This window comes from Adiantum capillus-veneris, chromosome 26 (assembly GCF_014529385.1).
Source record: "Adiantum capillus-veneris isolate H3 chromosome 26, ASM1452938v2, whole genome shotgun sequence".
NCBI classification, from domain to species: domain Eukaryota; kingdom Viridiplantae; phylum Streptophyta; class Polypodiopsida; order Polypodiales; family Pteridaceae; genus Adiantum; species Adiantum capillus-veneris.
The window spans coordinates 121,429,017-121,573,195 of record NC_140956.1 but is presented as its reverse complement, the minus strand read 5'-3'; the positions used below and the strand labels follow the sequence as shown (position 1 = coordinate 121,573,195).

Sequence of the window (144,179 nt, the reverse complement as noted above, 5' to 3'; positions counted from 1 at the left end):
AATCCTCGTTGGTTTCAACGTGGAATGCATGTGTAACTCCAAGGTTAACCTCTCGTTTTTGTCTTATGCGTTGTTGTCGCTCCTTAGCCTCAGCTTGAGCTTGTATCTTCTTTAATTTTCTTTGTGCCTTGGCTGCCTTTTTTGTATGAATGGCATGTAGCTCCTCTTGTCTTAAAGGATCATAATATCTTTTAATTTTGCTCCCATTGAGGAATCCAATGTTTTCAACTCCATCAAGAGTCTCCACATGAATGGTTCCTTGTGGGGTGATCTCACATACTCTATATGGTCTTTTTCCCGCATATTTCAACTTTTTCTTTTCGTTACGCACTCCATACATAAGGACTTTATCACCAACATTGATATCTTTGTTCTTTAGATGACGGTAAAACCATTTCTTCCTCCTATCTTTCTCCACAAGTGCATTTTGCACAGCTAATTTCCTCTTTTCATCTAGCCTTTCAAGGATATATAATCGCTCAACTAAGAGTTACCATCCCAACCTTCTTGAGAAGCTACTTGAAGACTAGGAACGACAAACTCCCATGGTATAACCGCTTCTTGGCCATACACCATCTTAAACTATGTGCAGTTAATGGAAACTTTGTACGCAGTACGATAAGCCCATAGAGCTAATGTAAGCTTTAAATCCCAATCTGTGCGATGAGCTTCCACCGTTTTGGTCAAGATAGAGATTAAGGTCTTGTTGGTGCTCTCAGCTTGGCCATTTGCTTGTGGATAATAAGGTGTGGACTTATGGTGAGCTATCATAAAGTTGGTAGTGAGTTCTTTTATTACTCCATTTATAGAATGAGTACCATTGTCACTCACAATCTCAAAGGGACAACCAAATCTTGTAATAATGTTCTCAAAGAGAAACTTGGCAGTTGACCTCACATCGACCTTACGTGTCGCCCTGGCTTCCGTCCACTTTGTCACATAGTCAGTGGAAAAGATAATATATCGAGATTGAGTGCTACAAGTTGCCGGACTAATTGGGCCTACAAAGTCCAAACCCCATTTTTCAAATGGTTGAGTCACTTTAAGAGGATGTAAGGGCAACTTATCCTTTCGTTGTGTGATCTTGTAACGTTGGCATTCATCACATCTTTTTGCAAAAAGTGATGCATCCTTGAATAAGGTAGGCCACCAATAGCCTGATTGCAAAACCTTTCTAGCTGTTAATTCCCTTGAGAAATGTCCTTCGACTATACCCGTGTGGGCTTCTTGCAGTATGTAAAAATACTCATCCTCACGGGCACAACGTCTAAGAATATCATCCTTCACTAGCCCGTAGAGAGTTCCTACAATGAGAGAGTAAGGTTCACATTCTTTTAACAGTTTTCAAGCTATGTCCTTACAAAGCTCTTTGGGTGGAAAACCATTAACTAGAAAGTTCACAATCTTCTCACTCCATTCAGGTATGGTTTTGACTAGGAATAGAGAAGTATTGGGCAACTCCTCATCGACTCCAGTAGGGGCTTCACCATTGGGTATGCGAGACAAATGATCCGTCGTGACATGTCTTTTACCAGGTCTCATCACAACGATAAAATCAAACTCAAGGAGAATTAACAACCATCGTGTAATTCTTCCCGTGGAACAAGGTTTATTTACTAGATACAACAAGGCTTGATGATCAACATAGAAAAAAAACTTGTTGGCCAGAAGGTAGTAGCATAAACTATTCACTGTATAAATCATATCTAAACCTTCTCGCTCCTTAGTGGTGTAGTTTCTCTCGGCATCATTCAATTGACGACTTGCAAAGCTAATGGGGTAGTCCAGTTTATGTTCTCCTGGTTGAGCTAGAACACACCCAATAGCAAAGTTTGATGCATCAATATGCACATGGAAAATTACATTCCAATCGGACACTCGTAGAATAGGAGCGCTAGTCAAGGTCTTTTTCAATGACTCATAAGCATGGTCACACCCCGCGGTCCGTTGGAACTCAATAAGAAGCTTGTACAAAGGACGAGCTATCTCGGAAAAGTTTAAAATAAACCGTCGGTAATAACCAACATGGCCCATGAACCTTGAACTCCTTTATAGTTTGTAGGATGTGGAAATTCAGCAATGGCTTAAATTTCGCTCTCATCTGTGGAAATCCCATTTTTGGACACTATATGCCCTAAAATGACTCCATGTTTAACCCAAAATTGGCATTTGAAAGGTTTTAAGGAGATGTGATACAATCTGCACTTCTCAAACACTTTTTGTAAGTATGATAGATGTTCTTTCCAAGAGGAATAAACACAAAGGTCATCTAAGAAAGCTTTGCAAAACTCCCTCAAATATTCTCTAAAAGCAGTGTTTATTAATCTTTGGAAAGTAGCAAGGGCATTGGTTAATCCAAAAGCCATAACACGAAATGCAAACACTCCAAATTCGGTTATAAAGGTTGTTTTAGCTTGTTCCTCCAGCACAATTGTGATTTGATTGTAGCCAGAGTACCCATCTAAAAAGCTATAAGCTTCCTTCCATGCAACTCTTTTAAGCACATGTTCTGAATATGGCAAGGGGTAATGGTCCCTCCTAGTGGCGGCATTGACCTTCTTGAGATCCACGCACACTATGAGTTTCCCATTCTTTTTTGGCACAATCACTATTGGAGACACCCATTTTGAGTGCTCAATAGGGTATATGAATCCGCATTTCACAAGCTTTTCAATCTCTTCTTGAACGATTTCTGCATATTTAGGATTCGTTATGTAGGGTCGTTGCTGAACTGGTTTAGCCATGCTATTCATGGGGATTTTGTGTTGCACCACGGAAGGTGGAACACCTTTCATATCATGATATATCCATGCAAATATATCCCTGAATCCCTTGAGAAGTTCTTTAAGTACACACTCCTCAGTCTCTCTCAGATCTTGGGCAATGAAAACAAGTTTGGACTCTTCTCTTGGGTCTGCTAACTCTATTCCCTTAACTATCATTGGACCGTCATAGACTCCATTCCTTCCATTAATAGGTTTTCTTTGAGCCTGTGTATATGTAAAGAATGAGGATGCAAGAGAGCTACACAAAACAAGCACAAAGCACACAGAGATGGAAAGCTTCTTCTTCTTCTTCACGGAAAAGAGAGTACAAAATGACTAAGTGCTAAAGCTGAAAAGTAGCACATATGTACATGCGGTCACTAAGTGTGAACTCGCTAGAAGCGTACTAGGCTGGCACTATAAGTGTAGTCCAGCTGTAGAATCACTGGCAGAGATCCTCCGTGTCGGTCACCTAACGTGCCAGTGAGTAAATGCCGTAAGCGGCCAAGACCCGTAGTGGATGCCAGCTCAAGGTGTAGAGCTCGACATCTCAACACTCCCCCTCGAGCTCTGCATGTCGCAGAGTCCAAGCATAGTCCGAAAATGTCGAAGCTTCTCAGCTCCGAGGGCCTTGGTAAAGATATCCGCTATGTGCTCCTCTGTGCTGACGTAGACCATGTCGATGTCGCCCGCCAACACTCGCTCTCGAACGTAGTGGTAATGGACCTCTATGTGTTTGGTCCTGGCATGGAACACTGGATTCCTAGCCAACTGCATGCTGCTGAGGTTGTCACAATGGATGAAAATCTGCTGGTCCACCTGCACTCCCAAGTCCTCAAGTAATGTGTGTAGCCAAGCTACCTCGCACGCCGCAACTGCTGCACCTCTGTACTCGGCCTCTGTGCTCGATAAAGCAACCGTAGGCTGCTTTTTGCTGCTCCAAGTAACAGCAGCACTCCCAAAAGAGAACATGAAGCCACTCGTAGATCTCCTATCAACAATGCTACCTGCCCAATCTGCATATGTATACCCATACAATGCTAATGGTGCATCTGCTGCATAGAACAATGCGTAGTCAAGAGTACCTTGTACATACCTAAGTGTGCGTCGTACTCCATCCAAATGTGGCTTCCTCGAAAGCTGCATGAACTGACTCTCCAAGCCTACTGTGTAGCTCAAGTTTGGTCTCGTGATAGTCAAGTAGATTAGACTACCCACAATCTTCTTGTACATGTTGACATCCTCAACAACATCACCCTTCTCTGCACTCAGCTTTGCATTCACATCCAAGGGAATAGAAATTGCTTACAATCAGCCATACCATACTTTGACAACATGTCCAAAGCATACTGTCTCTGTGATAGCTATACACCCTCTGGAGTCCTGACCACCTCAATGCCAAGAAAGTAGCGCAACTCGCCTAAATCTTTCATTTCAAACTCCTGTTTGAGAAGACCCTTCACATGGTCAATCTCCATAGCATTGTCACCAACAATAATAAGGTCATCTACATATATGGTAATGACCACAATCCCCACATCACTCTCACGTACATAGAGTGAATGATCAGCATGAGCTCTCCTAAAACCAATACTAACAAGATACTTGGCAATCCTGTCATACCATGCTCTAGAGCCCTGCTTCAAACCATACAAAGCTTTGAGAAGTCTGCATACATAATTTGGGTAACCTGGATCGACATAACCAGGTGGCTGATCCATATACACTTCCTCTTGCAACTCACCATTCAAGAAGGCATTCTTTACATCCATTTGATGCATAATCCATCCTCTAGATGCAGCCACTGCTATGACAGCTCTCACAGTCATCATCTTTGCCACTGGAGCAAAGGTCTCCTCATAGTCTATGCCATACGTCTGTGCATAACCCTTTGCGACCAGCCTTGCCTTGTGACGCTCAATGTTACCATCAGCCTTATGCTTGGTTTTATACACCCATTTACAGCCAATAGCTTTCTTGCCACTTGGCAATGGCACCAACTCCCATGTGTCGTTTGCTTCCAATGCAGCCATCTCTTCATTCATTGCATCATCCCAATGCACATTTCCAACTGCATCCTCGAAACATGTGGGCTCCACATCTTGTATCACCTTAGCCATGTAGGCTTGGTGATGCGCTAGATACCCATCATAAGTCAATTTCTGAACTGGATTTCTGACTCTATTAGATCTGCGCGGTCCTGGGTCACTCCTTTGCCCTCTAGCATCTTCTTGTACTTTCCTTACACCAGGTGTCCTGACAGTTGGAATTCCAAATTCCTCATCAAGACTTTGTTCAGAACCATCTGAATCCATGTCTACATGTGAAAAACCTGATGATGCATCAGCCATAAAGGGAGGTTCATCAACCTTTTCCTTTCCTTTTCGTGATACATTCCCTGTACCTGTTGGTAGAGTAACCTGCGTACGTAGTCTACCATTCTATGGTTTCTCAACAGAGCCACGAGAAGAGGAATCTTGGGGTCCACTCAAAACCTGTGACTGTGGCCTCACATTTTATACAACCACATCATCTTTTACATCAGCCCCAATAGTGCCATGTGCATTATTGTACCAGCTGCTCATCTCATCAAAGACTACATCTCTGCTCACTCGTAATTCTCGTGTAGTAGGATTGTAGCACCTGTACCCCTTTTGTTCAAGGGAATATCCCACAAGAATACATTTCTCTGCTTTAGGATCAAATTTCCTACGCAACTCATCTGGTACATGCACGTAAGCTATGCAGCCAAACACTTTCAAGTGTGCCAAATCGGGCTTTGTACCTGTAAACTTTTCCTCAGGTGTTACATCATGCACCGCAGCTGTAGGTGTCCTGCTCATAATGTACACAGCTGTATTTACGGCTTCAGCCCAGAAATGATGAGGCATGTTCTTCTCATTCATCAATGCAAGTGCAACCTCTGTAATGTGCCTGTTTTTCCTTTCTGCGACCCCATTCTGGTGTGGAGTATATCTGTATGTAAACTGCCTGTGTATACCATGCATTCGAAGAAAATCTGAAAAATCATTGGAGAAGTACTCTCCCCCTCCATCTGACCTCAATGTCTTGATTTGCATATCTGTCTCCTTCTCAATCATGACTTTGAAGTCTTGAAAGTGACCAAACACTTCACTTTTGTTACGCATGAAGTAGACCCATACTTTCCTTGTATGGTCATCAATGAAAGAGACATAATACCTGCAACCATGTATACTTGCAGTATCGGTTGGACCCCAAACATCTGTGTGCACCACCTCAAGTGGCTTTTTACATACATTGTGCTCATGTGGAAATGAGCCCTTTGACTGTTTTGCAAACTGGCATGCTGCACACACTTTATGCATACCATCCACCTTGAATTTGGGCAAACCTTTTACAATCTGTTTTGATTGCATGCTGCGCAATCTCTGCTCATTGACATGGCCAATGCGTTTGTGCCAAATGTCAACATCAGCCACAACACCTGTGCCCTGTGCAAATAATGCAGCTTTTACCTCAGGCATGTCTACATTCAGCGTAAACATTCTGCCCACACATTTGCCCTCTGTGATCAGCTTACAGCCATTCTGGAAATCTTCTACATAACAGCCATTTGGATTGAAGCGAACCTGCAAACCCTGCTCAACCATTTGTCCAATAGAAACAAGATTCTTTGTAATGTTTGGGACATGAAGTACATCTGCTAAGTACTTTGATTTCCCACTCTTCGTATTTAGAGGTATGTCCCCTACATGAGCAATGGGGTGAGCTGTGTCATCTCCTGTCTGCACATAGCCTGACACATCTGGTTTACGCATATCTCTAAACCACTCTCCACGAGATGTCATGTGATTAGAGGCACCTAAATCCACATACCAAACATCATCTTGGGTCGAATTTTCTGCAGTCATTGTATTCATTACATGCAGCATAACAAACATGCGCTCGTTTTTGCTGTCATCTGCATCTCTGCTAGTAGATGCATAGTTGCCCTGTTCTCTCTTTCCACTTGCTTTTCCCTTTGGACAGTCACGTGACATGTGACCTCTTTCACCACAAGTCCAACATTCTCTGCTATCTGGAGTATGTTGCTACCTGCTTGATCCTGCACCACGACCTCTTTGACTCCCCCTGCCTTGAGACTGGTTTCCCCTGCCACCTGTATTGTTTTGATTTGATTGGCCTTCCAGAAATTGGCCCCTGCAACCCCTTGGGCCTCGACCATGACCTCTACCTCTACCTCTGTTGGAGTTAGAATAGAAGGCCTGTTCAGAATTATTTCTGCCATGAGAAGAAGATGTGTCAAGGTTCTTCTCCTCAAGAATAAGCATAGAAATCAAATCTTGGAACACGGGGATGTCGTCTCTTGTATTCATGGAAGACCTAAAATGTACATACTCATCTCCTAGACCATCCAAGCATGCACGGACAATGTCATTGTCTTCCACTGAGACTTTAATAGATCCAAGAGCCTCAATGATACTCTTGATCTTCAAGGCATAATCATTGATTGAGAGGTTGTTCCTCTTAACCTGATTTAGCTCCGACTTTAGTTGAAGCTTCCTAGCCTTGGTGTTCACCTCGAACACTCTGCCTAAGTTTCTCCATGCAATGGCAGGGGTTTCAGCGTCCTGTAGATAGCCCATCATGCCATCTGTGATGCTCATAGAAAGCCAATACATCACTTTGCTCTGGCCTTGTTGCCAGTCCCTCAAAGCATATGGTCGTGGATTGCGAACGAAGGGATTGTGATGCTCTTGCTCTCTTAGCCTCTCTTGCCTGCACCAGGCTCTGATACCATGTAAAGAATGAGGATGCAAGAGAGCTACACAAGACAAGCACAAAGCACACAAAGATGGAAAGCTTCTTCTTCTTCTTCACGGAAAAGAGAGTACAAAATAACTAAGTGCTAAAGGTGAAAAGTAGCACATATGTACATGCGGTCACTAAGTTGAACTCGCTAGAAGCGTACTAGGGTGGCACTATAAGTGTTGTCCAGCTGTAGAATCACTGGCAGAGATCCTCCGTGTCGGTCACCTAACGCACCAGTGAGTAAATGCCGTAAGCGGCCAAGACCCGTAGTGGATGCCAGCTCAAGGTGTAGAGCTCGACATCTCAACAGTATACACAACCTTACGTTCCTCTCTTGTATAGGATTTGAAATGTTTAAGTGTGCAGGGTGTAAGTTTGTGGGGTCCTGTTGTTCTATGGACTGTGACTTCACTTCCAATTTCTTTTGTTGTTGAACTAACTCTCGATTTTATCGTCTCCTTATGGTACGGTTCAACTTTGGCTTCTCTGTAGCCCATAGTTGCGCGATGTCAATGGGTTGTGGACTACACCACCTAACACTTTGAAGGTATTTACCCCAATTATCTTCCAACTTCCGATGAGCATCACATGCCCCTATATAATTAATCCATTTTGCGATAGATTTCTTTTCATTTATTCTAGCATACACATTTTCTCGATATCGTTGTCTCTTATATCTCTTACTCTTCTTGTCTAAGTTTCAATTACAATCGATCTGTAGTGTAGAGTCACTGGATGAATCTCTTCTTGTGTCTTCTGCTCCCTTGGATAGATTGTCATCTGGGATGCCACTGGCCCCTGAATGGTTTGTCCCCACATTTGCACTAATATTTAACTCAGATTCTTCGTCCTCGGAGTCAATTTGAATTGATGATTCTGACCCCGAATTGTGTGGACTATAGTCTTGTGAGGCGCTACTGGTTCCAATGCCAGTCAAACCTTCATCTTGTAGGTCATCATAAGTTATATGCATTGCTTCTAGCATATTTAAGGGTACAAGTGGTGGCATTTCATCCCCCTCAGGTGTTACCCAGGTTGTCCCCCTATTTCTCCAAGTGCCTATGGTTGCTACTAGGTGGACCCAATCCACATAGTCCGACTCAATCATCCCAAGTAGTACATCCATATAAGGAGAATCTTTCCCAACATCAATGTCCGCTTTACACGTGTAACAATACTACAATGGGACCGAGTGAACTGTGGTGTCAGATCTATGATCAATTATAAACCAGTTTCCTAGGGGATGTGCTCGACCAAGTATAAGATTCACTCGAATGACATAATCTTGGAATTGCAAGTAGACATGGTTTTTAGACCAGTCATGCACCATTTTTGCTTCCCTCATGAAAGGACGTCCTAAGATCATCTCCGATACCATAGTGTGCTTGGAGAAATCCATAACAATGAAAGTAATTCTTATTTTATGTCCAAAGACCTTGATCTTGAGATCTTCTAGCATCCCAATAGGTTTAACAATAGACCCATTGGCCATCTTCACTACTATGGTTGTGGTTGCAAGGTGAGGTCTTCCCATAGTTTCCCAACAATTTTTTGTCACAATGTTAATCCCAGCGTACCCATCAAGGATTCCCTTCACAGTTAACCCCTTAGTAGTGATTGGTATGGTCGCATTGGATTCATCACCCTCAAAGTATTGTCCCAATTTGTTAACAGGTATTTCTATAACAAGGTTCTCATCTAGGTTGGGTTGTGGATCTAAGTGTTCCTCCTCTATTAGCATCTCCCCAGCTCCATCCATCTGTGCAAATTGTGGTAGCCCAAACTTCAGTTCTCCCATTGAGGAAGGCTCGAAGAGCTGAGACTAGCTCAGGGTCTTTATATAGTTTGGACATGATGGTGGTTCTAACTTCTGAAGACATGAAATCCATCAATTTGGCAATGTTTAACGGCACCTTTAGGGCTCCAGTCCCTTGACGTGGGGAAGATGGGATCTCCATTTGTTTGATAGAATCAGGTAGTCCCTCTCTAAACATTCTTTCCATCAAGAAGTGAGTACGCCCACTTTCCCATGACTTTAAGTCACTTTCTTCTTGGATGACACTAGGTATGGCTAAGGGTCTATGGACTTGGTGAGCTTGTTGTTGCATAGGGAACATGGTGTCTGTAATCTAGATCTGCCTAGGTGTTGGTTCTAGATCCCTTTGGGTATCTTCTACCAAACTCCTTAATTTCTTGAATCGCTTGATCTCCTCTGTTGGGTTTGGATAAGTTCCTATCTTCTGAAGGAGTACGAGCGGAAGTGCTACGCGAGAGAGATTGCGAGAAGAAGAGCACGACATATGGTGAACTCGCTCTACTGTAATGTGTAGAGCATAGTGAGTTCTTATTAGGTTTTTACAAAAGAATATGTGTACATACCTGGCGGCCCGCCCACTTACCTGGGCGACCACATTGGGCTTTATACCCCAACAACCTCCCACTTAAAGTCCAATGTGGTACTTTAAGTGTGAGAGAAGCTACTATACAAGCTAATATACAAGAGATGTAGAGAAGTGATGTACTACCCTACACCTAACTGCTTGCGAAAATGCGCAAAGCTCTCTGAGGGAAGTCCTTTTGTAAGTAGATCAGCAGGATTTTCTGTGGTGTGAACTTTGACAAGCTGAAGTTGCTTATCCTCGAGCATTTCCCTGATGAAATGATACTTCACATCCACAAGCTTTGTCTTTGAGTGATAAACTGGATTGCGAGCCAATTGTATAGCACTTTGACTATCACAATATAACACAGGCATCTCTTCTTTGATTCCCAAATCTGTTACTAGTCGATTAAGCCAAATTGATTCTTTGCATGCCGCTGATGCTGCAACATATTCAGCCTCTGTAGTAGACTGAGTAACAAAATCTTGTAATCTAGAACGCCATGATACTGCTCCACCAGCCAATGTAAAGACATACCCTGACGTAGACCTTCGGTTGTCTAAGTCACCTGCATAATCGGAGTCTGTAAAACCCTTTACACTTAGCTCCTGATTCCCATATCATATACGCATACTCTTTGTAGCTTTCAGGTATCTCAATATTCCTTTCACTGCCTCCCAATGTTTCTTGCCTGGGATTGACATGTATCGACTTACTACTCCCAATGCAAATGCAATGTCTGGGTGAGTAGCAATCATTGCATACATCAAACTACCCACTGCAGATGCATATGGAATCTTATCCATTTCAGCCTGTTCTTCCTCAGACACAGGACAATCTTGTTTGCTAAGTTTCACATATGGTGGCAATGGAACACTCAATGCCTTTCCCTTCTCCATATTGAAACGTTGCAAAACCTTGTCAATATACTCTGTTTGAGATAACCAAATCAACTTCTTTGATCTGTCTCTCTCAATGCGCATACCAAGTATATGACTTGCCTCACCCATGTCTTTCATGTCAAACGATTTTGCCATCTTTGACTTCAAAGCTAAAATTTCTTCCAAGTGCTTGCCAGCAATCAACATGTCATCCACATACAAAATAAGGATCAGCCAACTGCCATCCTTAGCCTTCTTTGTATATAGACAGTGATCGAACTCACTACGTTTGTAGCCTTGAGAAAGCATAAACTTGTGGAATTTATGGTACCATGCCCTCGGTAATTGTTTTAAGCCATAAAGACTCTTTAACAACTGGCATACCCAATCTTCCTTGCCTTTCTCAACAAACCCTTTTGGCTGCTGCATGTAAATTTCCACATCTAAATCACCATGCAAGAACGCTGTCTTGACATCCATTTGGTGCAACACCAAATCTAATATGGCAACCAATGCAAGAAAGCATCTCAATGTAGTCATCTTGACCACCGGAGAGAAGACTTCATCAAAGTCAATGCCTTGTTCTTACTTAAAGCCCTTGGCAACAAGCCTTGCTTTGTACTTTGGCTGACTATCATGAGCGGTGATCTTATACCTATAAACCCATTTACAAGGTAGAGCCTTTTTGCCCTGTGGTAATTTAACTAGCTTCCATGTCTTGTTTTTATGCAGAGCTGTCATCTCTGACTGCATGGCCAATTGCCAATTCCCGGAGTCCTTCATTTGCACTGCTTCCTTGTAACATGAAGGCTCATTGCAATCAGTCAACATGACATAGTTCATAGATGGAACAAACCTATCAGGAGGTCGCGTGACACGTCCAGATCTACGCACAATAGGTGGCTCAGGCTCAGCCACAACCTGTGGTTCCACTCTATCCTGTCCATGCTCCTCTTGAGCCCTGACATTTTGTCTTGCACGTGCAGGTCCATCTTCTTGGAAGACAACTCTTCTAATCTCCTCAACCCTCTCTGGTTTAGAATGATATTTGGATTCATTAAAGTGAACATCATTGCTGCAGACAACCTTTCTGGATTCGGGATCCCAAAGTCTGTACCCCATCTCACCAGAATTACCATAGCCTAGAAAGATACACTTTCTACTCTTTGGCTCAAGTTTGTTCCTAAATTCCTTTGGAACGTGAGTATATGCCTCACAGCCAAAGACTCTCAGATGCTTGTATGAGGGCATTTTGCCTGACCATACCATCTCTGGCACTGAATCCTTCTGCAAAACCTTGCTAGGAGATCTATTTACAAGATGAACAGCTGTTGATACAGCTTCAGCCCAAAACCCATTTGGCAGCTGTGCATTAGACAACATACTTCTGACCTTCTCTTGTATGGTCCTATTCATCCTCTCAGCAACACCATTTTGAGGAGGATTGTAAGGAGCAGCAAGTTCACGTTTTATACCTTTTGACTCACAAAAGTCCTGAAAGGCCTTTGAAACATACTCTCCACCATTGTCAGTGCGTAAGCATTTAAGCTTCTTGCCACTCTGATTCTCCACAAGTGTCACAAACGTTTTGAAAACACTAAATCCTTCATCCTTGTGCTTGAGAAAGTAAACCCATACTTTCCTCGAGTAATCATCTATAAATGTCATAAAGTAAGAAGCTCCCCCTAGAGATAGGTTAGGCATAGTTCCACACAAATCACTATGAACAAGTGCCAACTGTGTATCTCTTCTAGTGCTTCTATGCTTATGTGGCTGCTGTGTTTACTTGCCATACAGACAATGTTCACAGAATTCAAAATCATTAAATGAAAATCCAGGCAAATAACCAGAACGAGACAAGATTTCCATTCCCTTCTTGGACATATGTCCTAACCGGCTATGCCACAAAGAAACGTTCGGCTGCTCGGTTACATTGATTACATTTTTAGAGACATTTGATACATAAATCATGTAAAGTCCTCAAGACTTTACTCCCTGTGCTACTGTCATAGAACCCTTGGATATCTTCCACATGTTCTGTCCAAAAGTGGTGACGTAGCCAGCATCATCAAGTAAACCTGTGCTGATCAAGCTCTTTGTAATTGCGGGAACATGTCTCACATTCTTCAGCGTGAAAGAAGAGCCATTCTGAAACTTCAATTGAACATCTCCAACACCTAAGATCTCACATGTCTACCCATTGCCTAGCCGAACATGATCTTTAGTGGTCACATAAGAGGTAAACCACTCCTTGTTTGGAGACACATGAAGTGATGCCCCTGAGTCTATAATCCAGTCACTTAGTGCATTTCCATCAGATGCTGTAAGAAGAGCTGAGTCCATTGTATTCTTCAAGAAATAGATGTCTCCTGACACTAGACTGTCATCCTCTGCAACAGTGTTTGTCACATTTATTTCTTGAATCTTCACTGAGGACTTGTTCTTCTCACCATGGTCTTCAGCTTTCTCTTTGCCTTTTTCTGCTTTCCATTCTCTGCAGTCTCTTTTCATGTGACCCTTCTTGCCACAATGGTAGCATTCTATGTCACTCTTGCCTTTAGCACTGCGGGACTTGCTACGAGACTGATTCCTCTTTCCACCTTTGTACTTTTCTTTGGTCCTTCCCCTGACAACTAAGGATATTCCTTTGCCTTTGTCCATTGTCTTTCTATTGGTTTCTTCAGTAAGCAGACTTCCTTCTACACCTGCTATGTTCAAACCATCTGGAGGTGCAGAATTACTCAAAGCTGTGCGAAAAGTGTCCCAACTTTCCGGCAATGTGATCAACACGAACATAGCTCTAACAGGTTCATTAAACTTGACACCTTGAGCTGACAACTGACTATAGATTGTGTTGAATTCATTCAGATGATTGGACATAGGTGTCCCTTCTTTCATCTTCAAGTCAACAAGCTTCTTAGGCCAGTATACCTGTGAAGCTACACTCTGCTTCTCATAAAGATCACTCAGCTTTAACCATGCTTGATAAGCCGACATCTCGTCTGCTACATTGAAGTAAACGCTTTCTGCCAAAGTCAGCATAATGGTAGAAAGTGTCAATTCATCCATTTCGCTCCATTCATCTTCGTCCATATCTTCTGGTTTTATCTCTTTGAGCTTTATAGGTTTTATCTGCTTCTTTTGTACCAACACGTGCCAAATCTGCTTCTTCCACAATGGGAAATTGGTTCCATCCAACTTCTTGATATTGTAAAGAGCAGTGTCCTGTGATCCAGCCATAGCTACGCTTCACAATGGTTTACTTTCCTGGGAAAAATTCGGCAAAGTTTCCCCTGTAAACTGACCTCTGAACCAATATCAACCTGTCAAATGAACCAAGAAAGCTTTAGATTCTGCAGAAATTTTGGCAGAGTCTCCTTTGTAAAATGGCTCTGGTGTACTAAAAATAGACCAAAAAACAGCTCAAAAAACCACTGTCTCTCTGACGCTGTAAGCTGCGGGTAAACCTGTCCTGCACCTGTACTGCCTCTCATTGTCATGTCACTGTCCTATAAGCATAGACTGCGACAATGCCTCAACGGCAGTAAAGCAAAGATGCAATCCCAACTGTCTAACTCACAGTCAATACATCCTAGCTGCCTATCTAAGGGTGCTCGAGGGATCGCTCCAAGAACTGTATCACCGAAAGGATCTCAACATTCGAGAATCCCCCAGCTCAATAAAACCTCACTCGACCCTCAACAAAGGCTGCAGTAAATCTGACAGTACATAGACTTCCCACAAAGTCATACATCCACAAATTTCCCACTGTATGCTGTAACCGCTGCGGCAGCTGTTTGCTACGTGACTCACAGCCAGCAAACCCTCAACAGACATACATCATCTCTGACAATACATCCCATGTGGAAGTACCTGCAATGTCAGGATGAAATCTGGAATATCAAGCAGCAAACACAAGCTACCTGATGAACTAGTGGATGTCGCCTATAGTCTGTGTGTAGATGCGCCCGTGTCGTATGTGACACGCCTCCAAGAACTGTGAGCCGTCCTTCGATGTGTAGACAGCCACAAATCAACACTCTGGGAGTGTCGATATCCTCAGCACCTGCAGTCATAGGCCGAAAACCCCAAATTTGCAGAGTCGGATATGCACCCGTCGAGACCACATAGTCGAAAATGGCCTGCACAGACCTTTGTCGAAGCCGAACGGTGGCCGAGATGACCTCAAAATGTCTTCGCCTGTCGAATTTCACTCCAATCTGAGCTGGTGACTCTAGCCTCCTGCAGTGCTGCCCCGAGCCTCGATCTGAGTTCTGATACCAGTTGAAGGAGTACGAGCGGAAGTGCGACACGAGAGAAAGGGAGAGAAGAAGAGCACGACGATATGGTGAACTCGCTCTACTGTAATGTGTAGAGCATAGTGAGTTCTTATTAGGTTTTTACAAAAGAATATGTGTACATACCTGGCGGTCCACCCACTTACCTGGGCGACCACATTGGGCTTTATACCCCAACATCTTCTTCTTGGATCTTGGCCATTGTGGCTCATGAAGATCTTCCTTGTTGGTTTCTATCTTCGTGGTCATTTTGGTCTCCATGGTTTCACTTGAATCAGAATCCTCTTCAGCATCGTTCATATATACGGGGTCGTCACCAGTCCCTATGTTGGTCTTTGAACTGGGGTCTGACTTTGCTACTTTTTGCGATCTCTTCCTTCGTGTTTTCTTCTTTTTTTGAGATTGGGCAATTGATGTTGTCTGTTTCCTCAAGAATATAATTTTGCTTTTGGAGCATCGATTGTGTGAGTACGTTTACTAGTACCACAAGTGTACTTTGTGATGGCTCCTCAGTAACCTCAATCAAGTTTAATGGCGTGATCTTCGGTGCATTTGGATTATTTGGACATTGGGCAATCAAATGATCTATGCCACATCAATTACACATGAGTATCGGCATTGTAGACATGCTCGCTTGATTGATTTTCATTAGTGTGGCGTTCTTTTGTATCCTAATAGGACACTCCGCCACACGATGAGGACCTCCACACTCATAGCATTGAAGAGGTGGTCTCTTAGCAGTGTAATTGATATTTTGGCCTCTTACAGCAAGAGTAGCTACTTGATAGACAGGTTTGACTTATCCCCAATAGTCCTCCATGTAGTATTGTGGACTTTCTTCAAGCACATCCATCCCATAGGCAATATTAGGATCTATATCTTCCTCACAGCCTTCCAAACAAGCAACAGATGACTCACAACCCACTTGATTCACAGAAGTGATTCTCGGATGTGGTGGTTGCGGTCCTAGCACTGGAGGTGACAAGGGTGTTGTTTGAACAACATTTTGGGCCCTAGGGACCATGTGTTGTGATGTTTGTTCAAGAGGTGGGGCCGACATCAATGCAGGCACTTGAGGTGTGTCTGTCCATGCTAAGGTTGGTCTATTGGCCATCGTGCGCTTAAATACTATGCAATCCTTAGCTTGATGACCATACGTCCCATAGACATTGCAATTCCCATTGAATTTCACTCTGAAAGTAGGGCATTCACTGGTACTGTACGGTCCATAGCATACTGAGCACCATTGTTGCTCCCTTCTTGGATACATATGATTGTTTTGCGGAGCACGATTGTCTCTAAGACTCTCTTGAATAGCCTTGGTGAGATGTGCTAAAGTCATCTCGATATCTTTGGCTCCTTAGCAATAGGCTTTAGGGTCATTGGTTGATGCCCCGATGCTTGTGATCTAATAGATTTAGGCTCAACAGACACTCTTTCTCCTTGAATCATTAAATTATCCTCCAATTGGATCGCATTGGTGGTGACTGCTTCCCAAGTGGTGATACCTCTAATGACTAGGCCATTGTAGAAATCCTCATGTCGTAATCCCCTAATGAATCTATCAAGAAATTGATTATTATTGAAGCGCTCATTTGGATTACAACGAGAATTCAAATGCTTCAAGCGACTAATAAAGTCTCTCACGAACTCTCCTTCCTCTCGTTGGGCTTTCTGGAGCTGAGAGGCTACACTGCAAAGCACTCCCTCTCGTGTGTATTCTTTCAAGAACAGTCTCCTAAGAGTAGGGTAAATCGTTTTTTCTTCCACCCTTAGGGTTTTATACCAATCCCCATCCTTTCCACTTAAGGTTAGGCTTAAAGCATTACTCTTATGCACGTCATTGTGTTATCCTAGAGAATCACATATTTGTTCAAACACTTCGATATGTTTTCTCACATCCCCATCTCCACTAAATTTTTTTGTGAGCTTGGCTATTTGTACTGCCTTACTTCTAGGCTCTCTATCAGGCGTGTTACGCATATTCTCAGCGATAGATCGATCGATAGCTTGAGCAAATGTTGCCAAGTCACCTAAGTGAGCAGGCACCATGGGTGAAGGCACTCCAGAGACTACATGTGGAGTAGGTATTGGCATTGGGCTTGGCGCATAGGAAGCCCTTGGGTTCCACGTTTGGTACGGTGTTGTGCCATGTGGCGGCCCAAAGTTCATATGGGTGGCCCTGGGCATAGCAAACGTCAGATGTGACATGCTAATGCTAGCCGGTATGGTCCTATGGAAATAAGAACTTGGATGTTGTGGTTGTGGAGCATAGGTTGTTGAAACAATGGGAGGGTAGGGACTACATGAGTATGAGGACCTATAGGTATATACGATTGGTACACACTTGTACGTACTGTTGCAGGCATTGAGCTACCATGTAGCAGTGCTTTACTAACAAATGAGGTCCATGGCATGCTTCTTGGCATGCCCATCATTGGGGTAGGCATGGTAGCCATGGTGTCATCAAGGGAAAGATGAGCTAGACTTGGAAAGGTAAAGATATCAGTTGTGGGCTCAGATTGCACTGAGACCCCTGCCGAAACAACATATGGAGGATCCATCGAACTTACCGAGGGAGTCTCCATTTGTGATAAGGTTGATTGTTTAGCCTTCCCTGTATCCAAGAATCTCATGAGACCCGTTCAAGGCATGTGGATTCCCTTGTTCTGTCTCTCTAGCTCAATGACTATGGATGACCTCACAAACTCTTTGTTGTTGATCCTCCACACTCGTAGCACCCGATGTGGATTGTAGGACATCTAACCAACCCACGTGATAGGTGTGACATTTGTATAGGTCAGTTAGAGTTTCCGTTTGTAGTTCGTACTCCCAGTTCTCATTAAGGAATGCTCCATCTAAGCTTGAGGTGCTAGGGGTGTCCTTTGAACTAGATGCAATGTGGCTCTCTATGGGTTGACCCTTAGTGGTCGCTAATTCTGGAGCACTCGATTGCTCTCCTAGCAAATATATTGGCATAGGAGCTTTTACTTTTAACTCTCTTCGTTTCTCCACCTTGCGTAAGCTCTCGATTTCCTTTTCCCTAGACGCAATGATATATCGCTCAACCTCTTGCACTTCGGCAAGAGGTTGAGCGATATGTGTGACATGTGTATAGGTCAGTTAGAGTTTCCGTTTGTAGTTCGTACTCCCAGTTCTCATTTAGGAATTCTCCATCTAAGCTTGAGGTGCTAGGGGTGTCCTTTGAACTAGATGGGTTGACCCTTAGTGGTCGCTAATTCTGGAGCACTCGATTGCTCTCCTAGCAAATATATTGGTATAGGAGCTTTTGCTTTTAACTCTCTTCGTTTCTCCACCTTGCATAAGCTCTCGATTTTCTTTTCCCTAGCCGCAATGATATATCACTCAACCTCTTGCACTTTGGCAAGGCTTCTACCATCAGGTAATATAACCTCAGAGGGGAATAGTTCTCAAGAGTCAAGGGGTGCAGTGAATGGAGTATTCGCGTGCACATTCTCTAAGAAAATAGGGTCTACGTTGGTCATGAATGGAAAATTTACTTCCCCACCCCCCTCATTTACATCATTAGCTCCATGTCCGGAGCGAGTGACTCTACTAAAAGTTTCCTTCAAGCGGCTAAGCATGCTCGGCCCGGACCGTGGGTCCATGGCATGCATGTCTTGGCTTGAGCTATCAGGATTAGGCATTGGGAAACCCTCCATGATGTCGTAGTTAGAGGAAGAGTCATTAGCCGCTATGTTTGGGTCTTTGTTTGTACTACCTTGCGTCCCCGCAGAGGGTGCGGAACCTAAGGTAGGTGGATATTGAGAACTCGCGTAAGTCAAAATTCTCTATAGTTTCTCTATCTCTAGCACACGACCAGACCACAGATACATGTGTCTTTGGCACCCTACAAGCGTCGGCGAATAACTACGAAGGTTAACCGCTTACTTTTTTAGGCGTCCGTTTTCACTCGTTTTTTAATGTTTTTTAATGATCGGTTTTTTTACTAAAGTGTGTGATAGCTTGAAACGAGTGTATTACTCAGAGGGTTGCGGTGTGCTTTACAACACAACATTCGGTCACCTAAAGCTCCGCTGGTCCTCAAAAAGGTCGATTTTTAGCTACATGTGAGGCTAAAATATATAATTTTAAAGGGCAACTGAGGCCTGAGCCTGAGCGTGAGCTTGGGCTTGGGTCTAGGGGATATTCCCGATTTCAGTCCTACCTTTAAAATTTTAAATTTTTTTTTATTATTTATTTTAGATGTGCGCACAAGCACACACACACACATAACCTACCTACTTACCACTAATACAGCTACTATTACACACTAACACACTACTACAACAACTCACCAGCTAACAGAACTACTTATTGTACTTTACACAGAACTAACATTATGGATCTACAACCTTAATACTAACACCTTATCACAAAGAAAACACAGTACCTTTCAAAACCTTATTAACAAAGAAAACATAGTACCTTTCAATTCCTTATTAACAAAATAATACACAGCAGCAAAACAAACTCCTTCTTCTCAACACATACACCTTCCTTCTCTACCTTTCCTACAATTGAAATTGCACCACAAAGAAGCACAGAGTGCCATTCAAGCTTAGTGTATGGAATTCCCCGGCAACGGCGCCAAAAATGTGTGTGTTTGTCGCACGTGTCAATGTAAGAAACTTGCCAATACACTGTGTGCGAGCCACAAATGGTTCCAAGCATGCAACTAGCCTAAACTAGTAACCTCAAAGATGACGATGGTGTGTCACTCACCGCTCTACGCTTGCTGTCGTGGAGGATTCCTCGCCGCGAAGAAGACGGCGACGTCGCACTCAACCGCCTCGCCGCCGTCGTGCCACCGTTGCAATGCTCGATCACACTCTCTCTCTCTCTCTCTCTCTCTCTCTCTCTCTCTCTCTCTCTCTCTCTCTCGCATACACACACACACAAGGAGATGAAGAGGAAGAAGATGGAGATGGAGCAAGAGCACTCTTCAATTGTACAAATGAGAGAATGAGTGAATTTTAGGTTTAGTTGACTTTTATATGAGCTTGCCCCATTCACACTTGGGCGCCCATGCTCAGCCAACTAATCCCTTGAATGTTCCAATTAGAGTGCGCCTCTCATCGGCGATCACTCTTACCCTTTTCCTATTGGACCGACAAGCCCGGTACCTAACTCTACCAAATAAATAATACGGCGTCCGTCTTAGGTGATAGGAATGTGCGTGAGGGTCAATACCTTTGTAAACAATAACCTTCCCTTTGACAAGCTTCCAATAGGACGGTTACAAGAGGTATATGTAGTCTTTATCTCTATTGCCTTTCTAGTCGTTCTCTGCAGCATACAACACTTTGGAATTGAGAAGGTGGCTTTGTGTTTTGCTTCTGCTCTAAGGCCTTTGTCACCTGGCATCTTGTCATTCCCTCCCCCCCCCCCCCCCCCGCAATCCCTTACCTATCTCCATCCCCTCTCACCTTGCCCCTATCTACCCTCCCCTCGCCCCTATCTAGCCCAACCCCTTTGCCCCCTACCCACCCCCTCACCCTCGCCCCTATCTAGACCCCCCTTGCCCCTCTCCACCTTTCCCTCGCCCCTACCCTCTCCTCACTTGCCCCTACCCTTCCCCTACTCTCCTATGCCCCCCCTCGCCTCTCTCCACCTTTCCCTCGCCCCTACCCAGCCCCTCTCTCTCCCTCGCCCCTATCTACCCCCTACTCGCCCCTACGCACCCCCTCCCTCCCTCCTCACCCCTCTCCACCCCTCTTGCTCTTGCCCCTACCTAAACCCGCTCGCCCACTCGCCCCTACCCACCCCCTCGTCCATCCCTACTCCCTCTCGCCCCTACCCACCCCTCTCGGCCCTACCCACCCCCTCGTCCATACCTACTCCCTCTCGCCCCTACCCTCCCCCTACCACCCCTTCTCTCTCCCCTTGCCATATTCACTCCCTAGACCACTATCCATCCCCTCGACCCTGAAGTGTTAGAAGCAACTACTACAGGTGCAAAGTTTGAGCATTGCCTTGAAGAAAACCGAGAAATTTTCACAAAGTTTTATTGCGGCGGAGCTCCATGTGTCGATCCATAACGGGGAGTATTTCAAGTTTGCCCTTATTGTCTCCTGTTCAGACAAATACCATTGCTCTTCGCTCTTTTGGTTGCGTTTACACTAGCGTCGGGACTTGATGGGGGTTGTTCATCTTGGTCACTCTTTAGTTTCTACCTTCTGGACAACTTACCACATTGAGGTGGGATTATTGCTTCTTCAACATATCTTGCAAATATCTACATTGTAGGAACTCAAAATCTTCTTTTGTCAGAGTGTACTGCGTTTTTCCTGCTTGTTTCACTGTTCTCTCTAGTTTCAGTGTTCTCTCTCACAAGGACAGGGAGTGGTCTGGTAGCGGGAAACCTATAGCAGGGCTACAGTGTCACCGGTGCAGGACAGATAGTTAGTTCAGTTGGTCAGGAGTTCACACTAGACGGACTCTCGCCTAGGCAATGACACATGACAAGTGTTACGGGTGGTGGTCCAGTGGACACCGTGGCCAAATCACCACCACCTAAGTTAGGAGATAGGCTTAAGTGGATTGAGATATCTGTCACCTATTGGTGGCTCTTTAGGAGATACATATGAGTGGATGGTTCCAGTCGTGGGGACGTATCCTCATCCAGTTTGTATGGTTTAGCGGCTAGTCTTGAGTCCTGGGTCTAGAGTTCTGCACGCCACTAACGCTCTCCCTGCACATTGGAGCCTCGACACCCCCGTTCTACCTTGAGTCCTGATGAGCTTGGAGCTGTGTGTGCTGCCAACCAAAGTTGTATGGTTCTTTGAGCTTCTCGAGTTCCATTGAGTTGAGTCTGCAGTTGTGTTTTGGGTCGTATCGTATCTTGAGTCATATTCCTCTTCTGTGTTGAGTCATGTTCCTGTGTGATGTTTCTTCTATTGGAGTGAGTTTTCATGCATATTGCACTGAGTGTGAGTGAATGTGTGCACGAATGCGTACGTGTGTGCGCGGTGCGGTGTGTGCGGGAAAGGAGAGGAGCACAAGACAGTGTGGGTGGAGCAACCTCAGGACGTAACTCAAGTGAGTGAGGTGCTCCTTATTCTTATCTATAGAAAGAATAAGGAAGTGTGTATACACAGTGGGCGGCCGGACATTGAACGTCCGGGGCAGGCAAAAGACGGAGCGCCTTTACCCCAAAAATATCCCACTTAAAGGCGATGTGCCGATAAGTGGGGCCTACTAGCTAAACTACTAGTATGTACAAGAAACTAGGTGAGAGACTCTCTCAACCTATGCCCACTGGCTCACTCTATTGATCTACACGCAGTCGTATCAGCTCTAGTGATAGGCGAGTGTGCGTATCCGCTAGAGCCTGCATGTAAATCCCGTAAACTGCTTTGTATGGTTTGCAAAGCTCCACGAAGCATCATGCTACTGTCAGTCACCGTACGACTGACTACCCCTGCTGCAAATGCTCCCACTGTAGCTGCTAGATCGGGCCTCGACACTAACAAGTCGAACATGAGATGCCTGAACACTGACGAAATCTGTGCAAACCAAACTGTACTCGCCTCCCTTATGCTATTTGCAATCACTGTATCCCCAGGAATACTCATCGCGTATGGATGTTTCAACTCCGGCATTGGGGAAGCTACTTCCCTCTCAACCATAGGCAAAACTGTGCGTCCTGCTATCAACTCATCAGCCTCTAACATGAGCATATTGAAAAACTCCATATCTGTCATCTCTGTTTGTGTCTCTAGGGAGCATACCTGCTCTACCTCTACCTCTGTCTCTACAGAGTCTACTGGCACGTCCTACATAACTAAATGATCTGTCTCGTGAGCATGGTGAAGCTCACCCGCAAAAGAGACATGTCTCGTCTCTCGCTCAAAGCATGTCAGCAACAAAACCAAGACTACGTCGTCTCGAACCTCAGACACATGCATAGGATATACCAGGCCGCTGCGGGCTTCTCTGGCAATCACTAATGAGCCGCAATGTATCTGGAAGGACTGCTCACTAAGCAGTTTCTGAAAACCAAAGTCTGCCTGACTGTCTCACTGAGATCAAGCTCTGTCTCAGCTGAGGAACGTAGCGCACATACCGTAGCGTGTATAACCCACCACTTTGCAAAGACAAAAAAACGTCTCCTGCACCCTCTATGTCAAATGCCGAACCATCAGCCAAGTGCATACAGCCAAGTCTCCCACTAGAAAAAGTATTGAACCAGTTACGATCTGGTGTGACATGGAAAGCAACATTGCTATCTAGTAACCATTGTGGAGAAAGTGTGCCTTCCATAGACAAATCTGCAAGAGGTACACTGAAGGCAAGCATGACATCACCGCCGTCACTGACAAAGATTGCCACTGGCCTCTCTAACATGTGCCAAAGCTGTATCTGCATCTCCTATACATCTCCGCTATTGTCTCATACGTCTGAAACAACGACGTCTAATGTGTTTTGTGTGACCACAATGCCAACAACGCAAGTATTGGCAAGAACGAGATCGCCGTCTCTCAAAAGTCACCGTAGTGGACTCTACACTATCACACATATCTGCAACCATAAGTGAATGGCTAAGAACCAAAGTATAGCAAGAAATCTGGAAAAAATTTAACAGAATCTCCCCTGTAAACTGAGCAAAATCTCAAGTACAATCTCAACCATAAACCATGCAAAACTGGCAACAAAGTGGGAGGTAACTCGGCCACTACACAATGCTCAAAATCATGATCAATCACATCAAAACTGACGCTCACATATACATAAAACCAACTCCACAATCTGCAAACTCTGCAAGCATAAACTAGGAAACCAACCAAGTATAAAGCGCATAACCATATACGCAAGTAGAGAGGAAACTAGCTCAATACACATCCCACAAGAGAAACTGCTTGCAAATATCTGCAAAAATCTGTGAAACCTGTGATTGCCTGTCTGTAGCCACACAAGCATACGCTATCCTCATTCCTGCGAGAGTGGGTACAAGAACACTAAACTGTATCCAAGCTGACAAAACCTGTCAAAATTTGTCAAAGTGAGAGTAAACACTTAATCATTGTCAAAGTGGGAATATATCGACCATTGTACCATCAGAGAGAACAAACTGCAAATACGCATAAACCATGGCAAGAATTTGGGAAAAATCCGGTAGAGTTTTCTGTGAAAACTGAGCAAAAACTCAAAAAATCTCACCAAATCTCATAATGACGGACACTCGTGTCTCAGTAAACAGATCCACAAAATAGCATACATAGCACTACCAAAAGCCTCGTAAAATAGCTCACTCCTGACCGAGTGGCTCTATGGACGTGTACCTATCCAAAAATGTTAATCTGCTACCTGCAAGCTACCCCTTGCTCAAGCGGTATCCACAAAATGCGTACATAGCATGAAACTGCACAAAAGCGTACTAAAAAAGCTCTCTGGAATGCCCCACACAGTCCAACAATGCGCATAAAACCGCATCCGGATGTGTAAAGATCTGAAAGTCACATCCCAAGCATCACTTATATGCGCAAAAACAAGATGAATTATCTCTCAAATAGCATCACAATGTTCCATACATAGCCAAAGATGCAAACCAGATCACTCTCTACAATGTAGGAATCAAATTGCAAAACCTCGATATGTCGAGATTGTTGACAGGCTACTGTAAAAAATTCAACGCTCAGAATTTTGATGATATAACAAGCATAGCTGGAACGTGCTAAAACCCAAGGTAGACTCCTGAATTACGTATATCCAAGTCCAGGTGTGAGAGATATGCTAAAAACATATGTTTTCGGTCCAAAAACGCAACATAAACTTGTTGCTGTTACACCTGCTGTAATTCTGATCAGAATATACATCACCATCGCGTCCGAAATGTGCCAAAATCCCAACCTAGACTTCTGGATCATATTCATCCGACTCCATGTTATGGAGATATTAAAAAAACACTCTTTCAGGAGCCAAAAACAGCAAAAAACGAGCTGCAACACTTCTTGTTCTTGCTCTTTCTCTGCAAAATTCAGCAATGGCTTGCTGCATAAGCTCTATACAAGCTGAATATACAAGTCTAAGTTGAGATCTGACGTCGTCTCGAGCCGTATCCCCACCGCCACTGAGCTCAAGCCGCCATAGCCCAGCTCCGTCGCTTTCGTCTCGTCGAGAAGCCGTCGCGAGTGCCGTTCGTCGCCGTAGCTCTGATACCACTTGTGAGTGCGCGTGTGTACGGATGCGTACGTGCATATGCGGTGCGGTGCGTGTGGGGAAGGAGAGGAGCACAAGACAGTGTGGGTGGAGCAACCTCATGAAGTAACTCAAGTGAGTGAGGTGCTCCTTATTCTTCTCTATAGAAAGAATAAGGAAGTGTGTATACACAGTGGGCGGCTGGACACTGAACGTGCGGGTCGGGCAAAAGGCAGAGCGCCTTTACTCCAACACTGAGGAGCACCCACTCTAGAGACCACGACACCTCTTCCTCGCTACACCTACCTCTTATTGTTAGTAAAGAGCTTGTCATTATGCTACTTTTGTTCTAGAGGAGAGACATCGTGTAAGCCACCTTGTCAAGAGTCTCTTGTTATTTTCATCTTATCATTGTTTCCATTCCATATACTTCAAAGCTTCTTATTGATGAAAAACAAATATGTATGATTTCAAAAGTGTGAATGCAATGTACAATATAGAGAAGGGCTCTAGCCTGATATGAAGGTGTTTGCTTAAACATGTTTGAATTGTAAATAATGTCACTTTTGCGAGAATGAACAAAATCATTGTAAATGGTTACTCTTCACACTTCAAGAAATTTGCAAGATACATTGAGAAATATATGGTGCATAGGCTCCCAAGGTGCCGTAAAAAACTGTGGAGAGTTCACACATTGTCGTTCTATATATTATAAAAAACTGAAGTGGTGCTATGTCCATAGTCAAGTGCTTAGTCCACCCTAAATACATAGTCATGGGAATCAAGAGAGAGATAACAAACTTGGAATTTGGGTCCATTTTTGTTGCATACTTGGGTGTTTCTCAAGAAAGTTATTGGTCTATGTTTTATTGTGTAAGTTAAATCAATTCAAACGAAAAAAATGTGTAAATCCCTCCCATCGACTTTCTACAATTGCATGGGAAGCAAGCAAAAAAGTCCAAAAGATGCATAAAAGAAAGATCATAAATATGGGTTGGATGCAAGACATAAAGGAGTGGTTTGGTAGATGGGATGCATCACACTTGCTACATGATACCTCAATACACTCCCAAGTTAAATTACGACGCGAATGTATTACGGCTTGGGAGGAATGCGGTGGGTCGCACTTTATACATTACACCACCCATATTGCCACCAATTACAAAACCGTGTTCTTCGCCGAAAGAGGAAACCGTACTCACCCTTATATGCTTGAGATGTAAGGGTGAGTACGGTGCTACACATTGTTGCTGCCATTTGATTTAGTTCGCACTCCCTTCGATTTGAGACAGGAGTCCCATCGACTATGCACATTATATTCATTTCAAGTTCGAGGTCTTGAGTACCACACACTACTAGAGAGCTTAGCTTTTGCTCACCTCCAAACTTGCTTACCTCACATTTTCAACCATGACCTAGACCTACATACTTTCCTCTCCAAGCCATAGTGTTGGCTCTCCATTGCAATTCTCATCACCATGATCCTTGAGCATCGAGAATCACTTATTAGTCCCACAAATAGTGCATCAGATGTATCTTTACGTGGTTAGCCTAAATCTTTTTTTTTTTTTAAATGTGGCTCCACAAAGCTCCACGTGTCATAATGAGGCCATCGATTAAAAAAAGACACATATGTAACTATTGGATATATTAGTTTTGTATCTTTGTTGTGATTTAACCTTTGGAGCGTACACCTCTTTGTCGTATTGAGTTGTAGCACAATGCACACTGATAACAAAGTGACTAAACTATTGTGCCAACGCCAAATTACCAGAGAGAAACAGGTTTGTCATCTTATTCTTGAATACCATGACTATGTAGTAGGAAATAGACCATGGGGCAAGGCACTGCTTTTGTTTTTTACAAATTTTGGAGAGACATTGTGCCGACTCTCCACCATATTTTTGTATGGCACTCACGTAAATTGTGCGCCATTTACTTTTTTTATATTTTTCAATAAGTTTCTTAGTACGAAAAGTTTAACTGGTGTTTTGCTAGGCAACCTTGGAAGAAGAAGTCTCAAGGCCAGCCAGGCAACCCGTTTACTTGCATTTTGGGCAATTATGAATCATTCATCATACTCAACCATTAACAATCAAGCTCAAGAGTGTCAACAAGAAGTGTAAACCAACTGCATTTTGGTGATACAGATTACAGATTTCTGCCTATTAATCGAGCCTTGGCACCGTCTTTCGCAATCATTTAGATGGGACCATTGCTTTTGCATCGCATTGCTGCAGTACCACAAAAGCAAAACTCCTCTATAGCTGCTCGGAAATTGCACACAAAAGTTCACATCTGCAACACCCTCCAGCAGCATCATTCAACTGTAAGGTAAATGTGTACAAGTACAAAGGTTAGCTTGTCCGGAGAATTTCTTTACTTTGTCAGACTGGGGATGGCTACCTTTCCCATAAGCTTGTACACCATAGACCTAGTGCTTCCAAAAGTGTCAAGAAGTGATTCCACCAGAACGCAGACTTCCACCATAAACCTCGTGCTTCCAAAAATGGCGACAATTGATTTTGAATGTTCTCTTTTACTCATTCAGATATTTCCAAACTATCCCACTTGTGGAATGCGACCGACATGGTATTCCAGATCGCTGGGTCAGGCATGACAGGCAATTTCTCCAACATAATAGCAGCTTCTTCTATCCGTCCAGAACGAACAAGAAGATCAACCAAGCAGTTGTGGTGAAAAACAGATGCAGTAAGACCATACCCTCTATGCATAAGCTTAAAATATCGTATTGCTCGATCCCCGAGGCCAAGGTGACTGCATGCAGTAAGAACGCTAACAAACGTTACTTCACAAGGTTTCATCCCTGCCTCCAGCATTCGCTTGACATTATGCAGCACAGCATCTATTTCTCCATGGCGAGCATACCCTGTGATCAATGCATTCCATGTCACAGAATTCCTTAAGCTCGTAGCATCAAATAGTGTTTGAATGTCAGCCAAGCTCCCACAACCACTATACATTTCTATGAGGGCATTCATAAGGATCAGTCCCACATCCGCTGGAAATCCACAAAAACCAGAGAGTTGAGTGTGTAGTCTCTTCCCAGATTCGAGTGCAATGTTATTGCCACATAATGTGAGTGCGTTCACATAAGTTATGTAGTTGGGTAAGAAACCTTGCTCTTGCATCCGTGCATACGGTTCCTGTGCCTTGTCATGCTCTCCTTGCTCAGCAAAGCCTAGAATCACCGAGTTCCAAGACACTTCATCTGGGAAAGCACCTTCCAAATGCATGCTGCCAAGACATCCGTATGCTTGTACACCGTGTCCCTGTCTCGCATACCCTGCAATAAGCGAGTTCCATGAAACAACATTTCGAAACGGTAATGTGTTGAACACCTCCTGCGCTTCAGCAAGCGCCGCACATTTCGAGAACATATCAACCAAGGCATTACCAACCATAGGTTGTAAATCATAACCACAACGTACAATTTTCGAGTGAAGCGAGTATCCCTTCTCTAGGCCCCCCATGCTTCCACAGGCTTTCAAGCTGCAAAGGACGGTTACTACACCTCCATGCACTCGTTTGGAAATCATAATTTCTGCAAGTTTGAGTGCCTCCATACTAAATTCAAGTTCCACAAGACATGTCAATAACGCATTCCACGAGACATCGTTTTGAGTGTCTAGCCTGTTGAAAACTTCTTGAGCTTCTGTTGGTGCACCACACTTACCATACATGTAAACTAAAGAGTTCCCAACAAATGACACCATCTCATAACCCCTCTTTAGCACCTCTGAATGTAGCTCTTGCCCCTTCTCTAGGAACCTTATGATACTGCAAGCTTTCAAGCAGCAAACAAATGTGCTAGGGCTTGGACTAATACTTTCCTCGAACAGTTGCTCATAACTTCCTAGTGCTTCCTCGACAAGCTCGTGCTCGACATAGCCTGCAATAAGTGCATTCCAGGCGACAGAACCTTCCATCGGAAGTGCTCTCAGCACATCCTTCGCATCTGCAAGTAAGCCGCATTTCGCATAACTGTAGACCAAGCTGCTGCCTACAAATTGGCTTCCCTCATATCCAGCTTTTATGATGTCCGAATGCAAACCATGAGCTACTTGAACACTGCCACATGCTTTCAAAACACAGACGAATGTAAAGGCATCAGGACTCATGCCCTCCAATCTCATCTCTTCCAAGCACTTGAGTGCTTCTTCACCTAGGCCGTGTTCACCATAGCCCCCAATCAAGGCTGTCCATGCGACTGCATCCCGAGAAGAAAGCTCATTGAACACGTCTTGAGCTTCTGAAATCTGGCCACACTTCCCATACATGTCCACGAGCACACTACCCACAAAAACATCTCTTTCAAGGCCCTCTTTGGCTACCTCTACATGCACATAAAGCCCTGTTTCTACACATTGCAATCTTGTACAAGCTTGGACTAGGGCCACAAGCATGCCTTTGTTGGACTCTACCCCTCTCTCTTCCATCTCTTGCAGCAAATCGAGTGCATCTTCTAAGTCACCATAATGGGCATGCCCTTTTATGAGGGAGCTCCAGCAATATTCATTAGAAAGAAAGAATTTATCAAAGACCTGCTGAGCGTCTTGCAATCCTCCACACTCTGCAAACATCAAAATGACATGATTTGCAAGAGTTTCAAGCCCATTCATACAGAGATGGGTATGCGTATGTCGCGCGCAGGCTAAATCTTTTGCTTCCCCGCAATCATACAGAATGCTTAAAAACCATTCCATGGAGGGCAATGGTGTTATCGGTTCCCTTGCATGGAGCAATTCTGTGGGGAACTCCGTCTGCAAGCCAGGATTTTCTGTCATGAATTGGGGTGCATGATCCCTAAAGGAGAAGTATGTGTCAGAACACTTAGGTGATTCCTCCACCAAGGTACTAGCTGCACCAATTTGGCATGCGTAGGGGCTATACAAGGTGGTCATTTTGACAATCGTTAGCCTGTATTTGCGCAACCATCAGCAGGACGAAATCCTATAACCTTTACTCCGCTCAATAATGAGACTAGCTCTATCCTGGCTCCCTTTGCAGCAACCTCTCTCCCTCGGCCATCACCGCGCTCACCGAACGTCCGGGCCTGTCCCGCATTGCTGGGGAAAAAAAGCTGAAGCTTCACGATGGCCTGCACTTGAGACATATGGGAGAGAGCTAGAAAGAGAAGATGGTTGATTGATATTGTTGGCCCGTTGGCCCGTTGTGAAAAGTTGCTCGGGAAAATCTTGAAGCTCGCCGCTGAGGAAAATTACAAAATACCCCTCTAATATGTGGAAATTCCCAAAATACCCCTCAAATTTCAAAAATTCCCAAATGTTTTCTCATAAATTGCCTTCCAAAATTCCCAAAATATCCCCGGTTGTGAGATTAAATTTCTCCAAGGACAAAAGCAAATCTAGCTTTTTACAAGAAGATTGATTGTGTATCAATACAAGATGCTAAAACTAGAATAGAGTTGGTTATCTAGGCTTTGGAGATGAATTGCTTCACTATTTTTAGACACAATTGCTGTTTTTGCGAGGTAAGGTAATTTGTGACAAATTATGTGCTAAGCACTCAAAAAAGGATCTAGATTCTCGTAAAGGAATAAAGATTAGAAAATCTTGAACAATCCAACCAGAATAGATACAAGGATATGTTGGGAATTTTTACAAATTAGAGGGGTTTTGTGGTAATTCTCTCTTGAATTAAATTAGGCCTACATTCAGTACATACGATCGTTATAAAATGTTGAGTATGTTCATTGGAGTAGGTCTGGACCATTTCTTACCAAGTAGTAGTAGTATGGTCCACGATTTAGGAAAAATCGAATTATTTAGAATATCTTGGGATGCCTTGGGATTCAAAAGGAAAAGGCAAGATTGGTGTGCGAGGAGGTGAAGAGCAATAAGAGAAAGTGGGCGATGTGCCAGCCACATGGTGCACAAGGAAGGGGGGGGGGGGGGGGGGGGGGGGGGGGGGGGGGTTTGACACATGCACCACGTAAGTGTTTGCACATGCAACAGAGAGAGGGGGCATGTGTGCAATTTTCTTTTATTTGTTTGTCAATGTGCTTGGAGCAGCAACGTGGGGAAATGCCCAAGTGGCTTAGGCTAGCACTCTAAAGCATGCTTTTGTGGCTCGTGAGAGTTTGATTCTTGGTGGCCAGCACTGGATTCTCATTTTGTTAGGTGTACGCGCTTGTCATAGGGCACGAATTTGGAACGATTCCGGTTGATAAGTGAAAGAGTCGCTAGTATGTGAGCCTTGTTGCCCATTGCCCTCAACTGCTCCCAACACCTTGCCTACCCCCTTCTCCCATCGCTCAACCCCCCCCCCCCCCCCCCCCCCCGGGAACCCAAAACAGATATCGACCATAGCACAGTTAAGCACAACACCTTTCTCTAACAACCTATGACTAACAATCTCCTCGTGAATTCTCTCACCCATGTCCATCTAGAGAAAGGTCTTCCTTCGCATCTAATGAAGCAACACAATAAATTCTTCTGTGGATTTGCCAGTAGATTTGCCACCGCTTACAGGATACTCATCAATCATGAAAATTGAGCAAGAGAGAGAGAAAGAGAGATGTGATGAGATCCACGACGCTCGATTGGTGCCAGGGCTCTAGATTGATAGTGGATCTTGTGATGTCCAATGAGTAATAATTTCACAAGATCAAAGGGGAATGTGGGGATAGGGAAACTTTGTGTACCCTTGTGGGTGGGAACCCCCCATAATAAGATTGACCAGAAAAGCTTAATAATTTAGTTCATGGTTGATTTTGATTTTGGCCTCTAGTGCATGGTGGAAGCATTAAACCACAACGTGATTGTAGATGCCTATGGGAGGTGCAGTGGGTCACGTAAGTAGTTAGAGAAAGAAAAGCTTCTTCAAGCCTCGAACCCAGTAGATCTCGATCTCTCTCTCTCTCTCTCTCTCTCTCTCTCTCTCTCTCTCTCTCTCTCTCTCTCTCTCTCTCTCTCTCTCTCTCTCTCTCTCTCTCTCTCTCTCACACACACACACACACACACACACACACACGTAAGTAGTTAGACAATAGAAAAGCTTGCTCAAGCCTCGAACCTAGTAGATATCATACACACACACACACACACATACTCTCATTGGAATAACCAAACGACCTGTAGTCAGGGAGGGCCCTTGTTCTTTGCCTAGGGGTGGCTCCTACACACTAAGCAAACCACCTACCCACACACATACACATGGTTTTGAAAAAATTGTTAGAGGCTCTACTCTTCTTTGTTTCGGAATGGGTTGCACACTGAAGGCGAGCGTATGCATATGCACGCAAAGTGAGAGAAAGAAGAGGGCACGCAAGTTGTGAACAGAGCTTCATTGCGGCAGCAAATCTTGTCGTAGCTCCTTATTCATCTACTATGTGATAAGAATAAGTGAGTTAGTAAAGGGTTAGTAGGCAACCAGATAAGGTTGATAGGCCACAATGGCCCTTTAACCCCAACAATCTCTCAATGTGCCTTTAAGCAAGCTATGGACATATGTACAAGGTATGCAGAGTCTAAATCTCTACCCTAAGTACTCAAAAATGTGCAAAGTTTTCAAAGGGTAGACCTTTGGTTACTAGATCATAGGGTATATATGTGAATCTTGACAAGCTCTACGTGCTTGTCTTGAAGAACCTCACGAATGAAGTGATATGTCACGTCAGTGTGCTCCGTCTTTGCATGAAATAGTAAATTCTATGTGTAGACAATGGGAACCTGCCATTGGAAGCGGCTTCGACATAGCGGAGTTACCAACGTACGAATATTGCTTGCACTTGTAAACTCATGCATCCGAATATCTAGATTCGAGTTGTCTTAGTTTCTAACATCTAAATCTATTCTTTCAGTTCAGTTCAATTGTTTGTATGACTTTCCCATATGGTAATCTGAAGTCTAACTTTGTTCATCCTCTCTAATCTAAATTTTGACATTTGACTGTGAAGTTCTAAACCTAGAATAGCTGTCAAGTGACAAGCTCATTCCATTTTGACGATCATAGTGGTGAGCTAAAGCTCTTGATATGAACCAGTCTCCCACTTTAGAGCTCAAAGTCAATCAGTTGTTCACAATGCCACCACATTACTTTGCACGAGGAACGAGAGTGACTGCAATGTTTGCTAAAGACAAGGACCACATCAACACAGTAGCTGAGGAATCAGAGCAAGGCTCTAATGGAGAACTGCACTCTCAGAATGAGGAAACTGATGCCAATCCAAGGAGAAGAGGGAGTGAGGAGCATCAAGATTCTCAACATTCAATACATTCAAGAGGACGCCGTTCAGAGAGAGCTAAGAGGTGTTCCCATTCACATCGGTCTCAAAATTGAGATCAGAAGGGCAAAGCAAAGGTTCACAAGGATGTTAGCAATGCCAGGGTTATGTGGAGAAAATCAAGGAATTTACCAAGTAATTGAATGAACCACCGGTAGAAAAATGCATGCATGGTTTTTGAGTGGGTTTAGAAGCAAGAAGTTAAAGAGAACACGAAGTGTTAGCACCAACTCAAAAGTTTAACGATTTGGTGCAAAGAGTTCTAGAGTTAGAGCAACAAGTCAAGAAAGAGAAGGGTCAAAAAGGAAGGGAGAGATCGATTGATAACGAATCATCAACCGAAGGATCCAATACCAACTCCATTGTGACACGTCTCTCTACAATGCGACACAATGGTCTGCATAGCTAGAGATGTGGAATCTAACTCTTTTTGTACTCTTCCTGCAGTGCAACGCAACAGTCTGCACAGTCAGGAAAAGGGTGTCTAGTTTTCTAATACTCCTTTAGTGTGATGCAGAGGTCTACACAACCACGAAAAGTCACCTAAGGTAAATTGTCCCTGCAGTGCAATGCTTTGGTCTACATAGTCAAGGACACGGTATATGACCTGCAGACTGACCCCAAGGTGTGAGACTATGCTCTACAACATTAGGGTTAGCAAAAGATAAAAAGTTAATTGTAAATAATAAAAAATATTATTAAAAGGTAAATGATCACCTCAAGCAGCTCTCCAAAGCCTCTCTCAAGTGCTATGACTAGTCAACAAGCAAAGGAATCTGACAATTCATTCAAACTGTTAGCACGGTGCTTATTTATATATCTAAAATAGCATGCACTTCTTTTACATATAAAACAGTAGTTCGATCAAAATATAGTTCGATTGAAATATATTTTGATCGTACTATAATTCATACGGATAAACACGTGTTATACAAAAATACAACGTTTAATTGCATTTTATACATACAAAAAACATTATAAGAGCGTTTAAATGCAACTTAGAATGGGAAACCATATTATGAGCCAAGATATCCTCAATCATTAAGCCCCATACCAAAAGTGAAAAACCAAGAGGTTTAGAGAACAACATGGGCATCCCCAAGTATTTCCAACCTCAGGACCAAAAAAGTATCAAAAAGTTGGTAAATAACCAAACCCAGAACAAAAGGTTAATAAAATTCAAAAGGCCATCTGCAAAGTAAAGAGGCCAAGTCAAAAAGATTGAGCAATCCCATGATCAAAACTTTAGATCCATGTCAAAGCCAATAGGTACAGTAGGAAATGCTCGAGTCTTTACGAAACCCAAAAGCCGATCAAAGCCCCAAGGATATGGCATTAGGTACACATTTACAATCAATAGCTTTGAAAGATCACCAAACCAAAGTGATAAAAAAAAACCTCAAGGTGCAACATAATAACAACAAATTTTATCCTCCATGGCCATAACCAAAGGTCTCGGTCAAAGAGCCTTGAATTCATTTATGCAAAGAAGTTCAATCTAGACAAGAAAAACCAGTCAAGTCCCTAACCCTCAAAGTTTTAGGTTCTTCAAACATCCAGAATAAAAGCCAGATCAAGTCTATCCAAGCAATTCAAAGTATATCAAGATTAAGGGCAAAAAAATGGTTTTCAAAACAACTACAAATTAGATTGCAAATTTTAAAGAACCCATCAACTTCGGAGGAAGTAGCTTCTTCAACAATCCCCATGTTGTAATAAATTAGCAAAGCACAACAAGCTTCCCACAAGTGCAGGTGAAGCAGAAAGGCTACAATCTTTGCTCTCTCTTTGTTATGTGGAAGTGCAGGTGCAAGTGTAGGCTGGCAACCATGAGGGTCCACTATTAATAACCCCACTATATAATGTGTGTTTGCAAGGTACTTAAAACCCATCTGTTAAAATTTTGGCATGAATAGATTGATCCCTCTTTTTTTAATGAATAAATGGGTTTTTCCTAAAATGGATTAAGAAACCCCCACTTGCTAATGTATCTCTATAAAATTCTAACATTTTCAACAATAATAAACCCCTCCTATTAAACGCATGTGGTATATTAACATGCTTATACAGTGGATCCTTATGATTGGCAACCAGGGAAAAGGATGAAACAAATGAAGGCTAAGTGAGGGTAAAAACCCTCACCTTATAAAGGGGTTGAGGACAACCGACATAGTCATCCTCCACCTCATCATCCCAAGTCCAGCATGTCTTATGGCTCCCAAAATTATCCTCCACCCATGTGAACACACAGGTACAATATGGGTAGCACACATGGTGCCACATAGAGGTGATGATACCCAATAGAAGAAAAAAATCAGGCAAGCAATAAGGAGAATGTATCTTTCCATATCAATGAGGTAAGCCATAGCATGCTGGGTAGCATTGGGCCACCTTCCAGCTAGGTCATGAGATCAAATAGGTGCAGGTACACTTCAATCCCAAAGATTCACTAGCACGCTCAATTGAGAAGACATCCAACTAGAACCATGTTTACATGGATACATATTTCCCCCATATGGGTTATGTTCATAAGGAGAAAAGAGAGAAATAGATTTATTTTTCACGGTTAGATATTGATCAGGTGAGAGGCAATAGCCATAGCCATCACGAGAGCTTGAGTCACAACCAAGGATGATCTTATCCAATGCAAATTGCCAAGAGAGGAGAGCTCTAGAAAGGATGACCAAAGCCAAACACATAGTAGTAGGAGGACACATGTACCCATGGGGAATAGGCAGTTACTGCACATCCCAACAACCATGAAAACCAACCACCGTGCCAAGCTTGGGAGCATTCCCACCATAGTAGAAAAAGAACCAATCCCAAAAGGGGTTAAGTCCTTGAGAGTCCAAGAAAGGAATGGTTTCTAGAACCAAGCTTGTGTTCAATTGAGGTATGGTTCTCACCTCATCACGGGAGAGCTTCAAAAGCAGTCACATTTTTAGACCAAATTTTACAGGCCAATTATCAAAGGCAGACAAACAATACAACAATTGCAAAGTAGTTTCATCAAAGACAATACTTGAAGCTCAAGAGACATCCACTTAGGACTATAGCATAACAAGTTCACAAACAGATTTGTTCAAGTATAATACCCAAAAGAAAACTATGCCTTATGAGAAGGTCAGGTTGGAAATGGTAAAAGATAAGGTCATGTCATTATTGGTAAAAGCTAGAGCACGCATCAACATGGACCATCTCAGTGTGGACCAACACTAATTCTGAAATAAGAATTAAGCCAAAGCCAACGAATTTCATAGAATAAAGGTATCTACAAACCAAATAAGGATTAGGGTTTTTTCAAGAGGAAGTTATTTTGCAGCATGGCTTCTCATCTAGTTTAATAACAATACTTTAAAACAAAGCCTCATGTACTGTGTGTGTGTGTGTGTGTGTGTGTGTGTGTGTGTGTGTGTGTGTGTGTGTGTGTGTAGATTTAAAACCCCCTCTAACTGAACTAAACAAGACTAGAATTTTTGAGTAATATGCATGGTTAATAGACTTCGATGTGAAAAATTAACTAAGAACGAGCTAGATATGCTAATCTAACAAACCAACAAAGGAAATGGATCATGATTAAAGATAAAGCATTGAATCATTATCATCACTTGACAAAAACATAAGATATTGGATTACAAAAATGAGAAAACAGCCTGTTATTAGATTATAAACATATCATAAAAAATTCATTGCATCGATTCATGTCATCTAGGTTTTTATGAAGGCAAGAATAGATATGTGTCACCATCAACCAGCACAAGAATGTTAGAAAAACTCATGTTTGGAGTGGGAAGACACGTACTCAATCGTCCTACCACGTGTTATGATTTCACATCCCCATGGACATCTCTCATCTAATAATATTATGTGGTGGTTTGTGATTTGGCTTTGTGAGAAAAAAATGGCCTAGCTCTTAATTTACATGGTGTAGCTCTAGCCAAAGCCAGCTTCTTATAAAAGTAATCAACCATAGCTTGGCTAGTATCAATTCTCATGTGTGTAATCATCTTTGTTGGGCCCTTTTTTCTTGTCATTCAACAAGTTATGGAATGCAATTAGTGCATTTACAATAAGATTATTTTATATACACACGCACACGTGCATACATTCACGTGCATGTGGATTTTGCTCAATATATAGAAACTATCATGTTGTCTATTGACTTACCAATAAACAAGTAATCTATTCTATCCTAATGATAATGTACAAATATTTTCACTCAGTCTTCACATATTGGAAAAAAGAGCTCATTTACCCAATTCAATCATGGTCTTCTAGATTCCAAGCTTTCATTTTATAAAGAGAAATTTTTTAATGTAAAACCATTCTGGATGTAACCAATAATTTTTTTTACAAAAATAATTATAAATAGTATTAACTCGAATTCTTGGAGCTTCAAGGGAATCAACAAAACATTCAAAGTGTCATACCAATTATTTTCTTGGAAAAAAAGATGTCCACTTCATTAAAGATGTATTGGATGAAACAAGTCAAGTGTTACCTCTTGTAAATGCTTGTTCTAAATTTGGCCTGGGCTATCATTATTGTCCTTTACGACAAAAGATTCAAAATTTGTTGGCACCTTTTGAGCCTATTCCTCCTCTAGATGAGTCCGAAAGATTGACAAATTGGATGCTATATTGGGCCACCCTTGCATGTGGTCCTTTGTCTTTGCCTCAACTTTCGGTCCATTCAATTTGCACTTTCGTCCTACCTGGACCATGGGTTCATGATTATGCAAATAGCAATTGGAAAACGCATAAGCCTTTGTCTTGGTGGAAAAAACAACTCAAGATGATATAGAACAATGAGGTGCCTTTAAAATGTCAACTTTTTCTATGGCATTGCTTGCTTATTCTTCTAGTTGGGTCTTTTCTGGCAAGATGTCATGTAGCAGCCTCTCTTTGTTAACTTTGTGGTGCTTCTATTTGAATGGTTCCTCATCGATTATGGAATTATACTACCTCTCACAATTTGCTAGATCATAGAGCAAGATTTCTTCAAGGTCGTTTGTTCCGTCTTTTGGGAAACATTTTTGGATGTTTGGCATTCTCGCTCTCGCTCTCGAACAATATAGCTTTGTTGATTGGCTCTCGTGCTAGGCCATGTGAACAATTTGGTAGTCAAGAAATCGGTCTATTTTGGGTGAGTCAACATTCCATACCTTTTCTTTTTTCAGACGATCTTCGCGTCAATCTTTTTATGATTGTTTGCTTCTATAAGAAATTGACCCATCGTTGTACGCCCTTTTCTCATATATGTGTTTTGGCTATGCCTTTGTTCACTATGAACTTGGGCATTTCGTGTGTATGGCATATATTGTGGGAAATTGACCCATCGTTGTATGCCCTTTTCTCATATGTGTTTTGACTAGGCCTTTGTTCACTATGAACTTGGGCATTTTGTGTGTATGGCATATATTGTGGGTTTTCCTCATTTTGAGGTTTCCCACCGGTATTTCATTAGCTATTTACCAAAAAAATGTGTGGGTGTGAGCATGCACACACGCGCACATGTGGGTGGGTGGGTGGGTGGGTGGGTGTGGCTGTGTGTTTTCTCACATGCAAATGTGCACACGGCGAGTTAGATATGCTTGCGGGTTTGCTTTGGCTTCAGCTTACCCTTTACCTATGAAAGCATGGACAAGTGGACCAACAACTACGACGCAATTCATCCAATGTCTCACTTCGATCCAAGTGGCTTCAACCAAAAAAAAACTCATCGTGCCAACCCAGATACTCCACACCCCTTTAATCACTGGATGCAGCAATGCTAGATTTTACTGGACCCATGACCACATGTGTCTTACCTTCTTTAGAAATGAGTGATTCTAAGCTTCACATTTTAGGCAATCAAAATGCTACTTTTAATTCTTTTGCGCTTTCAATGACAAATATGCGAGGATGCTTATGTCAAAATCCTTGGTTCATTTACAAGTGAAGCAAGAACATTGTTCACCACTAAGAAGGGAGAGACAAGATTCTCTACATTATACAAAATACAGACACCTCATCAAACTGGTGTACATGAGAAAACAATCATTAAAGTGTAGGGAGAAGGACCTCGAGTGTTCTTTCCCCGTAATAACTGCGACCACAGGACGATTGGCGGAAGCCAGTGAGCTATGGGAGAAGATTTTACAGCGGAAAGGACACTAGAAGTCCTTTCCCGGCAGTCAAGAGTCCAGGGGAGGGGGCAAATTTTTTATTCCTCGTGCTGACTTGTTGAGCACACAGTAGCAGAGGGGATAGGAGGCAATCTTTGTTTTCCGGTGGCTGACATGTCGCCCTGCACAGCTCTACCGTCACCGTCGTTCATGCAGGCCAATGATGTGTCGCAAACTGAGCTAACCGTCTACAGACATAAAAGGCTTTCCGCATAACAATCTTAAATGACATTGGGTCTTCGCATAAACCTCTCCTCCAAGGTTAACAAAATAGCTAAGAAGAGAAAGCTGTAGTTTAGTACACGACATTACATATGAGCCAAATCAATGAAACGGTCCAAAGCAAGATAGCCCCATCGCATCTAAAGCTTGTCATTTAGATGTGTAGAGCTGCAAGATAAAGAATGAAAGGAACAGCAGCACAATTGCGCACCGAATGCCATGAAAATACATTGTTATGAATACACAAGACAGAAACTATGAGATAACCAAGGATGGAAGCAGAATAATTCCGAACTTTCAATCACCACCATACTCTTCTAGCAAACCTTATTTACCATCCTAAAATGAACTGTTTACATTCCAAAGACTGCAATTCCGAGATCGAATTATTTTGCACTCCGGCCTCCTTTGGTTGTGGCAGCCCAGTTTTCGTCATCATCAGCAACAAAGAATGTGGCACCATTATAGAGGAACATTATTTTTCGTATGCTGTAGAGCCTTACTCTTTGATTTGAGGCCTTCAGCTTTACTCTTTGCTTTGAGACGCCTTTGCTGGTTGTGCAGCAGGCGGCGTCTCTTTTGCAGGCATCTCATTTGTGGTAGGCGTCTTATCTCCAAGGTAGCTGCAAACAAATCGCAGCTGATTAGAGAAGGCGTTTTAAGAAGAGACAGCCTAGGCAACCTACTATTGAGCACTTCCAAACAGACTCTTAGGAGTGTCTTGATTTACCCATTTGCTCTGGCCCATCTAGATAGCTGATACAATTGCACCGTCTCATTAGCTGCATGGCAAGTCAAGAGCAGATAATTGCGAGGCTGCACCATCCATGCAAACCTCATGAAAAGACCCGAGTACACACACATTGCTGCAAAAGATAACACCAGTTAACTTCTCACGGAAATCTTTGCATAGCCTTTATTCTTGGGACAATTCGCAGCGTACCTGAGGTCATGTTGCCAGATATAACATCAGGCGGCTTTTGTGTGTCAAGTAAGCCCTGCCAAAAGACGATATGTCATCCCATTAAGAAAATTGAAACAAAGTCCTACACAAAATATGTGGTCAAGAGTCACAAGAGTAAAACAAATAAGCAATCAATTAAGCCTATCTTACACTCACAGCTAATGATGGCTTACACGCAACTTCAAGCAAGTACAGCAAGGATGAGCAAGACTTTGGAAAGACCTTCACGATGCTCCCAAAGTACGCTATCTTAGTCGGCGTTTATTATGTAAAAGACGTATACACTGGGACCAGACCTGAGACCACTATGGGTAACAATTGGTGTTTGGAAGCGGAAGCAACTAGACAGGAAATAGAGGGGCTTCTTCCTTGGCTCCTGGGAGTTGAAGTGGCTCTGCTGCTGCGGGAAGTGGAGGTTCTTGTTCTACTACTATGGGAGGTGAAAGTAGAAGAACTTTTGCTGCAGCTGGGTCGATTTCCAGGAGGATGTCTTCCAGTATCTCGTCTACGTACAGAAGACACAGATTCTGGGGTGGAGTGTCGTAGTTGCCATCCATGGGATCTGCGAATATGGTGCCGGCACAAGGATGTTGCCACCAACGTAGCTGAGATAGCTGGCAACCGCATATAACACTACAGGCTGATAAAAGGCCAGTGTGAACAGTTCCTGGTAGTTTTCTTAATGAAAGAGGCAAGTCTGCCACTTAGCATGCGTGCCTCAAAAGCGACATCAGCTCAGATTAAATCAAAGGCGTACACTGCCCTTCTAAAAGTACGTACGCTGGATGAGAGGGTATCAAAATCGCTTAGTATTGGGCTGGAATTTTGAAGGGGTACCTGAGCTATGTCTGAAACTAGAAGTGCTACTAGCCTCTGCTGTAGTCTCCGTCGATGCTGTGAAGCTCCTCTCCTCAGTCGTGGACGTCTCGATCTTCGTAACTCCAATGCTCGGTCAATGAGAGTAGGTTGTAATGCTTGGATTTCACACTTCAAAAGTTCAGGCTGATCCCTGTGTGCATCTGCAAAGGGGGGTGTCTTGCACTAATGTAAAGAGTTGACAGGCCAGCACAGATAGACATCACAAAAAGTTGTCAAGCGGAGGTTTAGGCAATTCCATCATACCGGTATGGAGGCAGCTTGCAAGTGTGATGAGACGCTCTGAGTGTAGATGTAGTAGTAGTATGTACGCCAAAATTCACTGAAGTAGCTTCATAGTTCAATCTGTGAGAGTAGACAGATGTGGAAGAGAGAAAGAGAGATTTTATTATCGTCCTCGGAGGTTAAATATGACCTATGGGACCAAAATTACATGTGATGTAGTATGTGTGTGGCTGATGAGTGATTCTCAATGCTCCAAATTTGTGGTGATGAGAGTCGCAATGGAGAGCCCACACTGTGGTTGGGAGAGGAGAGTGTGTAGGTCTAAGTCATGGCTAAAAATGTGAGGGAAGTAAGTTCGCATGTGACCAAAAGCTGAGCACTCTAGTAGTGTGTGGTACTCAGACTCTCAAACTTGCAATGAGCATAATGTGCACAATCGATTTGACTCTTCTACACTACCCCAATGCCCTGTCTCGCATCGAAGGGAGTGGGAGCTAAGCCGAATGGCTGCAGTAGTGCGTAGCCCTGTCTCGCATCGAAGGGAGTGGGAGCTAAGCCATATGGCTGCAGTAGTGCGTAGTACTTTAAAGCTCTCAACAACTGATCTTATTGAGAGCTCTATAATCAATGCACATTCTCCAAGGTCCATCTTTCTTTAGTACTAGCAAAACCGGAGAACAATAAGGTGACGTGCTAGGTAGGATGAGACCCTTTTCTAGAAGTTCTTTTACTTGGTTCATTATTTCTTCATTCTGGGCTCCGCTAACTCGATAAGGTGGCCACTTCGTGGTGTACTTCCAGGAATCAAGTCAATCATATGGTCCTCAGGACGAGGTGGAGGTAACTCGAGTGGTAGGCCTTCAAAGAAGCAATCAACCTGTGTGTGCAGAAATTCTTGTCGTTCTTTATCCAATTCAGACATATTGGTTCTTTGTTCATCACTCAATTCTTTCAAGTAGATCGAATAAACAAAAAGACTCAATTTCATTGATTCCGAAATGGCTCCGATACAACCGGGACGGACTCGCCCTTCAATTTTACATCAACCATAATTTTCCTGCCCTTCTCATTCGTCAAGGTCGCTTTCTTGGCCCGATAGTCAACCACGGCATTGTTATTGTGGTACCAAGGGATTCCTAGGAGGACGTCACACCCTTCCAAAGACATGATGTAAAAGTCTTCGTGCCCTAAATATCCCTGACAATGCAAACGAAGTTTGCTAATGACAGATGTAATGGCAACATCCCATCTAGGTGCCGCTGGAACTACCTCTGCCTGTGGCCCCATCTTGTTGGGCATAATTCCAAGTCGAGCCGCCAATTCAAGTGAAATGAAGTTGGCCTTGGCTCCTTCATCAAAGAAGATGAGGGCTTTCTGATCTCTTACTTTGCCCCATGCGCGGCAAGTTTTGTGCTTTCCTCTATCTGATTTGGGTCAGTCCCCATACAATCCGGTACCAATCATGCTTTCATCTTTTCTTTTCTGCCACGTTCTTCCGCTGCTCTGCAGCTCTCTGGCCTATCTTCTGACTGTCCTCGTTGTGCCTTTTTGGGACACCTTGCAAAGATCTGTCCTTGTTCTCCGTAGTAAAAACACTTCCCCTCTTTGAGATAATTTGTTCTCTATTCGTCGGTGAATCAGTGCCGTACATCCTTCTTTTTCTGGAACTTCCTCTTTCTCCTATTGTCGTTTGTTGAGTTATGTCCAGTCCTTGGGATCGAAACTTGATCAGCGGGGTAAGTCAATTTACCCGAATGCATAGTAAATCCCCACCTAGCATGTCCCATCAATTGTTGTATGGACTCGGACTTCTGCTCAAGGCAGTAATTTCGAATCTCTTTGGGAAGTCCACAGCAAAACCGCTCGATTTGCTACTTAAAAGTGACCTTCCTGAAAGAAGAGGCCAGTAGAAAAGCATCCCAAAACCTCTCACAATAAGCATCCAAAGCGTCAACCTTGGTCATCCGGAGATGATTCCAAGCAGTCATCACATCTCATTCGTACTCCCAAGTCAGCCAAGAAGAAATAAAGAGCCCTTTGAACTTTTACTGCTTGGTAGGGGCTTCTTTCCGTAAAAGAAGAGTGGACCACCACGTCCGTGCATTTCCTTTTAAGAATGATGTTGCCCTCTTGATCTTAGAGTGCTCTCAATAGCGCCCTCCAGCGAATGCTATGTCAAACTGTTGAATAAAGGCTAAAGCCTTGGGAGCATCTCGGAACCCTGAAAAGGATTCAACTTTACTGGTTGTCCACCTTCCTTAAATTCCTTGGTCTTTTTGCCCTTGTCCTCGAGAAAATCATATTGATTAGCTCTGTAAAAGTGTTTCTTCTTTGCATAGAACATGTGATCTTCGGATTCCGAACTCTCAGAGAAGGATAAATCCTCAGTAAAACTGTAGAAAACAGGTCAAAATCTGCTCTTCTTTGCCTTCTTGTTCTTTTTAAAAGTTCCATTCTTGCTTCGCTTCTGTCCTATTCTGTAAGGACATGGGTCCTACGAGCAAGGCCACCGGCACGGCCGGACACAGTGTACGCTAAGGGGAGGCTATAAGATAGCACGGTTGGATGGAGGTCCTACGGACAAGGCCACCAGCACGACCGGACAGTGTGTACGCTAGGGGGAGGCTATAAGATAGCATGGTTGGGTGGAGACTAACACACGCATTACCACCGCCCTCTACTGATATCCGAGCTATTTTTGGGGAAGGGAAAAAGCGGGTTGCATGTGCATGCAACATGCGACGCGCTGCTTCTCTCCCACGTTTCGCAGACAACGACGTCTCCGTTGTGGAGCGAAAAGAATTCAGGCACAGTTTCATGTGCGCAGCGCGCATACACAGACAGTGACAGCCGTCCGCGGCCGCCCCACCTACGCCCTCCACAGCGCACGACCAAGGCGGGCGACCAAGGCAAACTCGACCGGCAACTCGACAGCACCGAGGCTTCGAAGGCTTCCGTTGGCTGCGCGCGTAGGAAGGCCCGCTTAACCCTTGCATGAAGGAAGGTTGAACCCACTCCATGAGGGTAAGAGGCCAACACTTTACCATCAAGCTATTGACCCTTGTTGTGTATAACAAGGAAAGATAGCATACTTGTGTTGAAAAGAAAACTAGAAGGAAAGGGAAAGCTTCAAACTTCAAGGGAGTAGTTTCACCCTTTCTTTTCACTTCTTGAAGGAAGGCAAGTTTTCCTCCAAAAATTCTTTTTTCTTCAAGGAGGTAGCTTCAAAGTGAACAAAAGCCTTCACAAAAACGACGAGTTTTTTGTGAAGAATCAATAAAGGTGTTCTTACGACGAACGACACGTGAAGCGCCACAATTCCCGCAAGGCGAGGTTCGCATGCAACGTAAATCGCAAAGCATACAAAACACAAAGACTTCAATTTCACAAGATACAAGTTGACTTTTTTTTTTTCTCTTTACATTAGTGTGTGTTTACCATGGCCAGTGAAGATATCCCACCTACACACACTTTTGATTTTGAGCACGTAGATCAAAATCAGGGCACCACGGGTGCTGCTGACACTAATATGCATGACAATGATGATCTAAGAGATCATGGCCTTGTAGATATGGCTGCTTTCAAGACTTTGGAAAATCGCCAAAGCGTACTTGAACGCAACCTCTCTGCACTCAATGCAAACGTTACCAATCTTACGGAGTTACTTGTGAAATTTATGAATTCACAGACGGCTCAAGGAGCCACAAGTGGCACGGTTCAAGGGAACTAAACTCGCACAACTCAAGTCCACGAGACAAGTGCTTCAAAAGATGCAGAAGGTAGCAATGAATTACTTAAGAATATCACCATTCCCGAGTTTCACAGGGAAGAGCGTGATCGCAACAAAGATGCGGTCAATACGTTCCTACACAAATAGAGTGATATTCATAGATTGAGACACACACTGGATATAAAGACGGCTGTGGAAACGAGTCTCTCTCTTAAAGGCAAGGCCTATAAGTGGTGGATGACATTTACAATAGATGCTCGTCCTCCGTCTTGGGCTACGTTTCAAGCTTCTTTCTCCAAAGAGTTTTTGGACTCCAATGAAGAAGACAAGAATTGGTTAGCATGGGAAGCATGCCGCATGTCTAGCCTCTCTCTCACAAAGTACCTTTTGAAGTATCAAGAAATCATATTAAAACTAGAAGGTCTAGATGAATTCCAAAAGATATGGGGTTTTAATAGGGGTCTTGACAAAGACTATCGTCTTCATGTCAAGACCCAACATCCAAAAACTTTGAAAGAAGCCATCAGTCATACCCAAAGATATGATGATGACCAAGAGAAGAAAGGAAATGTTCCCTACTCTAAGAATAATTTTGCTAAGAGCAATGTGGCTAAGAGCCAATGGCGAGGTAGATCTCCCACACGTTTCAAGAGGAATAAGAGACAATCTACCTCTCCATGCCCACAAGAGGCTAAGAAGCCTAAGCAATCACGAGATACTCCACGTGGGTCTCTCAGCACTGCTGATTTTAAGCGTGCAAAGAAACACAATTTGTGTTTTAGACAACATAACAAGAAAGATTGTCCTCTTTTGCAAGACAAAGAAAAGGCCATGCACACGGTGCAACGCCTCACATTAGATTCATCTCCTAAATATTGTGTTGTAGAGGTTCTTCATATGGAAGAAAAGCACCAGTGTTATGTGTCTGCTTCAATGTGGCAACCCACCTCTGGTCCCCATGATTTGATTCGCATGCAAGGCACTATTAACAGACAACGTGTTCTATTTTAGTGGATGATGGTGCAACTCATAACTTCTTGAACTATAAGCTAGTCAAGAAATTGAAGCTTACACAGACTCCCTGCTCCCACAAGTATGTGGTGGAGCAGATGTCTGGCAATGATAAAGAAGTATGGGACACGGTAGTTCAAGGGATTGAGCTTATCGTTCAAGATCATACATTGACCCTTGACTTTCAAGTTATGAACATGGACCGTGCTAATGTAGTTTAGGACGGGAGTGGCTGCAAGGTTTAGGAAACACATTGCACACTAGTTATGAACACAACTCCTTATCCTTTATGGCCAATGGTAAACATGTGCTTTTGCTTGGTGAGAAAAATATACCATCTGCACCTCTTATATGTACAGCCGAGCTTTCTATTTTGCAGAAAGCAGATTTAATAGATGAAGTTTTTTTGCGTTACTGCTTGTCTCCAAGTCTTGTAAATTCTCAAGAGCAAAGTGCGGTGAATTCTAGTAATGGTATGCAAAGTGCAATGAATTCTAATGATAAGCAAAGTATTAACAAATCAAACAAGCAAAGTGCTCTCAATTTTAATTCTATAGAGCAACGTGCAAGTGTTGTAAAACAAACATTACAGGAATTACAAGATTCTCCATCCCAGCATAACTCTAGTTTACTTTCTCCTTTTGCACGGCAAAAGCTGACTCACTTCCTCACGGAGTATAGTGATGTGTTCTCAAGTGATTTACCATCGGGTTTACTCCCTACACGTGATGTGCACCATAGCATAGATGTCTTGCCAGGCACTAAACCGGTGAGTAAACCACCTTATCGTATGAGTGCTAAAGAAGCCAAGGAGATTGACAATCAGTTAGCTGACTACCTCACATGTGGTTTCATTAGACCTAGCACTTCGCCTTGGGCATCACCAATTTTATTGGTAAAAAAGAAAGATGGTACTATGCGCATGTGCGTAGATTATCGCGGATTAAACGCCATAACCATCAAGAACAAGTATTCTCTGCCAAGAGTGGATGAGTTGTTTGATCAACTCCATGGAGCAAGATACTATACAAAGATAGATCTTTGTTCAGGATACCACCAGGTGCGTATCCTTTTGCAAGATATCTCCAAAACTGCCTCTAGAACACGGTTCGGGCATTTTGAATTTTGGTTATGCCTTTTGGTTTAACCAATGCTCCAGCTACATTTATGACACTTATGGATAGTGTCTTACATCCCTATCTTGAAAAATTTGTTGTGGTTTTCCCTAATGACGTTCTCATTTACAGTAAGACTGAAGATCAATACATAGATGTTAGGTGCAGCGGAATGAATGTTTGCGCTTTGCTCAAGATGAGTGCTCCGAAATGTGCTTTAGGTTCCTTTTGTTCTTATGGAAGGGAGAGCCTTCCGTTCTTAATGAGAGAATGCTATGATCACAAAAAAATGAATGGACACTGTGCGTGCAAGTGTATGAGACTGAGAGATAGAGAGAGAAGAGAGATACGACACCAGAGACGTTGTAAAACCCTCCTCCGAAGGCCCCACTCTCATCGGCAAGAGTGGTCTACTTATGATTGTACAAAATGGTACAATGACGATGCATGGAAACTAATGCAACTTGGGACTATGCCGGTGACGACGACGGGAATGACGACGACGACTCTAGGGCTGAAATCTGCGGTCTTCTATCTGCTGTCCATAAAGACGCTATGGCTGAAAATCTGGGACTGTTTCGGGCTGCTGAAAAACGCTGTTTGACTGCTGTTTTTGAGGGCTGAAAACACTGATTTGGTTTGCTGTTTTCGGGCTGAAAATGGCAAACGCTGGCAGCCTTTGTAGCGTTAGTGAAAACGCTAGGGATCTGGGACTGTTGGCGATGACTACAAAGCTGAAAACGCCAGCTTGGGGGAGGTGATGGCGATGACCAAAAACGCTAGTGTTGATGGAGGTTGGAAAACGCCAAGGCTTGATGGTGCTGAGGAGTTCTTGCTGAGAGAGAGGGAGTACCTGCTGCCTGGGGGCCTGTTGTGCTCCTTGCTCATCTGCCAAAGAATGCTAGCTTTGGTTTGCTTATATATTTTCTTAGCAAAATTGCCCTGCCTACTTTTGTTGGGAAGTCACTTAATTAATAAGTGAAAAAATGTCAAAAATAGGGAAAATAGGCTAAATGCACTGGAAAATTCCCCTAACTGATTCAATGGATTCTGATGCGAATGCTTATAATCATGCATGTGCAACCAGAGGATATGCATCTATATCAAGTGACTGGGCATGGTCAGTCTACGAATAGACTAACAAAAATGCCAGATCACTTCTAATCTAGATTGACTGGACTGATTGAACCCTGATCATGCTGTAGCTTGTCCACGAACACATAGGGTTGGATGTGTCACGTGACATTCTCTCCTTTTCAAAGTGAGGTACTGGTACCGAACCGAATGGCGTCGAGGGAGATCGCCAATAGCATCCGGAAACCTGGAAGGGACTCTTCTCCACCCCACTCTGATGTGTGGGTTGTGCAGTACTTGAACTTCATAAAGGTCTGCAACGCTTGCTTCTTTGGGCCGCGCCGAAAGCGACACAAAGTCTTCTCTGGCTCCTTCAATGCTTCAACTTCGTCGAGAGTCATGCTTCTTTCTTCTTCAAGAATCTCCATGGCTGAAAATTCCTGAAACCATTTCCAACACAAAACCATGAACATACCCATTCCATGTAAAGTGAAGAAAAAAAATATTGTCTTCGCTAAAGACTGTGTATGCAATGTAGATGAACATAGAGACGGAGTGACAACCCGTTCATCAACCACATGCAAACAATGAGATCGAATCTCTCTTATGATCTAGAGCAATCAAATGTGGCAATTCCCAACGGAAATGCCCATGCTTGGTGCTCATACTTCCATGTGCTCGTTCTACAAATGTGTCGTGCCAAGGAAGAGACATGGAATGTGACTTCCTTACATACATACTTTTCAGCTTTTCACGAAAAATCGGCATACATTCGTTGTCACATGACACATCCAGCCCTATGTGTCCGTGGACAAGCTACAGCATGATCAGGGTTCGGTTCAGTCAAGTCAGTCTAGGATAGGAAGATAGGAAGTGATCTAACACTTTTGTGAGTCTATTCGTAGGCCGTGCATGCCCAGTCACTTAGCAATAGATGCATATCCTCTGGTTGCACACAGCATGATCATCAGTATTCCCTTCAGAATCCATCAGATTCAGTCAGGGAAATTTTCCAGTGCATTTAGCCTATTTTCCCTATTTTTTTGGTATTTTTCACTTATTATTTTTAAGTGACTTTCCAACAAAAGTAGATAGGGCAATTTTGCTAAGTTAATATATAAGCAAACCCAAGTTAGCACTTTCTAGCAAAAGAGGCAGCAGGAGCTTCCTGCTCAACAGGCAACTTCTCAGCAGTGACCCCCAGAACCTCTGGCGTTTTTGGACTTCCCCATCCTCGCCTACCCTCCAAGACCTGGCGTTTCTAGTAGTACTTGATCGCCAGTCTCCGAGCACCCTAGCGTTTACAGATCCCTGTGATCGCCAGCAAATTCATCAGCTTCCCTAGCATTTTCCAAAACAGTCCATTAGCGTTTTTTGGTTTTCTACCCCAAATCAGCACTAGCGTTTTTGCTCTGCTGCAGCGTTTTGACCTTCAGTCACAACCTGTCGCAGATACACAGCATTTTCAGCCTTTAGCAAGGTAGCAGATCAGCCCCAGATTGGTTGCAGATGTTCCCCCATTTTCAGCCATAAAAACGCAGCCAAAACAGTCATTTTCAGCCACCGAAACAGTCCCGATATTCAGCGATTAGAAGATCTCAGATTTCAGCCATCAAGTCGTCGTCGTCACCACCGTCGTCGTCATCGGCATAGTCCAAGTTGCATCAGTCCATTGCATTCGCATTGTACACCTTTGTGCAATCAAAGTAGACCACTCTCGCCGACGAGAGTGGGGCGTTCGGAGGAGGGTTTTACAACCTCTCGGGTGTCGTATCTCTTCTCTCTCCTCCTCTAAGTCTCATTCACTTGCACGCACACTATCCACTCACTTTGTTCGTGATCATAGCACTTTCCATTAAGAACGGAAGGCTGTCTCTTCCATAAGAACTAAAAGGAACCTTGAGCACAGTTCGGAGCACTCATCTTGAGCAAAGCGCAAACAATCATTCCACTGCACCTTACATTGGTATCAGAGCTTTGGAAGTGTTCTGCATTACTCAAGGAAAGAACCACAAGAACCACAAGAATTTTTTTTGCTTGTTGAGGTCGCACGAACCCAAGTTTACTTGGGCGTGTCGATTCCCAATCGTGTTTTGTTGAAGAGTGACAGGAATCCCAAGAAAGAAGGGCTTGTCCAGCCTCACTTGTGTCTCTTTTCACTCATTGAGAGCGGACCGTGCACTTAGCGTGAAACCGGCCTGTTCAATCCAAAAAGGGCGGTAGACTTTACTTTAAACCTTGATTTAGCTTTCACCCATTATTAGTCGTCTATTTTACCTCTACTTTCAAGACACAACAAAGGGGAGAGGGATACAGGCTGCTAGATTGCACCTGTATGAGTAGACCGACACCAGATTCGCCCCTAACTTAGGCGCCCCTTTCGGTATTTCTTTATTGTTCAAAAGAGGCAATAAACGTTGTGGTTCCCTACAAGCTGCCCCGCACAAACTCGGCTGAATTTCCACTGTTCCGGCCTGATTTCGGCAACATAAATGTACTAGGAAACTTCACAGTCAGTATTCCACGCATTGACTGACTTTCCCGACGCATACGGGCACTTTGCAAAACCTGGCGAGAATCTGCAGCACGCTGAATCTCTGTTTTCAGCCCTGAAAATGCCCCAGATCACCTGTACAGCGGTCCCCTTGCGTCCCCGAACCTCCTGGGGGTATTAGGGTCCGTTTAGGGCCAAAACCCTAAACCTGCAAAAATACACAGCAGGCTGTAATTTACTGTATCGGGCTCCGTTTCGCGTGCCGGTCGCATCCGTAGCAAGTCCTCGAGCTCCCGCACCTGTAGGACTACTTGCCCTTTGAATCGGACGAGATTTCTAGCGTGAAACCTCTCCGAATTCACCTGTACTTGCGGGGGGATTAGCCGCCAGCTAATCCAGTACCTGTGCAAGAGGCTCTTGCCTCGGCAATCGCGCATGAACCCACACAACTGGACATTGGTCAAATGAAGAGCCCACTAGTGGGGCATAACATACTGCCAAAGGGGAGAGAGAGGGCAGTGCGTAGCGTGCAGGGCATCACTCCTGGCACCGCACTGTACATAGGAGGGAAAGCAAGCACTCCATAGCTCTTAACCTGTGACAAAATCTGAAAATGAGCCTCTCCCAGCTTAAAATTCAGCGCCACTTCTTGTTGCATGAGGAAAGTGCACCAGCAGGTGCCACTTGGCACATTTATAAGCATTTTCCCGTTTCGGGGTTGCCGCCTAAAAATCTCCCAACCGGTTGCCCAGTTGACTTCACGGCAGAGTAAGAAAATGTTCCCCTTGTCATTCCGGAGGTAATGACGCCAACACATTTTCAGGTCCCAAAATAGCAGTTCCCTAAATTTTAGGAGATGCTGCCATTGTATCTTTCTAGGTCATCCGACCCTCTTTGTACACTGCGGCCACATCCAGAACTGAAATGTAGCCTCTGTAGCAAAGGATTCCACTTTGGCTAGTCAATGACCCCACTTGGCTAACCATAGTCTTTGTCCAACCTTAGTGCTCTCTTGCCCTCAAGCCTGGACTCCCTCTGGACAGTTCCACACTAGCTATGCAATGCAGGGCAATTAGATTTCCCGAGGGGTGTTTCCAAAAAGTGAAAGTAAATAGATAATAAGAAAGAAATCAACAAAAAAGGATAGATAGTAGTCACACACTGGTGACATACCCCCCTCTTGAAATCTCAAACGTCCTCGTTTGCATCTATGTCGTACATGCTCATAGTCAACACTGATGTATTCAACACCTGTCGACACATATACGACACATACATGCTCATTGTCAACCCTGGTGTATTCAACACCTCGTCGACTCATGTATTGCCTGCGTGTGAACCCTGTCCCAATGACATAGTGGTAGCTTCGCACTCTGCCATTGCTTTGAGTCACTAACTTTCCAATGACAAAATGGTAAATGGTAGCTACACATTTTGCCAGTGTCTTATAGTACACGTTGGGCCCAGTAACACTTTCGAGCATACCCAAACCGACAATTCAAGAATGCAGTTACACATGTACCCTTTAATAGAAGCCATTACTGTATCCTTGAAAAACTGACAAGAAATACTCACTTCTATAGCACTAACCATACTTTTGGACATTCCATACGAGCAATTGCCAAACTGACAATCTGTATAGCTCTAACATTCATGTAATAGGTATTTCATTTGAGCTCACTTTAAATACCATGTACATCATTTGTTTCAGAAGCCATTGTCACACTGACAATCCATGTAGCTTTGAAACTCAAGGGGTCAAGGTAGGTTGCAAATCGAAGGCTTCAAGGTAAAGTAATAACACAGTTGGTGACTCTGCAAGTTCACCTTCTTCCATCCACTTAGCATGCATTGGTGGATAGTTTCTGAACTTTACCAAGTAACGCCTAGCAACCTTGCCTTTCATTTTCCTTTCTTTGTGTGCCAAAATTTGTTCGGGGATCAAGATCTCGTCAAGTTCCTCGACTTCCGGCTGATCTTCAACTGGCATATCTTCTGGCACATCACCCACATAGGGTCTGAGAAGACTCACATGAAACGCATTGTGAATCTTCCAACTGTCAGGCAATTTCAGCCTATATGCAACATCACTGATTATGTCGCATACTTGAAAAGGCCCATAGTAACGCATGCTGAGCTTTGGAAACAGTCTTTCCTTGCGCTTCATCTTCTTTAACCTTGCCTTCTCAAAGCGTAAAAGCACCCAATCACCAAGTGAATATACCACTTCACGACGGTGACGATCAGCTGCTTTCTTTTGCTTTGCCCGAGTCTTTTCCAAGGCCACTTTGACCTTCTTGTACATTTCATCCATGTCCTGAACATACTTATCTGCTTCAAATATCTTGTCCTTTGTATGCAGTATGGGAGGAACTTTCTTGCCACCTTCAACTATCTCAAAGGGTGCCTTGCCAGTTGATGAATGCATTGTATTATTGTATGCATACTCCACCAATGGCAAATACTGCTCCCACTTTCCTTTATGTTCTGACACATAGCACTTCAACAAATCTAGGACAGTAGCATTTGCCTCTTCTGACTGCTCATCTGTTTGAGGATGAAATGAAGAAGAGAATTTGAGCGTGGTGCCCATATTCTTAAACAAGCCTCTCCAGAACAAACTTGTCATGCGTGGATCACGGTCGCTAACAATCGACTGTGGCATGCCATGATACTTGAAAATATTGCTCATAAACAAGCGTGCCATCTGATCTGGCTTTATCTTCTTCCTGACAGGAATAAATGAGCATGTTTGCTGAATCTGCAAATAATGGTCCAAATACCATCATTTCTTGTCTGCGTTCTCGGAAGATCAAAGATAAAATCCACAGCAATACTTTCCCATGGTTTGTCTGGAATAGGTAGTGGTTGCAATAACCCTGGTGCCTTTTGCCTGTCAAACTTCACCTTCTGGCAAATTAGGTTTTCTCGCACAAGGCATCCACATCTCTTCTCAATGTAGGCCAATAGAAGAATGTCTCAACGGCTTTAACTGTAGCATCAATACCACGATGCCCTGCATACGGTGGGACATGACTCTCTTCCATAACTTTGCGTCGCAATGGCTCTGTGACACACAACCTACCATGCATCATCATGAACCCATCTTTGAGAAGATAGTGTTCATGACGTTGTCCATCCATTAGCTGCTCGAAGACCCTTGCAAAATCTTCATCATTTGCATACTGTTCTCTCATATCATCAAGTTCATGATGATAAGGAATTGACACAGCTGAAATTTGTGGCTTCCTTGACAAGGCATCAGCCACAACGTTCTTCTTGCCTTCCACATGCACAATCTGAAAATGGAACATGGACAAAATATTTGCCCATGCCATATGCTTCTCAGATAACTTTGTCTGTGTCAAGAAGTATCGCAGGGTCTAATGGTCCGTTTGGACAACGAAATCTGCACCTAGCAGGTAGTGTTGCCAACGTAAGAGCGCATGAATCACAGCCAGTAACGCTTTCTCATAGACCTGCATGGTCATCTCTGGCCCTTGCAAAATTCTGCTCTCATAGGCTACTACCCTGCCATCTTGCATTAGCACTGCACCAATGCTACTACCGCAGGCATCACACTGGACCACAAATGACTTCCTAAGATCTAGCAACACAATGACTGGATCCGAAGTCATCTTTTCCTTTAAGAGATTAAAAGCTAAAATCTCTTTCTGTGTCCATCTAAAGGTGTCTGCCTGTTGCTAATGGCTTATCTTACAGAAAAGAAAAACAATTCTAAATGAATTATTGGATTTATAAGTGAGAGGGTTTTCTCGCTTGGAACACCAAGGGAAAAATAATTCTAAATGAATTATTGGAATTTTAAGTGAGAGGGCTTTTCTCACTGGAGACATCCGCGTACAGAGTATTCCTAGTGCGTCATTCAAAGTAATGACGGGAGCACTGAGAATGGAATATCTGTAAGGCCACCAGGAACGGGTACTTCTGATGCGTCACATCGGATGGGTGACAGGGAGCATTGGAAAGAAGTATCTGACCATCCGGGAACGGACATCTCTGATGCGTCATAGGATGGGTGACATAGAGCATCGTGAAGGAGATTGTACCGTAAGTTCGGTAAGAAAGGACTAGGTGATGGGTATTCCTGATGCGTCACAAGGTGGGTGACGGGTGCATCGGAAAGGGAATATCCATAGTCGGGAGGAAATTCCGAACTGTGTTAGAATTGTGCACAAGGAAAAAACAAGCACTTGAATGAAGATGGGTTCAGAGGAAACTTTGAGGAAAAATAGATGCTTTCTGAGAAAGCGAGATTGCTTTTCGGGAAAGCAGATGCTTTCCCGCAAGGAAGTCTATGTCTGCATTGCAACTGTGCATGTGATTGCATCCAGGGACGCCTGGGAAGTGCTGTGAAAGCATTGTTTTGAACTTATAAGGTTTTATTGAGTTTTTGGGCAGGTTCAAACTATTTTTCAAATACGCCGGCCGCCCACTTAATGAGTGGGCAGCCATCTGATAAATAAGGCAACAAATCAGCCAGCGTTTTCTCTCTCTCTTTTTCTGGGAAAACAGCGGAAAAAAAAATGAAAAAAAAAACGGCCGCGATCTCTACGCGAGCAGCTATTCGTGCCCGTGGCTAGGAGCTATAAAAGCATCACATGCCCTCACTCAGAGAGGAGGATCAGTTTTTGCAAGAAGGAGATGCTGCTGCAGAGTTCACCCGCAAAGAAGACGTTTGCCGGTGATGCCATGGCTGCCCCAAGTGTACCAGATGTTGCCAAGACCCAGTGCAAGAGTTCCCTCGCGAAGAAGTGCCTACGGAGCGTGTTTCCATCGCGAGAAGTTGCTGTTTTTCTCTGTTTTCAGCCCATAAACATCGTAGGCGGGGCTGATTTACGAGAAGGAACCCGAGAACACACCTCTTTTGTGTGTACGATTGGAAGAGAGGATTTTCTATGCAGAGATCTCTTCCGGGGAATTGCTTTTTCGAGAACCGAGTTGCGTTTCGAGCGTCGAGACTTTGAAGGTAACGATTTTCATGTTATGATCTCTAAGTATTTGATTGCAGGTGTACTTCCTCTTCGTGAAGGAGTAGGAGCAGAGGAAGGCATGAGCCTTTGCAGGAGAAAGCGCTCTGAGGAACTAGAGCTAGAACAGCCCAAGGGTTTCGTACCCAAGTTTGGGAAGCAGATCCACGGATTGAAGAGAGGTAGACTCTCGAGATGTGATCCGGAAGTTGAAATTCCCAAGGAAAGGACTTCGTGTCCAAGAAAGCGGAGTTATTCTGCAGGAACAGGACTCTGGAAAAACAGTTGTAGGGATGCCATCCCTGAGTCTGGAAGGTGTGATCCAGAGGCGAGAACCTTGGTTCTCAAGGATTTGGAATAAGGAACGAAAGTTCCTTGGAATAGGGTTTTGCCCTAGGAATTGGAAGCTAAGACTTCTAGGAACCATCAAGTCTTATTCTAGAACGAACGTGGTAATACGTTCGGTTCAAGTGCTTGTACAGACTTCTCCTCAGTAATAAAGATACTATTACGGGGGGCGACCAGCCCATCTTCTGGTCCCAGTACTGTGTCGATCTTCTCACTCTCTATATCTCTCTCTATCTATTTCTCTCTATATACTTTGGCTTCAGTATAATAAGTGATAAAATCTATTTATCCGAATGTATTTTATATTGTTATGCGCTCCCGTTTGTGACACTGCCTTCTTTTGAAGAGCATGTAAAGATGAAGCAATCTCAGCGAAATTTCGGATAAACCTTCTATAATAGGAGCATAGTCCCAAGAAGCTTCGGACATCGTGCACCGTCTTCAAATTTGGCCATGACTTGATCGCTTCAACTTTTGCAGGATCCATTCTGACACCATCCTTTGAGACAATGTGTCCCAGAAAGTGGATCTCTTCCAGAAAAAATTCACTTTTCTTTGCATTGATGAGCAACCTATGACTGCGTAACTCTTTGAACACAATGGCCAAGTGATGCCTATGCTCCTCTTCATTCTTTGAGTAGACTATCATGTCATCAAAGAATGTACCAACAAACTGTTGGTGTGGACGGAAAATTCTGTCCATCATCCTATTGAACGTAGCAGGAGCATTTGTGAGACCAAAGGGCATCACTAAAAATTCGTAAAGGCCAAACGTCGTTCTAAAAGCAGTCTTGTGCACATCCTCTGATCTAATGCGGATCTAATGGTACCCACTCTTTAGATCTATCCTGCTAAACATAGCTGCTCCTTCTAATTTGTCCATAATATCATCAATTCTACGTATAGGGAACCTATTCTTGATGGTATTCTTGTTCAGTGCACGGTAGTCAATGCACATACGCCATAAGCCATCCTTTTTCTGCACCAACAACACTGCAGAACAAAATGGGGATGAACTGGGCTGACTAAACCCCTTTTCTAACAGCTCCTGTACTTGGCCCATTATCTCTTTCTGCTGAGCCGCACTAACCCTGTACGGAGGCTTATTTGGTGGGCTACTGCCTGGCACCAAATCTATCGCATGGTCCTCGGGTCTCTCTGGCGGTAATTGAGACGGTAATGAATCGAAAAAATGGTCACTATACTGTTGTAAAAACATTGACCTTTCTTTATCTAGCACAGATAAATTTGATTCATCACAATCTGACACTTCCCGTGCAAAAACCAAGTACGCAGAAAGATGCTTTTTCATTACAGAAGTAATAGCAGAAGCTGATACAGTGGGAATAGACTCCCCTTTAAGCTTTACATCCAGAATGTGAGTCTTTCTCCTGCTCTGTACAGTAATCTTTTTGTTGTAGGCATCCATCATTCCCTGTACACGAAACAACCAAGGAATACCTAACAACACATCACATCCGTTCAGTGGCATGATGTAAAATTCTTCAACATCTACATAGAACTGGATATGTAGACGTAACTTTCCAATGATGGGTGTCACAGCCTCTCTATGGCCAGGACATGCCAAACCTGCCTCTGCTGTATACCCCATCTCTTCAGGTCTGTTCCCAACTTTGAAGCCAATTCTGGGGAAATGAAGTTGGCTTTGGCACCTGGATCAAAGAAGATAAGCACTGTTTGATCCCTGACCTTTCCCCATGCTCTGCAAAGCTCACTTGCATCTGAATTTGGCTTGTCGCCCACCATATCTGGCACTAGACCAACCATGGGCTTCTTTCCTTTCCTCTCCTCCTTGTCTTCAGAATCAGCTGGCCTTTTCTTTGTAGGACAATTGTAAGCAATGTGGCCAGGCTGCTCACAAATAAAGCATTTGTTCTCTGTCCTCAGGACCTTCTTTTGCTCTTTTGACTTGTGAGGAAAAAGTCTTTTCCATTTCTTTGCTGGTCCCTTTTCTGATTCAGCCGTAGCTTTATCTTTCCTTGCGTTGGCCGACTCCTGACTCCCTTTAGGAGCCTCATTGGGAACGTGCTTCTTGGCTGAATTTTTCTTGCCTGATCCTACCTTGACGCCAGTGTTAAATTCACAATCTTCTCCCTTGAGCAAACCATTGCCAGTGTTTGCTACCTCGATGAGCTGCGTCATAGTAGTGACTTTGGTCTTCGTGCAATATTTTCTCAATCCTTTAGGCATGTTCTCCGTCAAGTGTACAGGTGTTTCCATTGACTGTGCAGTATGAATCACCTGTGCTCGAGCCTTAACAAGCTTTTGAATATGATCCAGTGACCCAACTTGCTGAGACGGAACAGGAGGTTGTAGAAAGGCTAAAAACCTCGGATTCTGCATTACTTGTGTGAACATAGCCACAGCAGTAGCCAACTGGGTCCTGAATATATCATCGTCCGTCTGTAGTGGTCTTGAGAACTCACCCACTTCATGTGTCTGTTGACCCTGTGAAGAGAAAACCTCTTTAGTCACATCATCTGGTCTGTCAGCCATAATTACAGTTCCCTGTGTCTATTCTATGATCCCCTGTGTCTTCAAGCCCAATCTGACCAAGGCTCACTTCTATGGGAAAAAGTGATTTAATCCCGTCGATGGAACCATGAAACCGGCCTGTTTAATCCAAAAAGGGCGGTAGACTTTACTTTAAACCTTGATTTAGCTTTCACCCATTATTAGTCGTCTATTTTACCTGTACTTTCAAGACACAACAAAGGGGAGAGGGATACAGGCTGCTAGATTGCACCTGTATGAGTAGACCGACACCAGATTGGCCCCTAACTTAGGCGCCCCTTTCGGTATTTCTTTATTGTTCAAAAGAGGGAATAAACGTTGTGGTTCCCTACAAGCTACCCCGCACAAACTCGGCTGAATTTCCACTGTTCCGGCCTAATTTCGGCAGCATAACTGTACTAGGACACTTCACAGTCAGTATTCCCACGCATTGACTGACTTTCCCGACGCATACAGACACTTTGCAAAACCTGACGAGAATCTGCAGCACGCTGAATTCTCTGTTTTCAGCCCGGAAAATGCGCCAGATCACCTGTACAACAGTCCCCTTGCGTCCCCAACCTCCTGGGGGTATTAGGGTCCGTTTTGGGGCCAAAACCCTAAACCTGCAAAAATACACAGCAAGCTGTAATTTACTGTTTCGGGCTCCGTTTCGCGTGCCGGTCACATCCGTAGCAAGTCCTCGAGCTCCCGCATCTGTAGGGCTACTTGCCCTTTGAATCGGACGAGATTTCTGGCGTGAAACCTCTCCGAATTCACCTGTACCTGCGGGGGGATTAGCCGCTAGCTAATCTAGTACCTGTGCAAGAGGCTCTTGCCTCGGCAATCGCGCATGAACCCACACAACTGTACATTGGTCAAATGAAGAGCCCACTAGTGGGGCATAACATACTGCCAAAGGGGAGAGAGAGGGCAATGCGTAGCGTGCAGGGCATCACTCCTGGCACCGCATTGTACATAGGAGGGAAAGCAAGCACTCCATAGCTCTTAACCTGTGACAAAATCTGAAAATGAGCCTCTCCCAGCTTAAAATTCAGCGCCACTTCTTGTTGCATGAGGAAAGTGCACCAGAAGGTGCCACTTGGCACATTTACAAGCATTTTCCCGTTTCGGGGTTGCCGCCTAAAAATCTCCCAACCGGTTGCCCAGTTGACTTCACGGCAGAGTAAGAAAATGTTCCCCTTGTCATTCCGGAGGTAATGACGCCAACACATTTTCAGGTCCCAAAATAGCAGTTCCCTAAATTTTAGGAGATGCTGCCATTGTATCTTTCTAGGTCATCCGACCCTCTTTGTACACTACGGCCACATCCAGAACTAAAATGTAGCCTCTGTAGCAAAGGATTCCACTTTGGCTAGTCAATGACCCCACTTGGCTAACCATAGTCTTTGTCCAACCTTAGTGCTCTCTTGCCCTCAGGCCTGGACTCCCTCTGGACAGTTCCACACTAGCTATGCAATGCAAGGCAGTTAGATTTCCCGAGGGGTGTTTCCAAAAAGTGAAAGTAAATAGATAATAAGAAAGAAATCAACAAAAAAGGATAGATAGTAGTCACACGTTGGTGACATAGCGGCCGGCCAATCGACGTGAGGTGGAAAAAAGCAACCTTGATGTGAGCGCAAGGCTACCAAGGGGTGCGCCCGCAGAAAAGGGTAGAACTTGGGTGAAGAGAAGACCCTTCTCAAACGCGATTTGCAAGCGAAAGAAAACCTCAAGACCCTCAAGAACTCAAGAACCTCAAGAACTCAAGAACTTCAAGACTCAAGACCCTCAAGAACCCAAGTTCCTCGCGAGCTTAAGAACCCAAGATCATAGTGCATGGTCGTCACCCGAAACGGAATGGATACTTCGCATACAGGTGATGAGCATGAGAGAGGCGACGAAGACTCGTCCCCACCCGGAGATGATTTCTTCAACCCTCCCCCTTCACCATCTACGCCACCAAGTGCACCAAACCCTATGGAGGCAATGGTCAAGCAGATGATGGCCATGATGGATAGACAAGAAGCAAATCACCTTGCTCAGGAACGTGAGCGCTTTGCTCAAGACCGTGAGCGCGACGACAGAACTGCAAGAATGGCCGCAGACCACGCAACCAAGGTCACACAACAAGAAGAAAATCGCATTGCTTTAGAACGCGAACCCGAACGCGACGCAAGAAAAGAAAGAAAATAACTACGAAAGGAAGAAGCGGCAGCACGAGCCGCAGCCTTGGAGGCCGAGCGTGAAGCTCGATGAGAGCTACACACTCAAGAATTGCTTGCCCAAATCCTAGCCTCGAAGACCGAACCACCCAAAGATCGTGGGAGTTCGTCAAGTGGCGCAAGCCACGACAAGGATTCCAACCATCCGGTTACAGAAAAGTTGACTTTCAGTAAGTATGACAGTAAGATGGATTATTCATTCTTGGTTGCATGAATTTAATGCTTATTTTGCGACAACTAAGAAGACAAGAAATAGCAAAGTTTTGATAGCAGCAATGTACCTTGCCGGTGATGCCATCAATTGGTACCACGCATGGCAACAGGCACAGCTAGCTGCGCACCTAGAGGCAGCCGACGATTTCACGCCCCTCTCTTTTAGTTGGGCTGATTTCCAAGACAAGCTCAAGGCGCGGTTTATGCCACCTCAGTACCTTGCACGGTTGAAAGACGATTGGCGCGCTCTCAAGCAAAATGGTATGCCGGTTATGTCTTTTTCTAATCGTGTTTTGCAGTTACGTACCCAATTACGCATATCGGATGATGAGCGCAAAGAGGCTTTTCTCTTTGGATCGGACAAGTATATCAAGTACGATGTCGAGGTATTCGATCTAATCGATCTCAACAAGGCGGTAGCGATTGCTCTCGCACAGGAGATGAAGCACAACAAGGGAAAGCCTAAGGAGAACAAGTACTTCGCGGACTTCTCAGAACCCTCACAACGGTAAGAACGGTAAGAATGGTAAGAATGATAACTCTTCGAACCAATCTTCTCATCAAAGAATTCTTCCAATGAATCTAAGGGTAAGGCTAACACAATTGCTAAACCTAAGCTTACTCCAGATGAAAAGGTAGCACAAGGAATTGTAGGAGGATACATCACGTCGGAAGAACAAAGCACGTATTCTAAGGAAGGTCGTTGTTTTCATTGTCACATTAAGGGTCACATAAAAAGAACATGTCCTAAGCTTGATCGAATGAATCTAAAGAACCCACAGCACCCACTACATCTGTCAATGCAATGAATGATAACACAGGTGTGCCCAAAGTTTCTCAGGACCCTCCCATTGATGATTCTCTCATTAAATGTTATGGTCATACGTCGGGGCACCATTTTGTCATATTGTTTGACCCAGGTAGTATGCATGAGGTAGTATGCATGATGTGATCAGTCTCTCTCTTGTTGAGAGAGTCCGCCTCGAAGTTAGTCCGAGATCTCCTATGGAGGTCTCTGGCTTTCTTCCCGGTATGGACGCTCTCATCACGGAGGAATGCCTTGATGTGTTGTTTGCAATTCAAAAAGCTGCCTTCACTCGAAGATTTGTTGTTTCTCCTCTCTCAGGATGTGATATGATTTTGGGCATTCGATGGTTTCGTGATAATAACCCTCTCATTGATTGGGAGGCTAACACCTTCACTCTCAATGCCAAAAGCGATTCTCCCATTGTCATTCATGCAAAGGACATTGTTCCTTCTCCATCTCTCATTGCTAATATGCAAGACAAGATTGAAAGGATTCGAGATAAGGAGATTCTCTCAATCTCTTTTTCTCCACAAACAACGTGACACACAGGATTTGAATGATAATGATTTGCATGATGATTTGGATGAAAAAGACAAGCATGATGAATTGCATGAAGATGATGTGATTGTTCACAAGGATGATGTATTAGTGGATGCTTTTCCTAGCGAAACTAACCTCGTTGTAGATTCGATCAATCACGAAGATCCGATCTTGGCTTTCGAGTCGAGGTCCAAAGAACCCCCACAGAACGATTCGATCATTCAGGAAGAACCGATCTTGGCTCTCGAGCCTTGGTCCAAAGAACCATCACAGGAAGTATTGTGTGTTCGCATGATTGATACGTACACATTGTTTGAGTGTTTCATTCGTGATTGTTTCCTCTATTTTAGTCAGCATCGTTATGTGATCCCTTTTTCTAGGCATGACATATTGTGTTGAGCACATTTCTCTCATGGATGAGCACGAATGTATGCGGATTGTTCATGAAAAGCTGAAAAGTTTGTATGTCAAGAAGTCACATTCCATGTCTCTTCCTTGGCATGACACAGTTATAGAAAGAGCACATGACAGTATGAGCACCAAGCATGGGCATTTCCGTGGTGAATTGCCACAGTTGATTGCTCTAGATCAAAAGAATGATAAGATTCGATCTCATTGTTTGCATGTGTTTGATGAACAGGTTGTCACTCCGTCTCTATGTTCATCTACATTGCATACACAGTCTGTAGCGAAGACATGATTTTTTCCACTCACTTTACATGGAATGGGTATATTCATGGTTTTGTGTTGGAAATAGTGTCACGTGACACATCCCAACCCTATGTGTCCGTGGACAAGCTACACCACAACAGGGTTCAGTCAGTTCAGTCAAGTCTAGATTAGCAATGATCTGGCACTTTTGTGAGTCTATTCGTAGACCGTGCATGCCCAATCACTTAGCATAGATGCATATCCTCCGGTTGCACACAGCATGATCATCGGAATTCCCATCAGAATCCATTCGCATCAGTTAGGGGAATTTTCCACTGCATTTAGCCTATTTTCCTATTTATTGGGATTTTCACTTATTATTTTTAAGTGACTTTCCTACAAAAGTAGGTAGGGCAATTTTGCTAAGTTTCTATATAAGCAAAGTTCAAACCCAAGTTAGCACTAAATGGCAGAAGAGGCAGCAGGAGCTTCCCGCTCAACAGGCAACTTCTCAGCAGTACCCCCCCTTATGACCCATCGCCATCCACCTCCCATGCCTGGCGTTTCCTCCCACAGTCCCTAGAGCCAACATCGCCAACAACCAACCTTGCCTGACGTTTTTACCACATGCAGATCAGCCCCATCATAGCAAGTCACTTCAGCGTTTTCTCATCAAGAACTAACGCTAGACTTTGCTGCCCATCCCAGCGTTTTTGCCAGCAGATCATCAGCGATTTCAGCCCTCTAGACCAGCGTTTTTCAGCAGGTGTACCTCATCATTGGCAGCGTTTTCAGCAGGTGCAGATCTGCCCTAAATGCAGCTCAGCAAGTACAAAGCATCAGCGTTTTCATCTGCAGCATAAACCCCAAACGAAGAGATCATTTTCAGCCATAACCACAGCAAGAAAACAGTCATTTTCAGCCTCGAAACAGCCACCGAATTCAGCAATTAGAAGATCTCAGATTTCAGCCATCGCCGTCGTCACCGTCGTCGTCATCGTCATAGACCAAGTTGCATAGTCCATTGCATACGCATTGTACACCTTTGTGCAATCAAAGTAGACCACTCTCGCCGACGAGAGTGGGACCTTCGGAGGAGGGTTTTACAACCTCTCGGGTGTCGAATCTCTTCTCTCTCCTTCTCTCAGTCTCATTCACTTGCACGCACAATCCACTCACTTTGTTCGTGACCACAGCACTCTACAAGACGGAAAGCTCTCTCTTTCCCTAAAGAACTAAAAGGAACCTTGAGCAATAAAGACCACTAATCTTGAGAAAATACAACATTCATTCCGCTGCACCTAACAAATGGTTTCAGGAATTTTCAGCTATGGAGATTCTTGAAGAGGAAAGAAGCAGGACTCTCAACGAAGTTGAAGCAAGGAAGGAGCCACAGAAGACTTTGTGTCGCTTTCGGCGCGGTCCAAAGAAGCAAGCGTTGCAGACCTTTATGAAGTTCAAGTATCGCACGACCCACACATCAGAGTGGGCCGACGAAGAGTCCCTTCCAGGATTCCGGATGCTATTGGCGATCTCTCTCGACGCCATACAGTTCGGTACCAGTACCTCACTTTGAAAAGGAGGGGATGTCACGTGACACATCCAGCCCCATGTGTCCGTGGACAAGCTACAGCGTGATCAGGGTTCAGTTCAGTCAAGTCGGTCTAGAATAGGAAGTGATCTGGCACTTTTGTATTCGTAGACCGTGCATGCCTAGTCACTTAGCAATAGATGCATATCCTCTAGTTGCACACAGCATGATCATTAGTATTCCCTTCAGAATCCATCAGATTCAGTCAGGGGAATTTTCCAGTGCATTTAGCCTATTTTCCCTATTTTTGGTATTTTTCACTTATTATTTTTAAGTGACTTTCCAACAAAAGTAGGTAGGGCAATTTTGCTAAGTTAATATATAAGCAAACCCAAGTTAGCACTTTCTGGCAGAAGAGGCAGCAGGAGCTTCCCGCTCAACAGGCAACTTCTCAACAGTAACCCCCAGAACCTCTGGCGTTTTTGGACTTCCCCATCCTCGCCTACCCTCCAAGACCTGGCGTTTCTAGCAGTACTTGATCGCCAGCACCCTAGCGTTTGCAGATCCCTGTGATCGCCAGCAAATTCATCAGCTTCCCTAGCGTTTTCCAAAACAGTCCATTAGCGTTTTTTGGTTTTCTACCCCAAATCAGCACTAGCGTTTTTGCTCTGCTGCAGCGTTTTGACCTTCAGCCACAACCTGTCACAGATACACAGCATTTTCAGCCTTTAGCAAGGTAGCAGATCAGCCCCAGATTGTGTTCCCCCATTTTCAGCCATAAAAACGCAGCCAAAACAATCATTTTCAGCCACCGAAACAGTCCCGATATTCAGCGATTAGAAGATCTCAGATTTCAGCCATCAAGTCGTCGTCGTCACCACCGTCGTCGTCATCGGTATAGTCCAAGTTGCATCAGTCCATTGCATTCGCATTGTACACCTTTGTGCAATCAAAGTAGACCACTCTCGCCGACGAGAGTGGGGCCTTCGGAGGAGGGTTTTACAACCTCTCGGGTGTCGTATCTCTTCTCTCTCCTTCTCTCAGTCTCATTCACTTGCACGCACACTATCCACTCACTTTGTTCGTGATCATAGCACTTTCCATTAAGAACGGAAGGCTGTCCCTTCCATAAGAACTAAAAGGAACCTTGAGCACAGTTCGGAGCACTCATCTTGAGCAAAGCGCAAACAATCATTCCGATGCACCTAACATTCGTGCTCATCCATGAGAGAAACGTGCTCAACATACAATATGTCATGCCTAGGAAAAGGGATCACATAAAGATGTTGACTAAAATACACGAAACGATCACGAATGAAACATTCGAACAATGCGTGCGTATCAATCATGCGAACACATAATACTTCCTGTGAGGGTTCTTGAGACCTAGGCTCGAAAGCCAAGATTGGTTCTTCGTGATTGATCGAATCTACAACGAGGTTAACTTCACTAGCAAAAGCATCAACTAACTCATCATCCCTGTGAACAATCACATCCTCTTCATGCAACTCATCATGCTTGTGAGAAATCACATCTTGATCATGCAAATCATCATGCTCATCATTATCATCCAAATCATCATGCTTATCATTGGCAATCAAATCATCATGCTTATCATAGTCAATCAAATCATCATGCTTCTCATAATCATGCAAATCTTGTGTGTCATGCTTTGAAGAAGAAGAGACTGAGAGAGTCTCCTTTCCCCAAATCTCTTGCATCTGTGCCTGAACTTGAGAAAAGAGTCGCCAAAACTCTTTGTTTTGTCGGTCGCTCTGTTCTTGTCTTGATGTGGCTTCCTCTCTTTCTACTCTTCTTTCTGCGTGTCTAAGTTCCATTTCTGCCATTCTTTCTGCATGTCTGCGATCCATTTCTGCATTTCTTCCTTCGCGTTCTAACTTCCTTTCCATAAACATCTGGTCTAAAGCCTCCATAGGAGTTAGTGCAATCCTTGACGTAGATGGGGAAGGGTCAGAAAAACCTCCTGGTGGGGAAAATTCTTCTTCACCTCTCTCATGCTCATCACTTCCAAGCGAAGTATCCATTCCGCTTCAAGTGATGACCATTTTGAAGTCGTGGGTTCTTGTGGGTTCTTGTGGTCTTGGGTTCTTAAGTTCACGAGGAACTTGGGTTCTTAGGGGGCTTGGTTCTTGGGGTTCTTAAGTTCTTGAGGTTTTTCTTTCGCTTGCAAACCGTGTTTGAGAAGGATCTTCTCTTCACCCGAGTTCTACTCCTTTCTGCGGGCGCACCCCTTGGCGGCCTTGCGCTCACACCAAGGTTGCTTTTTCCCACCTCACGTCGAGCCGGCCGCTAAGTGCACGGTCCGCTCTCAATGAGTGAAAAGAGACACAAGGGGAGGCTGGACAAGCCCTTCTTTCCTTGGATTCATGTCACTCTTCAAAAACACGATTAGGAATCGATACGCCCAAGCAAACTTGGGTTCGTGCGACCGCAACAAGCAAAAAAAAATTCTTGTGGTTCTTTCCTTCAGTGATACAGAACACTACTAAAGCTCTGATACCAATGTTAGGTGCAGCGGAATGAATGTTTGCGCTTTGCTCAAGATGAGTGCTCCGAACTGTGCTCAAGGTTCCTTTTGTTCTTATGGTAGGGAGAGCCTTCCGTTCTTCATTAGAGAATGCTATGATCACAAACAAAGTGAATGGACACTGTGCGTGCAAGTGTATGAGACTGAGAGATAGAGAGAGAAGAGAGATACGACACCAAAGATGTTGTAAAACCCTCCTCCGAAGGCCCCACTCTCGTCGGCGAGAGTAGTCTACTTATGATTGCACAAAATGGTACAATGACGATGCATGGAAACTGATGCAACTTGAGACTATGCCGGTGACGACGACGGGGATGACGACGACGACTCTAGGGCTGAAATCTAAAACGCTATGGCTGAAAATCTGGGACTGTTTCGGGCTGCTGAAAAACGCTGATTTGACTGCTGTTTTTGAGGGCTGAAAACGCTGATTTGGTCTGCTGTTTTCGGGCTGAAAATGACAAACGCTGGCAGCCTTCGTAGCGTTAGTGAAAACGCTAGGGATCTGGGACTGTTGGCGATGACTGCAAAGCTGAAAACGCCAGCTTGGGGGAGGTGATGGCGATGACCAAAAACGCTAGTGCTGATGGAGATTGGAAAACGCCAAGGCTTGATGGTGCTGAGGGGTTCTTGCTGAGAGAGAGGGAGTACCTGCTGCCTAGGGGCCTGTTGTGCTCCTTGCTCATCTGCCAAAGAATGCTAGCTTTGGTTTGCTTATACATTTTCTTAGCAAAATTGCCATACCTACTTTTTTTGGGAAGTCACTTAAAATAATAAGTGAAAAAATGTCAAAAATAGGGAAAATAGGCTAAATGCACTGCTGATTCTAATGGATTCTGATGGGAATGCTTATGATCATGCTGTGTGCAACCAGAGGATATGCATCTATACCAAGTAACTGGGCATGCACGGTCTATCAATAGACTCACAAAAGTGCCAGATCACTTCTAATCTAGACTGATTGGACTGACTGAACCCTGATCATGTTGTAGCTTGTCCACGGACACATAGGGCTGGATGTGTCACGTGACAATAGAACACTTACGATTAGTGTTCGAACAGCTACGAGCTCACGCGTTGTATGCTAAGCAAAGCAAGTGTGATTTCTTTAAAACAGAGATACATTACCTTGATCATGTGATCTCTTATTCTGGCATCAAAATGGACACTGACAAGGTCGCTGCCATTCTTCGATGGCCACATCTCAACACGGTTGAGAAGCTTCAAATATTTTTAGACATGGCTGGATTTTATCGACAGTATATCTGTGATTATGCCAAAATCACTGTTTCTATGACGGATCAGCTTAAAGCAAAAGGTAAGACCTTTTCTTGGGAAGAAGCCCAAAAACGTAGTTTGAACAGCTCAAGGTAGCTATAGCCACTGCTCCCATCCTAGCATTCGTTGACCCACTTAAGCCGTTTGTGGTAGAGATTGATGCTATTGATAAAGCAATTGGTGCGGTACTTCTCCAGGAGGGAAGACTTATAGCCTTTGAAAGTAAAAAGTAAGATAGAGCTCGACTCAATTATTATGTCTATGAGAGAGAGCTCTACGCCATAATTCATGCTTTACGAAAGTGGCGACACTATTTATATGGTGCCGAGTTTGAAGTAGTTTTTGACCATGAGAATATCAAATAGTTTACTACTCGAACGGACTTGAAGGGCCGTAAAGCTAGATGGGCAAAAATCCTTCAAGATTATGATTGTAAGCTACAATATCGCAAGGGGAGATATAATGTAGTAGCGGATGCACTCAGTCGGATGCCTCATATTAATTCACTTGCTTTCACGGAAATAAAGAATGGATTTTTGGAGTCATTACGTGGCAAGTGTGTGCACAAGATCAATCATATACTAAAGTGTGAGGTGCAGTTTTAAAAAGGGATCCCTCACACTCACATGTCTCTGTACAGCTAGATCAACATGTCTCTGCACGCGCAGATAAAAACTCAAACACACAGAGCTCCACCCCTACTCAGGAAGAGCTTAAGCAATGGAAGAATTTTTCTATTGATGATGGCTACTTACTCCACAAGGGTAGAGTATGTGTGCCAAAGGACTCAAACACTAGGTGCCAAATCTTATTTGAGTGTCACGATAGTGCAAGTGCTGGTCATCCAGGTATTCGTAAGACGTGTGCCTTAGTTCGACGGCAATTTTATTGGCCGGGCTTACATCATGATGTTCAAGAGTACGTACTAAACTGCCAACAGTGCCAAGTTAATAAGCCAAAGCGCCTCAAGGTAGATGGCCTTTTACATCCTTTAGAGATTCCACAAGGTAAGTGGGAGAGTATCTCTATGGATTTTGTAGTAGGACTACCTACTACAAATCGTGGCCATGATGCCATATGGGTAATTGTAGACCGTCTCACAAAGATGGGTCGATTCATTCCCACTAAGACTACAGTTAAGACACCGGATTAGCACGGTTATTTGTAGAGCATATATATAAACTCTACGGTCTTCCAACTAGTATCATTAGTGACAGAGATCGAAAGTTCGATAATCACTTCTGGAGAGCTGTGAGAAGGTGCCGCGGGAAGCGTGTGCGAGTGCAAGTGCGAGAGCAGAGAGAGAGAGAGAGAGACCTGCTTTGGGTGGAGCGCACAGCAACGTTATCCTATTGCAGCTCCTTATTCTGTTGTATAAGTGTATAATGGTTAAGTTAGTAGATGGTTAAAGAATAAGTGTATAATGGTTAAGTTAGTAGATGGGTTAGTAGTAAGTGGGATGTCCGGCCAGTTGGCCTGAATCCCAACAAACTCCCACTTCAAGGCCAACGCAGCCCAAGTGACCTGGCATGTACAACCATGAAGCAATCTAGTGGCTTCAACCTATACCCATCAACTCACTGCAATGTGTAAACCGCTCCAAAGCTAAGCCTTTCATCAAAGCATCTGTTGGGTTGTCGTCTCTTTGCCAGTGTCTTATAGTACACGTTGGGCCCAGTAACACTTTCGAGCATACCCAAACCGACAGTTCAAGAATGCAGTTACACATGTACCCTTTAATAGAAGCCATTACTGTATCCTTGACAAAGTGACAAGAAATACTCACTTCTATAGCACTAACCATACTTTTGGACATTCCATAAGAGCAATTGCCAAACTAACAATCTATACAGCTCTAACATTCATGTAACATGTATTTGATTTGAGCTCACTTTAAATACCATGTACATCATTTGTTTCAGACCATTGTCACACTGACAATCCATGTAGCTTTGAAACTCAAGGGGTCAAGGTAGGTTGCAAATCGAAGGCTTCAAGGTAAAGTGATAACACAGTTGGTGACTCTGCAAGTTCACCTTCTTCCATCCACTTTGCATCCATTGGTGGATAGTTTCTGAACTTTACCAAGTAACGCCTAGCAACCTTGCCTTTCACTTTTCTTTCTTTATGTGCCAAAATCTGTTCCAGGACCATGATCTCGTCAAGTTCCTCGACTTCCGGCTGATCTTCAGCTGGCATATCTTCTGACTCACATGAAACGCATTGTGAATCTTCCAACTGTCAAGCAATTTCAGCCTATATGCAACATCACTGATTATGTCGCATACTTGAAAAGGCCCATAGTCACGCATGCTGAGCTTTGGAAACAATCTTTCCTTGCCCTTCATCTTCTTTAACCTTGCCTTTTCAAAGCGTAAAAGCACCCTGTTAGGTGCAACGGAATGAATGTTGTATTTTCTCAAGATTAGTGATCTTTATTGCTCAAGGTTCCTTTTAGTTCTTAGGGAAAGAGAGGGCTTTCCGTCTATGGAAAGTGCTATGATCACGAACAAAGTGAGTGGATATTGTGCATGCAAGTGAATGAGACTGAGAGAAGGAGAGAGAAGAGTTATGACACTCGAGAGGTTGTAAAACCCTCCTCCGAAGGCCCCACTCTCGTCGGCGAGAGTGGTCTATTCTTTGATTGCACAAAGGTGTACAATGCGTATGCAATGGACTGATGCAATGGGACTATGCCGATGACGACGACGGTGATGACGACGACTTGATGGCTGAAATCTGGGATCTTCTAATCGCTGAATTCGGGGACTGTTTCGGTGGCTGAAAATGACTGTTTTGGCTGCGTTTCTATGGCTGAAAATGGGGAATCATCTGCAACCAACTTGGGGCTGAAATCTGCAAATATTCTACCTGCTGAATTCTGACTCTATGTCGATGATGATGATACGACGACGACGCGCTGAAAACGCAGCTGCTGAAATCTGTGTTTTCCGGGCTGAAACTGTAAACCTTGTGGAAACTGACCGTGCGGTGAGGAACTGCTGCGGGAAGGTGAGATCTGCGAGGTTCGGGACTTGATCTGCGGGTACTAAGGGCTGAAAACTGAAAACGTTGATGTTCTTTGACCTTCCGTCACGGAGAATCTGCAAAACGCTAGGGTTTGTAGCAGATGCAAAAACGCTAGGGCTGAAAATCTGTAAATCTGACGCCGATTGTCTGCAAAGGCAAAACGCTAGGCTGATCTGCTGTCTGCTGTAGTCGCCGGGGCTGATCTGCTGTGCAAAACGCCAGGGCTGGTCCTTCATGCAAAAACGCTAGGTTGATGGATCTGCTCCAAAAACGCTAGGCCTCTTTGGGGGGGTTCTGCTAAGAAGTTGCATGTTGAGCATGTGCTCCTGCTGCCTCTTCTGCCAAAAAGTGTGAATTTGGTTTGCTTATATATTAACTTAGCAAAATTGCCCTACCTACTTTTGTTGGAAAGTCACTTAAAAATAATAAGTGAAAATCCCAATAAATAGGAAAATAGGCTAAATGCACTGGAAAATTCCCTAACTGATGCTAATGGATTCTGATGGGAATTCCGATGATCATGCCGTGTGCAACCGGAGGATATGCATCTATGCTAAGTGATTGGGCATGCACGGTCTACGAATAGACTCACAAAAGTGCCAGATCACTGCTAATCTAGACTTGATTTAACTGACTGAACTGGCTGAACCCTGCTGTGGTGTAGCTTGTCCACGGACACATAGGGTTGGGATGTGTCACGTGACATCCCCTCCTTTTCAAAGTGAGGTACTGGTACCGAACTGTATGGCGTCGAGGGAGATCGCCAACAGCATCCGGAATCCTGGAAGGGACTCTTCGCCGGCCCACTCTGATGTGTGGGTCGTGCGGTACTTGAACTTCATAAAGGTCTGCAACGCTTGCTTCTTTGGGCTGCGCCGAAAGCGACACAAAGTCTTCTGAATCTCCTTTCTTGCTTCAACTTCGTCTAGAGTCCTGCTTCTTTCGTCTTCAAGAATCTCCATGGCTGAAAATTCCTGAAACCATCTCCAACACAAAACCATGAACATACCTATTCCATATAAAGTGAAGGAAAAAAATCTTGTTCTCTCTAAAGATTGTGTATGCAATGTAGACGAACATAGAGACGGAGTGACAACCCGTTCATCAAACACATACAAACAATGAGATCGGATCTTTTCTGTTTGATCACAATCAAGCAACTGTGGCAAATCACCATGGAAATGCCCATGCTTGGTGCTCATACTATCGTGTGCTCTTTCGGAAACTGTGTCATGCCAAGGAAGAAACATGGAATGCGACTTCCTTACATACAAACTTTTCATGAACAATCCGCATACATTCGTGCTCATCCATGAGAGAAACGTGCTCAACATACAATATGTCATGCCTAGGAAAAGGGATCACATAACGATGCTGACTAAAATACAGGAAACCTTCACGAATGAAACACTCGAACAATGCGTGCGTATCAATCATGCGAACACACAATACTTCTTGTGAGGGTTCTTTGGACCAAGGCTCGAGAGCCAAGATCGCTTCTTCGGGATCTATCGAATCGTCTTGTGGGAGATCTGTGGACCTCGACTCGAAAGCCAAGATCGATTCTTGGTGATTGATCGATTCTACAACGAGGTTAGCTTTGCTAGGAAAAGTATCAACTAACACATCATCCTTGTGAACAATCACATCATCTTCATGCAACTCATCATGCTTGTGAGAAATCACATCTTGATCATGCAAATCATCATGCTCGTGAGAAATCACATCTTGATAATGCAAATCATCATGCTTGTCATAGTCATCCAAATCATTATGCAAATCATTGGCATCCAAATCATCATGCTTATCATTGGGCTTCAAATCATCATGCAAGTCATTGTCAATTAAATCATCATTATGCTTCACACAATCATGCAAATCCTGTGGGTCATGCTTTGGAGAAGAAGAGACTGAGAGAGTCTCCTTTTCGTGATTCTGTGCAAAGTACGCCTATACTTGAGAAAAAAGTCGCAACATCTCTTTGCTCTGTAGATCGCTCTGTCCTTTGAGGGCTTTGTTCTCCTGGTGGGGAAAATTCTTCTTCGCCTCTCTCATGCTCATCACTTCCAAGCAAAGTATCCATTCCGCTTCGAGTGATGACCATTCTGCAATCGTGGTTTCTTGTGGGTTCTTTGGGGGTCTTGGGTTCTGAAGTTCACGAGGAACTTGGGTTCTTGAGGGTCTTGGGTTCTGAAGTTCACGAGGAACTTGGGTTCTCTTGAGTCTTGAGGTTCTTGAGATCCTTGATTCATGAGAATCTAGAGTTCTTGAGTGCTTGGGGTTCTTGAGGTTTTCTTTCGCTTGCAAATCGCGTTGGAGAAGGATCTTCTCTTCACCCGAGTTCTACCCTTTTCTGCGGGCGCACCCCTTGGCGGCCTTGCGCTCACACCAAGGTTGCTTTTTCCCACCTCACGTCGATTGGCCGGCCGCTAAGTGCACGGTCCGCTCTCAATGAGTGAAAAGAGACACAAGGGGAGGTTGGACAAGCCCTTCTTTCTTGGGATTCCTGTCACTCTTCAACAAAACACAATTAGGAATCGCCACGCCCAAGTAAACTTGGGTTCGTGCGATTGCAACAAGCAAAAAAATTTCTTGTGGTTCTTGTAGTTCTTTCCTTGAGTAATGCAGAACACTTCCAAAGCTCTGATACCAATGTTAGGTGCAGCGGAATGAATGTTGTATTTTCTCAAGATTAGTGATCTTTATTGCTCAAGGTTCCTTTTAGTTCTTAGGGAAAGAGAGAGCTTTCCGTCTATGGAAAGTGCTATGATCACGAACAAAGTGAGTGGATATTGTGCGTGCAAGTGAATGAGACTGAGAGAAGGAGAGAGAGGAGTTACGACACCCGAGAGGTTGTAAAACCCTCCTCCGAAGGCCCCACTCTCGTCGGCGAGAGTGGTCTATTCTTTGATTGCACAAAGGTGTACAATGCATATGCAATGGACTGATGCAATGGGACTATGCCGATGACGACGACGGTGATGACGACGACTTGATGGCTGAAATCTGGGATCTTCTAATCGCTGAATTCGGGGACTGTTTCGGTGGCTGAAAATGACTGTTTTGGCTGCGTTTCTATGGCTGGAAATGGGGAATCATCTGCAACCAACTTGGGGCTGAAATCTGCAAATCTTCTATCTGCTGAATTCTGACTCTATGTCGATGACGACGATACGACGACGACGCACTGAAAACGCAGATGCTGAAATCTGCGTTTTCAGGGCTGAAACTGTAAACCTTGCGGAAACTGACCGTGCGGCGAGGAACTGCTGCGGGAAGGTGAGATCTGCGAGGTTCGGGACTTGGTCTGCGGGTACTAAGGGCTGAAAACTGAAAACGCTGATGTTCTTTGACCTTCCGTCGCGGAGAATCTGCAAAACGCTAGGGTTTGTAGCAGATGCAAAAACGCTAGGGCTGAAAATCTGTAAATCTGACGCCGATTGTCTGCAAAGGCAAAACGCTCGGCTGATCTGCTGTCTGCTGTAGTCGCCGGGGCTGATCTGCTGTGCAAAACGCCAGGGCTGGTCCTTCATGCAAAAACGCTAGGTTGATGGATCTGCTCCAAAAACGCTAGGCCTCTTTGGGGGGGTTCTGCTGAGAAGTTGCCTGTTGAGCATGTGCTCCTGCTGCCTCTTCTGCCAGAAAGTGTGAACTTTGGTTTGCTTATATATTAACTTAGCAAAATTGCCCTACCTACTTTTGTTGAAAAGTCACTTAAAAATAATAAGTGAAAATCCCAATAAATAGGAAAATAGACTAAATGCGCTAGAAAATTCCCCTAACTGATGCTAATGGATTCTGATGGGAATTCCGATGATCATGCTGTGTGCAACTGGAGGATATGCATCTATGCTAAGTGATTGGGCATGCACGGTCTACGAATAGACTCACAAAAGTGCTAGATGACTGCTAATCTAGACTTGACTGAACTGGCTGAACCCTGCTGTGGTGTAGCTTGTCCACGGACACATAGGGTTGGGATGTGTCACGTGACACACGCAATCACCAAGTGAAAATACCACTTCACGACGGTGACAATCAGTTGCTTTCTTTTGCTTTGATTGAGTCTTTTCTAAGGCCACTTTGACCTTCTTGTACATTTCATCCATGTCCTGAACATACTTATCTGCTTCAAATATATTGTCCTTTGTATGCAGTATGAGAGGAACCTTCTTGCCACCTTCAACTATCTCAAAAGGTGCCTTGCCAGTTGATGAATGCACTATATTATTGTATGCATACTCCACCAATGGCAAATATTGCTCCCACTTTCCTTTATGCTCTGACACATAGCACTTCAACAGATCTAGGACAGTAGAATTTGCCTCTTCTGACTGACCATCTGTTTGAGGATGAAATGCTAAGAGAATTTGAGCGTGGTGCCCATATTCTCAAACAAGCCTCTCCAGAACAAACTTGTCATGCGTGGATCACGGTCGCTAACAATCGACTGTGGCATGCCATGATACTTGAAAATATTGCTCATAAACAAGCGTGCCATCTGATCTGGCTTTATCTTCTTCCTGACAGGAATAAAATGAGCCTGCTTGCTGAATCTGCAAATGATGGTCCAAATACCATCGTTTCCTGTCTGCGTTCTCGGAAGATCGAAGATAAAATCCATAGCAATACTTTCCCATGGTTTGTCTAGAATAGGTAGTGGTTGCAATAACCCTGGTGCCTTTTGCCTGTCAAACTTGACCTTCTGGCAAATTAGGCATTCTCGCACAAAGGCATCCACATCTCTTCTCAATGTAGGCCAATAGAAGAATGTCTCAACCGCTTTAACTGTAGCATCGATACCATGATGCCCTGCATACGGTGGGGCATGACTCTCTTCTATAACTTTGCGTCGCAATGGCTTTGTGACACAATCTGCCATGCATCATCATGAACCCGTCTTTAAGAAGATAGTGTTCATGACGTTGTCCATCCATTAGCTACTCGAAGACCCTTGCAAAATCTTCATCATTTGTATACTGTTCTCTCATATCATCAAGTTCATGATGATATGGAATTGACACAGCTGAAATCTGTGGCTTCCTTGACAAGGCATCAGCCACAACGTTCTTCTTGCCTTCCACATGCACAATCTGAAAATGAAACATGGACAAGATATTTGCCCATCGCATATGCTTCTCAGATAACTTTGTCTGTGTCAAGAAGTATCGCAAGGTCTAATGGTCCGTTTGGACAACGAAATTTGCACCTAGCAGGTAGTGTTTCCAACTTAAGAGCGCATGAATCACAGCCAGTAACTCTTTCTCATAGTCCTGCATGGTCATCTGTGGCCCTTGCAAAATTCTGCTCTCATAGGCTACTACCCTGCCATCTTGCATTAGCACTGCACCAATGCTACTACCATAGGCGTCACACCGGACCACAAATGACTTCCTAAGATCTGGCAACACAATGACTGGATCTGAAGTCATCTTTTCCTTTAAGAGATTAACAACTGAAATTTCTTACTGTGTGCATCTAAAGGTGACTGCCTTCTTTTGAAGAGCATGTAAAGGTGAAGCAATCTCAGCGAAATTTCGGATAAACCGTCTGTAATAGGAGCATAGTCCAAAGAAACTTCGGACATCGTGCACCGTCTTCAAATCTGGCCATGACTTGATCGCTTCAACTTTTGCAAGATCCATTCTGACACCATCCTTTGAGACAATGTGTCCCAGAAAGTGGATCTCTTCCAGACAAAATTCACTTTTCTTTGCATTGATGAGCAACCTATGACTGCGTAGCTTTTCGAACACAATGGCCAAGTGATGCCTATGCTCCTCTTCATTCTTTGAGTAGACTATCATGTCATCAAAGAATGTACCAACAAATTGCTAGTGTGGACGGAAAATTCTGTCCATCATCCTATTAAACGTAGCAGGAGCATTTGTGAGACCAAAGGGCATCACTAAAAATTCGTAAAGGCCAAACGTCGTTCTAAAAGCAGTCTTGTGCACATCCTCTGATCTAATGCGGATCTAATGGTACCCACTCTTTAGATCTATCCTGCTAAACATAGCTGCTCCTTCTAATTTGTCCATAATATCATCAATTCTACGTATAGGGAACCTATTCTTGATGGTATTCTTGTTCAGTGCACGGTAGTCAATGCACATACGCCATAAGCCATCCTTTTTCTGCACCAACAACACTGCAGAACAAAATGGGGATGAACTGGGCTGACTAAACCCCTTTTCTAACAGCTCCTGTACTTGGCCCATTATCTCTTTCTGCTGAGCCGCACTAACCCTGTACGGAGGCTTATTTGGTGGGCTACTGCCTGGCACCAAATCTATCGCATGGTCCTCGGGTCTCTCTGGCGGTAATTGAGACGGTAATGAATCGAAAAAATGGTCACTATACTGTTGTAAAAACATTGACCTTTCTTTATCTAGCACAGATAAATTTGATTCATCACAATCTGACACTTCCCGTGCAAAAACCAAGTACGCAGAAAGATGCTTTTTCATTACAGAAGTAATAGCAGAAGCTGATACAGTGGGAATAGACTCCCCTTTAAGCTTTACATCCAGAATGTGAGTCTTTCTCCTGCTCTGTACAGTAATCTTTTTGTTGTAGGCATCCATCATTCCCTGTACACGAAACAACCAAGGAATACCTAACAACACATCACATCCGTTCAGTGGCATGATGTAAAATTCTTCAGCATCTACATAGAACTGGATATGTAGACGTAACTTTCCAATGATGGGTGTCACAGCCTCTCTATGGCCAGGACATGCCAAACCTGCCTCTGCTGTATACCCCATCTCTTCAGGTCTGTTCCCAACTTTGAAGCCAATTCTGGGGAAATGAAGTTGGCTTTGGCACCTGGATCAAAGAAGATAAGCACTGTTTGATCCCTGACCTTTCCCCATGCTCTGCAAAGCTCACTTGCATCTGAATTTGGCTTGTCGCCCACCATATCTGGCACTAGACCAGCCATGGGCTTCTTTCCTTTCCTCTCCTCCTTGTCTTCAGAATCAGCTGGCCTTTTCTTTGTAGGACAATTGTAAGCAATGTGGCCAGGCTGCTCACAAATAAAGCATTTGTTCTCTGTCCTCAGGACCTTCTTTTGCTCTTTTGACTTGTGAGGAAAACGTCTTCCATTTCTTTGCTAGTCCCTTTTCTGATTCAGCCGTAGCTTTATCTTTCCTTGCGTTGGCCGACTCCTGACTCCCTTTAGGAGCCTCATTGGGAACGTGCTTCTTGGCTGAATTTTTCTTGCCTGATACTACCTTGACGCCAGTGTTAAATTCACAATCTTCTCCCTTGAGCAAACCATTGCCAGTGTTTGCTACCTCGATGAGCTGCGTCAAAGTAGTGACTTTGGTCTTCGTGCAGTAATTTCTCAATCCTTTGGGTAGGCCACAACAGTATTTTTCAATCTGTTCTGTCAATGGCCCAAACCTATAGGAAGTTACTGGAAGTAGAGCTTTCCAAAACTTCCAATTGTAATCATCCAGATTCTTGCAAGTAGCAGCATTAAGCTGGTGCCATTCTGTCATGACATCTACTTCAAAGTCATCAGATAACCATGCTGCTGCAAAAATCTGCTTGAAGTAAATCCATGTGGACGGAGCTTGCCCTTAAAGGAATAAAGTTGTCCACCATTGTCCCGCATTCCCTGTCAAGAAAGTGGCTGCCGTGCAGACTTTTGAAGCCTCTGTAACGTTTCCCCCTGCATAGCCCTTGTCAAACTGTTGGAGGAATGAGAGAGCCTTCTTCCTGTCATCAAACCCTGTAAAGGTCATGAATGTTACACCTTTGCCACCTTCTTTGTACAGAGTTGGCCTCTCCAGTGGCGTTAAGTTGTCATATGGAAGTGACTGAAACATGGGAACACTGTTAGGGTTCATTTGTGTTCCCTGACCGCAATTAAGTTGACCTGGAAATGCCATATTTGGCTGCTGATTTGTAATTCCAGCCATACAAAAATTTGCATGTGGCATCCCAAATTGGCCCTGAGTGCTTTGAAACCCTGGTAGCATGCCTGTAACACCATACATGGGGTTAGGCATCATCGTTTGAGCACCCCCAAACACTGTTCCTGGAGTGTAAAACTGATTTCCAGGTGCATGACCAGCCATGCTCCGGAATATCGATCCACCTCCAAAATAGCCAGGGTGTACTGAAGGTGGTGGGAAGACCTGTTGCATAGCCTGTAGGTTGCTTCCCTACCCATTAGAACCAGCTATAGGCTGCTGAAAGGTGGCGGGCTGAACTGGTACAGCTTGAAAGACTGGCATCTCAACCACCTGTTCTTGCACCTTAGGCACAGGTTGTGGGGACTGCATGTTCTCCGTCAAGTGTACAGGTGTTTCCATTGACTGTGCAGTATGAATCACCTGTGCTCGAGCCTTAACAGGCTTTTGAATATGGTCCAGTGACCCAACTTGCTGAGACGGAAGAGGAGGTTGCAGAAAGGCTAAAAACCTTGGGTTCTGCATTACTTGTGTAAACATAGCCACAGCAGTAGCCAACTGGGTCCTGAATATATCATCATCCGTCTGTGGTAGTCTTGAAGACTCACCCACTTCATGTGTCTTTTGACCCTGTGAAAAGGAAACCTCTTCAGTCACATCATCTGGTCTGTTAGCCATAATTGCAATTCCCTGTGTCTGGTCTATGATCCCCTGTGTCTTCAAGCCCAAACTGACCAAGGCTCACTTCTATGGGAAAAAGTGATTTAATCCCGTCGATGGAACCATGAAACCGGCCTGTTCAATCCAAAAAGGGCGGTAGATTTTACTTCAAACCTTGATTTAGCTTTCACCCATTATTAGTCGTCTATTCTGCCTGTATTTTCAAGACACAACAAAGGGGAGAGGGATACAGACTGCTAGATTGCACGTGTATGAGTAGACCAACACCAGATTGGCCCCTAACTTAGGCGCCCCTTTCAGTATTTCTTTATTGTTTAAAAGAGGGAATAAACGTTGTGGTTCCCTACAAGCTGCCCCGCACAAACTTCGCTGAATTTCAACTGTTGCGGCCCGATTTCGGCAACATAACTATACTAGGACCCTTCACAGTCAATATTCCCACGCATTGAACGACTTTCCCGATGCATACGGGCACTTTGCAAAACCTGGCGAGAATCTGCAGCACGCTGAATTCTCTGTTTTTAGCCCCGAAAATGCGCCAGATCACCTGTACAGCGGTCCCCTCGCGTCCCCGAACCTCCTGGGGGTATTAGGGACCGTTTAGGGCCAAAACCCTAAACCTGCAAAAATACACAGCAGGCTGTAATTTACTGTTTCGGGCTCCGTTTCGCGTGCCGGTCGCATCCGTAGCAAGTCCTCGAGCTCCCGCACCTGTAGGGCTACTTGCCCTTGGAATCGGACGAGATTTCTGGCGTGAAACCTCTCCGAATTCACTTGTACCTGCGGGGGATTAGCCGCTAGCTAATCCAGTACCTGTGCAAGAGGCTCTTGCCTCGGCAATCGCACATGAACCCACACAACTGTACATTGGTCAAATGAAAAGCCCACTAGAGGGGCATAACATACTGCCATAGGGGAGAGAGAGGGCAGTGCGTAGCGTGCAGGGCATCACTCCTGGCACCGCATTGTACATAGGAGGGAAAGCAAGCACTCCATAGCTCTTAACTTGTGACAAAATCTGAAAATGAGCCTCTCCCAGCTTCAAATTCAGCGCCACTTCTTGTTGCATGAGGAAAGTGCACCAGAAGGTGCCACTTGGCATTTACAAGCATTTTCCCGTTTTGGGGTTGCCGCCTAAAAATCTCCCAACCGGTTGCCCAGTTGACTTCACGGCAGAGTAAGAAAATGTTCTCTTTGTCATTCCGGAGGTAATGACGCAAACACATTTTCAGGTCCCAAAATAGCAGTTCCCTAAATTTTAGGAGATGCTGCCATTGTATCTTTCTAGGTCATCTGACCCCCTTTGTACACTGCAGCCACACCCAAAACTGAAATGTAGCCTCTGTAGCAAAGGATTCCACTTTGGCTAGTCAATGACCCCACCTTGGCTAACCATAGTCTTTGTCCAACCTTAGTGCTCTCTTGCCCTCAAGCCTGGACTCCCTCCAGACAGTTCCACACTAGCTATGCAATGCAGGGCAGTTAGATTTCCCGAGGGGTGTTTCCAAAAAGTGAAAGTAAATAAATAATAAGAAAGAAATCAACAAAAAGGATAGATAGTAGTCACACGCTGGTGACATGGCTCACCGCAATCGGTCAACATGATGTAATCAAGACTTGGCTCGGAACGCGCAGGTGGACGAGAGACTCTGGTAGACCGTCTCACTCCTTGACCATTGCTATCCGCTCCCTTTGGAGCATTGCTAGTGGAAGGTACATCACTAGCCCGCTGAGTTGATTTCACTGTCTCTGAGGCAACATCCTCAAAAGTGACTCTCTGAATCTCTATTTCCTTGATAGGTTGTTTATGCATCTTCGACTCATTGAAGATCACATCTGAACTACGAATGACTCGACGAGATTCTGCGTGCCAGAGACGATATCCCATCTCTCCACTGCACCATATCCAATGAAAATACATTTGTGTGACTTTGGCTCTAACTTCTGTTGAAGTTGTTTATGCACGTGAGCATAAGCTTCACAACCAAAAACACGTAGATGGTCATAGTGGGGCTTACGTTTAGACCATAACTCTTTTGGAATCTCATAATTCAATGGCGTACTAAGCGAACAATTTATAATGTGCACTGCGGTCAAGACGGCTTCTGCCCAAAAGCCTTGTGTGAGATTTGCCCTAGAAAGCATGGTTGTGACTCTTTTCTGAATCGTACGATTCATGCGCTCAGCAACTCCATTCTGAGCTGGTGTGTATGGTACATTAAACTGCCTTTTAATCCCCCTTTTAGCACAGAAATTGTCAAACTCCTTGGAGACATACTCTCCACCGTTGTCAATCCGCAACCTCTTGAGTTTCTTGCCAGACTGATTCTCAACAAGTGCCAAAAATTTCTGGAACGCAAGAAGAACTTGGTCCTTATGTTTCAAAGGATATACCCACACCTTTCGAGTAGAGTCATCTAGAGATTTGGTTGACATAGGACCACAAACATCACTATGTACTAAATCTAGAGGTTCAGCTCGCTTTTGACCCAATGGTAAGTGCACGGACCTAATCTTTTGCCATAGATACAGTGCTCACAAACAGGAAAGTCAACATAAGACAAGATAGGTAAGTAGCCAAAACGAGTCAGAGTTCTCATTCCTTTTTGGCTAATATGACCTAGCCGGCAATGCCACAACTCAGTAGACGGCAACTCGGCTATAGATATGTAATCATGACCAACATCTGACACATGCATGGGATACAAGGTACCATGCTTCTGACCTTTGAGTACAACAAGATTACCTTTACGTACTATCCACGAACCATTGCCAAATGTGGTGTTGTAGCCCAAACCATCAAGCTGCCCAACAGAAATCAAGCTTTTAGTCAACTTGGGCACATTCTGACATTACAAAAAGTAAAGTGCGTGCCATTCCTTAGATGCAATTTGACGTTTCCGACACTCTCAATGTCTAGTTCATAAGCATCACCAAGTCTCACTTTGCCACAAGAGTGAGAATAAGTAGAGAACCACTCTCTATGTGGTCACATGGAAACTCGCACCAGAATCTACTATCCAATTCTGTGCATACTGTGCATCTTCTGTAACAAGAGCCTCGACAGGTAGATCTGTTGTGAAGACCAATACGTCAGAGGTAAGTGGCATAACAACCGCTGGAAGAGTTTCTACAATAGGAGCATTTGAAGACTCTCGCACATTGATCTCCTCTAACTTTGCTTAGCCCTTGTTTGAATCATCAAACTTAGAAGTGTCACCGGATTGTTTATCCTTCTTGCTTTGCTGCCATTTCCTGCAATCCTTCTTCAGATGCCCTTTTTTATGGCAGTGATAGCACTCGACATTACGCATAGAACCCCGAAACTTACTGCGTGAGTCCCCACGTTCCTTGCTTTTGGCACGACTTTGAGTGCGACCCCTCTGTCTATCACTAGCAACATACGCATCACTATCCTTCTTGCCTTCGAGAGATTTCCTGCGAATCTCCTCGGTAAACAGACTCCCAAGGACGTCATTGTACACTAGACCGGTATCAGGTGCTGAGTTGCTAATTGCAGTACAAAATGTATCCCAAGACGAGGGTAAACTGCATAGCAAGAAGATACATTTGATTTCCTCATCAAAGACCAAACCCTAAGTGGTCAACTGAGTGAAAATGATATTGAACTCATTAATGTGAGTAGAAATAGTGCCCTCTTCCTTAATACGAAGGTCAAACAGCTTCTTCATCAAGAAAACCTTATTAGTGGCACTTTTGTTCTCATAACTGGAACACAACTTATCCCATACATCTCTAGCAGTCCTTTCTCCAACTATAGTAAAGTACACAGATTCGGCCAAATGCAAACGGAGGGTAGATTTGGCCTTAGCATCAAGTTTCTCCCACTCAACATCTGTATATTCGCCCTCTGGGCGCTCCATGATAGGATCAAGCTGGCCTTTTTGTATAAGAACATCTTGAATCTGCTCTTTCCAAATAGCAAAATTTGTCCCATCAAATTTCGGATATTGTAAATATCCTTTTTACCACTAGATGACATGGCTGCAAACTAAAGATAATATGGCAATAAACACTGGTAATTTTGGGAAAAATTCGGTAAAATTTCCCCAGAAAAACTGACAGAATCTCAATCCAAAACTGTCACAAAAGATCAGTAACGCATCAAAAGTAATGCTCTCAGAGCATAAGACAGACGCATCAACCACTAACTGTGCATTAAAAGTCAAAAGCTGACCCAAGACTGCCGACACGGTGTCAAATGCACCTAGCTCTCTCTATACATGTCCTATAGCGAGGCCACGAAAAAAGGGATACTCCAGCAACCTGTATCACCGAAAGGATCTCAACATTAGAAAATCCCCCAGCTCAAGAAAACCTCACGCTATCGACCCTCACAAAAGGTTATGCAGACAAAATACTAGCCCAGTCTCAGAAAGGGCCTCCGAACCGAGTCTCAGAAACGGTCGGAACTGCAAGAAACAAGCCAAATCGGCTCCACAAAAGATACATATGGCAATTTCCGCAACTTAACGTACATCCACTGTCAACAATACTGCAAGGTGCAATATAAGCGCTCAAATAGGCGCCAAACAAAATGTGCAAGCAGTAAACAAATCCCTGCGGGGAGTAAAACTGCTCTCAAAAGAGCTCAAGCACTATCAAAAGTGCCAAAACAATGCTATGCACATCAAGTACTCCCACTGAAATTTGTGTTGATGCTAAACACTGCAACCTGTAAGAAACCTGGATGTCCTGTATGTATGCAAGAAACTGTGAGGAGATGGATGTTTGAAAAACCAGAGACAATGTCGATGCCGAAAAGTGCTCCTAATCAGCCCATAAATACCGTCTCAATAGCACATAATAGCCATAAAACGGCTATATACAATCCCAAAATAGTCTCTGAACAACCTGCACCTATGTCCTGTACCTGTACCTCTAGCTGTAGCAAAAGTGGAGTTGAAATATACAACTCCTGAAGCGTAGCTCGGATGAAGCTTTCAACTGTACGAACAGCTTTGAAAGGGAGGTAAATCCCCAGGACACCTGAGTGGAAACGCTCTCGGAACGTTGAATTTGCCGATGCCGAAATCGGAAACATGTTTGCACTTTTGAAAGTGCGCGCGCGCACGAACGCGAAAACGACAAGCACAAGCCCTGCTCTGATACCAATTGAAGGTGCCACGGGAAGCGTGTGCCAGTGTAAGTGCGAGAGCAGAGAGAGAGAGACCTGCTTTGGATGGAGCGCACAGCAACGTTATCCTATTGCAGCTCCTTATTCTGTTGTATTAAAGAATAAGTGTATAATGGTTAAGTTAGTAGATGGGTTAGTAGTAAGTGGGATGTCCGGCCAGTTGACCTGAATCCCAACACTGTGTTCCAAAAGTTGGGAACTAAACTTAATCTAAGTACGGCTAATCATCCAGAAACGGATGGTCAAACTGAAAGAGTTAATCAAATGCTAGAGGATATGCTACGAGCGTACATTAGCAAGAAGCAAACCAATTGGGAAGACTACTTACCTATATTGGAATTTGCTTATAATAGTTCAAAGCATGTGACTACAGGGTTTAGTCCATTTATGCTTTTATATGGATTTCAACCTAGATCACCCGTACGGTGGGGTTGGCTAAGGAGAAGATACAACAAGCGAAGAATTTTCTCCAAAACTATTTTGACATGCTTCGAGTTGCTCGACAGAATGTTAAGCAAGCTCAAGATCGATATAAGAAGTACGCAGATGAGCATCATCGTCTTGCTACTTTTGAAGAAGGAGACAAGGTTTTCCTCAGTTTCGGAGCATTCAGAAAGTCTGAAGACGGGAAAAGTTGCTAAACTTTCACCACGCTATTGTGGACCGTAGACCATTCTCAAACGTATAGGTCAAGTGGCCTATAAGTTAGCTCTTCCAGAGCACTCACGAGTTCATCCTGTTTTTCATGTTAGCCGTTTACGAAAACAGCTAGAACAGAATGATAATGTCATTGACAAAGGTTTGTTAGTTGACCTTATCGAACTGCCAAGCATTCCTCACGAGCCCGAAAAGATTTTGGATTCTCATGAGCTTCGCACCAAACATCATGTCAGACGACAGGTGTTGGTAAAATGGCTAGATAGACCTGAAGAAGGTTCTACATGGGAGAATATCTCCGCACTTAAGAAACGTTTTCCTACGTTCGTTTTCGAGGACGAAAACGATTCTCCAAGGGGGGGGGGGAGGTAATAATGTAAGGACATGGGATGGGTCCTACGAGCAAGGCCACCGGCACGGCCAGACAGTGTGTACGCTAGGGGAGGCTATAAGATAGCACGATTGGGTGGAGGTCCTACGGGCAAGGCCACCGGCATGGCCGAACAGAGTGTACAATAGGGGGAGACTATAAGATAGCACAGTTGGGTGGAAACTAGCACACGTATTACCACCGCCCTTTCATCTTCGCTCGAATCAGAAGAGGAAGAGCTATACGAACTGTGAGAAGAGGAAGAACTAGGTAGTCCTTCGAATCGTACATGCTTCTTCTGGTTTTCGTGCACTTGCAAAAGAAGATTGATGGCCCAAATAACCGGGATAGTTAGTCCCCTTGTTGTGCTTCTTCGATTGTTTCTTCGATGGCTTCTTCGCTACCAAAAGTTGGTTGATTCGTCTTTTGACGACATCATCTAGTTCTTCTTCAGTAAACATCCTTGTGGTAGGAGGTTTCTTGCGGACTGGTTTTATTGATGAATCAATGGCTTTCTGCCAATGTGTATGCACTACGTCAATCGGGCGCCGGGTTAAAAATTTGGCATACTGTGCATCCTTTGCAATCTGGAGCATCTACTTTGCACACTCATCAACCTGCAGTTGGCGTTGCATCTCCATAAGCTGATACTGTGTAGGCCGAGCTGGCCCGTACTCGTGATCTGCTAATCCACTCGAATTCTCCGTACTACCTCTTGTTCTCGAGGTGGCAGGAGTCGTCGTCTGATTCTTGCATGAATCCATGTGTCGCGAGAAAAGGGATCGGATTTCCTGGTAGAAGAGAAATCGACTGAGCTCGGATACCATTGTAACAAACTTGGACACCTCCAAGTTTGGAATCTGTCGCGACACGAGAGAGAGAGAGAGAGAGAGAGAGAGAGAGAGAGAGAGAGAATCGCTTTAAACACTTCACAATTGAGTCGACACGGCCCAGCATAGTTCCATGCCCAGAGAGATTGGCCCCACCCCTTTCAGTATTTCTTTTTGAATTAAAAATTGAGCAAAGTACAGTTGCCCTTGGGTCGCCTCTGCTCACCGGCTCGTTAGCACAAAGTGAGCCAGAGAGAGCCCAAGGGGCTTATTTAAAGGCCCTTTGCCATGGAAAAGCAATTACATAAAAAGCTTTCAAACTCAAAAGACATCCCAAAAGTTGGCGCTCAGCTTCAGCCAGTGCAATTTTCGAAAATCCATACGGCCAGCCATGTCAGCAAACCAGTGCGTTTTACAGAAATCCGAACTCCGCGCAATAATCGGAAATCCGGAGCCACCCCATAGAAAGTTGCGCACTAGCGGCTGCGACCATGATATGACTTTAGGGTGTAAAGCCATGCAAGAGGTAGTAAATCAGGCTATCGCAAGAAAAACCTGATTTACAATGTCAGCTCTGCCATGCAAGGATAAATGCACAGAAGACCAATGGCAAAGCTTCCTCCTGATAGACTCTAGGATGGGCTCAAATTGCTACTCGTACAACACATCAAAAGCCCAAATGTATGCAATTATGCCTTCTCAGCAGCCAAATGAAATGATCCCCCCCACTGACAGACCTTCTCAACTCCTACCAAAAAACCAAAAGACTTTTGCAATTGACAAAAGCACCAATGGTCAAGAAAAAAGTAGTACGCACAAGGCTTGAGTTCAAAACACGTCTAGTAGATCTTTGAGGTCTCTTGGGATTGATCCTACAACGTTAAAAGTCTAAAGTCTAAGTGTCTCTCTCTCTCTCTCTCTCTCTCTCTCTTTTCGCACTCCTAAAGGGGCCCTCCCCTCACCTAACCACCCTTAGGTTTTGTTTTACTTTCTTTTCCCATCTTGACCCTCGGGTCCTTAATTGACATGTATCTAATGCTCTCAGAGTAACTCATTGTAATGTTTTGTATTTGGTCCCATGGGTCATATGAAACTTTCGTGGATGATAATTCATATCTCTCTCTCTCTCTCTCTCTCTCTCTCTCTCTCTCTCTCTCTCTGTGTGTGTGAGATAAGTGTCTATGAAGGCGCCCGTTTTAGTGCATAGTGCCTCTCTCTCTCTCTCTCTCAAACTTACAGCTGCCACGAAACCCCAGTTTGCAACGGGACCCCAGAAATGGGTAGTCTTTGGACCAACAGGGCTGTTGACGAAAGCTCTGAAAGCGGCCATCGTGGCAGATCAATACTGACGCACAGAGACAGGTAGGAGAAGAAAAGAGAGTATCGTCCGAGCAAGGATACATGTATATTGGCTTTTCCCAATTTCTTTTTGGCCTGTTAAAAACCTTAGTACCCAAATAGAGAAGGTCGTTTGAATTTCTTTTCAAGACAAGTGTCCCTAAGGAGTATCGAATGTCTTTTGAACAAGGTGAAAATTCACTGTGGCCTAGGGTAAAACCCCCAATTTAAGAACCCTTAAGTGAGTCTCGGGCGAAAATCATGGTTGCTACACGATTTTGCCTTCTCTGTAGTGCAAAAGGTCGGTCGGGCAAAGGTCGTGTTGCTGCATAAATTTGGGCCGCGATGACGCCTCTGGCAGCGTGGGCGACAACAACGAAGTTTCTCGCGTGTAAAAAAAGATGGGGTGCAAAGACGAGCACGAGCTTATTCACGGACAAGGATGCCATGCCAATTTGAACTTGCTCACAACCAATAGACTTCAGGAATCGCTCATGTAAACCATCCCACCAAGCAGTGCTGGTTGGTATTAAATTGGTCCTACTATTTAAGTTGTTCTCGGCCCCGCCCATTTTCCTACAGGGGCCCATCCCATTATCGGCCCATGTACCCTGCATAAGGCTATTGAGAAAATCTCATATAAAGAGACTTCTTTGTGAGAGAGAAAAATAAAAAGTGACACTAATATATTAAAACATAATATCACAAAAAAATATTATGTTTTTTGAAAAAAAAAAGTGTAGCGATGAACTATTTAGAATAATGTTTGGCACAATACTTAATGCCCCTCTTTAAAGAGATAGGTACACAAATGTCAATACGCTCTCACAAAGTCCTAAAAGTAATAATAATAACAAGGTGAAGAATCACAGTGGCCTGCTAAGGAAATGTAATGCAAAAGTAGATGAGAGTTGTGTTTGTAGGATTTATTTTTTCACAACAAATATTTTGAAAAGTTGTAGAGAGAATATATTACAAAGGGAGTAATAGATATATGGAAAAAGGCGACTAGTAGGTGTAGGTCAAGTTGTTTCACTGGTAGACATCAAGAAGTTACTTGTTGACCAAATTTGGCCAAACTTAGAAGTTCAGTTTGTTGTTTGTGTGTGTGTGTGTGTGTGTGTGTGTGTGTGTGTGTGTGTGTGTGTGTGTGTGTGTGTGTGTGTGTGTGTGTGTGTGTGTGTGTGTGAGAGAGAGAGAGAGAGCTTGCCGCCTGCAGAGTTTCTTGAGAGAGAGAGAGAGAGAGAGAGAAACGACTTTCCTTGAGTTTTCTCATGACGTTGTCGTGGAAGCGCATGAGACGTTGTCGTGTCGCTGCGCTTCCATGGTGGGAAATAGGGCCAGAAGATATAGATCATACTAATTTATAGGATATGCTTAGCAGGTTGTCGAGAAGTAAAAAGTGCTAGAGGAGCTTTTTGAAATGTTTCTCTTGCAGTGCATTCATAGAGGGATATGTCCAAGGTAATTGGGAGGAAGTTGTCAAAGATACACGTGTTCATCGGAAAGATATGTCCAAGGTAATTGGGAGGAAGTTGTCAAAGATACATGTGTTCATCGGAAAGTATAGCCATGCTTAGCATTGCTTTGGTTGATATGTATGCTTAATGCGGTGTACTGAAAGAGCTCGAGGAGCCTACAATATGTTATGCACCGCCTTTATCATTGCCAAAGGAAATATTGTGCTTGGCAATACTTTGGATGGGATGATTTTGAGCACCGTAAAGGTTGGCAATTGAAATCAATTGGTGGCGTGGGAAAGGGGACCAAGAAAGAGTTCTTTTTTAAGGCTCAAAATATCTTATAGCTATTAATAAAAAAGGAGGACGTCGATTGGATGCATGGAAAAGCCATGAGCGGGGGGGTTTTGGGGGGTAGAAAGGGGCAGGGCGCCTCGGCATGAAAAAGAAAGGCAAAGCTTAGGCACGGGAGGGATGCAGAAGGTCGAGGGTGGTAGAGTTTTGCATTGAGGGAGGTCGCTAAAGGGCCGGCTATGAGTAGAAGAAGAGGATGGCCGACTGTAGATAGAGCAAGTTGGAGGAGGAGGGCTGCGAACCTTCTGGAACGGGGAGATTTACAAAAGCCGACAAGGGGTTGCAGGCAAGGGGACCCCAAAAATAGGTTGTGGGTTGTAGAAGGCAAGGGGTGACGAACCTGTATGGGGTGCGAGTTGATAGCGCTAACTTGAGGAGGCTATGGTTGAAGGTTGCATAGGTGTGAAGGCGTAGGGAACACTACAGAGAAAAGAACCAAGAGATGGGGGTTTACTGTAGAAGGCTACAAGATATATGAGGGTTGCATGTTGAATGCCCGAGAAAGGGAGGTTTGAGGATAAGCAACGAGGGGCTTGTTTGCTACGCAGTCGAGCTGTGGAAAGGGTTGCGCTGCTCGTGGTGTGGGAAGGTCGTCATGCAGCGGTCGTGGAAGAAAAGAAAGGGATACATGGCCACGAGCTTCTCAAAGGTAGGGCACCACTTGTCAAAGGGAAAAAGCCTCTATGGTGGTTAAGAAGGGGCGCTACATGAGCTGCAGAGAAATGAGGATCCTAGGGATTGGATGGGTTGTTGCACTACAGAAGAATCAAGGAAGGGGAAGCAAATCCATGGATAGAGGCGGCCAAAAGAGGTGGTGGAAGACAAGGCCGCAACCTGCACGAGTGCCGAGTACATATTTTCTGCGTTATAGAGGAGAGTTATGCTATAGGGAAGCCAAAGGGTGGCCGAGAGCTTCGGAGAGTGGTACCGCCGCATGAAAGAAGAAAATTGGGTGCATCTCACCAATACCAATGGCCGGTATGGGCTTTAAGTAGATTGAATCACACATCTGTGTCGTGCTAGAAGCTACATTATTATTTGTAAATGCCTTTATTAAGATTCCAGCTCATCATAGTGCAATTATCTTTCAATTAAGCCATAGTTGTTACTCTCGCCTCTTCGAGCGTGATAGCACCATTTTGCTACTCTTTCCTCCGTTTACGCCATCTCTACAATATCCTCTCTCACAGCCAAGCACCCCGCGTGTTCCTGGCTAAACGAATTCCACTCCGACATTTTTGGTGAACCGGACGCGAATCAGCCGGGGTGAAAGATTGCAAGGATGGTAAAGGTAGAGCAACAGCTCTATGCAGACAAGAAAGACAAAGAACTATTGATCTTAAAGATGATGCACTCGAGGGATTTCGAGCCCCTTATTTTTTGAGAACTCGACAAAGTGCTCCAAAACATGATGCAGATGAAGAAGAGTTGATGTAGATTCTCGATGAGGCTCTCGAGGTTTTTGTGCCGATTGTAGATGGCATTCAAGCAGTCACCATTGAAGATAAAAAACAGGTTATGAATGTCAGAGCACTAGATGTGCCACTTTCAGATGTTCGGACCTCTTCAACTAGAGGGGGTGATGTGGAACTGTTGATATCTACATCATTGGTAGAGATGCTTAGCTCTTTTAAGTAGTCTTTGACCTAAGTGCCATGCATGTTACCTATGAATGTATGCATTTTTGTGGGCACCTGATACAGATGTTATATGGGTGGTTGTTACCATTTGATCCAAGAGGTTATCACGGTGCACTTGCTTTAAGACGCTTGATGTATATGCCTTGGGATCCTAGAGAATATTGAAGTGCAGATCAAGGTTGAAGGGAATGCATTTATTGTTGTTTTTGTAGCAGATTGTATGGGAGTGGTTTTTGTTATTAGATTTATGCTATGCAGGCAAGTTCTTCTTTTGGGGTTTGTGGTTTCTATGGCCAGCAGCTAGCTTGCGGGGCTAGCTTTCATTCGATCGCTTTGGGAAATTGAGATATCTTCACTTATTTTGGATTGCTATCAAAAGAGAGGACTTGACAGCCATTCCGTGTGCAAGAGAGGCTAGAGCATACTTGAGCTTGACAGAGCTTCCAGAATCAAGCTTGATGGTCAAGATGTGTGCACGATTTGCTAGAGCATACTTGAGTTTGGCGGGGTTCCAGATACAGGATTTCGATCTATTGGATGTGCTAGATATGTGATGATTATGAAATGAAAACTTGATTAAGGACCATTGCCACAGACCGAACGTTGTGCACGTTCAGAGGGGGTGGATGTCGTGTCGTTGCGCTTCCACGGTGGGAAATACGGCGAGAGATATAGATCATACTACTTTACAAGATATGCTTAGCATGTCGTCGAGAAGTAAAAAGTGCTAGAGGAGCTTGTTGAAATGTGTCTCTTGCAGTGCATTCATAGCGGGATATGTCCAAGGTAATTGGGAGGAAGTTGTCAAAGATAGATGTCGTGCGTAGCAATGCTTTTGTCAGAATAAATATGTGCTCGACAAGTATCATTATTATGGTTCATCGGAAAGTATAGCCATGCTTAGCATTGCTTTGGTTGATATGTATGCTTAATGTGGTGTACTAAAAGAGCTCGAGGAGCCTACAATATGTCATGCACCGCCTTCGTCATTGCCAAAGGAAATATTGTGCTTGTTGGCAATACTTTGGATGGGATAATTTTGAGCACGGTAAAGGTCAGAAATCGAAATCAATTGGTGGTGTTGGAAAGGGGACCAAGCAAGAGTTTTGTTTTAAGGCTCAAAATAACTGACAGCTATTAATAAAAAAGGAGGACATCGATTGGATGCATGGAAAAAGCCGTGAGGGGGGGGGGGGCTTTTGGGGGGGCAAAAGGGGCAGGGTGCCTCGGCATGAAAAAGGCAAAGCTTGGGCACAGGAGGGATGCAGAAGGTCGAGGGTGGCTGAGTTTTGCATGGAGGGAGGCCGCTAGAGGGCCCGGTTATGAGTAGAAGAAGAGGATGGCCAAGTGCAGATAGAGCAAGTTGGAGGAGGAGGGCCGCCAACCTTCTCAAAGGGGGAGCTTTACAAAAGCCGACCAGGGGTTGCAGGCAAGGGAACCCCAAAAATAGGTTGTGGGCTATAGAAGGCAAGGGGTGACAAACCTGTATGGGGTGCGGTGCGAGTTGCAAAGCTGACTTGAGGAGGCAACAGGTTGAAGGTCGCATAGGTGTGAAGGCATAGGGAACACTATAGAGAAAATAACCATTAGATGGGGTTTTACTGTAGAAGGCCACAAGATATATGAGGGTTGAAGGTTGAATTCCCGAGAAAGGGAGGTTTGAGGATAATCAAGGAGGGGCTTGTTTGCTACGTAGTCGAGCTGTGTAAAGGGTTGCGCTACTCGCGGTGTGGGAAGGTCGTCATGCAGCGGTCGTAGAAGAAAAGAAAGGGATACAGGGCCACGAGCTTCTCAAAGGTAGGGCACCACTTGTTGAAGGGAGAAAGCCTCTATGGTGGTTAAGAAGGGGCGCTACATTAGCTGCAGAGAAACGAGGATCCTAGGGATTGGATGGGTTGTTGCGCTACAGAAGAATCAAGGAAGAGGAAGCAAAGCTAGAGATAGAGGCGGCCAAAAGAGGTGGTGGAAGACAAGGCCGCAACTTGCACGAGTGCCGAGTACATATTTTCTGTGTTACAGAGGAGAGCTATTCTATAGGGAAGCCAAAGGGTGGTCGGGAGCTTCAAAGAGTGGTAGTGTCGCATGAAAGAAGAAAATTGGGTGCATCTCACCAATACCGATGGCCGGTATGGGCTTCAAGTAGATTGAATCACACATCTGTGTCGTGCCAGAAGCTACATCATTATTTGTAAATGCCTTTATTAAGATTCCAGCTCATCATAGTGCAATTGTCTTTCAATTAAGCCATAGTTATTACTCTCTCCTCTTCGAGCGTGATAGCACCGTGTTGCTACTCTTTCCTCCGTTTACGCCATCTCTACAATATCCTCTCTCACAGCCAAGCACCCCATGTGTTCCCGGCTAAACAAATTCCACTCCGACATTTTTGGTGAACCCGACGTGTAGTAGCCGGAGTGAGAGATTGCAAGGATGGTAAAGGTAGAGCAACAGCTCTATGCAAATAAGAAAGACAAAGAACTATTTGATCTTTTAGATGATGCACTCGAGGGATTTCGAGCCCCTTATTTTTTGAGAAATCAACAAAGTGATCCAAAACATGATGCAGATGAAGAAGAGTTGATGTAGATTCTCGATGAGTCTCTCGAGGTTTTTGTGCCGATTGTAGATGGCATTCAAGCAGTTACCATTGAAGATCAAAAACAAGTTATGAATGTCAAAGCACTAGATGTGCCACTTTTAGATGTTTGGACCTCTTCAACTAGAGGGGGTGATGCGGAACTATTGATATCTACTTCATTGTTAGAGATGCTTAGCTCTTTGATGCAGTCTTTTGACCTAAGTGCGAAGCCTGTGACCTATGAATGTATGCAGTTTTGTGGGCACCTGATACAGATGCTATATGGGTGGTTGTTACCATTTGATCCAGGAGGTTATCATGGTGCACTTGCTTTAAGACGCTTGATGTACATGCCTTGGGATTCTGGAGGATATTGAGGTGCATATTAAGGTTGAAGGGAATGCATTCATTGTTGTTTTTGTAGCAGATTGTATGGTAGTGGTTTTTGTTATTAGATTTATGCTATGTGGGCAAGTTCTTCTTTTGGGGTTTGTGGTTTCTATGGTCAGCATCTAGCTTATGGGGCTAGCTTTCATTCGATCACTTTGGGAAATTGAGATATCTTCACTTCTTTGGATTGCTATCAAAAGAGAGGACTTGATGGCCATTCCGTGTGCAAGAGAGGCTAGAGCATACTTGAGCTTTACAGAGCTTCCATAATCAAGCTTGATGGTCAAGACGTGTCCACGATTAGTTAGAGCATACTTGAGTTTGGCTGGGTTCCAGATACAGGATTTCGATCTATTGGATGTGTTGGATATGCGATGATTATGAAATGAAGACTTGATTAAGAGCCATTGGCGTAGACCGGACGCTATGCACGTTCAGAGGGGGTGGATGTCATGTCGCTGCGCTTCCACGGTGGGAAATACGGCCAGAAGATATAGATCATACTACTTTACAAGAGATGCTTAGCAGGTCGTTGAGAAGTAAAAAGTGCTAGAGGAGCTTTTTTAAATGTGTCTCTTGCAGTGCATTCATAGCGGGATATGTCCAAGGTAATTGGGAGGAAATTGTCAAAGATACATGTCGTGCGTAGCAATGCTTTTGTTAGAACAAATATGTGCTTGGCAAGTATCATTATTATGGTTCATCGAAAAGTATAGCCATGCTTAGAATTGCTTTGGTTGATATGTATGCTTAATGCGGTGTATTGAAAGAGCTCGAGGAGCCTACAATATGTCATGCTCCGCCTTCGTCATTGCCAAAGGAAATATTGTGCTTGTTGGAAATACTTTGAATGGGATGATTTTGAGCATGGTAAAGGTCGGCAATCAAAATCAACTGGTGGCGTTGGAAAGGGGACCAAGCAAGAGTTTGTTTTTAAGGCTCAAAATAGCTGACAGCTATTAATAAAAAAGGAGGACGTCGATTGCATGCATGGAAAAAGCCGTGAGTGGGGGGGCTTTTGGCGGCATGAAAAAGGAAGGCAAAGCTTGCGCATAGGAGGGATGCAGAAGGTCGAGGGTGGCAGAGTTTTGCATGGAAGGAGGCCGCCAGAGGGCCCGGTTATGAGTAGAAGAAGAGGATGACCGAGTGCAGATAGAGCAAGTTGGAGGAGGAGGGCCGCCAACCTTCTCGAAGGGGGAGCTTTACAAAAGCCGACCAGGGGTTGCAGGCAAGGGGACCCCAAAAATAGGTTGTGGGCTGCAAAAGGCAAGGGGTATCAGACCTGTATGGGGTGCGAGTTAACAGCGCTGACTTGAGGAGGCTATGGTTGAAGGCCGCATAGATGTGAAGGCATAGGGAACACTACAAAGAAAACAACCATGAGATGGGGTTTTATTGTAGAAGGCCGCAAGATATATGAGGATTGCACGTTGAATTCCTGAGAAAGGGAGGTTTGAGGATAATCAGTGAGGGGCTTGTTTGCTACGTAGTCGAGCTGTGTAAAGGGTTGCTCTACTCGTGGTGTGGAAAGGTCGTCATGCAGCGGTCATAGAAGAAAAGAAAGGGATATAGGGCCACGAGCTTCTCAAAGGTAGGGCACCACTTGTTGAAGGGAGAAAGCCTCTATGGTGGTTAAGAAGGGGCGCTACATGAGCTGCAGAGAAACAAGGATCCTAGGGATTGGATGGGTTGTTGCGCTACAAAAGAATCAAGGAAGGGGAAGCAAAGCCAGAGATAGAGGTGGCCAAAAGAGTCGGTGGAATACAAGGCCGCAACCTGCACGAGTGCCGAGTACATATTTTCTGTGTTACAGAGGAGAGCTATGCTATAGGGAAGCCAAAGGGTGGCCAGAAGCTTTGAAGAGTGGTACCGCCACATGAAAGAAGAAAAATGGGTGCATCTCACCAATACCAATGGCCCGTATGGGCTTCAAGTAGATTGAATCACACATCTGTGTCGTGCCAGAAGCTACATCATTATTTGTAAATGTCTTTATTAAGATTCCAGCTCATCATAGTGCAATTATATTTCAATTAAGCCATAGTTATTACTCTCCCCTCTTCGAGCGTGATAACACTGTTTTGCTACTCTTTCCTCCGTTTACGCCATCTCTACAATATCCTCTCTCACAGCCAAGCACCCCGCGTGTTCTTGGCTAAACGAATTCCACTCCGACAACGTCCGCATAGCATGACATCTCTACATGAGAGAAGTGTTAGGAACTTGAAAGCAATGTTGTCGAGACAACCTAAAATAGTGCAAACTCAACGATATCATACACAAAATTATCAATTTTTCTAGAAAACTTTAAATGCCATCGACGAGGTAGAGGCATTCAATATTGCGACAGTTATACATGCATGCATAAGAGACAATGGCAAAGATACCTACAACCCAAAAACCTCAAAACACAGATATCAAAGCCTTCAAGCTACTAAACGAGAATCATATAGAGATAAGGTGTTACCATAAACATGTGGTAGTGATTTGTGTGAACACACTAGGACCGTCGAGGCAATTTTTCCCTCTTTAGGAGGTTTTTTCCCCCGTGCATTGTATATACGCCCATCACTCTAGGGCTATCTATCTTTCCATTGCACACTAAGTAACATACTCTTTGTTGTGTGCCTTCAGCTTCCTTCATCTTCTCCAAGTTGTGTGTGTTTTCTTGCAATCCTAATTCCAACAAATGGTATCAGAGCAGGTTGCGTTCTCCTGGGCTTAGTCCCCAGCAGCTCCAGCACACGCCTGCTCACTTTCTTCGATTTCAGTGAGCTTTGGCAAGAGTTCGCCGGGTCGACAAATTTTTTGAGTAAGCTCGGAGAGCTTAGTCTGCTCAAATTTCTGATTCGGGCTCATTTCGGCCTCCGTTTCCACTACAGGCAGTACTGCACATACTATTTTGTCATTTTGTGTAGAATTTTGGTCAGTGCCATTTTTTGCATAACAGGTCCCTTACAATCTTCTATGGTTTGTGCTATATAGCATGTGTTGTTCCCTCTTCGTTTCTCCTCTTTTCGGGCAGTTTTCACATCAGGTGCAACATTTACCATGGCTGACAACAACACAGATGTGTTCGTGTTTGCTGCTGAGGACAAATTGGATGGAAACAATTACCCTATGTGGGCTTACATGATGCAACATGTTCTTGTGTCAAAAGGAGTTTGGAATATTGTGCAGGGCATTGATGTACGTCTTGGTTATGAGGATGCAGGCGATGTTGAGGATGTTGCAGGTCTTGCTGCAAGAATTGCTGCTATTAGAGTTGTTTTGCGTACGATAGAACAATCTCGTTGGTATGTAAAGGTTGCACAGGCTCATGCATTGATTGCATTTTCTGTGAAGTGCACCATTGTTCCTCACATTCGTTTAGCAAAATCTGCAAAACGAACTTGGGATATTCTAGCAGGTCTTTATGCAAGCCGCAATGAGCCTAAAATTGCTTTGCTACGTAAAGAGATGGAATCAAAGATTATGCATGAGGAAGATGATATGGACACTTTCCTTGCTGGTGTCAAGGATATCAATGAGTAACTTATTTCTGCAAGTGAAGTCATTTCAGACAGTTCCCTTGTGCAAACCGTTCTTGATGCCTTACTAGATTCTTTCCAGACTTTTGCTAGTACTTGGAGACTTATGACCCAAGGAAATCCTGAAGTTGTTAAGTTTGATGCATTATGCACATTGCTGTTGCAAGAGTCACTTTCCAAAAAAACAGGACTAGGCATGTGCAGTTGAACAGGCTTTTATTGCTTCTCACAGAAAGGGTGGTAACAGCGGGGGTAACAGCAATGCAACCACTTCTTATGGTTCTGTTGCAAGTGGAAAAAATTATGTTCCTAATGCTTCTGTTGGCAACAATTCGCCTGGAAATTCTGTGATGAGGGCAAAAAGAAGATGTGTTGTCATTATTGTAAAGCAAATGATCAATTGATCAAGCAGTGTCCTAAGTTGAAGGCCAAAGAGGCTAAGAAGAAAGAGGGTGGTTCCACTACGAATGCTGCCATTGATGAGTCTTTTGTGAAATGAGACTGTGATGATGATGTTGATGCAGAATGGGATTTTAGTGCAGAGTGCACTTACAATCCTATTGTCCATGATGCATGCATGTCAATTGCTGCACATTCACATGTGTGGTATTTCGATAGTGGCGCTACAAAGCACATTACCTCACATCATGAATTGTTCACCTCTCTCAAGTTTGTCCCTCATGGGAATTCAGTCACTTGTGCCAACAATGCCTCTTATCTGGTTCAAGGAGTTGGAAAGATTGTGCTTAATGCTACAAATGGTAGTTTTTTCACACTTGTTGATGCACTTTATGTACCTAGGATCAAGAAGAATCTTTTGTCTGTATCTGTACTTGCTAGACTTGGACTTGTAGTCAAATTTGTGGACAACAGATGTGCAGTTCATGATATCAATTTTGGTGATGAAATTGTTGCATCTGGCCTTTTGTGCCGTGGGCTGTATAAGCTCACTTTGTATGACAAGTGTGGACAAAATTTTGCAAATGCAGTTGCAGATTCAAGGGCTATTTCAGATGCAAAACTTTGGCATTTGGTCATCTGAATTTTGCCAGTTTGCTGCATTTGCAGAAATCTGATATGGTTGCTTCTTTGCCGCCTTTTGAAGCACCTGTCAAACATGTTTGTGAAGGTTGTATTTTTGGTAAGATGCAGCGTTCGAAGTTACCAAAGGATGGTTCAATTAGGGCCACATGTAGGTTGCAGCCTTGAGCATTGTGATGTTTGTGGGCCCATGCAAACTGCGTCCTTGGGCAATTACCTCTACTTAGTGACTCTCATTGATGATTACTCCAGGCATGCATGGGTATTTCCGCTTAAAGCGAAGTCCAAAGTTTTTATGTGCTTCAAATTTTTTTTGGCTATGGCTGAAAAGGTATCGAAATGTACTATGGGCACCCTCCGTCCCGATCGAGGTGGGGAGTATATGTCTCATGAATTTAATGCATTTCTGGCTAGTCGTGGGATAAAACACCAATGTATAGTGCCTTATATGCCTCAACAAAATGGTGTTGCTGAGACGAAAAACAGGTCAGTTACGGAAATGGCACGATCTATGGTCAAAGGTCAAGCTTTGCCGCATTCTTTTTGGCTTGAGGCCATCATGTGTGCCACTTATGTACTTAACATGTGTCCTACGAAAGCTTTGCAAACTATTACTCCATATGAAACATGGCACGATAGAAAGCCTTCTATTGAGCACATGCATGTTTTTGGCTGTTTGGCATGTGCTTTGGTGCCACAAACACAGTGCAAAAAATTGGATGATAAGGATGTCAAATGTATTTTTGTTGGTTATAGTGCTGAAAGCAAAGGTTACAGGTTGTATCATCCGCAAACAAAGCGTATTCTTGTTTCACGAGATGTAGTGTTTGTGGAAGATTCTATTCAGCCCTTGCTGTCATGTACTAGAGACAATAATATAAGCTCACAGGACATTTATGACACTTTGTTGCCTCTTTTCAGTGGTGAAACTTCGAATGTAAATTCCAATGAGGCAAATGTACAGCCTATGGGGATTTTAAAAAATATTACATATCAGCCTATGACTGATGCAGATGTACATGATGTACTTGATGAGGAAAGGGCTGAAAATGAGCAGGCTAGAGGTATGCCAAAATGGATGGTGCATACATTGCATGACAATAAATTGGATGCACCTTTGTCTAGTCGTACTCGTTCAGGCTCTGGCCATGCATCTTATGCATCAGATTGTTATGCTTTGGCTGTTTCTAGCTTACATGATGTTGAGGAACCTCTCTCTTTTGATGAAGCACAAAATTCAAAAAATTGGATGGCTACAATGCAGTCAAAATATGATGCACTTATAGAAAATGACACATGGACTTTATGTGGTTTGCCTCTTGGCAAAAATGCCATTGGTACGAAGTGGGTGTACAAGTTGAAATGCAAGACGGATGGTGAGATCGATCGCCATAAGGCTCGACTTTTTGCAAAGGGTTATGCACAGCAAAAAGGCATAGATTATGAAGAGACTTTTGCTCCCACTTGTCATATGACTACTGTGCGTTTTCTATGTGCATTGGCAGCTCATTTTGGTTGGGATGTACATCAATCAGACATTGTTACTGCTTTCTTGAATGGTGACATATTTGAGGAATTTTATGTAACATAGCCTGATGGTTTTGTCAAGAAAGGACAAGAGGACAAAGTGTGCAGATGTAAGAAGGCTTTTTATGGGTTGAAGCAATCTCCTCATGCTTGGTATGAGAAAGCTGACACTCATTTGGTCAAACAAGGCTGTCGTAAACAGTCCAATAGAAAGCACATTGTATGTAAATCGTGAGGGTGATGCACTTCTCATTCTGGTTCTTTATGTAGATGATTTATTGATCATTGGACCAAATGAGAGACATATTGCTAAATTTAAGGCTAATTTGAATGCTACTTTCAAGATAAAAGATTTGGGGTTGTTGCATCATTACTTGGGTATACAGTTTAAGCAGTGTGATGGTGGTATTGCCTTGTGTCAGAAAAGTTACATAGAGACATTGATGTGTAAGTTTGGACTTGAGGATTGCAAACCTATTGCCACTCCCATGGAAACAAGTTTGAAATTGAGTCTTCATGATGTTGGTGATCATGCAGATGTCACTCTTTACCAAACTGATGTTGGATGCCTCATTTATGTATGCAACATGAGGCCGGGTATTCAGTTTGCAGTCTCACAGGTCAGCAGATTTATGCATAGCCCAAGGTCTAAGCATTGGCAGGATGTCAAGAGGATTTTCCACTATATTAGTGGCACTTTACATCTTGGCTTGTTTTATCCCAAGGTGGAATCATTGCCGTCAGACTTACATGCTTTTTCGGACTCACATTGTGCTGGTTGTTTTAACACGCGAGTGTCCACAAGTGGTTTATGTTTCATGCTTGGTAGTTCATTTATGGCATGGTTGAGCAAGAAGCAACCTATTGTGGCCACTTCTAGTTGTGAGGCTGAGTACAGGGCAGTATTCACAGCTACAATTGAGTGTGTATGGCTCACACGCCTTACGGCTGATTTGGGTGTTGGACAGAACACTGCCAACACTATCTACACTGACAGCCAGAGCGCATTGGCAGTTGCAAGGAACCCAGTTTTTCATGCTCGCACAAATCACATTGAGGTGAATTACCACTATGTCAGGGAGAGGCTCTCAGCAAGAGAGATCAGCTTGGCTTATGTGCCAACACATAACAACTTTGTAGATCTTTTCACAAAGGCATTGTCTCGTGAGAAGCTCGAAGCTTTTCGCAAAGCTTTGGGATTACTCCCCTTTGTGGATTGATCATGTCCTCAGGGCATGGCACTTCCCTTTACTCATGTGCGAGCTCTCGTTCATCGCATCACTCCAGGGGGGATTTGTTACCATATACATGTGGTAGTGATGTGTGTGAACACACTAGGACCGTCGTGGTATTTTTTCCCACTTTAGGAGGTTTTTTCCCTCGTGCACTATATATACGCCCATCACTTTAGGGCTATCTATCTTTCCATTGCACACTAAGCAACATACTCTCTGTTGTGTGCCTTGAGCTTCCTTCGTCTTCTCCAAGTTGTGTATGTTTTCCTGCAACCCTAATCCCAACATAAGGAGTTTGCAATGCCTTTGAGTTTTAAGTTGCAATGGATGCTAGACTGTCCGAGGAAGTAAAAGAGAAAGAAGATGGGAATGATGATGATGACATGATAAAATGGCCACCATCCTACAACACCTCCCTGCCCCATTCCATGGATAAGGCAAAAGACCAGTCCATGGCTCATTAATCATTAATTGAAAAGAATCATTAGCAATTTCCATGTGAAGTCTTCATTTATCGGATGCGTCCTACACATAGTTTTATATGCACAACTAGGTGCCCCAGCTTCCCAAGATCTCCAGGTAACATGGTAAGGCCTCGGCATTTTTGGGCAGCTGCCTTTGCATTCAACCTTTCTGAATCTTGCTTCATGAGCTTGCAAGATGTCAAGACAAAGCCATAAGGTAGGGAGACCAACACTCACTTCCATTGATTCTTGCTTACAAGAGACCCATGCCTCCTCTATGACCATCACATCCACCCTACCCTTGACCCCTTTCTTCATATGTCTCTTGTTTCGAGCTTCCCAAGCATGCCAGGTATTCACTTGAAAAGACCCTGCATTTCTGCCTAAAGAAAGGGCTTTATCTAGTGAAAATTGACCTCAACCTTCCTCTCTTGTTTGTGTGGTCAAGGGCATGTGTTGCAGAAAAGCATTGGTGGGTGAGGGAGACGAAGGGATTGTTCAATTTAAGGTTTGGAAAAGTGGGTATGCAATGCGAATTTGCAGATGACAGATGGTAATAATCGGGGTTGAGGTTGGGGACTAGGGGGCCCCAAAGAGTCTATTGCTTGAAATCCCCAATAGGCATCTCACTATTGTAGCACCATCATAGAATCTAGCATGCAGCTATGTCAAATGACCTTAAGAGAGGTGTAGCACAAACAGGTATGTACACAAAGTGCACACACACATGTTGTGACATAATTACTCAAACAAGTGAGGGAAATAGGTATAGTCATAAAGCAAGACATGATAGGCAGTGATTGGAGCAACAATAGGGTCATCCTCATCTCTAACTCCAACCATCCACCCTCTATCCTCCTGCTCCTTGCTCAACAATGGCGGCATTGGCATGCAATATATTGCTCAATTAAATCTCTTGCCCTCTTTTGATTTCCAAATCCATTGTTAAACCCTCTGCAAACATTGGAGTCACCTCTAGAGATGAGGATGTTCCAAACTTGTGCAAGCACTGAGCAGTCATTATAATTGATAGTACCAGTCATGATCTACAAGTACCCCCATAATCAGCAAGTTGGAGTAGTTATGACCCCACATTCTTCTATCAATAGCAAGCATGCAACAACTCCATGATTTGGTTATTGTGTACTCAAACTTGACAATAATTTTCTACATTGTCATCATTCTACATTGTGAACATCTAGATTTCATTATATACTCAGCCTTGACAAGAATATGAGAATATGCCTTGCATACTACCAGGTAGATCATACAACTCTTGAAATACACCTGATTCTACCATCAGTACTGATGGTAAATTACAATGTTGAGAGTTTTGTTGTGCTAGTAAGCTATTTCAAAGCCAAGGAATGAGACATGTTTTTGGCTGCTTCATGCATAACTCAGAAGATTGCTGATTTTCCATCTAGAAACATTTGAGAGGAAATAATATTATTTGAAAATCTAATAAAATTCTTCCAAAACTTTAACATTAATGATATTCAGACACTCTAGTATGTAAAATAGAGGCATCCATGCTTAGCACAAAAAAAGACTCGCAAAGATGTTACCAAAATGATGGAGGTCTAATCGCAACCTATGCAACATGGCGTTTGATTGAACCAAGTTTGGATTACTGAAATTTAGCTAGCACAATCTCCCCCTCTCAGGAAGGTCACCATGAAACCTTGCAGCAACAGTGCCTTGAATATGCAAACAAAGTCCTAGAGAAATGCTCCTAGCCACCCAAGCATATCAGAATTAGGACACTCTTTTATTGCAAAAGAGGCACGTAAAGAACAGAAAGGGATGAGCGAAGTGAAGTAAAATAGCATGCCAAACGATCACTTTGATCTGTTGTATGATTGATTAACATCATTGCTTCTTATAAAGAAGGGCAACAAAGGCCCAATATGCAGGGCGATACAAAGAGGGATCGTTTTTCTAGAGGATCTAAGCTTGCCATTGAAACAACTTGTTATCAATCGAACCTAGCTCATCACAAAGGCTTGTAGAAAAAGATTATTTTTAAGGTTCCCATTAAAACTTAAAATTTAGGTGTTTGACAAACTAGATTAATAGCTCTCTGCATCATGGAGCAGTATGCTTGAAAGAGGATCCACCATGAGTTTTATGGCTTTCCTGTCGTCTTCGCTGACAAAGTCAAGTTCGGAGTCGAATAGTTATGGATCAAGAATGTTGAAGGTTCTGTCAGGGTATGCATCTTTTACCCACATTGGCAAGTTAACTCCCATGGTGCCAAAAAGGGCATCTATTGGCCTCTTTTTGGTTAGTGTCTCCAACAGGTCAATGCCAAAGTTGTAAACATCCCCCTTGGTATCAACCCCGGTCGATTGGCCATAGTTTGAGCCATCCCAAGAAAAACACAGGTGAAGTTTTCAGCAATCTTAAACAATGGGATACACCACCCAAACACAAAAATTCGCCACACCCTCAAACGAACGGCGAAACACCTCGGCCCAAAGGGACAAAAGCATTCATGATTCGAACGCACACATCACATAGTGGAGTGTATAATTGAACCTTATCTGGAGCAACATACCCCATCGTTCCCTTGGCCTTGGAGAAAATCTCATCCTGATGCAAGAGCTTTGCAATCCCAAAGTCAAAAACCCTTGCCACCTTGTCAGAGAGAGAGAGAGAGAGAGAGAGAGAGAGAGAGAGAGAGAGAGAGAGAGAGAGAGAGAGGCTTGCTTACAGACAGAGCTTCAAGAGCTAAAGAATGAAAACAATGCATTTCTTGAAAAGTTGGAAGCTACATTAGAGCAGCAACGGATTGATGCTATGGAGATTGAGGGGCGGTCCTGCAAGGCTCTCATGATGAGAATGCCCTGCACAGCTTGCATGATGAGAATGGTAGCTCTAAAATACTGTACCGCTCTAGGCATTTTGAGACAAAGCATTCAGCTAATGGAAAGCCTTTAACTTTACGACACTTGAAAGAGAGTATATTGAACTTACTCACAGACAGGTAAAGGATCAAGCAAGAAGTTGCCACTCATGCTAAACAGTCTTTTGTGCATAATAAAGCAACTATATCTCCAATCGACACTTAAATGTTGCAACCAACCATCTCTCTCTTCATTATAGACCTACCCTAACCTTGCAGCAGGCTAGCAAACCCCGTTCACACGCCACAACAAAGCAAGAGAGAGAACTCGTCAACGTCATCTCTTGCAGAGCACACGCGAGAGAGAGATGCGCGGTTCGTGAGAAAGAGAGAGCTGCCCATTCCCCTTTCCCATGCCACTTACCTAATACTCGTGTGTTCAAGAAAAATCATTTTTCCAAACATATAAAATTTCTTTTCTTGAATTTGTCAAGAGGAAATTTTATTTTTCATATTTTGACATTATTTTTCTCCATTTTGGGGAGGAATTTCTCCTTTTCCCTTTGCCCTCAACTGACATGATATTAAGCTGAGACTTTAGGAGTCTTCATAATGAAGATCTTCTATTTCTTTCATACACTAGAAAAATTGTGCAGTTTTTAAAAAATAATCTTTCCTTTTTCATTAGCAAAAAGGGAAGGCATCACTAAGGCCTTACCCTTTGGGGTAGGCCAAAAGTTGCAAAGAAAATCATTAAATTTTTAAATGAAGGGACCATTGAAACTAAGAAGGTGAAGGGTCACATTGGTATACTAAAACAATTTAATGAATTGGACACATGTGAGGCTCTTAAATTAAAGGGTTTTTATCAAATTAAAATATGAAAAACAATTCACTCGATTGACATATTAAATGTTTTTATGAAATGGAACCCATGCTCTTAAATGAAAGGATTTTTTAACAAACTAAAATAGCAAAAAAAAGTGGAAGAGAAAAAAAAAGATTTACCCAATTTTGAATGGTCCTCTTTAAAGAAAGAGGTACACAAATGTCAACACTTTTCACAAAAACTTAGAAAAATATTAAAAAACAAATAAATTGTACACGTGTCCTCCATCCGATCGACTTGCATCCATAATCCACAAATTGCCAAAAAAGTTCATCCACCCCAATATGGCCTTTTGCATACCAAAAAGTTTATTATCATTAGCTTACCACGTGGCACTAATCCACAAGCTTTATCCAATGGCCCAAAGATACACCCAAAATTAAACCCTTTAATGAGGACTACTTATGTAGTCCAATAAAAGCTATTCTCCAAAGCTTCATTTACTTTTTGAACTACATAAGAAGTCCTTAGTGAAGGGTGGATTTTTGGGTGCAAATATAAACCATTGGAAAAAGCAAGCTAATGATAATTTTAAATTATTTTTTATAGGGCCTTGCGAAAGGGTGTTGACATTTGTGTACCTCTATCTTTAAAGAGGGGAATTGAGTTTTGTGTCAAACATTATGTTTTATGCCTTTGGAATATATTGCAATGTAATAGTTCATTGTTACACTTTTTTTCAAAAAAACATAATATTGTATTGTGACACTATATGTTTAAGAATAAGTGTCACTTTCTATTTTTCTCAAAGAAGCTTTTTGGCCTGCCCAAAGGGCTAAGGCCATAGTGGTGGTTTGCCTTTTTTCTTAGGGAAAAATATGACATGTGTTTTATAAATAAGTGTGAAAAATAAAAAATAAAGTATGTAGTTTTGAGTGGCTCTTGAAAGGATAGGTGCATTGGATTTCGAGTGGTGGACGTTGGGTGCAAGCTGCAAGCTGGAAGGCTTAAAGTGGGGTTGGTGGGAGGGGCTTATAATGAGTGCATGCATTATACTTCTTCCCTCTTTTGGAGTGGAGCCTCCTTGAGCTCCGTGGAGGGAGGTCTCCTTAGGGTTAGGGCTCATGAACCCTTAGTAGGGTAGGCAAGGCTCAAGGGGGGCCGGTCTATGGCGATTCTTGGTTGTAGGTGTGCGCTGTGCATGGGGTGCCTCTGCGCGTTCTTGTCTTGCTGCTCTCTGTCATCCTGTTCGCCGACCTATGGCCCTTCTAGGCCGTGCTCCTGCTCTGCTGCCCTGCTCCGCTCCCATAGCGCTGTCCTCGTTCGTGCATGACACCATGGGGGCACGTCACCCTGCTTGTCGGCCTGTGGCAGTTCTAGGCCACGCTCGTGCTTTACTGTCCTGCTCCGCTCCTGTAGTGTTGTCCCGCTTCTTGCATGGGGTTGTTGAGAACATGCTGGCTTGTGTGGCGTGGTTCCTCTCGCTGTTCTATGGCGCTGTTGGGCGTGATTCAGTGCCCTGTCTCTCCGCAGTCTTGCGTTGCTGTGGTTTGTCGTCCTGCTCGCCGATCTATGGCGGATTTGGGCCGCGCTTGTGCTTGCTGTGCTTCTCTGCGGGTGCCTCGTGTTCTTGGTTCGCTGGTCTATGGTGGATTGGGGTCGTGCCTTGGTGCTGTGTTGCTTTGTGTCTCGGGGTTGTGCTGCTCTTTTTTCTCGTGCCCTTCGCCGATCTGAAGTGGACCTTGAAGATGTGGTGCCATGCTGCTCTGTGGATTCGGGCCGTGCTGCTCTGTTAGGACGTCGCCTTCGTCGATCTATGGTGGATCTTGGATGCCGATCTGTGGTGCTGCTGCTATTTCTCGTTATGTCGTGCTGCATTGACGTCCTCTCCGTCGGTCTGTGGTGGATTTGGCCATTTTGTTATGTGCCGTGCTGCTCTGTGCATCGAGGTTTTGCTGCTCTGTTACGACGTCTCCTCCACCGACCTGTGATGGATCTTGGACGCCGATCTGTTCTGCTGCTGTTGTTTCCGGTGTTGTCGTGCTGCATTGTCGTCTTCTCCGTCGGTCTGTGATGGATCGGGGCGTTCTATTGTGCAGCTTTGCTGCGGTGTGTTGTGTTGCTCTGCTGTGTCGTCCCGCCTGCCGGTCTATGGCGGTTTGGTGTTACATGTGCCTCGTCACCGGCATTTTGTGTTGATTTACGGTATGTTGCAAAGAGAAATTTTTAATGTGATTTGTTGCTTTCTATCGGTTGGCTGTTTGTTTTAACAGTTTGCTGTTTTTTGCAGGGTGGTACGGAGCCATTGACGGGATTGGATGGTTTGGGTGGCTTAATGTATGTCGAGGTCAAGCACACTTTGTCATGGGCTAAATAATTTGAAGACTATAATAGATGTAACTCTTATGGTGTCGATTAAGTTTGAAGTTGCGTAATGTTTTCGAAGTTAATTATATCTCGAAGTTTGTCCAATTGTTGTTGATAGACTTTATGCTTTGGTTTGCTATAAATTTTTTTTTGGTGTGGCTCGCGAGGTGCTCTTAATTAAAAACGATTGGCTCCACATTCTATGATGCAATCTTGGTCCATGATTTAATCCTATTGATGGATGATTTGGACTAGCTGAGTATGTGGTTAGGTTTTGGGGATTTGACTTTGAAAATTTATGGCTATGCGGTTATTTTTTTGATGTAAAAAAATGATTCAACTTTCAATATTAAATTTGATTGTCTCAAGGTTCATTATTAATATTATAAAGTAAGAATGAAAATAAATCCATTTTGATGTGATGATTTAGAATCATTTACTTCAAATTTTTATAAAGTTCTAACATATCTGTTTCTCTTTTTTAGATTTCTTAATTTACTTAGTTGTAGTTCTCATTTCATTTGCAGCCTTGCACTTCTCTTCTCCTCTCTCCTCTCTCTAATAATAGTTGAGTTTATTTAGGATGCACCTGTCTTCCCTTCTCTCCTCTCTCTAGTAATAGTTGAGTTATTTGTAGCTTTTACTGTTATTGCAAAAATCGAGGTAGAGTTAATTAAAAGAGCAGCCTTCTCTCTCTCTCTCTCTCTCTCTCTCTCTTTATGGAGTGTATAGGTCGTGACCCAATATTATATAATTATAGATGGTAACAAATGTAAATCTGCATTTATTGCCAACCTTTGAGTGGAACTTTCAAACTATCTTTCTTGAAGTACTCAAGATTATCCATCACGTTTCACTCTTTGAGTTGTTAGTATATAAAAGCCAAAGGTATTTTGAAGAGCCTTCTATTCTGAGATCACTCTTGTTGAGAGGTTTACTTCCTCTATAGTACAATTAAACTTTATAGCCACATCTATTATCAAAGCATAGCATCACTCCCTATACCAAGGCGCTATGGATTCGAATATGGATGGTAATATACCTCTGCATTTCGTTCCTCTTTTGGTGCTTAAGAGTCTTGCTGTCTTGCTTATCTTGGAAACTGTTTTGAACTTGCTCTTGATTATAGATGCTTTCACTAAAAATTCAAGCAATGACTACTTTGAGACTTTAAGCGCAGCTCCTAGAATTGAAAACTTGCATGAAGTTGTGTCTGAAACTGGGGGCCTTGGATCGTCAAGTAGCTTAGTGGGTTCTCCAAACTCAGCATTTAAAAAGCTTAGTTCCAAATCCAAGTTAAAGAAATCTCCAAAATCTGTTCAAAAAGCTCTTAGTATTGCAAGAGGAATGGCCACTGTGAGAGGTTAGCTTTGTTTCCAATTTCTGTGGCTTACCAATGTGTAATTGATAATAATAGTATCGTGTGCCATGTGATGTAGGGCGAACACCGCTTAGCTCTTCTGGGATTGCCACTCCCTCTGTCCGTGTGAGTCGTTCGTTGGGCTTAGCATCTAATAAAGAAGAGCCAAGACCTATTGTTGATTCTTTTGACTCTCAATTGGCATTGAGTCAATCTACGCCTGAGCTTCTTATATTTGAGCTTGTTGATGCTATTAACTATCGTTTTGTCTTAGTTGGCAAGGTGCTTGCAAAATATGGCACATACAAAATCCAAAAAGGAAATTACAGCAGAGTTTTGAAGGCTCATCTTGTGGACAAGGTTGCACATCATACTATCACTTTTGTTGTGACAGAAAATTATATTGAACAGTTTGTCAACTCATTTGTTGTGGGTGATTTTATACGTATTGAGGGCCCTGTTGTGAGGAAAAAGAATCCTAGTGATGGAGGCACTTGCCAACTTGCTCTCTATGCTGATGCAACTACATCTATTGTGAAGGCTCCTTCATTCGACTTTGTGCTAACTCTCTTTCCTGAGCACAAGATTAAAGATCTTGTCTCATCATGGACTTCTTCAATTGAAGATGGTGTGCCTACTATACCATTTATTGTTATCAAGGTGGAGAACATGGCGAAAAGTGATGGCAGTAGTGGCACTAGGCTTATTGTTGCTGATGGCCTTGCTGATGTTGATAGAGCAATGGTAAGCTTCTATACACATCTCTTAGTCTTCTTGATAGTGTTTGACTGTTTGTTATTGCTGCAGCTTTTGTTTGTACCTTCTCGAAAGGCTGACTTTTATAACATATCCAATGAAGTCAAAGAGAATGGATTTTATGATTGTGTGGCCCACAACATAAATGTCTTCGAACAATTCTCTAACACATTGTCTGTCGTGGACTACACTATCCTGTTGCCATTGCCCTCTCAACTGAAGTTGGTTTTCAAAGATATCCGTGATAAGCAGATTGCCATATGGGATTCAGAAAAACGGTGAGTTCTGCTTGGTAGGCTCGTTGTATTCATTGTGCATTGTGTAATTTCTTTATGTTAATTTCAGGTGTTCGATTCTCCTGAGGTTGTTAACGTCAACAATGTTGGATTGGAGTATTTATGTGGAGTTTGCAAATCTACCCAAGTCAATCGCCAAAGCTCTAATCCTCATTGTTTTGCTTGTAACAAAGTTGTTGAAATTTGGAAAGTTCCTGCTCTTCAAGCAAAGCTGGTTCCTCGTGACGGTAAAGGTATTTCCGTCACCTGGCACGGGAAGATTGTTGACCAAGTCCTTCGCCTACCCTCTTCTTTTTTGCATTTGTATGAAACTGATCTAGTGAGTTTGAAAGCTTTCTTGGTGGGAATGAAAAGAGCTGGGCATTTCTCAATTGATGCACATGGGTATGTAACAAGCTTTAAATCTGAATAGGAAGATGCTGTCTATCTAATGTGCCTTGCACTCCTCTAGGAAGGTTATATTCTGCTGAATATCCTTTTGTATCTGGGCATTATGGCGGGATTATCTCTTGACGATAAAGCTGTTTTTTGTATAAATGGAATCCAATGTTCAATCGACTCAACTTTTTGGAGGACATCTCCTTGTAATCAAGATGTTTTAAGGGCATTGTTGTTTGTATGTGGTGTAGATATCTCTATCAATTCATTAGATAATATTTTGTCCAAGCATATTGTTGCAAAATTTCGTTCTCACGACTTCGAGATCACAAATGTGTGGCTGAAATTATGGAATGATGAGCGTGTGGCTTGTAATGTTGACGACAAAACTCTTGAATCTCTGGTTTGCCAACGTATGGGCACAAGAACAAATTCTCCTTTGATTTCAATCAATTTGATCAATCTAGCTTGCCATGTCTTGGAGTTTCAATGTATTGTTTATGTATTTCAAGAATAAAATCATCAACATTCTTTCAATGCTAATCCTTGTGTTGCATCCTCTTCCTCTTCTTATAGCTTGTTCGTCTTTATTTGTCAAGATGGATTGTTTATTTTTCCACAATCGCCTTCCATCAAGAAACGTAAGCGTTGCTCTTGGCCTAAAGATCTTGCCGCTAGATTGGTGGATGTTGTGAAGACTTTTCCAAATGAGACAGCATTGCATATAGCTTCTCGATTTCGAACACAAGTTTGTTCTTCTTACACTTTGAAACAAATTCAAAAGAAAGTTTACTCAATATCGAAAATGCTGCATGAAGACAATGTTGTGCCTCAATCTAATAAAAGATCTAGGAAACAAAAATATCTAGTGGAAATTCAAGACACTTCTGCATATGGATGTTTAAGTTGTGGTAGTCTTTTGTTCAAAAAGAGTTTGCATTGTTTGAGTGTGCTCGAAGCATCTTTTCTCCAAACCTTGATGGGATTGCAAACATTTAACTCTGCTGTAGACAAAAGAGTTTGTTTCTCCTGTAAGCAAAACTTGAAATCTCAAAGGAAGCCGCTCTTTTGCATATATCTACATTCTCTCCTCAATAAAAGTATTGGAAGCATTGCATTGTTAAATGCAATCGAGAAACGCCTTGTATCACTTCACATTCCTTTCACTCTAATACGAGAACTCAATTATGAGGGTCAGTTCGGGCTGCGAGGCAGTGTCGTTAATGTCATGGCAGACTTGACAAGAATTCAAGCAATTTTGCCGCGTTTTAGTAATGAGCACGCTACAATCCTTGTAGAGATTAAGCGTAAACTTGAGTATGCCCATGCATACCTTAGTGGTGGTGTACGTCCCTTTTATGTGCTCCAAGCATTGAAAGATTTGATTGGCACCCCTTTATACATAGAGCACAAAGCCTCCATTAATGAAGCTTGGGTTTCTACTTTTCTAATGAGTCCAGATGTAGTGTTGCATGAAGAAGATGAGGTTGATGAGTTAGTGAATGAACATTCAGACACCCTTGTCCATGGTATCTATTCTTCACAGCAAGTCATCGATCATAGTGCACATGTGCATAGCGTCGCTCTATGTGAAGGATTTTCCCCTTTGAGCCTATTCGATGATTCCGATTGCGAGGAATTATCATTTCCAACTTTGTTCTTTGGAAAAAGAAGAACCTATGCAAACCTTGCGAAAAAAAATTACTTGAAGGTGGCACAATGGGAGCTCAAAAACAAGGATAGACGCTTTGTGTTAGATATTGAAATTTTTTTCTTCAAAGTGATGAAGATTATCATCGGCAAGGTGCTTGGTTCTATATGGGTGCGTCTACGCAAGGGAAAATTACAAGGCATGCAACTATGCGCAGAAGATGTTCAGAACAACACTAACATTGAGCGAATACTATCATCCCAACTAGGATATCATGACTTTGAATCTTTGCGAACATCATCAGATTACAAGGCCAAACTCAAGCGTAATGTTTTCGCCATGATTCGACAAATAGGACAGCCTACCTTTTTGTCACTCTATCATGTGCAGAGCAAAGATGGAAGCCATTGCACGAATGTCTTGCTGTGCTTAATCCACAAATCAATGAATCTAATTTCCAATCTAGTGCACACTATATCCGTGCATTCGTTCGTGCAGATCCTATCACCACAGCTCGATACTATGTCCATAGATTCAACGCACTTAAGAAAGAGTTGAAACGAAATTCAAAAATACTTGGCCAAATCATGGATTTTTTCTTTGTCACAGAATTTCAGCATAGGGGAAGCCAGCATGATTATGGATTAATTTGGATTGACAATTCTCCAAAGCTTGGGATTTCTGATGACAAAGAAGTGATTGCTTTTGTTGATAAATACATCTCAAGTAACAAAGATGAATTAGGTGTTGACCTACAAAAAGTACAAATCCATTGTCATCGAAGAACTTGCAAAAAAAGAAAGAAGCATTGCCGTTTTGGATTTCCAAGACCGCCTGCACGGCAAACAACTATCTTGCGCCCAGTACGATCAAGTGAAGAAAGGAAATCCATGCTTCTTGCGAATAAGACACAACTCGAAAGCCAACTTGCAGCTCTACCACACTGCCCTGAAATGAGTTTTGATGATTTGTTATCCTCTTTAAGCATGGATGAAGACATGTACCTTGAGACACTCTCAATTTCGCTCTCAGAACCAACACTTTTGCTCAAAAGACAACCAAAAGATATATACACAAACAATTTCAACAAAACAATGTGCACATTGTGGGATGGCAATCTTGATATTCAGTTTATTTTCAACCTTCATGGAGCTGCTGCATACTGCACATCATATATAACAAAAACAGATTCGACCACAAGCAAAGCAATCAACAAAATCTTTGAGAAATGCAAGAAGGAGAGTCTTCCCACATTGGAGCGTCTTAAGAAATTGGAGGTGCCTTGATCAATGCTCAAGAAATCACAGCTCAACAAGCAACGTACATTTCACTATCTCTTCCATTACACAGCACAACCATGCAATTTATCTTCATCAATGCAGACTACCAAACCCAAAGAACACTATTGTTAAAGAGGAAGACTTCCTTGCAAACACTCCATCTTGATGACACATACATATTCTTTGATGATCTCGTAACAAAGTATACAAAAAGACCAACTAGCATACGAAAGCTTTGTTTGGCAGAGTATGCAAGCAAATACACTATCGCACAAGGGACACACCACAAGTGCAAGAAGCCTCAAATCATCAGATATACAAGCTTCAGCAAGGAGATCGACAGCGAGAGACATTACCACCAACTATGTCTGTTGTTTCTACCGTTCACAAGGGATGAATGCATGTTCGATGCTTTGACATCAACTTGGAGAGAGAGATATGAGTCTAATATTGCTATAATTGCACAAAACATGGAGCCTTTCACAAAACTAGAAATCAACAATCAAGAATCATCAACATCATGCTCAAATCCTCACAAGAAACTCAACAAGAACAATTCACTTATGAGCTTGATCTCGACCTACCAACCACAAGGCATCATACCATTGAACTATCAACATCATCCAGATTCCTTGGAATGCCAAATGAAGAATATCACTCAATTGTCATGAGTTTGAATATAGAGCAAAGACATCTTTACGATGATATCATGACACGAAAGAGAGTATACCCAAATGACAAAATTCACCTTTTTTTTAACAAGAGGCGCCGGAACAAGGAAAACCTTTACTTTGCGTGCAATCATCCAAGGCCTAGTTCGACACTATGCACCTTCGATAGAAGGAAATATTGAGCTTCCAACAACATTGTTGATGGCATATACAGGCAAAGCAGCATTCAACCTTGGTGGCACAACAATACACTCTGCATTGCGCCTTCCATTGATGCTTACTAAGATGGCCCCTCTTTCCAACGACACCCTCAATGACCTATCCCAGGCAAACGCAAACCTCAAACTAGTTATTTTTGACGAGGCTTCCTTAATAGGCAACAGGCTGCTGCATATTATCGACACAAGACTCCGATCTATAAAGCACAAACACAATGAACCCTTCGGTGGCCTGGACGTTATCTTTTGTGGCAATCTTTGCTAAGCAAGCCCTGTCCGCGATCGTCGGATATTTAGCGACATAAGCAATACACTTGACATCCTCACACCATCAAGCTGGAACACACATGTCACATGCGCTGAGCTAACAACACCAATGCGCCAATCAAATGAATTGTTTATAGAGGTCTTAAATAGGATACGCGCGTGTTGCGGAGCAAACACAAAGAGACTTGATATCTATCAATGACACATTTGCAAACAACAACTTCGTCATTTTTACAACACCTCATCTTTTTTTCACAAATAAACTAAAGTCCAAGCACAACCAAACGGTCTTTGAGAACTTGCAAGAGACACCATACATCATCAAGGCTCATGACAAATTCCACAAAACATGCTCAAAGAACCTAGTCATTCCAAACAACCCTCAAGTAATTGCTGGATTATCCTCCATCCTTGAGCTAAAGCCAGGAATGATAGTCGAACTTTGTGCTAGCAATATCAATGTGCTTGATGGTTTGGTCAATGGTGCAGATGGAATCTTCCAAACAACAAACAACAGAGCACAATCATTGATAGCTTGGGTGGAGTTCTTCGATACCTCAATTGGGAGAAGACAACGATCCCAAAATGCACATCTCTACCATGCAAACATAAACAAACAATGGACACCAATACTTCAAGTAACAAAAGAATTTCAAGCAGGAAAGAACCCACTCAACCTAGTCTCAAGAACACAACTCCCAATACAAGCAGCGAACGCACGCACAATCCATAGATCCCAAGGCTTGACAATGACAACAGTCGCATTTGACCCTACTGGGATCCAATCTCATGGCCTGGTCTACACAGCTCTATCACGTATCAAAGACCCTGCAAATCTACATATTCTTAGTCCCATTCTCAAGAGCCACATCAAAACTGACCCCATAGTCCTGAAAGAAATCAAACGCCTCCGGATAGATGCTAGATGGTCCTACTTGAACGAGCCCCTGGTTGCACTTGCACAAACACACCATATTGTTGCATCATTAAACATCGTCTCAATCAACAAACACATTGACCACATCAGGGGCGACCCAAACTTCATGTCATCAGGTATCTTGTGCTTTCAAGAAAAAAAAAAAAAAAAAAAGTACGAACCCCCTCACACCAAACTTTGAGCATATTCAACATTATAATGGTTATGGTGTATCTATATTCCACCATCCAAGCATTCAATCCATATGTCAAAAAATTGTCTCAAGAGCAGGACTTGAAATAATCCATGCAACTTTCTCTTTCGAAAATCAAACTGCAACTCATATCCATGTCATGAATGTATACAAATCACCAAACACACCAATAAAGACACTTCTTTTAGAACTCCAACACTTGATACAAGAAAACAATAAAAAAACCTAAGCATCATACTAGGGGACTTCAACATCGACATCAGCACCACAAACACCCAATACCAATAGTTGGAATCTCTACTTCATTCGGAGAACTATCGGCAACAAATCAAAGATACAACAACCATCTATAATTCAATGCTAGACCATATTTGGGTGAGAAGCCAACAACCTCACTGCATTTGTGGCACAAGATTTTGCTTTTGGTCAGATCATTCAATCACATATATGCTGATCCCAAAATAAATAAACCAAAGATCATTGGAGGGGAGACCTCCCCTCCCTTCCTACTTCCCCCTCCCTTCCTGCCCACCAAACCATCGAAGCAAAGGAAATCTACATTCATACCATCCAAACACCTGCTTTGATGTATATCAACTCATCTCACCATATGTATCAAACACAATTTTTGTAACCTACAACCATTTGGTCAACATGGTTTTTCCCCCCTGCTCGATCTTGAGGCTCAACATGCGTGTATGGCAATTACTTCATCTCTAAAATGTCTGTTCCCAAAGCAACTATGGTAGATTCAATGGATTACCACCTGCCTCTCTTTCTCGATTAATCTTCGCTTTCCATTTTTCTATTAGCAAGGCAAATTTTTATGGCAGGCCTCGTGATTTTATCACTTTTTTTCATCTTGTTTTATTAGGAAATTCTTGTCAATAGCCTTATGTAGGCCATAGTGAATTTTCATCTTGTTTGACATGCTTGAAAAAGACTTTAGAGAACAAAAGATTAAACAATATTCATAGAAGTTTGATCCCGTGATGTAAGGACCTTGGTGTTCGAGAAATGTGTGCTTGAGCTTAGTCTTGAGCCGATTGAAAACCAAGATTAGTTAGTTACAAAGGATGGTAAAGAGAAAAAAACTCGATAAAATATATTAGAAAATAGTTCAAACATCTTGCAATTTTAAAAATTTCTAATAATATCTCCAGTTTGCATCTTATAAGGAGGAAACTCACCGCTTAGGCAAAAAAGACTTATTGTGTGAGGTATTGATAAAGTGTCCTTTCATTTAAAGATTTCAAAAAAATTCATTTCACTAAATTGTTTTATTTTTTATGCTTATTAAATCTATCGTTTTTAAACACCAAAGCATTATAATATTCTTTTGTTTTATTTTTTTAATGTGTCTTTTTATTTTACTTCTTTTTTATTTTATTTTCTCTCAAATGTTGATGTGCAATGTGGACCTTTTACCTTATTATTTAAGTGGGGTCCTTCATAATATCTAACCATTTGTGTGTAGGGGGTACCGATTGAAAGAAAATAAAAAATGGTCCATTAGTGGAGGTGACGAGAAGATTTGGAGGTAGAGGAGTGAGAAGGGGGAGGCACACCACATGGAGGTCATGCCTCCCAGTTAGGGATCTCTCTCTCTCTCTCTCTCTCTCTCTCTCTCTCTCTCTCTCTCTCATCACAGAGCAGAGGTAGGGACACTGCATAAGGCATAGGCGAATAGAATCTCTTCTTCTTCTTCTTCTTCTTCTTCTCTCTCTCTCTCTCTCTCTCTCTCTCTCTCTCTCTCTCTCTCTCTCTCTCTCTTCGCAAAGCAGAGGTAGGGACACTTCATAAGGCATAGGGAATCTTCCCAACCCCCCCCCCTCTCTCTCTCTCTCTAGCTCTTGCATCCTTCCTTGACATAGGCATAGTGGAGATGACATGGGGGGACTGCTCTGTAGGTGCAAGTCCATGACTGGTGGGGGAAGCTTAGGTGCAAGCTCGTAGGGAGAGCGGATTTGGAGGATCACTGGGACGCATCAAGAGTAGGGAAGGACAACACGCAGGCGAGAGAAGGTTTTGGCGACACGAGCAGGAGGTGAGGGCTAGGCGATGAGGATAGAGAGAATCTTGAAGGCATCTTTCAATTAATGTATTTTAGTTTAGGCAAGCCAATAGGAGCCACTTCTTAAAAATAGATAATAATTTTATATTAAAACACAACAAAAATTCCATATGATTGTAGGCACTTATTTAAACTTACTCTCCTTCGTCCCCACTTAACTTAGCAGGTCTTCGTGCCTTTTCACCTTGTTTTTTACAGACGAAAAACTAGGATATATTAGAAAAGTTACTAATTATAACGAGCCTCAAACAAAATGCCAGTACATTGCATTTCGTAGAGGAGTCAAAGGAGAGTGACAATTGTCCACGTGCAAGAGAGAAGCAGAGCCACAGATAGCGCATTGTGGTGCTCACTAGATGATGTGTGAGCAACCCAGCTTGCAAAGCCGTCAAAGGAATGTGTCTAGACAGTAGCTTGCACGCGTGCACAAACGAGAGAGCCAAAGGTTCAAAGGTGCACTAAAATGCGATGAGACCATAACCAGACAGACATGCAGGGAGATTGTTGTCGAGAGAGAGAGAGATAGATTTTATTATCGTCCTCGGAGGTCAAATATGACATATGGGACCAAAGTTACGTGGAGGTGAGGGTGCATTCTGGCCCCTCCTTCTTTTATTTAAAGAGGTGAGGGTGCATTCTGGCCCTCACTTAGTTTTGCGTGTGTTTTATTTGCGTTAAGTGTGAGGACTACATGTTTTTTACTTCTGTTGCACCAAACATGGAGCTTACAACACAACCAACTCAGGTTGGCCACTAAGCTTAGCATCAATGATCTCGTTTCTATCATTTTTTTGATTTAAATGATCTTGATTCCTTTTCATAAAAAGCCTGTACTTAGCAGTGATATACTCAATGGTTGGGTTGGCTATACTTAGCAGTGCATGATATAAATGGTTGGACCACTGTATGGCTGGCTGGGTTTGACAATAAGAAGCATTACTAAGGGGTGTTTTTCCTCGTTCTTTAGACTGGTAAGGTCCACTACAGTGGTAAGCTATGACTAGCATCATGTGATAAACAATTGGAAAGGTTGTTTTGGGGCATGACTATGGTATTGTTACTGGTTTTTTTGCTGCTGTTCATTATTCTTAACAAATTGGAGGTACATAATGTTCAATTGTTTGGGATAAAGGGGTTTTCTTACCCGATATTCACTGTTTTTTATTTACTGATGATGACGGTACATAAGCAAAAAACTTGAAAAATATTGGGCGGCATAAACCGGTCGCTTAGCCTGGTATAATAAACCACCGTGTGGTTGGCCTTGCATAAACAGATTATGGCACTTATGAGGATTGATGTTCCTTATTGCTTAACTGGGTAAAACCCATTATGTGGGTTAGCTAGGTTTATATTGTAATGGCTAAATGGGCTAGCAAACATGAGTTAATGATCCTGCTATTGCTTACGGTGGCTCTGCATTGAACATTGGTTGGGGATTAGCCGATTGGCTTGTAGCATACTAGTTGTACCGTATTGTTTACTGGTCTTTTTGGACTTGATAAAGGTACTAGTTGTTTTCTATCACTTAGCGCTTGAATTATTGTAAGAAACTGGTGTTGTTTCCCGATTGCGTACTGACTTTCTGGATAAAAGTTGTTTGGTGGATTGTTCTGGGTGGGATCCCCACAGGCTACATACTACTGCTAGACTTGGTGGTTTATTGGTTTTTTTGGGTAATGCTATACTGTTTCAGCATTCCTATGAATGGGCTTGAAAAAAGCGCATAAAAAAACACACACATTTACCTCTTTCGTGCACTTGGTCTAGCTAGATGCCATGTTTATATCTAAAGATCTCTGCTAATTGGCTTACTCATTAGAGAATGAAGGTAAGTAACATACAAAATTTTAGGAAGGTAAATGCCGTAAACCATAATTGGGGTTAAACTTTATCTGTCATAAATAATAAAAAACTTGTTTGATATTCTTAAAAGAAATTTTATTTAAGCTCCTTTTGCTTTATGGCAAATGAGTATGGAGCTTCATCAATGGAGTTGGTTCACTTGGTTTTAAAGGTGGTATGGACTTCTAAACCATAAAAGAACCTTAAACTTTGGGTGATAATTTTTTTTGGAATATAAATACTTTTGACTAGGCTTGAAAGTTTCTAAAAAAACTTTTTAAGATGGACATGGATAACAACTAGTATAGTCCATTTGATACATGTAAAACACATTCAAGGCTAACGTATATGTTGTTTTGTTTGGATAGATGTAGGTAAGGACTCTATCTTATCTTTGGAGGTTTTTTTGGCTTTAAGCAGTTGTCCTTACATGATTACACATGCACCTATGACAAGGGAAGTACTTCTTATATCTGTATACTGGAATGAGGCTTCATTCATATAAACATTGTACAAAGATGATTCTAAGACTGAGTTATTTTTGTAGTTATCATTCTTCTCTTTGGAGACAGCTGTCTTTTGAATGAAAAAGTTTCATTATGTCTTATTATTTATGGTAAAACAGTGACATAGAGAAAGAGAGAGAGGGAACAAGTAGCAGGCTCGGTTAATGTAAAAAAAAAGAGCAGACTGCGACCTTTGCTCTCTAAAGTAGTCAAGACTCTCTCTCTCTCTCTCTCTCTCTCTCTCTCTCTCTCTCTCTCTCTCTCTCTCTCTCTACCCCCCCCCTCCTCCGTTTTTAGACTCCTGCTGCGTGGACCATACTAGGTCTAAAAAACTTTTATTGATTATTTATTTTGACCACTACTGGGGGCCAAGCCCTTTACTAAGTAATGATGCTCTGTCGAGCGTGATCAATAGCTACTGCCGTCAGGGAGTAGCGAAGGCGGCCCTCATCTTCCCCCCAGTCTGTCGATCTCCATTGAAAACTATAGGCATGGTACTCGATGCTGTATCTCTTACTCATGGTGGAGCGTGGCCTTCCTCTCTCGAGTCCGTGACACTGCAAGGGCAAGACTTGCCTCCTCCTGCTATAAAAACAGGTGAGGGTGCATCTCTGCCCCTCACTTAGCTATATTGGGTGTGTTGAGTCATTTTGTGAAACATTTCCTGTCTACTTGCCACTACCAAGGAGAATGGAGCTCTCCTCGGAGGTGACTCAGGTGTTCAATCCCTCCTCTGCCGAGTTTACTGTTTTTCTACACCGTTTGTTACACATACTAAAGGTCTTTTCCTACCTATTGCTTGGTAAAAACATGCATACTGTATAGGCTCGTTTTTTGTTTTGGGCTAATTGAGAAGATTAGCACTTACTGCTTGGAGTTTTAAAAGGCTGGATATAGTAAAAACAAGGATTGGAGCATCCCTGCCATATGCATAAGAAATTGCTCCTGAACTAGAACTTGTTGGGCTGTCTTTTTGGCTTACTGTAGGCTATGTCGATTACTGCAGGTGCATATACTTTCAAAACTTGACTGTTTTTTTGTTTGCTAAAAGCCTAGACACTATGGGGGTCCGTGGGCCTCTTGTGCATAAAAAATGATCATGGTCTGCATAATGGGGTGGCCTCAGTGTCCAATACTTCTGCGTGTGCATGAATGATAGTAGATGTTGGTTAGTATGTGGTGGTGAGTATGAAGGGTGGATTGATGGCCGTTCAGGCTTCTGTTGGGTAAGAAGCAAAAGGCGGGCTGTTACTGTATACCGACTGTGTAAATGGTTGCTACAAGGGATTATGGCCAATGGGCCACTTGGCGAAAACAAACAGCAGGTTGCTGTCGCTGTGATTGCTGGTTTTTTTCTATCTGACAGTTCTCGAAATCAGTGGGCTCTCTCTTTCTATCTTCTGTGATTAACTGGTTGCTTAGTATATTTTGGAACTCATATGCCGGACATTGCATATGGGAATAACCTGACATCTTTTCTGAAGGTAAGTATATAGCAGCACATTCTTCTAAACTTTTGAAATAAGCCATGGTTGGTATGACCAGACACTACTGTTCGAGATAATCGATAATGACTCTTTGGATAAAGAAGGTAAGTGGATATTTTGGCTTGGGTATAGCTTCCAAACATTCTCGCAAGAAAAGTGTTTTACTACTCTCATCTTTTCTTATTAGTTGGTGTAAAAAAACGAGGCATCTATAACCTCTCGTTAAACAAAAAACATCGGATCCCGCATCTTTTTGTACCTTTGATACCATGGGTTCTACTGATTGAAGAAGGTAAGTATATAGTTGCTTCTTTATACATAGTCACTAAGCGGTGGCTCTTGGTGTTACCCTTGATGGACTCCACCATAGTTTAAAAAGGAATATGAAAAACTGCTAACATAATGAATAAACTAGCTTGTCTAAAGTAATTAAAACCTATAAGATGGACATGGATAACAACTGATATAGTCCATTGATACCTGTAAAACACATCCAAGGCTAACAAAAATGTTGTCTTGTTTGGATGGATGCAGGTAAGGACTCTATCTTATCTTGGATGGCTTTCTTTTCTTTGGCAAGCAACCTTTCTGTAATGAATTACTCACTGAGGAACCAAGAAGTTCTCCTATTTCTAGTTTTACTGAAAGAGAATCTCTTTCCTACAATCATTGTACCTAAATAATTCTAATACTGAGTTATTTATGTACATATTGAAGGAGTACGAGCGGAAGTGCGACGCGAGAGAGAGTGCGAGAAGAAGAGCACGACGATATGGTGAACTCGCTCTACTGTAATGTGTAGAGCATAGTGAGTTCTTATTAGGTTTTTACAAAAGAATATGTGTACATACCTGGCGGCCCGCCCACTTACCTAGGCGACCACATTGGGATTTATACCCCAACAACCTCCCACTTAAAGTCTAATGTGGTACTTTAAGTGTGAGAGAAGCTACTATACAAGCTAATATACAAGAGATGTACAGAAGTGATGTACTACCCTACACCTATCTGCTTACAAAAATGCGCAAAGCTCTCTGAGGGAAGTCCTTTTGTAAGTAGATCAGCAGGATTTTCTGTGATGTGAACTTTGACAAGCTGAAGTTGCTTATCCTCGAGCATTTTCCTGATGAAATGATACTTCACATCCACATGCTTTGTCTTTGAGTGATAAACTGGATTGCGAGCCAATTGTATAGCACTTTGACTATCACAATATAACACAGGCATCTCTTCTTTGATTCCCAAATCTGTTACTAGTCGATTAAGCCAAATTGATTCTTTGCATGCCTCTGATGTTGCAACATATTCAGCCTCTGTAGTAGACTGAGTAACACAATCTTGTAATCTAGAACGCCATGATACTGCTCCACCAGCCAATGTAAAGACATACCCTGACGTAGACCTTCGGTTGTCTAAGTCACCTGCATAATCTGAGTCTGTAAAACCCTTTACACTTAGCTCCTGACTCCCATAGCATATACGCATACTCTTTGTAGCTTTCAGGTATCTCAATATTCCTTTCACTGCCTCCCAATGTTTCTTGCCTGGGTTTGACATGTATCGACTTACTACTCCCACTGCAAATGCAATGTCTGGGCGAGTAGCAATCATTGCATACATCAAACTACCCACTGCAGACGCATATGGAATCTTATCCATTTCAGCCTGTTCTTCCTCAGACACAGGACAATCTTGTTTGCTAAGTTTCACATATGGTGGCAATGGAACACTCAGTGCCTTTCCCTTCTCCATATTGAAACGTTGCAAAACCTTGTCAATATACTCTGTTTGAGATAACCAAATCAACTTCTTTGATCTGTCTCTCTCAATGCGCATACCAAGTATATGACTTGCCGCACCCATGTCTTTCATGTCAAAGGATTTTGCCATCTTTGACTTCAAAGCTGAAATTTCTTCCAAGTGCTTGCCAGCAATCAACATGTCATCCACATACAAAATAAGGATCAGCCAACTGCCATCCTTAGCCTTCTTTGTATATAGACAGTGATCGAACTCACTACGTTTGTAGCCTTGAGAAAGCATAAACTTGTGGAATTTATGGCATCTCAATGTAGTCATCTTGACCACCGGAGAGAAGACTTTATCAAAGTCAATGCCTTGTTCTTGCTTAAAGCCCTTGGCAACAAGCCTTGCTTTGTACTTTGGCTGACTATCATGAGCGGTGATCTTATACTTGTAAACCCATTTACAAGGTAGAGCCTTTTTGCCCCGTGGTAATTTAACTAGCTTCCATGTCTGGTTTTTATGCAGAGCTGTCATCTCTGACTGCATGGCCAATTGCCAATTCCCGGAGTCCTTCATTTGCACTGCTTCCTTGTAACATGAAGGCTCATTGCAATCAGTCAACATGACATAGTTCATAGATGGAACAAACCTATCAGGAGGTCGCGTGACATGTCCAGATCTACGCACAATAGGTGGCTCAGGCTCAGCCACAACCTGTGGTTCCAATCTATCCTGTCCTTGCTCCTCTTGAGCCTTGACATTTTGTCTTGCACGTGCAGGTCCATCTTCTTGGAAGACAACTCTTCTAATCTCCTCAACCCTCTCTGGTTTAGAATGATATTTGGATTCATTAAAGTGAACATCATTGCTGCGGACAACCTTTCTGGATTCGGGATCCCAAAGTCTGTACCCCGTCTCACCAGAATTACCATAGCCCAGAAAGATGCACTTTCTACTCTTTGGCTCAAGTTTGTTACTAAATTCTTTTGGAACGTGAGTATATGCCTCACAGCCAAAGACTCTGAGATGCTTGTATGAGGGCACCTTGCCTGACCATACCATCTCTGGCACTGAATCCTTCTGCAAAACCTTGCTAGGAGATCTATTTACAAGATGAACAACTGTTGATACAGCTTCAGCCCAAAACCCATTTGGCAGCTGTGCATTAGACAACATACTTCTGACCTTCTCTTGTATGGTCCTATTCATCCTCCAGCAACACCATTTTGAGGAGGATTGTAAGGAGCAGTAAGTTCACGTTTTATACCTTTTGACTCACAAAAGTCCTGAAAGGCCTTCGAAACATACTCTCCACCATTGTCAGTGCGTAAGCATTTAAGCTTCTTGCCACTCTAATTCTCCACAAGTGTCACAAACGTTTTGAAAACACTAAACGCTTCATCCTTGTGCTTGAGAAAGTAAACCCATACTTTCCTCGAGTAATCATCTATAAATGTCATAAAGTAAGAAGCTCCCCCTAGAGATAGGTTAGGCATAGGTCCACACAAATCACTATGAACAAGTGCCAACTGTGTATCTTTTCTACTGCTTCTATGCTTATGTGGCTGCTGTGTTTGCTTACCATACAGACAATGTTCACAGAATTCAAAATCATTAAATGAAAATCCAGGCAAATAACCAGAACGAGACAAGATTTCCATTCCCTTCTTGGACATATGTCCTAACCGGCTATGCCACAAAGAAACGTTCGGCTGCTCGGTTACATTGATTACATTTTTAGAGACATTTGATACATAAATCATGTAAAGTCCTCCAGACTTTACTCCATGTGCTACTGTCATAGAACCCTTGGATATCTTCCACATGTTCTGTCCAAAAGTGGTGACGTAGCCAGCATCATCAAGTAAACCTGTGCTGATCAAGGTCTTTGTAATTGCGGGAACATGTCTCACATTCTTCAACGTGAAAGAAGAGCCATTCTGAAACTTCAATTGAACATCTCCAACACCTAAGATCTCACATGTCTGCCCATTGCCTAGCCGAACATGATCTTTAGTGGTCACATAAGAAGTAAACCACTCCTTGTTTGGAGACACATGAAGTGATGCCCCTGAGTCTATAATCCAGTCACTCAGTGCATTTCCATCAGATGCTGTAAGAAGAGCTGAGTCCATTGTATTCTTCAAGAAGTAGATGTCTCCTGACACTAGACTGTCATCCTCTGCAACACTGTTTGTCACATTTATTTCTTGAATCTTCACTGAGGACTTGTTCTTCTCACCATGGTCTATAGATTTCTCTTTGCCTTTTTCTGCTTTCCATTCTCTGCAGTCTCTTTTCATGTGACCCTTCTTGCCACAATGGTAGCATTCTATGTCACTCTTGCCTTTAGCAGTGCGGGACTTGCTACGAGATTGATTCCTCTTTCCACCTTTGTACTTTTCTTTGGTCCTTCCCCTGACAACTAAGGCTGTTCCTTTGCCTTTGTCCATTGTCTTTCTATTGGTTGCTTCAGTAAGTAGACTTCCTTCTACACCTGCTATGTTCAAACCATCTGGAGGTGCAGAATTACTCAAAGCTATGCGAAAAGTGTCCCAACTTTCCGGCAATGTGATCAACAGGGACATAGCTCTAACAGGTTCATCAAACTTGACACCTTGAGCTAACAACTGACTATAGATTGTGTTGAATTCATTCAGATGATTGGACATAGGTGTCCCTTCTTTCATCTTCAAGTCAACAAGCTTCTTAAGCCAGTATACCTGTGAAGCTGCACTTTGCTTCTCATAAAGATCACTCAGCTTTAACCATGCTTGATAAGCCGACATCTCATCTGCTACATTGAAGTAAACGCTTTCTGCCAAAGTCAGCATAATGGTAGAAAGTGCTAATTCATTCATTTCGCTCCATTCATCTTCGTCCATATCTTCTGGTTTTATCCCCTTCAGCTTTATAGGTTTTATCTGCTTCTTTTGTACCAACACGTGCCAAATCTGCTTCTTCCACAATGGGAAATTGGTTCCATCCAGCTTCTTGATATTGTAAAGAGCAGTGTCCTGTGATCCAGCCATAGCTACGCTTCACAGTGGTTTACTTTCCTGGGAAAAATTCGGCAGAGTTTCCCCTGTAAACTGACCTCTGAACCAATATCAACCTGTCAAATGAACCAAGAAAGCTTCAGATTCTGCATAAATTTTGGCAGAGTCTCCTTTGTAAAATGGCTCTGGTGTACTCAAAAACAGACCAAAAAACAGCTCAAAAAACACTGTCTCTCTAACACTGTAAGCTGCGGGTAAACCTGTCTTGCACCTGTACTGTCTCTCACTGTCCTGTCACTGTCCTATAAGCATAGAATGCGACAATGCCTCAATGGCAGTAAAGCAAAGATGCAATCCCAACTGTCTAACTCACAGTCAATACATCCTATCTGCCTATCTAAGGGTGCTCGAGGGATCGCTCCAAGACCTGTATCACCGAAAGGATCTCAACATTCGAGAATCCCCCAGCTCAATAAAACCTCACTCGACCCTCAACAAAGGCTGCAGTAAATCTGACAGTACATAGACTTCCCACAAAGTCATACATCCACAAATTTCCCACTGTATGTTGTAACTGATGCGGCGGTTGTTTGCTGCGTGACTCACAGCCAGCAAACCCTCAACATACATACATCATCTCTGACAATACATCCCATGTGGAAGTACCTGCAATGTCAGGATGAAATCTGGAATATCAAGCAGCAAACACAAGCTACCTGATGAACTAGTGGATGTTGCCTACAGTCTGTGTGTAGATGCGCCCGTGTCGTATGTGACACGCCTCCAAGAACTGTGAGCCGTCCTTCGAATCAACACTCTGGGAGTGTCGATATCCTCAGCGCTTCCAGTCGTAGGCCGAAAACCCCAAATTTGCAGAGTCGGATCTGTACCCGCCGAGACCACGTAGTCGAAAATGGCCTGCGCAGACCTTTGTTGAAGCCGAACGGTGACCGACATGACCTCATAATGAAATTCTGAGAACACCAAGCCCTTCGGCCTGTCCCACAGGATTTGGGGCCATGTCCTTGCCTGTCGAATTTCACTCCAATCTGAGCTGGTGACTCTAGCCTCCTGCAGTGCTGCCCCGAGCCTCGATCTGAGCTCTGATACCAGTTGAAGGAGTACGAGCGGAAGTGCGACGCGAGAGAGTGTGCGAGAAGAAGAGCACGACGATATGGTGAACTCGCTCTACTGTAATGTGTAGAGCATAGTGAGTTCTTATTAGGTTTTTACAAAAGAATATGTGTACATACCTGGCGGCCCGCCCACTTACCTGGGCGACCACATTGGGCTTTATACCCCAACCCATATCAGTTCATTTATTCCTTGGCCAGCTGTCTTTTGAATGTAAAAATTCAATTATGTCTTATTAGTTAAGATTTAAACAGCTACACACACATCCTATACATAAGGTTTCTCCTTTTCGGAAAACCGGGATGCTGGCCTAGGATATTTTCTTAGGAATGGAGTTCTAAATTGGACCCACAGTCGATAAATCCTTCATTGGTAGACTGGTGTTAGGTGGCCCCCTTTATACTCTTTTTCCTGGTTCCCTGCTCACGGCTACCATAGTCTCTGAGTTTTGCCGGTTGAAGGTTTGTAGGACCAAGTATACTTTACTATTTAGACACTTTTTGCTAATCTTTATGTCACTTTTTTCAGGACTGCTCACGCTATAGATTGACAGCTCGCATGAGCACTAATCACAACCCTAAGAATCATGCAAAGATTCTTGATCAGATTAAGCTTTACATTAGAAAACAAACACCAAAGGATGCCTTGGCTTCTAGAACTAGACCTTTCCTTGCTAGAAAAGCCAAACTATGTACTACATACTATGGCAAGAAAAAGTAAACATGATCTCACTGTTTTGGCAGACTCTAGCCTTATCTTAAGGATTGGAACTCACCTCGGAGCCCCTCTCTGTGGCTTCATCTCTTGTCCTCAGATGTATAAGCAGTTTGGATGCTTCACAGCTTATTTATGATTCAGCTCCTGTCTCGGATAAAAAACTATCTATCTTGCATATGTTGTCATTTAATGACTGGGTAAAAATTCTGGCTATATTGGACAAGGACTCCCTAGAAGGAATTAACTTATTGACCCAATATATTGCCCAACTTCCAGTCCTTGCTACACAATATCAGCAAGAGCTTGCTCAGTTTTCCTCTTCTGGAGCTGAGCTGTCAAACTTCCTTAGGAAACTTTGTGGGCTTAACCCCTCGTGTGTCTGCACCCCAAATAACCCCTCCATCCCTCCAACTAGAGGAATAGTCTGTAGAGATAGTGCTGCACTAGAGGCAGTAAAAGAATTCCAAAACAATCTTTGTTCCCTCAATGATGTCAACCTCCCGGAGATGGTACCAAAAATCTCTAAAGTGTTTCCTATCTTACCAATAAGACAAATAGAAGTTGAATCTCTCGGAGTTGATAATCAACTATGAGTTCTACCGAACAAGGCCTTCCTTGCCCCCATTCTTAGTGAAACCTGGGTGTACTTGGCCAATCTCCCAGCCTCAACAGTGGAAGACTGTAAACTCAAGATTCTCAAAGGCGGACAGTTCCTGGACAAGGGAGAACTAATTAAAGCACCCTTTAACCTCCACCTCATCGACCACTCCAAATGGCCCTCAAATGCTGGATTGTACATGCGTACTAAAGGAAGTATGGAATTTGCGAAAAGCAACCCGGATTTCTACACAGAGTCTATCTGGAATATCTTTCGCCCCTATGTAAAATGTGCTTGCAGGTTTCTGGACCGCAAAGCTACCTGTGAATCAAGCATCATGTGGTTTGACCATGCAATATGGTTTATCCTCAACCACTTGGATATGTTATTTCCAAAGAAACCCGTCAACTTTCATCTATCCCTCATCTGCTCTTGGCTTGGTGGACAGGCTAAGGAGATTGTGACTGCACAACTTGCCTTTAATATTTTCCGGGGTCTTATGCATGATATTCTGAAAGAGCTTAAAGCAGATGAGCCCGGTCTATACCCCACCACCTATGCTAACTTTAAAGGAGTCAAATTCATCACTAATCTGCTTAAACCTTGTATTGAAGATGATGAGTCTCCTGCTCTAAAAAGAGCCAACTCTATGGCTACTCCCAACTCCTTCACCTCGTTTTTTACACCTAGTTCCTCATCTAATCGAGGAAAATCCCGTAGTGTCACAAGAGGGAGAGGCAGATTCTCCGCAATCAGAAACTTCCCTTAAATCTAACCCATGAATATATTGCAGGTCTCTACCAACCCTTGTGGAAGAAGGATTCTAAGCAAAGATGATTCGAATCATGGTGCTATCTACATACATTGTCTGTTTCACAATATCCGTCTCGATTGGATCTCACCAAAAAAGCTTTTTTGTGAGTGCTTTGACTTATTTTTTGGTGATCATAAACTGCTTGAAACATTCTCATAGGATGGAAATACCATCATCCTATAAAAGGATTAGTTTTAAATAATGACTTTCTTAGACAAGAAACAATCCCTTATTGTACTTGCTTTCAATTCACCTCATTTTGCAAGAACTTTGAAGGATTTGGTAAACATGTCTGTACCCAGGATCTTAGCATTATCGATAATACCACGATACGAAGAGTACTATCCAAAGGGCTCAATCACATACCCAACTATCCAAAAAACCCTTACCTTGCTCTATCAGCTTTACTTAGCGGCCTCACTGACCTTGTCAGTGCTCTCCGACTAGAGATGACAGTCCTACCGGACTTAAAGGGATTAGTGAAGGAAGGCTTCCTTCATAAAATCTCTCAACTTTTGAGGAAATGGCTTTCATCTGATAGCTCTTGGCTTACTCCTCAACTAGCTCTTGATTTTCAACTAATCTCAGATAAATGGCTTGTGGTCGGGCTTGACAAAAGTGCCAACTGTCCTACTATTACGTGCAAATACCTTGCTTGGATAGCCGCTCGGGATCGAGTTTCAGGAAAAGAATTCTATCATATTAACAAAACACCACAAGAGATCTCTGACAAGATCTCTAAACATCTAGGACAACTTGGCTATTCTCTTAATAACACCATGCTACCTGTACTATTTCCTACATATAAATTTCACAAACATAAATTCAGATGGATATCTGATGCCTCTAACTGCATCTTCACAGATATCACCAAGGATATTACTTTATGCCTCGATATTATTCTCACAGAATTTGAACTCATTTGTGCAGAGAAACAAAAAATCTGCAAAAACTTCTTAAATATCCAATACAATCCCTTCTTGCTAACAAAAAACGCTACAGAAGTCACACTTAACCTTCCTCAACATATCTTCCACATCTTTTCAGCTGACGTAACACAATGCTATGAAAAATTCCACTTAGTGGAGAACTCGGCCTTAAGACTGTTTTAGCTAAGGTTATTAAATTAGCCTTCTCCAATGCTAAAAAAAGAAAGTATCATTCTATCTCTCTATCCAAGAAACCCAGATGGATTCAAACATCTCACTCCATACACCCTCTACACTTCAATGAAGCAAAGATCCACGCCTATATCTTCTGGCTGCTGAATATGTGCACTGTGGTTGCAGGAGGCTGCTGCTTTAACCAATGCCTTGGCATCCCTATGGGCTTCTCCTGCTCACCTCTTATGTGCAACATCTACCTTGCCTTTTTTGAATACAAATGGTGTCTAAAAAACTTAGAAACTAACCATAAAATACTTCCATTGTTCAATCATACTTTTAGATATATGGATGACCTGTTGAGTGTTAACAACAGAATGTTCTCTAACGAGATTGATCAAATCTACCCCCACTGCTTAAAGATTGAGCCTACCTCCCTCCCAGAAAATCCAACTGATGTTGAGAAATTCTGCAAATCAACCCAGTTTCTCAACCTTTCAATTTCCCTGCATTCCCCATCCACAGGCGGTTGTGACCTTAGATTTATCTGGAGAAAGGATCTTCTCAAGTTGCTCATTTAGAACTCATCAAAAGAAATAGCAATAGGCCACACAAAGCCTCTATTTGTTCCTGTATTGGCATTCTCTACTTAACTTGTTACTCGTCATCCACCTCTCTCTGGACTGGGAAGAAATATCTGTGCTAATCAGAAAATACTACCGGAACGGGTTTAACCATAATCAGATCAAGAATACCATCATTCAGGCCCTCAATCGACATAACTGGCCGGGGCTATTATTTCAAAAAGAGAGTCTTATCTCTCTCATTAGGTAGTAGGCCCATACACAATGGGCCTACTACCGACCCATTGTGTGTGGCGCTACTACCGACCCATTGTGTGTGGCGCCTGGGTTAGGGCGGGTACACACACACACACACACACACACACACACACACACACACACACACACACACACACACACACACACACACACACACACACACACACACACACACACACACACACACACACACACACACACACACACACACACACACACACTTGTATACTGTTCCTATGAAGAAAAACTCACAAAATAGAAAAAAACCCCCCCTTTTCCCCTTCCCCCCCCCTCCCCCCCTCCTTTTTTAGACTCCTGCTGCCTGGACCATACTAGGTCTAAATTTTTTTATTGATTATTTACTTTGACCACTACCGGGGGCCAAGCCCTTTACTAAGTAATGCTCTGTCGAGCATGATCAATGGCTACTGCCCTCAGGGAGTAGCGAAGGCGGCCCTCATCTTCCCCCCAGTCTGTCGATCTCCATTGAAAACTATAGGCGTGGTACTCGATGCTGTATCTCTTACTCATGGTGGAGCGTGGCCTTCCTCTCTCGAGTCCGTGACACAGCACAAGGGCAAGACTTGCCTCCTCCTGCTATAAAAACAGGTGAAGGCGCATCTCTGCCCCTCACTTAGCTATATTGGGTGTGTCGAGTCATTTTGTGAAACATTTTCTGTCTACTTGCCACTACCAAGGAGAATGGAGCTCTCCTCGGAGGTGACTCAGGTGTTCAATCCCTCCTCTGCTGAGTTTACTGTTTTTCTGCACCGTTTGTTACACATACTAAAGGTCTTTTCCTACCTCTTGCTTGGTAAAAACATGCATAATGTATAGGCTCGTTTTCTGTTTTGGGCTTCTTGCAAAAATTGAGCAGGTTAGCACTTGGTGCGAAGAGTTTTAAAAGGCTGGATATAGTGAAAACAAGGATTGGAGCATCCCTGCCATATACATAAGAAATTGCTCCTGACCTAGAACTTGTTGGGCCGTATTTTTGGCTTACTGTAGGCTATGTCGATTACTGCAGGTGCATATACTTTCAAAATTTGACTGGTTTTTTGTTTGCTAAAAGCCTAGACAGTATGGGGGGCCGTGGGCCTCTTGTGCATAAAAAATGATCATGGTTTGCATAATGGGGTGTCCTCAGGGCGCAATACTTTTGCGTGTGCATGAATGACAGTAGATGTTGGTTAGTATGTGATGGTGAGTATGAAGGGTGGATTGATGGCCGTTCAGGCTTCTGTTGGGTAAGAAGCAAAAGGCGGGCTGTTACTGTATACCGACTGTGTAAATGGTTGCTACAAGGGATTATGGCCAATGGGCCACTTGGCGAAAACAAACAGCAGGTTGCTGTCGCTATGATAACTGGTTTTTTTCTATCTGACAGTTCTCGAAATCAGTGGGCTCTGTCTTTTTGTCTTCCGTGATTAACTGGTTGCTTAGTATATTTTAGAACTCATATGCCGGACATTGCATATGGGAATAACCTGACATCTTTTCCGAAGGTAAGTATATAGCAGCACATTCTTCTAAACTTTTGAAATAAGCCATGGTTGGTATGACCAGACACTACTGTTCGAGATAATCGATAATGACTCTTTGGATAAAGAAGGTAAGTGGATATTTTGGCTTGGGTATAGCTTCCAAACTTTCTCGCAAGAAAATGATAATGTGTTTTACTACTCTCATATTTTCTTATTAGTTGGTGTAAAAAAACGAGGCATCTATAACCTCTGGTGAAACAAAAACATCGGATCCCGCATCTTTTTGTACCTTTGATACCATGGGTTCTACTGATTGAAGAAGGTAAGTATATAGTTGCTTCTTTATACATAGTCACTAAGCGGTGGCTCTTGGTGTTACCCTTGATGGACTCCACCATAGTTTAAAAAGGAATATGAAAAACTGCTAACATAATGAATAAACTAGCTTGTCTAAAGTAATTAAAACCTATAAGATGGACATGGATAACAACTGATATAGTCCATTGATACCTGTAAAACACATCCAAGGCTAACAGAAATGTTGTCTTGTTTGGATGGATGCAGGTAAGGACTCTATCTTATCTTGGATGGCTTTCTTTTCTTTGGCAAGCAACCTTTCTGTAATGAATTACTCACTGAGGAACCAAGAAGTTCTCCTATTTCTAGTTTTACTGAAAGAGGATCTCTTTCCTACAATCATTGTACCTAAATAATTCTAATACTGAGTTATTTTTGCACATATCAGTTCATTTATGCCTTGGCCAACTATCTTTTGAATGTAAAAATTCAATTATGTCTTATTAGTTAAGATTTAAACAGCTACACACACATCTTATACATAAGGTTTCTCCTTTTCGGGAAAACCGGGATGCTGGCCTAGGATATTTTCTTAGGAATGGAGTTCTAAATTGGACCCACAGTCGATAAATCCTTCATTGGTAGACTGGTGTTAGGTGGCCCCCTTTATACTCTTTTTCCTGGTTCCCTGCTCACGGCTACCATAGTCTCTGACTTTTGCCGGTTGTTTGCAGGACCAAGTATACTTTACCATTTAGACACTTTTTGCCAATCTTTATGTCACTTTTTTCAGAACTGCTCACGCTATAGATTGACAGCTCACATGAGCACTAATCACAACCCTAAGAATCATGCAAAGATTCTTGATCAGATTAAGCTTTACATTAAAAAACAAACACCAAAGGATGCCTTGGCTTCTAGAACTAGACCTTTCCTTGCTAGAAAAGCCAAAGCCAAAGAGAGAGAGAGAGAGAGAGAGAGAGAGAGAGAGAGAGAGAGAGAGAGAGAGAGAGAGAGAGAAGGCAAGATAGGGTGACAGAGGAGAGACATAGTGTCCAAAAAAGAAGCTTGCCCTAGAAGCTCACTTGAAGAGCTCGCGTTGCTCATAAAACCAAAAAGAAAGCTCGCTCCAAGAGCTCTCGTTGCTCATTAAACCAAAAAAAAGGCCCGCTCCAATAGATCGCATCATCCAAGTCTCAATCTCTCTCTCTCTCTCTCTCTCTCTCTCTCTCTCTCTCTCTCTCTCTCTCTCTCTCTCTCTCTCTCTCTACTGAATGTTACAATTGGTGAGGGCGACGCCGTACAATTTACAATTATGTATACGTATACATCCCAAAAGCAAGAACGTTAAGAAAATTAATTATGGTAAAATGTTTCAAATATCCAAAGTCACATTACATTTATAATTTGTTGGAGCGGTAGTTCTTGGGCTCCACTACTTATTAGGTGATCCACATCATTAATTACATAGTATGATAACAACTGAATGCTCATAGTAGATCTTTATTTAGCTTGCTTTATTGATGGATGACTATGTCATGGTTCACATCTAATCCAAAGTACCGAAGGAAGAAAAACGAAATGTGCTTGCAAGCTATGTATGGTTTTTCGTGTGTTGTGCAATCTCTCAAGTCCTCACATGTACACATTGGACTATTTGAAATGTGAAATTCATACACCTCGCCTCGAACTTGGGAACTAGATTCATCAACCAAGGATTTTTCATGCATGTTAACCTTAACGAAAGTGTGCCCCACAATTGAGCCTCCATTGAAACTACTAAGTCTATTCACTCTGAAGCTGCAATTGAGATGCTTGGTTGACAATGCATGCTATTTGGTTCTTGCATTGCACTCTTCTTGCCATGGGTTACACTATGTCGACTTGTGTGGTTGGAAAAAGCAAGTTGAGGTTTGGAGTGAACTTTAGAGGGAGCTTTTTTGGGTATTGCTAGACTTATAATTCTAGTGAAAAAGCTTGCTCCAAATAGTTTTTTTTTCTAAAAGCCCTTTCAAATAGCTAGCTCCATAGTTTTGTCTCCCTCCCTCTATCTATTTTCTCTCTCTCTCTCTCTCTCTCTCTCTCTCTCTTTAAACTTTGCTCTTCTTTTCCTACTCTTTTTTACTCTTACTCTCTCTCTCTCTCTCTCTCTCTCTCTCTCTCTCTCTCTCTCTCTCTCTCTCTATCTATCGTTCTCTCTATTCCTTTTATGTAGTGTCTCTAGCTGTATGCACCTCCCATATCTCTCTCTTTAAACTTTGCTCTCTTTTTTCTACTCTCTCTCTCCTTTATCAATATCTCTATTCCTCTTACATATGTCTCTCAAGTTGTATGTATATGCATGTGCATAAACATCTCTATCTTGCTCTTTCTCTATCTCTACAAGTCTATACCAAGTTCATAACAACTTTATTCTTTAGAGAAATTCTCTCTCTCTCTCTCTCTCTCTCTATATATATATATATATATATATATATATACATATATATTCTCTCTCTCTCTCTCTCTCTCTATATATATATATATATATATATATATATATATATACATATATGTATATATATATATCAAACACATTCTCATGAAATTGAATTTGTACATCTCTATCTCGCTCCCTCTCTCTCTCTCTCTCTCCCCTCTCTCTCTCCAACTTTCTCCAAGTCAAGACACAAACACCCTACATGCTCTTACTTCTTGAGTCTGGATCGCTTCCCATTGAGGTCTTGGGCATGCAAAGGGTTGTGGAGTATATGCTTAAGACACAATGTAGCTCTTTCTATCGACTTCCTAGAATCGCAATGAAGCAAGTCAAAAGGTCCAAAAGACATGCAAGAGCAAAATACTAAGTCCGGGGTGGATGCTTGACATCAAGAAATGGTTTGGAAGATGGGATGCATGTCACTTGGTTAAGGATGCTTCGATCGACTCCCAAGTTAATGAGGCCTTCTTACAACGCCAATGTATCACGGCTTGGGAGAAATCCGAAGGCCGTTCTCACTTCAGCCATTACACCACACACATTGCCCCAAACTACAAATCTCTCTTCTTCTCCGAGCGCGATAACCGAACCCATCCCTACATCCTTGAGCCCATCCCATTGAGTGTGATCCGCACCATTGCCTCCATTTGTCTTAGCTCCCATTCTCTACGCTGCGAGACAGGACGTTGGGGCACTCGCGAGGAGTCTCATCGACTTTGCACCTTATGCCCTCGTCAAGTGCGAGAGAGTGAGTACCACACACTACTTGAGTGCTCAGCTTTTGACCACATTAGGTCCTCTTTTCCCCATGTATTCAGCCATGAGCTCTCCCTACATACCTTCCTCTCCCAATCACGATGTGGATCACTCTCTATTGCGACGCTCATTTCAGCCATTTTTGAGCATCGAGAGTCACTTATGACCTCCACTCACACCATGCGACATGTTCATTTGGTCCCATAGGTCATATTTGACCTCCGAGGACGATAATAGAACTATCTATCTCTCTCTCTCTCTCTCTCTCTCTCTCTCTCTCTCTCTCTCTCACTTTGCAAACAATTCATCTAAAGACAAGAAATCCAAACAATATTAAGCATTGAGAATCGTGCAAGAACATCTTTTCATTCAATTACAGCAAAGATGAGGCCACCCATATTGGCTACAAAAAGTTCATAGGTTCAATCTAGGTGGGCTCAAGTAGACATTCCTACTCTACGCCATGGGTTGGCGATTCTAACTCTACGATACTTGGCTTCGGGCCCGCCAATGATCCCTCCCTTGTCACATGATCCAACTCAATCACTTGTCTCTTTCTATGCTCTTGCATCTCTCTGAGACGAATGACTTGTTGATCTAGGATGGGATGATGCTTGTTGGCATATTCTTCATTGTCTTCAAAAATTATAACCATTTGACCCATTTGGCTCCAGAGCAACACCAGTACCCCAGAATCTCCTCCGTACTGTACCACAACGTCATGTTTGTTTGTGTACTAAGTAGGCAACTGCCAATCAAGCCCAAGTCGTGCTCTATACCTCTTGGAAAATCAAACATGCTCAAATAAAATTGTGAAACTACACCTCTTATTGTTTCAAAGTGTCACATTGTACCTCGCCAATGGCCTACCATCTTCTTGTTTTGTCCAGTCACCCTCTTCTAGCATAGGAACCAGGTTTCCTCTCATGGAATGGCTTTTGCTAGCGATGGCTGCCCTTTATTCATTATAGAGACGAGCATTGAACGCACAATTTTGTTCTACTTCTTGCAAATTGGTGTCTTGCAGATCACTATGTTCACGTGGTTCTCTTGCCATCCAACAAATATTGACATGTCTCGAGCCATTGTATGATCATCATCTTGACACCCAACCACCAGACTGAGGTATTGGCCGTTGCATACGCGAGCCGAGCTAGTCCAAATTGGCATACATCCATATTGTTCCATTGCGACACCTTGATTTTGGAAAGTCCATGCACAAGAGTATTTGTAATGGAAATTGATATTTTGATATTTACTGCACCTGATAGGTGGAAAAAAAACGATCGAGCTATGAGCTATAGAAAAGGACATCTTATTTATGTATATTTCATTATTCAAGTGCTCTTTATGAGCTATGTCCATTTATGTCCAGCCGGCCAGTATGTACTCACTTTAAGCATTCAAGAAATCTAGAAATAAACACGTGCAAGAGGAAAATTCTCACTCTTGCACGGGGGTAGATTGCACCCAATGCCTGTGCCTATTTTTCTTCCTTCTCCTCTCTTATATCTCGTCGTGCTGGTGTAGCACTCCACTCTAGGAGGTGCATTTGCACGTGCTCTCTCACTCTATCTCGCTCTCTGTCTCTCTCTGTTTGCATATAGCTCCGATTATGTGCAAGTGTGATTAGCAGGGATGTAGATCTCTTGTTTTATGCGTGAAGTATGTTGTTTTCAGTATTTTGCATGGCCTTCCGTGCCTCCGTTTGTAGCAGTTGTATCAGAGCTTGAGAAAACGCTCCTGGTGGTATGATCGTCACACCCACAAAAAGGATCATCACAATCATACCTTAAAGCTAAGTTATTCAAATTTGGTTCTATATGCTTCATTTTCTAGCATTAAGGAGATCACAGTGTGTTGATTTTTAAATTTTTGTACTATTATATTGATTTGAGTCTATTAGAGAGTTAGTTCATAGGATCGGAAATGCTTGGAGAGATAGTCATACATTAAGAATAGAGATTTCAAGGAATCGTTTATCAAAGGATGATGAATTGGTGATTAGAATGTGGTAGAGAAGAGATTAGGGTTAACATAGTTTCTCTGGCCTAGCTTAATTTTAGGGCTTGATGGAAGAGTTATGTGATACTTAAAACGAAGAGGACAAGGAAGATTAATATATTGCAAAATAGTGACTAGGGGCCGGGTGACAAAAGAGGGTTGTCAGTATTAGAGGATCATCCCGAAGAATTTCAAGAGATTGTCATGATTGAAATGGCAACAAAAGATTCAAAGATCTACAAAAAGGAGCTTGAATGTGAGCCAAAGTTGCAAGAGTTGCAAAAACAATTCCAAGAAAACGTAGATTCACGTTGTGGGAAACAACCCCAAGAAAGCAAATGTCTTCTTCTAATGAAGCCTTAATAGTAATGAAAAAAAAACTGTGAGAGTTTGGCGTACATCATCTGAGCAACAATTTTCACGATTTTTGAGCACCATTAGCTACCTTGCGCACCTTGTAAGCAAAACAACTCTTGTAAATTTTTGAGCAGCAAAAGTTCTTGCGCACCGCAACAACAATCACATCAACAACGATGTCTGACAACGGGAACGAGGGAGGTGTTGTGACCCGATAGCAACGCCACTGATAACGGCAAGTTGCATGGACATACGTCCGACAATAACCACACTGGCTGCAAGCAACGGAAGGTAGCAACAGGAAAGGAAGATTGCATGCAAGTAGGATGCCGGTGCCCACCAACCCTTGAATGGCCACTCATGGTTGCATGGTGGTCGCAACTCACTTCATTATAGCTGTCACGTCCAAACGAGCCCTTTTGGCCAACACATCTGGCGGCCTCCTCAAGCTGGCTCACGTGCACCATCAGATGATTTTGCTACACCCACACGCTCAAGTTGAGACTTTCTACCTACTGCCACTTTGGGTGCAGCCTTTTTGAGGTTGGCAAGATCTTGATTTGGAAGGTGCTCAAAGACCATTGCCATGGCGTTGAGTCCTTATTGTTCTCTGCATGATTCTTATATCTCTATCTCGAATAATATGCCGCGTGCTGTAGCACCACCTTGGAGACTTCCCCTTCACGGAAAAAATGTTCCCAAGGACAAATGCGCACCAGTGCAACACAGTCAAAAACTTTGAAGCCCTCCCTTTTCGTATTATGCAAGCAGACCCAGTCTATCTCTCTGAGATTCTCGACCACCTACAGCCATCCAAACCTTCACACTCTCTGCTCTCAAACTCTCTCACTCTTTTGTGTTCTGTATGGCATCGGCCAGCAATGACTACACACACACACACACACACCAAATTTATTATCTCTCTCACTGGATTTTTGCCATCTCTCTCGCCCTCTACAGTTTCCATCAATTCTCTCTCAGCTTCTTTTTGTGTTATTTTTTGCCAACCAGTCACACGAAGCCCATTCAACACACTCTCTCTCTCTCTCTCTGGTGGTGTAGCTTTGGCATCTTCCTTGTCTAAGCGAAGGGCATCCTAATAGCTCCTTTTGTACACGATGTGGAGACTTACCTCTCCCAATTAGGACTTGAAACAAATGAGACACTCTTAACCCTCCAAGAAGCATTACAATAGTACAAGCTTGCAAACTTTGAGCACGAAGAAGAGATCTACAAGCCAAGGTTCCTGGAAAAGAAAAGTGTCTGGCAATTGTGGGATCCTTGATATCAAGACAATGAACGATAGATTGAGGTATTGACGAAGAGTTGCTTTGCTTACAAGGTAGCATAAACATCGCTATCTGTAGCTTGGACCAACAACAAAATTACCGCCAACCACAACAGAGGAGTGGGGAGATCTACTGGCGGATGGAGAACATAAAGGCGAAGATTGGTAGCCAAGTGACCACACGTGGGTTATGAATCTTTGTAATTTTCAATCTTAAAATCCCTTACAGTTGGGCTGCATGTCAATATAGTGGAGGAAGGTCAATGTAGGGACGCCAATATGAGATCACCTACATTCGGCTGCAATTCTTATCAAGAAAGATAGAGTGATGTTTCTAGAAATTTGAAGATAAATTGTAATGTAGACAAGCAACCCCTACACGTCGCACTAAAAAGATTCTAATTTTTATTTTTTTGGCTTTAGCCCCAGAATGATGGTTAGACTTTATCATTGCTCATCTATATATGAAGAAATTTTGAAGATCATGTAGCTCTCCTGATTAGCACAAAGAAGCTTTATCGATTTCATCCAAGTAATCCTATCCCCCAAGGAACACACACACACACACACACACACACACACACACACACACACACACACACACACACACACATATATATATATATATATATTCTTGGTATGCGGCAGTAAATTAGATGACATATATATAACCAATACATCATCTTCTTACACAATCTAAGCAAAATAATCTCACTTTCTAATTGGTCCAATACTAATCATAGTAGACCTCTGTAGGTAGTCAATGTAATTTTGTCTTTTACATTGAGTTGTACAATTCATGCAATGATCCCACCTGAAGGTTGTACTTTTTTTCTTTAATTATTTTTCAACTAAAACAAATTAATTGGAGCTTGGTTCTTGCATTTTTATGTTTTCTTGTGGTTCTGTTGATCTAGTTAGAACTGCCGGGTTTTTCTTCTTGCTAAGTTATCTCACATTTCATTTTCAACTAGGTTATGGATCACTTTTTTTGTTTGTGTTCCAGTTTGATTTATTTTTTAACTCTACGGTTGTTGAGTCAAGGTGCAAAGATTGCATGCTCTTGTACAAGTGTCTTTAGTCCTTTGGTTTTCTAATTGTGTATACAGTCATGAGCAAAACAAGTCCTCCACGTGTAATCAAATTCAATATTTGTATTGAATCTCTTATATAACTATATCATTCTAGAGTCGACTAAGTGACCATCCTATTCTTTTCAAGCATTATTGGATATAAAATAATTTCTTTTAAATAAGGTGGAATACTGTTTTGTTTCATAGCCAATCATTACCACAAAATTGATACATTTTGACTTGCTAATTATACTATTTTGGGGCAAGCTTGATAGTTTCACTTCTCCCTAGCTTGTACAAGAATTCTATTTGACAAAGCTTGAGATCTAAGTTTTGATTCTTTCAATTATGGATCCCGCCATACACACATACATACATTTTTAGATGCAAAAATATTTTCTAGGTATGTACATCAACCTCACTCCTCTTTTCATACTTGCTTTACCTCCATTGTCTTATGCATTGTGAAACCAAACATCTCTCATGACATCGCTTGTACTTACACTAAATGGAATCACTCATGAGACAATTTATTTCATTAAGTATTTACATACGCTAAGGTGATTTTGGATAATGGAAAACAATTTGCAAGTACTTTTTCACTCAAACATACTCCAGTATTGTACCAAATAAGTAGTAAATGTTTCTTTTTAATGTCTTTTCTAGTCCATTGGTCACATACACACAGATTCGCCGATTTAGGCAGCGTGTAAATGCTCATCTTGGTGTAGATTCACAAATTTAGGTGACACCAATTATATGTGTAGATCCGCAGGTTTAGGCAGCACGAGTGCAGATTGGTTGATTTAGGTAGCACATGGACAAATTGCAAATTCATTATTTTAAACAATATCAAGTGCATATTTTCTGATTTAAGAAGCACAAACTGAATGCATATTCGCCGGTTTAGGCAACATTAGTGTAGATTTGCCGATTTAGGCAGCACGTCTCATTGGTGTAGATTCGCTGGTTGAGGCAACACCGATCACAAAATCATGCTGCATTGGGCTAGCCACCACTGTAACGAGTATAATTTTGATAACCCAGGTATATAATGAAAGTGATTTAGATTTGGGCTTATATTTTGGAATTGGAATTGGAGTTGGACCTGGTATAGGATGATTATCTATCACAACAGTATTTATGAAGTTGCACTTGAGTTTTATCAGAATTGATTTATTGAACGATGAGTGTGACCAATGATATCCTGCTTCATTAGGTATAACATATACTACTTATTCTAG

General features: G+C 43.0%; 2 protein-coding genes and 2 pseudogenes across 2 annotated transcripts; 2 read left to right on the top strand and 2 right to left on the bottom strand.

Annotated features, from left to right (window-relative positions):
* Positions 1-27,047: 27,047 nt before the first annotated feature.
* LOC147424103 (pentatricopeptide repeat-containing protein At3g03580-like) lies at positions 27,048-30,463 on the bottom strand. Its single transcript, XM_086501649.1, has one exon. The coding sequence runs from the start codon at positions 30,203-30,205 to the stop codon at positions 27,824-27,826; it is 2,382 nt and encodes a 793-aa protein (XP_086357775.1). The 5' UTR covers positions 30,206-30,463; the 3' UTR covers positions 27,048-27,823.
* A 9,657-nt stretch (positions 30,464-40,120) lies between these two features.
* Positions 40,121-89,133, bottom strand: LOC147424102 (mitochondrial pyruvate carrier 1). The gene is made up of 4 exons (XM_086501666.1): positions 88,962-89,133; positions 40,881-40,935; positions 40,668-40,803; positions 40,121-40,560 (listed from the first exon to the last, which is right to left on the bottom strand). The coding sequence occupies exons 1-4, from the start codon at positions 89,052-89,054 to the stop codon at positions 40,464-40,466; spliced, it is 381 nt and encodes a 126-aa protein (XP_086357792.1). The 5' UTR covers positions 89,055-89,133; the 3' UTR covers positions 40,121-40,463.
* Positions 89,134-108,134: 19,001 nt separating this feature from the next.
* Positions 108,135-109,144, top strand: LOC147424101 (uncharacterized; annotated as a pseudogene).
* Positions 109,145-110,355: 1,211 nt separating this feature from the next.
* LOC147424100 (uncharacterized) lies at positions 110,356-112,250 on the top strand (annotated as a pseudogene).
* Positions 112,251-144,179: the final 31,929 nt, after the last annotated feature.

Coding starts and splice junctions, on each gene's coding strand:
- LOC147424103 (XM_086501649.1), bottom strand. CDS start 30,205: ATGACCACCTTGTATAGCCCCTACGCATGCCAAATTGGTGCAGCTAGT.
- LOC147424102 (XM_086501666.1), bottom strand. CDS start 89,054: ATGGCCGCTTTCAGAGCTTTCGTCAACAGCCCTGTTGGTCCAAAGACT. Junction 40,804..40,880: donor ATCTGGCAACATGACCTCAG/GTACGCTGCGAA, acceptor TATCTTTTGCAG/CAATGTGTGTGTACTCGGGT. Junction 40,561..40,667: donor AGATGGGCCAGAGCAAATGG/GTAAATCAAGAC, acceptor ATTTGTTTGCAG/CTACCTTGGAGATAAGACGC.